The 124,351-nt window shown below is 37.0% G+C and overlaps 1 protein-coding gene across 6 annotated transcripts; it reads left to right on the forward strand.

Moving 5' to 3' along the window:
- The first annotated feature begins 56,068 nt into the window (after window positions 1-56,068).
- MYSM1 (Myb like, SWIRM and MPN domains 1) lies at window positions 56,069-114,078 on the forward strand. Of its 6 annotated transcripts, none has more exons than XM_077149496.1 (20): window positions 56,069-56,176; window positions 60,495-60,573; window positions 61,300-61,370; window positions 63,205-63,282; window positions 63,376-63,399; window positions 64,556-64,634; window positions 67,343-67,441; window positions 77,969-78,741; window positions 82,528-82,658; window positions 83,810-83,913; window positions 87,926-88,003; window positions 91,334-91,422; window positions 98,711-98,765; window positions 99,157-99,207; window positions 99,877-99,951; window positions 100,680-100,868; window positions 101,962-102,094; window positions 107,064-107,169; window positions 107,344-107,401; window positions 108,413-114,078. In XM_077149496.1, exons 1-20 carry the CDS (start codon window positions 56,112-56,114, stop codon window positions 108,578-108,580), a joined length of 2,505 nt encoding a protein of 834 aa, XP_077005611.1. In that variant the 5' UTR covers window positions 56,069-56,111; the 3' UTR covers window positions 108,581-114,078. The 6 variants fall into 6 exon arrangements, with proteins under 6 accessions (XP_077005611.1, XP_077005612.1, XP_077005613.1 ...); XM_077149497.1 differs by having other exon boundaries at window positions 107,347-107,401; XM_077149498.1 differs by lacking the exon at window positions 56,069-56,176 and adding an exon at window positions 58,638-59,295.
- The last annotated feature ends 10,273 nt before the right edge of the window (window positions 114,079-124,351 follow it).

Here is a 124,351-nt window from a genome sequence, read left to right on the forward strand (position 1 = left end):
AGAGGGATCACAATACCATTAGAACTGATAGCAATAACCTCAGACCCTAAAAACATAGTCCAGGTTTCGTAAACATTGATGGCTTTGCCAAAAGTTATGAAGATCTTGAGGGGCATTCTAAAGAGATTGTTCTAATAAGGGAAGTTAGGACCCCTAAAAGAGCATACTGCTCAGACCATCTAGGACCACCTTTGAATAGGAACATTGACATGTTGGACGACAGCCAAGAGAGAATGGTGAGACGTCCAAGAACCACATTAGAGATGGACTGTTGAAGGAACTGAGGATATTTAGTCTGGATAAGGGAAGCCTGAAAGAGCACATTCATTTCTTCATTCACTCATTCATTCATTCCACAACATTTGCTGAGTGCATTGTGTGTGATACTGTGTCATGTGCTGAGGGTATATCCAGGAGCAAAACACACATAAGCTCTGGCCTTGTGAAGCCTAGTCTAGAGGAGTTCCAAGACGGCCAGAGAGCAGAGGGGGCCACATGGAGAATTAGCCTGGGTGAGCTCCTACAGCAGGACAATGGCCGCTAGTGGAATAGATTTGGGCAGAACTCTTCAACCAGCTGAAGGGGTGGCTAAAATGTGTGAACGCCTTACCGCTAAGAGTGTACAAGAAGAGTCTGGGAGATGCCTGGGAGGTTTTAGAAAAGGAGAGTCAAGGTGAGGAGTTTGGGGTAAAGTTTGGCCTTCTCAGTTGCCTGTAAACCTAGAAACTGTGAATGTATCATCTCTGTCCAGTCTGCCCTGGGAGAACAATCTAATCCTGCACTTATCCTCCTGGGCTGGCTTAACAGTGAGGATCAACAGCCTCTAGGTGTTGGTTTTTTTTTTCTTGAAGATGGAGATCTTCTTGGTGCTTCCATGGTATCGGGTGGTCCTTTCTCTCCCAGTCACAGAGAATTCTAAACAGTTTGTCCCTCAACAGTCCCTTAGAATGTAAGGGAATCGGCAGTAAAAATTGTTAGTACAGGATATGGATTTTTCAAAAGCCCATTATGAAAAATTCCTATTCATCATACAAAATTTGGAAGTAAAAAGGCAATAAGTGAAGAAAAAATAATGATGAAAAGATAACCACTGCTGACAGTATTTCCTTCCATTTTTTTCCTTCTGTTGAGGATTCTTTTAAGTACATGAGATCACACTGCTTCCTGCTTGTTCACTTAGGGTTATTCAAAATAAATCTTTCTTTAAATTTTTACAAGCTCTTCACTGTTACAATCATTTATTGAACTAGCATAATGTTGTACTGAGTTTTAAAACACCATAGTTTTCTTATCCATTCTCCTATCATTGGCATTTCCAATTTTAATATTAATAGTGCCCAGATCTAAAACATTCCATGAGTATGTGAAACATGAGAAAATATTTGTATAAAAATATATTTGTTGGGCGGGCCGCGGTGGCTCAGCGGGCAAGAGTGCTTGCCTGCCATGCCGGAGGACCCCGGTTCGATTCCCGGCCCCAGCCCATGTAAAAAACAAACAAACAAACAAAATATAATAAAAAATAAGAAAAACGTGTAAAGATGTTTCCCTTTCTTCCATCCTTCCTTCCTTCTCTGTCTTTCCTTCCCTTCCTCCCTCTCTCTTTAAAAAAAAAAAAAAAAAAAAAAAATATATATATTTGTTGTGGCTTTTCCTTCCCTGTCAACTTCTCATCACACACCCTGCCCCCCCCATACATATTCACATTATACACCTTGTTTTTTATTGAATAAGGGAAGGTCTCTCGTCATTGCCACGGCTTTTTCTTTCTGGAATATTCACAGTCCCCACTCTCACCCTGCTCTCTGATAAGTCCCAGCCCAAATGTCACCTGCTTTGTGACGTCCCCTCTCATTTCCATCAGGCTCTTCTCTATCTCACAAGCTCCAACAATACATCACTCATCATTTTGCTGAGTTAGTTGCTTAGTTAGAAAGTTAGCTGTCAGACTGTCAATTTCTATAAGGGGAAGGAATTCAGCAACAGAGCTACATACCTTTGGTCATAGAGAGGAGGGAAGCACACCCCCCCCATGTGAGTTTTGTGTGTGTGCGTGCGTGTGTGTGTGTGTGTGAATGCATTGATATGACAAAGCATTTTTCTTTCCTGCCTTTTCTGCATTCAGTGCTTTGTTGGGACTCTGGCACAGTGGTGCAGTGAAAAGTACCATGGCCCTGTGCCAGGGTCCCAATTCTCACCCACCCCCTTCTTCCAGCGCATCTGGAATAGCAGCCGTGTGCCAGGCACTAAACTGGACTCCGGAAGTACAAAACCAAATGCTGGATGGTCCCTGCTCTTCAGAAACTTAGATTCTCATAAGGAAGACAAACGCGTAAATGTAAAAGTGCATAGAATCTGCACAAATGCTTTGGTAGAAGTCCATGCAACATATGGGTTTGGGGAAAATAAAGGAGAGAATAGTGTACTCCATAGGGAAGAGGTGAGGGAGCGGGAGGGCTGATACAAAACGTACAGAAGAAGTGACATAGAATTAAAGATTAATGGATGTGTTCTGGGTAGAGCAGTGAGGAAAGTGGACACACAAAGGCAGGAAGGTGGGATGCAGCCATTTGGTGTCACGACTAAGAGATCCACCTCTGAGGTCAGATCCAGGGTCCCACTACTAGTCACCAGCAGGGTGACCAACGGCAAGCAAGTTAACTGCTTGAAGCCTCACTTTCCTAATTATATCAGTGTTGCTGTGAGGATTAAACAGGGTAATATGTGCAAAGGGCTTGGCATAATGCACAGCCCTCAATACACATCAATAGAGCACAGCTGTGCCAGGTTGTCTTTTGGTAACTCAATACCACTTTTGCCCTTCTCAGTTCTCCCTTATAACATGGGGGCTAGAAGTTTAACGACTGCATTTCACAAAATCTCTTTTCCCAGAGTTTCTAGGCTAGAGACATTCATGCAATATTTGAAAGGCAAAATAGAAGGAGAAGCCATTATTTTGCTCTTTGGTAGGTGGCAGATGTAAAATTTTACCATTGGCTGCGACTTTCAAGCATCCTCTTAAAAAATCACCATTTTGCTGTCGCAGGTAGCTTAGATAATTAGCAGTAGTTTCCTACAATCTCTGTACTTTCCTGACATTTGCCCTGCCAGACCTTCTAACACCTTTGTTAGCCTCTAATTTCCTGTAGTACTTTCATTCTTGTTTGAGATACCTGCAGAAGTTCCTGCATTTTGACTGAACCCCAATGGCTACAGCTGTTATTTTAACTAGTATGGAATGGCTGCCCTCCTGGAGGCCAGTGAGAAGAGGTTGACAAGAGGTTGGCATGAATAAATCCTGGAGAAACTAAGATGTGAGCTAAGGATTTGCAATTTATCCCATGGTCCAGGGCATTATAAACTTTTCCCACTGAAATATCCCTGATGGCAGGAAGAAATAAAAGTGTTCTCCCAAGGGTTCTGACACGAACTGCTGCAAGTCAGAAAATGCTTTGAAATCTATTTAATCTTTAAACTCTTCCAAATTTTTCATCTTGCTTTATAAAATATTTATTGTTTTAAACTAAAATAATATTTTCAATTTCTAACCATCAGGTAAAAATTAGCATACTGCTATGTTTCTCCTCTATGGCTTTGAGTACTGTCTTGAACCCTGTCACATCTATAGTTTTAGAAGCATGGCCCAAGGCAATATTGAGGCATCAAATGATTTTGAGGAACAGAGCAAAATAATTTACTTTCAAAGGGGCAATTTGAAAGACCCTTATACTGCTGTGGAGTGTGGGTTTAAGGAAGCAACCACAGAGGCAGGGAGATCTGTTAGAAGGTCATTATAATACCAACATGATATGTAACATGAAAAATAATGAGATACTGAAAAAGATCCTGGTTCTGAGTATTGAAAGAAGGAAATCAACAAGTCAGTAAGAGCTTGGGCAGGTCACTTCACCTCTGAATAAGCAGGTTGAATCTTAGGAGAGTCAAGATCTTCCCAACCCTACACAAGAAAAAATACAATCAGTGCAAACGGGGTCTATAGTTAACAGTAACAGTGTAACGTGCTTCTATTGAATATAACAAAGACAATATGCTGAAGTTAAATGTCAATAACCCCAGGATATGGGGGAGGGGTATGGGATTCTTTGCGGAAGAAAACAAAGTGTCCTCCTATAGACTGGGGCAGCGAAGGCATGGCTGTGAGATTATATCAGGAACCACTGACTTTTTTACTTATGTTGGATTGTGTGATGTGTGAATAAAACTGTTTAAAAATGAAAAAAAAAAATCTTCCCAACCCAAAGATAGTGTCATTTCTTCCTGCTTATCTTTACAATACCTTGTGCTTACATGAATCTATTATAAACATTTATAATTTACTTCACTCAAGGCCAGCCAAGGGCACTTTTGCTGCTAGTTTTGCCAATGAGATAAAATTTTGTGGACTTGTTTGTTTGAAAGAACGAGTAGTTCTAGATATAAGAAGCAGTGATATTTTAACAAAGACTTCTACTAATTTACAATTCAAATTTGACAACGTGTTATTTGGTATATAGGACACACTAAATATCTGTTGAATTATCAAAAGAAAAGATAAATGAAGTCACATATTTTAATATGTTCAAACACTTCTTACAGGAAGCCTTCCCTGATCAACACAGGACTGTGTAACTTTACATTATCTAGACACTTCAGTCCACAATTCAGGGCCTAGTGCATACATACATTATTCCCTCTGCTCAAATGTCCTTTGCCTCTGAATTCATCTGTACAAGTCTACTCATTTGTCACAACTCAGCTGAGACAACACATAATCATATAAAATGAACAGGTATTTAGAGTAACATAGACCTGGGTTCAAATCCAGGCTCTCGTGTAGGATGATGTCCCAAGAGTTCTCACAAGATTTTTGGTTACTGAGTGGTAAGGAGGACAAGAAAACAAAATTATTTCCTCAAATACTGCCAGAATCTTCCATGACTGTGAGCTATTTTTCTGCAAGCAATCCAACCTGGTGATAGCACCAGCCTTCATATTTGACTACACTAAATATGTCAAACTGCTGCCCACATAGAAATGTGGTATGAGTTGGATAACAGATGTACCTGCTGGCACAATACATTAGTTACCTGCTGGATGCAAGACAACTTTGACTCCACCCAATTTCTGGACTTTTGCCTGGTCAGACAATCCAAACTTGGACATTGCTATGCTGGAGGAGACCATCCTTTTAGTTGACCAAAATTGGGCAGTGAACCTTGAAAACTCCTACTATTCACACTGTGTTATTCAGAGTTCAGTGGAGCATTCATGGCAAGACTGCGGGGAAACAATCAGAAGGACAGAACCCCTCGTCCTTCTCCCAAATTTACACCTTCACCTTGTACCTGATCTGCTTAACCTACCAGATGTGTATCATGACGCAATTCACCCACTATCTTTGAGTTCACAGATGAACAGTTGAGGTTTTTTTGTTTTGTTTTGTTTTGTTTGTTTGTTTGAGTTTGAGAATCTTTGAATTCACAGAAGAAACTTTGGTCTTTGAGTTCAGAGATGTGTTCAGCTGCCACCTTCACTCTCAAGCTTGTTTTCCAGAAGAAACTCAGAAATACTTGAATTGTATTTTTGTCATTACACATCTGGATGCCTAAACAAAATAAATTATATTTAAAGGGCATGAAGTTATAGGTGCATTGAGACAAACTTCAAGGTGGTACCATACATGTTTATATATAATTCAACTTTCAAATTGCAAACTCGATAATCCCTAAAACTATCCCTTATTAAGAAATAATTTTTGAAATACACTAGATTTCATCCTCAGGCAAGTTTCCTTACCTCTCTGTTTCAGTTTTGTAATTATAAATTGTGCATAGGAATTCCCGTGGTTCAACTTCTGTAGAGTATATTAATGTACATGATACACAGTAGATGCTCAATAAACACTGTCTATTAGTATGCCTAAAAAACTGTCACAGAGTATGTTTCCCTCTTCAGTGCTAAGCATACAGAATGTCCTCATCTATTAAGTGGGGGAAAATAATGACAAATTCAAAGAATTGAAGGGACTAAATTAGATAAGACATACAAGAGTTGTAGAATGGTGACTGGCATTCCTTAAGAGTTCTAAAAATGAAAGCTGCTATTACATCCTCATCAAAATTCTCATTTGTACCATCCCCAAATCTATCATACTTCTATTAGAATTCTAATCCCATTTTTAGTATTCTTTACATGCCTTCTTCTTCATGAACTATAAATTCCTTGAGTTCTTCATGTGTATTTGGGATGACAATGGGTGAATAACATGTGTTGGGTATCTGCAGTGGGCGAGACATGTAAAATGCACTTTTGATAATTTCTCTCACTGAATCCTTCCCCATAGTCTGTAAAGTGACATCAAATCCCCATCACAACAAAAGAATACTGATGCTATGGATGGACTATGGACCAGGTGTGTCACCTGCCCTTTGTAGCATACTCTGTGCACTGTGGCATAAAGATGAGTCCAAAGCAGGTGTTCAGCAATGTAGAAGATGTTCCTATGGCTGAGTGCAGGCCCTGTCCTATCTCCAAATACTAACTAAGGCTTGCACTTGAGAGCATACAATCAGGAGTCAAATTTTCTGGGTTCAAATCCTCACTCTTTCACTTCCGAGGTCTCTGACTTTTGATATATTCTTAACCACTCTGTGTTTTGACATTTAAAATCAATTGTAAAGTATAACTCATGATAGCATCTACTTCAAATTATTGTTTGTTTTTAAAATAAAACTATAGAGCATGTGTAGATTGCTTACTTTAGTGTCTGGCATAAAACAAATGCACAATAATGTCGCTCTAAAATAATTAACTCTTAGAGACCCTTAGTAGCACTGCTGGAAAGACTTAGGAGGCTGTCCTTAGTTTTGGTGGGTCTGAGTCTCAGGAGCCTGTGGAAACTTGGATGCTATTGATTCTTTCCAGCTGTAACACTCTCAGAGTTGACAAAGGGATGGTGTTCATTTCCTTCAAAAGTTGTTTTGCCCACTTCCTAAGGCTTTAGGGCAACTGCTGTTTCAACATGAAGCTCTCCAGAGCCGTGAGTCAACAGTCACTCATCCCAGGAGGTGATTCATACACAAGAGTGTGCATCCACAAATGGTGTGGGGGTGGTACCTCTTAAGAGAGATTGAGACATTGCCCCTAAATGAGTTGTTTGTCATCACAGGCTGCTCACGAGCAGATAAGAGAACAGATGCACCAATTAATTTCTCATCATGTCCCCTCCACACTCCTGCAGGAGGGGCACAAATGTTGCTTGAAAAGATACTTAACTCGGGAATGAGGAATGTCATTTCCCTCCTCTCCCAAATCTTTCTAAATGAGGGCTGGTTAAGAATCAGAATAAAGAAGTGGTGATTTGGATGGATCCATGAATTTGCATTGAGGTGAAATGAGAGAATTCTCTAAAAAGCTGACTGGATGGGATTCAAGAGTGTGAGGCAATTGAGGAGTCTTGCTCCTCAATTTTTATCATGATAATAAAAAATTAATCCAGAAAAAAATAATGATTAACCTATTATTTGTGTCTTCCAATAGACTGTGCTTGCCTTGGAAGTTCTAAATCTCATTGTATAACTGTACTATCCAGCATTGGCAGTGTGCACATTGGCAGTGTGCACAGTAGTTGAAAGCACAGACTCCGGAGCTAGGAGACCTGGCCCTGGTTTTCTTACTTATAAAATAGGGATAATGAATAATACCTACTTGCTAGGCTTGTGCAACCATCCATCAGTCTACTGCAGCGCTACTCAAAGTGCAGTCTGCAGAACAAAGCTGATCCACCAAGTGTTACCACTCCTGTATCAGTTAAGCACAGAAAGTGTGTGAGTAACCTATTAGGAGCCTGAAAGAACTGCTATCACACTTAACAAAAATAGCCGTTCAGAATAGATAAAAAAAATTTTATAAAACAAAAACTGGCCTTTCATCACAGGGAGTTTGAGAACCAATAGGAACATACATCTTCCAATGTAGATGTGTTCAAGCATCTACTTATAAAAATGATTTCAAATAATACCTTTTATTTATCTGTTATAGTTGTTCTTTTGATTTATATGGGGGTAGCATGATTTTCATTTCAGGATTTTTTTAAGGAGATATTTAAAATGTTTATTATCAAAAGTGCTGTACCCTTTCCTCAGAGTCTAACTCTACCTCCAGCATAAACTTAGAGAAGCTAAGGCTCATTTCTGGGGAGGAAAAGGTAGCATTTTCACACTGGACATCAGGGTTAAATAGAGGGGATCCTTATCCCCACCCATCCAGCAGTTACCTGGAAAAATCCTAATGAAGTCTGTTTGAGCTCAGACTGATCCTGCCTTGATGCCAGAGGCGTCACTGATAATCCATGGTTTGACCGTAGCCCAGCTGGCCCAACATTTGCAGCATTCCCATGCTCCAACAAGTGCAGCTGATAGGGGAACACGTCTTGTACGCAAATGGAATGCATTCCTGTGCTACCCCAATGCACATTCTATAGGAGAGGTTGGCTTGTTGACAGGCACTAATGCATAAAAGGAACAGATATATGAGTTCTAAGTTGCAGCCTTTATCTTTCCTGTAGTGCATCCCACAGCACAGTTTTAGGAGTGATGTCACCAGGATGGCATAATGAGACACTCCAGGGTGCCATCTCCCCACGGTTTTAAATAACAAGTAAAAAAACAGGCAGAACCACTTTCTCAGAGCCCTGGAAAACAATCAAAGGGTTGCGGTCACTGGGAGAGTGCCGAAATAAGAAAAAGGAATCTCAAAAATGGTAAGGAAAGGAGATTTGTCATCAACATGGCAACCTAAGACATCCCCTGAGAAAACTTCTCCCCAGAGATTCAGCGAACAAAAAGACAAATCTCGCTTGCTTAGAACTCTGGAGGGCGGTAGAGGCTCCGCAAACATTGAATTGAAGAAAGAGAAAAATATCAGGTAAGAACTATCCCTCCTGGACCCACCAGTCATCTTCCCTCCCCTTCACCCAGTTCCGTGAATCTTGGGAGTTGCTCAGAAACAGTGGCCTCGATCCCTCCACCTCCCACCAGAGACACAAACTATAAAGCCACTCATAGCAGTGACTTAGAACCCCATGCACATGCAAATATAGAGACCTAAGTCCACAGAGATCCAGGGCAGCACACAAGAAGTTCCTGAGGATGTTGCATACAAACCACCCCCTTGGGTTTGGGGGGAAGACCATAGTACACTAGTGGCTGCCAAGTGGTGCACTCACTCAATGCCAAGTGGTGAACCACCTAAATGCAAAACACACTTTTTGGAGTGACCACCTTTCTGGATTGACCCCATCTGGCTCCCTGGGGTAGAATACCCTAATGGGGAAGAAACAAGAAGCTGAAGGCAGAAAAGCCTCACAGAGAAAAAAAGGGGGGGGGGGGGGAGGAGGGATAGACTGAACTGCCCAAAGAGGGTCCTAGAACTGAAAAGTGTAAGGAAAAGTAGGCATTACATGAGGGACAGAATTTAAATAAATCATAGGAGCTGAAGAGAAAATTCTGCACAAAAACAAACAGAACAGATCAAGTTTAACAGAGAAGGAACAGAGGAAAGGAACTTTTCTCCTTGAGGTGAAACAATTACTCAAAAAGTGCAATCTTAAAAATTGTATAGTATATCCAGATGAATAATCAGATGCAGAAGAACTAAGCAAATCTGCTCAGTCATACTTAGGCTATTCTAAAGATCCAGAATAAATCAGGCAAAATGTTAAAGAAAAGCCTTAACACAAAGCCATTCAACAATAAAACCTTAGACAAGAGGAAGAAACTAGCCTTCAGCCTTAATTCATCAAAAAATTCAGATGCCTAGATATCAGTAAAAAAAAAAAATGCAAGTCATACTAAGAAATAAGGAAGATATGGATTGGTCACAGAACAAATTAAAACTTCAGAGGAGATGCAGAATTTGGAACAACTAATCAAAGAAGTTCAAACAAATCTCCTAAATCAATTTAAAGAGATGAAGGAAAATATGCATAAAGGGATAAAGGATATTAAGAAGACAATGTGTGAACTTAAAGAAGAATTTGAAAGTATAAAAATAACAAATTATGGGATGAAAGGCACCATAGCAGAGATTAAAAATACATATTTGAACAGGCAGAAGAAATAACCAACTAATTAGAAGAACAATTGAAATCATACAGTCAGAAGAACAGATAGAGAAAAGAATAAAAAAATGGAGAGTATCTCAGGAATTTGAGTGACAGCATGAAGCACACAAACATACATGTCAGGGTGTCCTAGAAGAAGATAAGGAAAAGGGGCAGAAAGAATATCTGAGTAAATAATGGCGAAAAATTTCCCAACTCTTATGAAAGACTTAAATATACATGTTCAAGATACATAAATATATATGTACTCCAAAGATTAAAATAGACCTACTCTGAGACATGCATCAGAATGTCAGCGGCCAAAGATAAAGAGAAAATCCTGGAAGCAGCAAGAGAGAAGCAATTTACCACATACTAGGGATCTTCAATAAGACTAAGTGCCAATTTCTCATCAAAAATCATGGAGATGGGGAGTGCCAAGATGGCGCCTTAGCAAGGTGTGGGATTTAGTTCATCCTCCAGAACAGATACTAAATAGCCAGGAACAGTACAGAATAACTGCTGGGGTCACATCAGTGACCAAACACACAGCGTACCCCAGTCTGGACCAGCTGGACTGGTTGCGAACTCCCCCAGAACCATGAGTGCCCCAAGCCACTGTGGCCAGTGCCCCTCCCCGACAGGCTGCTTTCCAAAGGGGAAAGGAAAGGGACTTTACTAGCAGTAGGGGCTGAGCACAACTAAGCTGCAATTGTGGAATGAATTCACAAATTCTGACTAAGCACAACTAAGCTGCAATTGTGGAATGAATTCACAAATTCTGACTACTAAAAATAGGCCCCCAGCTCAGCTGAATCTTGTCAAAGTGGAGGTTGCCTTGTCACCGAACGGCAGGGCTGATAGAAAAAGAAAAAAAGAAACAGAGGTTTTTTGGATTGGATAGCACATAACACTTAAAGGGTCTGGGCCTTGAAGGAAAGGAGGGGGCAGATAGGATCTGAAGGTACACAAAGCAACATACCAACTTATGCTCTTGATTGGCAAACCTGAGGAAAGGGAGTCCTGCTCTGAGAAGGAGTTTTCTCTTTCTTTTTTGTGGCTATGTTTCTACAAAAGCTGGACTACCTTTGGATACAGCAGCAGGGCTTCTCAGGCTACAACTGCACCAGGCATAGGCAGAAACAAGCTTGTTTGAGAGTTTGTCTGGAGCCTGTGCTTTCCGCAGGTGAGGGGTAGGACCCAGCTAAGGTGGATTCCCTCCCTCAAGGAATTCAGACCCTAGGGTTTGGAAAATTGAAGTGATTTAAGCCAGCCTACAACCTCTTCTCTGTCTCCACCATGCTCCCAACAGGGAAAGTCTGCTGAAGTTAAAGGATTGCATCACCTTATGCTGGTGGGACCTGCAGGTAGATGAGCACCACATACTGGGCAGGATAGCAAAAACACAGAATCCAGAGACTTCATAGGAAAATCTTTCAACCTGCTGGGTCTCACCCTCAGGGAAAACTGACGCAGGTGACTCTTTTCTCCTGAGAGGAGGCCAGTTTGGTCTGGAAAATTCTGGCTGGGGTTTATAATACCTAAGTAGACCCTCCTAAGGTTGGAGGGGTGGGGGAAGGCACCAAAAAGGCAAGGCAAGAAACAAGAAAACAAGAACTGAAAAATTCTGCTCTGTTAAAAAAAAACCTAAGCTAGTGGTCCAGAATAAGCTGAACTCAATGTCAAAGAACAGACAGACAACAAATTCATCCAGCAAGAAAACCCTAGGTAAAAGAAATGAAAACAACTTCCAGAATAAACTAATTTAGGTAATTAAATGCCTAGATGCCAGCAAAAAATAACAAATCACACTAGGAAAATTGAAGATATTGGCCCAGTCAAAGGAACAAACCAACAATTCAAATGAGAAACAGCAGTTGAAACAATTATTTCAGAATGTTCAAACAGACATGGAAAACCTCATCAAAAATTAAATCAATGAATTGAGGAAGGATATAAAGAAGGCAAGGAATGAACAAAAAGGAGAAATCAAAAGTCTGAAAAAACAAATCACAGAGCTTATGGGAATGAAAGGCATAGTAGAAGAGATGGAAAAAAAAAACAGTGGAAATCTACAATGTCAGATTTTAAGAGGCAGAAGATAGGATTAGTGAACTGGAGGAGAGAACATCTGAAATCCAACAAACCAAAGAAAATATAGGGAAAAGAATGGAAAAATATGAGCAGGGAATTGAATGACAACATGAAGCTCACAAATATACATGTTATGGGTGTCCCAGAAGGAGAACAGAAGGGAAAAGGAGGAGAAAAACTAATGGAGGAAATTATGACTGAAAATTTCCCAACTCTTATGAAAGACTTAAAATTACAGATCCAAGAAGTGCAGTGTATCCCAAACAGAATAGATCCAAATAGATGTACTCCAAGATACTTACTAATCAGAATGTCAGATGTCAAAGAGAAAGAGAGATTTTGAGGGCAGCAAGAGAAAAGCAATCCATCACATACAAGGGAAGCCCAATAAGACTATGTGTAGATTTCGCAGCAGAAACCATGGAGGTGAGAAGACAGTGGGATGATATATTTAAATTCCTAAAAGAGAAAAACTGCCAACCAAGAATTCTACATCCAGCAAAATTGCCCTTCAAAATGAGGGAGAAATTAAAACATTTTCAGACAAAAAATCACTGAGAGAATTTGTGACCAAGAAACTAGCTCTGCAAGAAATACTGAAGGGAGCACTAGAGGCAGATATGAAAAAACAGGAGAGAGAGGTGTGGAGAAGAGTGTAGAAATGAAGACTATCAGTAAAGGTAAAAAGAAGAAAAATTAGATATGACATATAAAATCCAAAAGGCAAAATAGTAGAAGAAAGTACTACCCATACAGTGATAATACTAAATGTTAATGGATTAAACTTCCCAATCAAAAGGCATAGACTGGCAGAATGAATTAAAAAACAGGACACTTCTATATGCTGTCTACAGGAAACACATCTTAGACCCAAGGATAAACATAGGTTGAAAGTGAAAGGTTGGGAAAAGATATTTCATGCAAATAACAATCATAAAAGAGCAGAAATAGCTATACTAACATCCAACAAACTAAACTTCAAATGTAAAACAGTTAAAAGAGACAAAGAAGGATACTATGTATTAATAAAAGGAACAATTCAACAAGAAGACATAACAATCATAAATATTTATGCACCAAGCTAGAATACTCCAAATTACATGAGGCAAACACTGAAAAGAGAAATAGACACATCTACCATAATAGTTGGAGACTTCAATTTCCCACTCTCATCAATGGACAGAACATCTAGACAGAAGATCAATAAAGAAACAGAGAATTTGAATAATGCAATAAATGAGCTAGACTTAACAAACATTTATAGAACATTACACCCCACAATAACAGGATACACCTTTTTCTCAAGTGGATCATTCTCAAGGATAGACCATATGCTGGGTTGCAAAGCTAGTCTCAATAAATTTAAAAAGATTGAAATCATACAAAGCAATTTCTCAGATCACAAAGGAATGAAGTTGGAAATCAACAGTAGGCAGAGTGCCAGAAAATTCACAAATATGTGGACACTCAACAACACACTCTTAAACAGCTAGTGGGTCAAAGAAGAAATTACAAGAGAAATCAATAAATATCTTAAGGCAAATGAAAATGAAAACACAACATATCAAAATTTATGGGATGTAGCAAAGGCAGTGCTAAGAGGGAAATTTATTGCCCCAAATGTCTATATCAAAAAAGAAGAAAGGGTAAAAATCAAGAAATTAACTGTCCACTTGGAAGAACTAGAGGAAGAACAGCAAACCAACTTAAAAGCAAGCAAAAGGAAAGAAATAATGAATATTAGAGCAGAAATGAATGAAACTGAGGACATGAAAACAATTGAGAAAATCAACAAAACCAGAAGTTGGTTCTATAAGAAAATCAATAAGATTGATGGACCCTTAGCAAGGTTGACAAAAAGAAGAAAAGAGAGGATGCAATTAAATAGAATCAGAAATGAAAGAGGAGACATAATCACTGACCCCACAGAAATAAAGGAAATAATGACAGGATACTATGAACAACTTCATGCTAATAAATACCACAATGTAGATGAAATGGACAACTTCCTAGAAAGGCATGAACAACCAGCATTGACTATAGAAGAAATAGGCAACTTGAACAAATCAATCACCAGTAAAGAAATTGAATCAATCATTAAGAAGCTCCCCAAAAAGAAAAGTCCAGGACCAGATGGCTTCACATGTGAATTCTACCAAACATCCCAGAAACAATTAGTACCAATCCTGCTCAAACTCTTCAAAAAAATTGAAGAGGAGGGAAAGCTACCTAACTCGTTCTACAAAGCCAATATCACCCTTATACCAAAGCCAGACAAAGATATTACAAAAAAAGAAACTACAGACCAATCTCTCTAATGAATATAGATGCAAACATCCTCAACAAAATTCTAGCAGATCAAATCCAGCAGCACATTAAAAGAGTTACACACCATGACCAAGTAGGATTCATCCCAGGTATGCAAGGATGGTTCAACATAAGAAAATCAATTAACGCGATGCACAATATCAACAAATGAAAGCAGAAAAACCACATGATCATCTTGATTGATGCAGAAGAGGCATTTGACAAAATTCAACATCCTTCCCTGTTGAAAATACTTCAAAGGATAGGAATAGAAGGGAACTTCTTCAAAATGCTAAAGGGAATATATGAAAAACCAACAGCTAATATCATCCTCAATAGGGAAAAATTGAAAACTTTCCCCTAAGACCAGGAACAAGACAAGGATGTTCACTATCACCACTATTATTCAACACTGTGTTGGAAATTCTAGCCAGAGTAATTAGACAAGAAAAAGAAATACAAGGCATCAAAATTGGAAAGGAAGAAGTAAAACTCTCACTGTTTGCAGATGATATTATACTATATGTCAAAAAACCTGAAAAATTCACAGCAAAACTGCTAGAGTTAATAAATGAGTACAGCAAAGGGGCAGGTTACAAGATCAACACTCAACAATCTGTAGTGTTTCTATACACTAGTAATGAACAATCTGAGGGGGAAATCAAGAAAAAAAATTTCATTTACATTGCAACCAAAAGAATAAAATATTTAGGAATAAATTTAACTAAAGAGACATGTGCTGGTTTGAAATGATGTATGTGCCCTAGAAAAACCATGTTTTAATCCTAATCCTATTTTGGAAAGGCAACCATTTCTTCTAATTCCTATTCAGTATTGTAAGTTTGGAACTGTAATTAGATCTCCCTAGAGATGTGATTTAATCAAGAGTGGTTGTTAAGCTGGATTAGGTTGAGGTGTGTCTTCACCCATTTGGGTGGGTCTTGATTAGTTTCTGGAGTCCTATAAAGAGAAAACATTTTGGAGAAAGAAAGAAATTAGAGACAGCAGAGAAGAATGACAAAGCCACGAAAAGCAGAGAGTCCATCAACCAGAGCTTTGGAGATGAAGAAGGAAAATGCCTCCCAGCGAGCTTCATGAAACAGGGAGCCAGGAGAGAAAGCTAGCAGATGATGCCATGCTTGCCATGTGCCCTTCCAGCTAAGAGAGAACCCGTGACTGTGTTCACCATGTGCCTTCTCACTTAAGAACTTGAACTTCATTGGCCTTCTTGAACCAAGGTATCTTTCCCTGGATGCCTTTGATTGGACATTTCCATAGACTTGTTTTAATTTGGTACATTTTCTTGGCCTTAGAACTGTAAACTAGCAACTTATTAAATTCCCCTTTTTAAAAGCCATTCTGTTTCTGGTCTATTGCATTCTGACAGCTTGCAAACTAGAACAAGACAAAAGACCTATACAAAGAAAACTACAAGAAATTATTAAAAGAAATCACAGAAGACCTAAATAAACAGAAGTGGATACCGTATTCATGGATTGGAAGGCTAAATATAGTTAAGATGTCAATTCTACCTAAATTGATTTACAGATTCAATGCAATACAAATTAAAATCCCAAAAACTTACTTTTCAGAAACAGAAAAATGAATAAGCAAATTTATTTGGAAGGGCAGGGTGCCCCAAATAGCTAAAAGTATCCTGAGAAAGAAAAATGAAGTTGGAGGTTTCACGCTACCTGACTTTAAGGCATATTATGAAGTTACAGGGGTCAAAACAGCATGGTACTGGCACAAAGATAGATATACTGACCAATGGAATAGAATAGAGTGTTTAGATGTAGACCTTCTCATCTATGGACAATTGATCTTTGATAAGGCAGTCAAACCAACTCACCTGGGACAGACCAGTGTCTTCAATAAATGGTGCCTAGACAACTGGATATCCACAGGCAAAAAAATGAAAGAGGATCCATATCTCATACCCTATACAAAAATTAACTCAAAATGGATCAAAGACCTAAACATTAGATCTAAGACCATAAAACTGTTAGAAGAAAATGTAGGGAAATATGTTGTAAATCTTATAATAAGAGGCAGTTTCCTAGACCTTACACCCAAAGCACGAGCATTGAAGAAAGAAAGAAAGAAATGGGAACTCCTCAAAATTAAACACTTTTGTACATCAAATAACTTCTTCAAGAAAGTAAAAAGACAGCCTAAAAAATGGGAGACATTATTTGGAAACAATATATCAGATAAAGGTCTAGTATCCAGAATATATAAAGAGATTGTTCAACTCAACAACAAAAAGACAGACAACCCAACTACAGAATGAGCAAAAGACTTGAACAGACACTTCTCAGAAGAGGAAATACAAATGGCCAAAAGGCACATGAAAAGGTGCTCAACTTCCCTGGCTCTTAGAGAAATGCAAATCAAAACCACAATGAGATATCATCTCACACCCACCAGAATGGCCATTATCAATAAAACAGAAAATAACAAGTGCTGGAGAGGATGTGGAGAAAGGGCACACTTATCCACAGTTGGTGGAATGCCAAATGGTACAACCACTGTGGAAGGCAGTTTGGCAGGTCCTCAGGAAGCTAAGTATAGAATTGCCATTTGACCCGGTAATACCACTGCTAGGTATCTACCCAGAAGACATGAGGGCAAGCACACAAATGGACATTTGTACACCAATGTTTATAGCAGCATTATTTACAATTGCGAAGAGATGAAAACAGCCAAAATGTTCATCAATAGAAGAGTGGCTAAACAAGCTGTGGTATATACACATGATGGAATATTATGCAGCTGTAAGACAGAATACAGCCGTGAAGCATGCAACAATATAGATGGACCTTAAGGACATTATGCTGAGTGAGATTAGCCAGAAAGAAAAAGACAAATACTGTATGATCTCACTGATATGAACTGACATTAGTGAATAAAATTGGAGAATTTCATTGGTAACAGAGACCATCAGGAGATGGAAATAGGGTAAGATATTGGGTAACTGGAACTGAAGGGATACAGATTGTGCAACAGGACTGATTGTAAAAACTCAGAAATGGATAGCACAATACTACCTAACTGTAACACAATTATGTTAGAGCACTGAATGAAGCTGAATGTGAGAATGACAGAGGGAGGAGGGCTGGGGGCGCAAATGAAATCAGAAAGAAAGATAATAAAGACTGAGATGGTATAATCTAGGAATGCCTAAAGTGTATAATGATAGTGATTAAATGTGCAAATTTAAAAATGTTTCTGCATGAGGAAGAACAAAGGAATGTCATTACTGCTGGGTGTTGAAAATAGATGGTGATTAATATTTTAAAATTTTAACTTATGTGTGAAAAGAAATAAAAATAAAAAAATTTTAAAAATCATGGAGGTTACATGAGCTGTTTAAAAAGTCGAAAACATGATCAAACTTTGAGTAGAGATATGAATGAAACTGATCTTGATAGGACTAAGGTAGCACATCCAAGGTAAAGGATGACATCATCCATATTTTAAAACTTCAATTTCTGTATGAGACTAAAGGAAGAGATGTTTGTTGAGTGCAAAATTTAATATTTTGGCTAGTGCATTTCCTAATTTAACTTCCATGGTCAGTTTAATTGAATACCATAAGTACATAGAATCTTGAATAGGGTATGAGATTGTGTTGTGATCCAGGTTAGTGTGATGTCCCAATAAATCCTAGAGTAATTTGGGCCATGAATAAAGAAGAATTTGCAAAGTCCTTTCAAGGGAATGGGGAGAAAGGAGGAAATATTCAACTTCCCCATTTGGAGAATTCCTGATATTCTCACAAGCAATGGCAACAACCAAATGAATAGGCCGAGCCCTCAATCTTGGGGTTCACTCGTATGAAACTTATTTCTGCAAAGGATAGGCTAAGCCTACTTAAAATTAGGGCTAGGGTCACCACCAGAGAACCTCTTTTGTTGCTCAGATGCGGCCTTTCTCTCTAAGCCAACTCAGTAGGTGAACTCACTGACATGACTCCCGGGATATAAATCTCCCTGGCAATGTAGGACAGAAATCCAGGGATGAGCCAGGACCCAGCATCAAGAAAAAGCAAACCAAGCAGAAAGAGAAAAAAATAACAAAGATTAGAAAAGAAATAAATGAAATTGAGAATTAAAAAAATATAATTAATGAAACCAAGTTGTTTGTTTGAGAAGGTCAATAAAATTGACAAATCCTTAAGTAGACTGACAAAGAAAAAAAAGAGAGAAGATGCAAATAAATAAAATCAGAAATGAGATGGATGATATCACTACTGACCCTACAGAAATAAAAAAGATCATAGGGATACGATGAACAACTGTATGTCCACAAATTAGACAGCATAAATTAAATGGATAAATTCCTGGAAACACACAAACAACCTACATTGACTCTAGAAGAAACAAAAGACCTCAATATTCCAAGTAAAACCAAAAAAAAAAAAAAATGAATCAGTCATCAAAACTTCCCCGAAAAGAAAAGTCCAGGACCAGATGTCTTCACAGGTGAATTCTGTCAATCATTCCAACAGGAATTAATACCACTCCTACTCAAACTCTTCAAAAATAGTTGAAGTGAAGGAATACTATCTAACTCAGAATCACCCTAATACTAAAGCCAGATAAAGATACTACAAGAAAAAAAATTTTTTTTACCAATCTCTTTTATGAATATAGAAGTAAAACTCCTGAAAAAAATACTTGCAAATTGAGTCCAGCAGCACATTAAATTAAGTATGCACTATGATCAAGTGGGTTTTATCCCAGATATGCAAGGGTGGTTGAACATTTAAAAATTAAAGTAGGGATTTCTGGGAAGTGCAGGCTGAATAGAGTAGCTCAACTTTAGCCCTGTTCCACTGAAAAGTTAGAGAAGGGACAGAAGGGTGACTGAGGCAGCAATTTGGGAGTGTGGCTGCCCTGGGAGAACTTTCTGCACCACATGGTTGCAGAGGCCGAGGAACTGCGAGGCAGAAAGCTGGAGCCTGGCACAGAGGCGCAAAGACTGCAGGAGTGCATGGACGGGAACCAAGGACTAGGAAGTAAGCCAGGCCACAATCCTTGGGCAAACTATCCTCACCAGTGCAGCCCCCTGACCAGTGACTCACCCCAACCCCAAGCGCCCAAACCCCAACCCTGCTCCCATTTCCTACCAGGCCCTAGTGCATGTGCCTGCCCCACACACCCACATCAAGTGCAGGCCAACCCTCCTCTCCTGCACCCCTCCTGAGCATCCCTCTCCTCCTCCCTGTTTTCTGCAGGCTGTTGCCAGTGCAAAAAGCCTGCAGGCACTGACCTCCATACCCAGACTACTGCTACCCCCTGCCCATAATTTCTCACAGCCTCACCCCACCCCCACCCCCTGAGCTCTGCCCATCAGTTTACAACATTCCCAGGTCCAGCATGCATACAGGCCCCCAATCACATCATTCAGCTCTGCAAACCGCGTTTTACAGCAGTCCTGGAACCATGCATGCACCTGGCCCTCAGCCACACTTCCCAGCTCTGAGAAAATGCTGACCTGTGCAACCAGGTCACATCTGCCCCCAATCCATGAATGCATAATGCTGACCTGCTGCCACAGCTCTATGCATGCACACAAAGGGCCCTGTGCCTTAGACCAATGCACACAAGGGCTACAGCCCCCCAGACCAGTGCACCCATACAGTTACATCATTCCTGGCCACTGGGTGTCCATGTTCACAAGCATCAGCATAACATCCCCAACCTGCACCCATACCTGCCCTGAGACAAACCATCATACTGAGTGCTCAACCCCATGCCCCACTACCTGCTGTACAATCATCCTGCAAACACAAGGCCATAGACTACTGAAGAAATCAACTCCCCGAATAAATCAATCAACATATTTACATGTCACGAAGACAGCAGATCACTAAGCGTATCACAATGAAAACAGATATAGCCCAGCCTAATGACCAAATTAAAACACCAGAGGAGACACAAACATTGGAATAACTAATTGAAAATGTTCATACAACTCTACTTAATAAAATAAGTGCTATAGCAAATGACATAAAGGAGATCAAGAATACATAAAGAACATAAAAATAATTTAAAAGAATAAATAGAAAAATAGCAGACATCATAATGACTAAATACTCTGTTGACTGAATAAAAAACATACTAGAGGCACACAACAACAGGTTTGTAGAGACAGAAAAAAGAATAAGTGATATAGACAACAAGATAACTGACTTCAAAGATTCAAAATAGCAAATGGCAAAAAAAAAAAAAGATGGAAAAAATTGAATTGGATCTCAGGGAAATAATAGACAAAACAAAACACACAAATATAAGAATCATTGGTGTCCCAGAAGGAGAAGAGAGGACTAAAGGCTAGGAAGAGTAGCTGAGGATATAATGGGGAAAACTTCCTAACCTTCATAAGGGACATAAACATACAAGTCAAAGAAGCCCAACGAACTCCAAAAAGAATCAATTCAAACAGACTTTCCCAAGACACATACTAACCAGTCTGTCAAATGTTGAAGAGAAGCAGAAAATACTGAAAGCAGCAAGAGAAAAACAATCCTACTACATACAGTGGAAGCCAAATAAGACTGAGTTCAGAGTATTCAACTACCACCCTGGAGGTGAGAAGGCAGTGGTATGATATATCCAAGATCTTCACATAGAAAGACTTCCAGCCAGGAATTTGTACCCTGCCAAATTGTCCTTCAAAACTGAGGAGAGATAAAAGTTTTCACAGACAAAAAATGTCCTGAAAGAATTTTTCAACAAGAGACTGGCCCTACAGGAAATACTAAAAGGAATTCTGCTGGCTGAAAACAGATAATAGGAGAGGGAGTTCTGGAGGAGAGCACAGAATGGAAGAGTACCACTAAGGGTAATGTAAAGAATACAAAGAGAAAGAGGGAAAAGAATATATAGATCTGACAAATAAAATAAAAAAGAAAAGATGGTGGATTCAAGAAACGCCTTTTCAGTAATAACTTTGAATGTTAACGGACTAAATTTACCAATTAAAAGATACAGATTGGCAGAATGGATTAAGAAACATAATCCAGATATATGCTGCTTACAAGAGACTCATCTTAGACACAAGGATACAGATAGAATGAAAGTGAAAAGATGGAAAAAGCTTTTCCAAGCAAGTTATAACCAAAAGAAAGTAGGAGTAGCTATACTAATATTAAAGAAAAAAGACTTTAAGTGTAAAGACATCATAAGAAGCAAAGAAGGACACTATATGCTGATTAAAGGGTCAATTCATCAGTAAGATACAACTATCATAAATGTTTATGCTCCCAATCAAGGAGCTCCAAAGTACATGAGACAGACATCAGCAACACTGAAGGGAGCGATAGATGTTTCACCAATAATGGTAGGTGACTTCAATACACCACTCTCCTCTATATATAAAACAACAAGACAGAAGATCAACAAAGAAAAAGAGAAATTAAATAACTTGATAAATGAATTAGACCTAACAGACTTATATAGGTAATTGCACCCCAAAGCACAAGGATATGCATTCTTCTCTAGTGCTCTTGGAACATTCTCAAGCATAGATCATATGCTGGAACACAAAACAGATCTTTATAAATTTAAAAACACTGAAATTATTCAAAGCACTTTCTCTGATAACAATGGGATGAAGCTGGATCTCAATAACCACCAAAGAACAAGAACATTCACAAATATACAGAGATAAAATAAAACACTCTTAAACAACCAGGGAGTCAAAGAAGAAATTGCTAGAGAAATCAGTAGCTACCTGGAGATGAATGATAATGAGAATACAACTTATCAGAACTTATGGGATGTAGCAAAGGCTGTGCTGAGAGGGAAATTTATTACCCTAAATGCCTATATTAAAAAACAAGAAAGAGGAAAAATCAAGGGCTTAACAGCACACCTGGAGGAACCTGAGAAAGAACAGCAAACTAACCCCAAAGCAAATAGAAGAGAAACAGCAAAGATTAAAGCAAAGATAAATGAATAGGACAAAAAAATAGAAGGAATTAATAAAACCAAAAGTTGGCTCTTTGAGAAAATCAATAAAATTGATGGGCCACTAGCAAGACTGACAAAGAAAAAAAGAGAGAGGATGCAAATAAGCAAAATCAGAAATGAGAAGGGGTGCATTACACAGACCCTGAAGAAACAAAAGAAATCATAAGAGGATACTATGAACAACTATACACCAACAAACTAGATAACTTAGATGAAATGAACAAATTCCTGGAGACACAAAAATAAGCTACCCTGACTCAAGAAGAAATAGATCTCAACAAACCAATCACAAGTAAAGATATTCAATCAGTCATCAAAAATCTTCCTCTAAAGAAAAGCCCAGGGCCAAATGGCTTCACAGAGAAATTTTATCAAACATTCCAGAAAGAACTAACACCAATCCTGCTCAAACTTTTACAAAAAATTGAGGAAAAAGGAACTCTACCTAACTCATTTTATGAAGCTAATGTCATTTTAGTACCAAAACTGGGTAAAGATGCTATAAGAAAGGAAAACTACAAGCCAATCTCCCTAATGAGCATAGATGCAAAAATTCTCAATAAAATATTAGCAAATCGGATCCAACAGCATATTAAAAGAATTATACACCATGACTAAGTGAGGTTTATTCAAGAAATGCAAGAATGGTTCAATACAAGAAAATCAATTAATGTAATACAGCACATTAACAAAATGAAAGGGAAAAATTACACGATCATCTCTATTGATGCTGAAAAGGCATTCAACAAAATTCGGCATCCTTTTCTGATAAAAGTACTCCAAAAGATAGGAATCCAAAGTCACTACCTCAATATAATAAAGAGAATATATGAAAAACCATTAGCCAGCATCATACTCAATGGAGAGAGAATGAAAGCTTTCCCCCTAAGATCAGGAACAAGACAAGGATGCCCACTGTCACCACTGTTATTCAACATTGTGCTAGAGCTTCTAGCAAAGAGCAATCAGGCAGGACAAACAAATAAAAGGCATCCAAATTGGAAAGGAAGAAGTAACGGTCTCATTATTTGCAGATGATATCATACTATACTTGGAAGATCCTGAGAAATCTACAGCAAAGTTACTTGAGCTAATAAACAAATTCAACAAAGTGGTGGTATATAAAATTAATGTGCAAAAATCAATAACATTTTTATACACATGAATTGACCTAACTGAAGAGTTAGTTAAGAAAAAAATTCCATTTAAAATAGCAACTAAAAGAAACAAGTACTTAGGAATGAACTTAACTAGGGATGTAAAAGACTGTACACTGAAAACTACATAATATTGCTACAAGAAATCAAAGGAGGACTAAATAGGTGGAAAGACATTCCCTGCTCATGGATAGGAAGGCAAAATATAGTTAAGATGCCAATTCTTCCCAAATTGATCTACAAATTCAACACAGTACCAGTCAAAATTCCAACCACCTACTTTGAAGATTTGGAAAAGCTAATTACAAAATTCACCTGAAAGGGAAAGAGACCCCGAATAGCTAAAAGCATCCTAAAAAAGAAGAACGAAGTGGGAGGATTAACACTCCCTGACTTTAAAATCTATTATAAAGCCACAGTGGTCAAAACAGCATGGTTCTGGCCCACAGATAGAAGCACTGACCAATGGAATTGAATCAAGAGTGCAGATATAAACCACCAAATCTATGGTCAACTGATTTTTGACAAGGCCCCCAAATCCTCTGAACTGGGACAAAATAGTCTTTTCAATAATTGGGCATGGAAGAACTGGATATCAATAGCCGAAAGAATGAAAGAGGACCTGTATCTTACATCCTACATAAAAATTAACTCAAAGTAGATCAAACACCAAAATATAAGAGCTAACATCATAAAGCTTCTAGAAGAAAATGTAGGGAAACATCTTTAAGACCTAGTGATAGGAGGTAGCTTCCTAAATTGTACACCCAAAGCACAAGCAACAAAAGAAAAAACAGTTAAATGGGAACTCCTCGAATCAAATGTTTCTGCACCTCAAAAGACTTTGTCAAAAAAGTGAAGAGGCAGCCAGTATATACAAAGAAATCATACAACTCAACAACAAAAAGATGGAAGCAACCCAAATGTCCATCAACTGATGAATGGATAGACAAAATGTGGTATATACATACAATGGAATATTATTCAGCTATAAAAAAGGAATGAAGTAATGATGCTTGAAGACATTATACTGAGTAAAATAAGTAAGATACAAAAAGATAAATATTGTATGATAGAATTGATATGAACTCATTTTAATAAGCAGCCTTATAGAGTTGGAATCTAAAACATAGGTTACCAGGTCATAAATTGGGGTTAGAGAATGGGAAATGGATGTTTCATTTTTCAGAATTTCTATTTAGGTTGATTGTAAAGGTTTTAAAATGGATTGTGATGATGGTAGCACTTTTTTTAGTAAAATAAGCAGCACTGAATTATATATTTGAATGTGGTTAAAAGAAGAAGACTTAGGTTGAATATGTTGCTAAAATAAAAATTAATGTTAAAAAATAGAAAAAAACAGGGGTGCACAGGTAGTTTAGTGGTTAGAATGCCTGCCTTCCCTCTGGAAGACCCAGTTTGATTCCTGGACCATGCACCCCCCCAAAAAAATTAATGATAAAACATAGGAATGTATAACACAGTGAACCCTACTTTATATGATGGACTATAATTAATAGTATGAGTATAAGAACGTTCTTTCATGAATTATAACAACTTACAACACTAATAATGTTAATAACAAGGTGGTATATGGGAAAAATACATGTAACGTGAACTATGGATGATAGTTAATAGTACTATTTAATAGTTTTAATCAAAGGTAACTATTTTTTTAAAAAAGCACAATTACAGAAAGCTATCAATTGTAACAAATGTTCCACACCAATGCAAGGTGTTGGTGGTGAGGTGCTATATAGAAATCCTGTATTTTATGTATGATCGTTCTGTAAACCCACAACTTTTCTAATTAAACATTTTTTAAAAATTGTAGGGAAACTAACTAGTTTGAAATAATACCAACTTAACATCAAAAGCATACACAGTCTCTGCTCCTGTACCCCTCCATTCCCTTTCTTTATGTTGTTTTTGTCATATATTACTCTTTATGTTTTGAATGCCCATAACATACAAATATGATTATTTCTTATCCTGTATTCTAAATTCTATAGGAAATAAAAAAGTAAAGTGCCATATAGAGAACACAATATTATTGGGATTTATATTTATTCCTATGGTTACTTTTACTAGAGATCTTTATTTCTTTCTATTTTTCTAAGCTACTATCTATTGTCTTTCCCTCTTAACATGAAGGACTCCTTTTAGCATTTCTTATAGGGCAGGTCTCTTGGTTTTGGTTTATCCATAAATATCTTAAACACTGCTCCATTGCTGAAAGACAGTTTTGTCAGGCAGAATTCTTGGCTGGCAGTTCCCTCTTTCAGCACTTTAAACATGCCATATTACTACCCTCTCACTTCTGTAGTTTCTGATGAGAAATTAGCATTTAATCTTACTGAGATTCACGAATCACTTTTCTCTTGCTGCTTTCAGAATTTTCTCTTTATCTTTGGCATTTGACATTTTTAGACTGTAAAATGCAAACCCCATAGTAACACAAAGAAAGTATTTAAAATATATACAGAAACAGAAATAGAAATGGATCAATCTGTTGCATTACAGAAGATCAACTATATATAAAAGACGGCTTTAAGGAAGAAAAAGAGGGACACAAAAGGGTAAATGATACACAAGAAACAAAGGATGAAGTGGCTGAGTAAGTCCTGCCTTCAGCCATGAAATGGAATGAAGTTCTAATGCATGCTGCAGCATGGATGAGCCTTGAAGACATCATATTGAATGAAATAAGCCAAACACAAAATGGCAAATATTGTTTGACCTCATTTATATGAAATATGTAGGAGAAACAAACTTCAAAGAGATATCAAGTGGTTCATAGGCTATGAGGGGGCAGGAGGATGAGACAGGAAGAGAAGGGAACACTGCTTAACTCATTCTATGAGGCCATTATGGAAGACTTAATATCTTTTATATGTCAATACTACCAAAGGCAATTTACAGATGCAATGCAATCCCACTCAAATTCTAACAGCCTACTTTGCAGATATGGAAAAGTTAATCATCAGTTCCATATGGAAAGACAAGGGGTATCCAATAGCCAAAACATTCTAAAAAGAACAAAGTTGAAGGACTCACACTTCCCCATTTTAAAACTCATGGCAAAGCTACAATAATCAAAATATCATGATACTGGCACAAGGACAGATATACAGACCACTGGAATCAAATTGAGAGTTCAGAAATAAATCCTCACAGCACTAGGAAAACTGGATATCAGCATGCAAAGGGATGAAGCTGGACCCCTATCTCACACAATATACAAAAATTAACTTGAAAATGAATCAATGCCCTAAATATAAGAATTAAAACTATAAAACTCTTGGAAGAAAATATAGGTAAATATCTTCAGAACCTGTATTAGTCAATGGCTTAGAGTTTATACAAAATCATGAGCAATAAAATAAAAACTAGATAAATTGGACTGTGGAGGTTTGAAGTTGTACGTACCCCAGAAATACACGTTCTTAAATCTAATCCATCCCCGTGGCTGTAAATACATTGTAAGTAGGATCTTTTGATGAGGCTACTTTAGCTGAGGTGTGTCCCACCTCATTCAGAATGCGACTTAATCCTATTACTGGAATCCTTTATAAATGGAATGAATTTAGAAAGAGAAATAAAAAGTCATGGGAGCAAGCAGATGAAAGCAATAAAAGCAGAAAGAGACGGGAGAGACCAGTAGATGCCCCCATGTGATTTTCTATGTGGCAGAGGAGCCCAGAGGATTGCTGGAGCCAATCTCTGGGGAAAAAACACATCGCCTTGATGATGTCTTGATTTGGACATTTTCCTGGCCTCAAACTATAAGCTAACAAATTCCCATTGTTTAAGCCAACCCATTTCATGGCATCTTCTTTGAGAAGCCTAGGAAACTAAAACAGATTTTAGTACCAGGAGAGTGGGGTGATGCGATTGCTAGTACCAAACACATGGAAATGGCTTTAGAATTGGGTGATGGGTAGAAGCTGGAAGAATTGTGAGGTACTTGAGAAAAAAAGGCTTAGATTGCTTTGAAAAGACTGTTCATAGAAATATGGATGCTAAAGTTACTTCTGAGGAGAACTTAAAAGAAAATGACAAATGTGTTACTGAACACTGGAGGAAAAGGTCCCTTGTTTTAAAGTGGCAGGAAACATGGCAAAATTGAGTCCTGACATTGAGTGAAAAGCAGAATTTTAGAGTGATGAGCTTGGATATTTTGCTGAGATTTCCAAGCTAAATTCGGAAATGCAGCCTGGTTTCTCCTTGCAGCTTATAGTTAAAATGCAAGAGGAAAGAGATAAAAGGAGAACTGAACTGGGCATAAAAAAGAAAAAAGAAATTGATGGCTTGAAAATCCTGAGCTTCTGGAAAGCAAGTCCCTAGAAAATAGTGCTCCACATGAGGGTTTAATGAAACATGGATCCAGTCAAACATTTCAATGAAAGTTAAGACTGAAGATGCAGTTAGTTATCCAAGGAGGACATGCGGAGGTCCTACTGTCTGGTGGATTGGATTCCTGTGTATTACATGCAAAATAACAAGTTTTGTGTGAAAGCTGTATGAACGGAACCACTACCAACCTGGACAAAAAGGGTCAGAAATGGACAGATTGAAGGAAAAAATCACTTCAGTGCAGGACCATGGAGCTGGGTCTGGACCAAAGACATCTTCTTGGGCCAAGAGAGAGGACCCTCCCACATATGTGGAAAGGGTGAGTATGCCCCAGCATTTGGAGAGGTCGGTCCTTCTTCCCCATTGTTCAGGAGGAGTGCTACACCAGTTTTCTCAGATGCCCCAGGGATTGTGGAGAATCTAGCCATTACCCTAATGTTTGATGAGGGTGGACCCTATGCCCTGGGCATTGAGGAGAGCTTGGCTGCCATCCCAATTCTTGAAGGGGATTTGAGCTTTCACTTCAGTGTTCAGGAGAGCACAGCTGCTGCACAAGTACTTGGAAAGGGTGGAGCTGCTGCTCTAACAGGCCCAGAGGACAAAAAAATCATTCCATATATGACTCTCAGACCTTGAAATCTAATGGAGTATATCCTATAGGTTTTCAGAATTGTTTAGGGCCCATGACCCCTGCTTTCCTTCCAATTTCTCCGCTCTGAAACTGAAATGGTTATCCAGGGATAAGATAAACATTGCATGTTAGAAACACTGTATATATTCCTTTGCATATTGGAAGCAGAAAACTTATTCTTCAAGTTTCACAGATCCACAGATGAAGGAGAATTGTATCCCAGGACTGACAACAACTATAGCAGATTTGTACTTAGCATTGTTATTGAAATAACTTAAGGCACTTAGGATGTTGTAATGGAATGAAAGTATTTTATACGTATAAAGAACACGTCTTTTGGTGTCTGGAGGGTGGAATGTAGTGGTTTGAAGCTGTATGTACCCCAGAAAAATATGTTCTTAAATATAATCCATCCCTGTGACTGTAAACCCATTGTAAGTAGGATCTTTTGATCAGGCTACCTCAGTTAAAGGGTGAGCCACTTCATTCAGGATGAGACTTAATCCTCTTACAGGAATCCTTTATAAATGAAATGAATACACAGAGAGAAAAGGCCACAGAGACAAGAAGGTGAAAGCAACAAAACCCAGAAAAGAAGGGAGAGACCAGCAGATACTGCCATCTGCCTTTCCATATAGCAGAATAGCACAAAATAGCTGGCAATCAGTCTCCAGGAAGAAAGTATGGCCTTGATGATGTTTCGATTTACACATTTTCTGGTCTCAAACTGTAAGCTAATAAATTCCCATTGTTTAAGCCAACGCATTTCATATTATTTGGTTTGAGAAGCCTAGGAAACTAAACATGGACCTTTTATCCATCAAAGGACATTATCAATAAAGTGGAAAGACAATTTATATAATGGGAGAAATTATTTGGAAACCATATATCTGAATCCAGAATATATAAAGAACACCTACAGTTCAACAACAACAAGACAAACAGTTCAGTTAAAAAAATAGGCAAAAGACTTGAAGAGACATTTGTCCAATGAGGATATATAAATGACCAAAGAGCATATGAGAAGATGCTTAACATCATTAGCCCCATTTCATCAGAAATATGCAAATCAAAACCACAATGAAGTACTACCTCACACCAACTACAATGATCATTATTAAAAATTTGAATCATTGGTGGGAAAGTAGAATGATGCAGCCACTCTGGAAAATAGTTCATAATTTTCTCAAAAAGTTAAAAATAGAACTACCATATGACCCAACAATCCCAGTTTTAGGCATACACACACACACACACACAAATTGAAAGCAGAGAATCAAACTGATATTTGTACACAAATGTTCATAATAGCATTATTCACAATGGCCAAAATGTAGAAGCATTCCACGTGACCATTGACAGATGAATGAATAAATAAAATATGGTGTATAAATACTATGCAATATTACTTAGCTGTAAAAAAAAATAATGAAATTCTGATACTTGTTACAATAGGGATGAACCTTGAAGACATCATGTTCATAATCCAATCAGTTGAAGACTATTGAAGAAGAAAAGAGAATTTTTCACTGCTTCTTGAGCCAACAGGCCTCTCCTATGGAGTTCTTTGAGACCCTTCATTGGGGCTGCCAGCTTCACAGCCTGCCCTACAGGTTTTGGACTCTCCATTCCCATGGTTGTGTGAGACATGGTTATAAACCTCATATTAATAGATCTCTTTCCTGTTGATTCCATTTCTCTAGTGAACCCTGACTAATGCATATGGCCTTACCAAACTTTTGGACTTTTAGGTTCCAAAACTGTGCGCCAATAAATTCCTGTTACTTAAGCTAATGTGTATGTGGTATTTATCATAGCAGTCCTAGAAAAATAAGACAAGGAGTAAAGGTATCTAACTAGCCCCCAGCTATTGTAGTCATCCTAGCCCTGGTGCCAAACATAACTGAAGAAGTCATCGGGTGGCTGCAGCACCAGTCACCGTCTCTGACTCTAACCACATGAAAGACCCTGAGTGAGAACCACCCACCTAAGTGTGTCAACAGGCAGAAGTATGAAAGAAAATAATATATTGTTGTTTTAGCTACTATATATTGGAGTGGTTTGTTAAGCAGCAATAGGTAGCCAGGAAATTATGCTATAGCAAAATTTCTGATCTCCTTTCCTACCCTTTACTGCCCTTAATAGTGATCACTGGTTTGGCAATATTTTAACCTCTATTAGTCCACACTCCCAGAAAGGCCAGGGTTAAGGTATTCAAGGTTGCTGTTCCGACATGTTCTATCCTTCTTTTTCATTTTGGGACCTGTGAGCATTCTTCTCCTCTGTGAGTGAGTGGCTCTTTCTTTGTGGAAGGTTGCTTGCCTGTAATTTGGTAGGTAAGTATGAGGAAGCCAATCTGGCTTCAGGCTTAGGATGCTTTCTCTAATCCAGATCTGATATTTTACTCTCCCTTTGTGGTAGGTTGAATTATGTACCCCAACAAACATTTAATTTGAAACCCTGTAGATATTAATCCATTGTAAATAGGATCATGTAAAGATACTATTTTAGTTAAGATATGGCCTACTGAATGATGGTAGGTCTTAACCTGGATTACTAGAGGCCTTTCAAAGAGAAGCAGGATGTCAGCAGGAAGCTGAAAGACAAAGGAAAGAACATTGCTATGAGACAAAATAGCCAAGGAACCCCAAGGATTGCTGGCCAGCCACAGCACCAGAACACTACATTTTTGGGGAGAAAGAAAGCCTTGCCAATAACTATATTTTGGACTTCTTTAAAACCTGAGCCAATACATTTCTGCTAGTTAAGCCTGCCCATTGTAAGGTATTTGTCATAGCAGCTCAAGCAAACTAAGACACTGTCTCTTTGACTCAATTAGTTCAGAACCAATAATGAAGCACCCTGGGACTGACTTCTCAGGAGACCCCAAGCTTCCCCTGCAGCTCTGACATTCATTAGAGTAAATTGTTAGTTATTAGGCAAATTTCTAACTTGCCCCATACCCTTGCTTATATGGAATTCTTGCCCATGTTGCTAATAATGTGTTTAATTTCCTCAAACTAAAAATCTAAAGGAGGTTTAAGCATGATGGGTAAATTGCTAATATTCTCTTGACATTTGTGATGGTTTGCTTACATCTTACAAAGTAAAGCCCAGCTGCTAAACCATCATTATATCCTATACGTGACTCAAACATGACTTCTAATTTCCTCAGCAACTGTAACACTGATAGTATGTATGTGTTTTATTGAATTTTATTCTTTATTATTTTTTTAGATACTCTTGTACTTGTTCAAATTGTTCTTCCTGCTTGGAACATAGAAGGTGTGATGGTTTGATTCACATGTCAACTTGGTCAGGTGACGGTGCCCACTTGTCTGATCAAGCAAGCACTGGCTTAACCAATACTTCAGGGACATTTCATGGACTTAAATCATCAGGTAGTTGATTACATCTATGGCTGACTACATCTCCAATCAACTAACAGGAATGTCTTCTGCGATGAGATGTTTAATCCAATCACTTGAAGGTTTTTAAGGGAGAAGTGATGAATTCAGTGCTCAGAAGAGAAAACTTTCATCTCTACTTCATCCAGTCAGCCTCTCCTGGAGAATTCATCAAAAACCTTCATTGCGGTTGCAAGTTTGCAACCTGTCTATAGAATTTGGACTCGTGCATCCCCTTAGTTGCATGAGACACTTTTATAAAATCTCATACTATTTACAGATATCTCCTATTGGTTTTATTTCCCTAGAAAACCCTGAGTACTACAGAACAAGGATGGAAATTCTGTGAAGGTGATGATTCTGCCATTTTTATGCCTATTTTCCATAATATTTCAATTCATTCATTCATTCATTCATTCATCTTTATTGGGAACTTTCTTTGAGTCAGGTTGTGCACTAGGTGCTGGGCAAAGAAATATAAAAAAATAATCTCAAGGGCTTCCCTTGCAGGAAATATATCTTGTGGTGAAACAGACAATTGCAATGTTACATAATGGGTGCTACAAGGAACGACAAGGGATCTGGCAGAAGAAAGCAGAGGCAATATTAAGACACTTGGCTTCTGATAGCCATCTCCTTTGATCATTCGAATATAATTTAAAACTTTGAAAATCAGTTATGAAGAAGTTTCCACGATCACATTAGGTGTCCCTCAATTATCTTATTTATAAAACCTTAGGAAACAGGATTGCTGAAGAGGAAAAATAAGTCTCTAGTAAAATGTATTAAGGCAGTGATTGCAATATACATTTATCTCAGCTAATCCCCACAACAATCCTAGGAAGGGTTCAAGCCAACCCATTATATGGCATTTGTTTTAGCAGCCAAGAAACAAACACACCATGCAATGGAATATTATTTGGCAATAAAAATAATGATGAAGTCCTAATACATGCTACAAAATGAATGAACCTTGAAAACATCATGAAAGATGTCAGTCACAAAAGGCCACATATTGTATAATTACATCTATGTGAAATACCCAGAATAGAAGTGGGGAATGGATGCTAATGGATATGGAATTCCTATTGGGGGTGAAAAAACTTTTCTTAAATTAGGTATTGGAGGTGGGTATAGAATTTTGTGAGTATGCTAAAAAATCACTGAATTGTACACAAGTTAAAACTGTAAATTTTATGGTATGTTAGTTACATCTCAATAAAGTTATCTAACAGGAGAAATTAAATCCTCATTTGGGAAACAACAACAACAAAAAACAATGGAGAGAATGTTGGTGGTCTAATGTTAAGAGATAAAAAGCAGGATACAAAATTCAATACAATCATAACTAGGTAATACAAATGTGCAGAACAAAAAATCCTCAAAAGAGGCAAAAAATCTTGCATTGTTCTAAATGATGAAAACAGTTTTTTTTTTGTTTTTTTTTTTTACTTTTCTCTATTTTCTAAAATGTTTATAAAACAGCTAATAATAACTGACATGTATTGAACACTTACTCCATGCCTGGCCTTGTACTAAGTGCTTTCCATCCAAGATTGCAGTTGGACCTCACAATAATCCTATGGGCAGGAATACAAACTCCTCTATTTTACTTATGAGAAAAGAAGAGAGGCTCCAATTATTTTGGAGATCACACAACTGGTACATGACAGAGTGGGTATGCAAACTTCATTCTGTCTCTCTCCGTAAGCTGCATTTCTAAGTGCCCAAAGAAACAAACTTAATAGTCTTCCTCACTTTAATCCCAAATTTAGACTTCAAGGATGTTATACAAATGCAAATTTTTAACCTTCATTCATTTATTCACATTTGAACAGTTATGGGAAAATAACAAGCCTACATAGGTGGCTAAAAAGTCCATATGTCCCTCCTCTTTGGAGTAGAGGGAATAAAATCCTCATTTTGAGGACAAAAATGAATTCATATGACTCATTTAATAACCTCTTTCACCCAGGGGGACCTCTTTCATTCTTTCCAGCTTTTGCTTTCTATTATCCTTTAATAACAGATTCTCAATGACTGTACTGTTGAATCTTAGAACTTCAAGTTTAGGAGGACCACAAAGGCCATCTAGTCCAATTCCCCATTTGATGCTGGAGGCCTACTGTAACCTCCTGGCAAGGATTACTCTAACTATTCCTTGAATATACCTCCGGGGCAATCACTGCTGTCAACACCACAGTCCCAGCATGACCCAGCCCTTGGTTTCAGACTGTGTTCTTGCTTTGAGGGAATATACTACACAAATTATCTGCAAAGAAAAATAAAGTAAATCCAGTGCTGTTTTTCCTTTTCCTTCATGAAAAAGGAATTTTAATGTACTGCAACAAACTGCTTGTCCAACCCACTCAAGATATACCAGCATCAAACTGTGGTAAAAAATGTGGCCAATGCTCAGCCAAGAACCACTTTGGGGTCAGGCCAGGCTGCCTCTGACCAAGAGTCTACTCCAGTCTTCCACATCTCAGCAAATGGCACTTGCAACCCTTAAATTGCTCAAGCCAAAAATCAAGAGTTATTCTTGTTACCTCCCTCTTCCTCACCCCCACAGTCAATCTGTTATCAAGTTCTGTTGACTATGCCTCTGAAATATATCTCCATTTCATATACTGCTCACTCTTTCTTTTGCTACTACCTATGTCCAAACAACTATCAGTTCCCATCTGGACTCCTGGTCTCCCCACTTCATGATACTCCTCCCACATACCCACCCCCCACATACACACACACCATAATCCATTAACCAGCCAATATCCAGAGTGATCTTTTAGAAAAGTACACTAGATCATGTCACTTTCCTGCTTAAAACCTTAAAATGGCTTTCCTTTGCCCTTAGAATACTGTTTAAATACCTCCCTGTTGCTTCCAAGCTCCCGCCTGCCCCACCATGATCTGGCCTCAGTCCAATTCTTGGCTTCATCTCACACCACTCTTCACCTCATTCACTGAAATTTCAGCAACAGTGACCAGCTTTAAATTCCTGCCTGCCTCAAGGCTTTCATTGCTTATGGTCCTGGAATGTTTCCCCCACACTGCCCATCCCCTGCCTCCATCCTGATGTAGCTTGTTTCTATTCATCCTTCAAGGGTCAGTTTAAGCATCACCTCCCCAGAGGCGCCTTCCATGATTTTCCAATCTGCATTAGTAACTTGTGAAAATATGGGCTCTTTCCTTGCATGTAATAGAAATCCAAATCTAATTGGTTTAGTTAAGTAAACAGAGTTTTTTTTTTAAGTAAATAAACAATAAAAATGGAATTTATTGACCTTGGGGAACTGAAAAATCTAGAGTCAGTCCCTGCTTCAGGCACAGTGGATTCAGTGTTCAAATAATGCCATCATATCTAACTGACAGTGGTTCCATCTCTTCATTTAATCTTCATTCAACAAATATTATTGAGCATCTATGTACCAGTCACTATTCTAGGTGCCAAGAATATATCAGTGAAAGAAAGAAGGATAAACATCCTTGCTTTCATGGAGCTGTCATTCTAGAAAATGAAGACACACACACACACAAGAAACAGTAATTATAACAAATAATTAAATTCTACCATATATTAGAAAATAGTATCTGGTATGAAAAAAAATGGAAAAAGATGAGACCGATGAGGAGTGCTGGGGATTTACAATTCCAAATAGGATAGTCACAGTGGACCTCTATGAGACTGTGATGTTAGAGCAAAGAGGTAAAGGAGGGGAGGGAGGGAGCCATGTGAGTATCTGAGAGGACGTCTTCCAGCCAGAGGGAATGCTTAGTAAAATAAAGCCCCTAAACAAGAATATGTCTGCTATCTTAGGACCACCAAGAAAACAAATGTGACTGAAGGAGGGGGGGGGGGCTGGGAAAGCCAGAGGCAGCAGTGGAGGCTTTTGCAGGCTATAGGAGAGTTTTGACCAAAAGAGTGAAAAAACTGTCCTACGTTGTGAAAGAATGGTTCTTCAATCTGTGTTAAGCAGAGATTTCAAGAGGACGCAAGAGTAAACGCAGGGAGACCAGTTAGGAGGCTCTTACAGCTTTCCAGAGCAGAGTGATGATAGCTTGGGCCATGGTTGAAGGTGGTAAGAAGGGGCTGGATTCTGGACGCATTTTGACAGATTGCAAGTGGAGTGTGACAGAAATCCCAGGATAAAGACTTCAGTCCCTTGCCTCACCCAAGGCTAGGTGATCTCACCTAATTCTAAATTTTGGTTCATGCGATGAAGTCAGAAGTGGGCAACTTCCCAATGGGAAGGGGCATTCCATTTACTTCACCTCTCACCTCCGTCTTGCTAGCTGGCAATCAGCTGTGATGCTGGCAGCTGTCTTGGATCCTGCCCAGGAGAGCAACAACTTAGGAGTTCCTAGTGAGCCAGAAGAGCTTACACCAGCCCCGGTCTGATGGGTTGTTACACAAGAGAGAAAGACACTTCTCTATTTAACCCGTTTTACTTTAGGTCTCTCTTAGAGAAATTGATACATATCTTAACTAAAATAATGGCCACAAATTATTCTTCATCTCACAGTGAGTTCCAACAGGACTCTACTTGTAATCTGGAATTCGAGGTCAACCCAGGGGGTATTTTGATAGTAGAAAATAAGCCTTTTAGAAGATACTAAAAGGGAATCTAGAAATGTTAATATCTTACTTTTCATACTTACATTTAATTCAAAAAATACTTTTGGATTTAATTCTTGAAACAACACAGTGGGTTAAGTATTATTCTCCACTACTGATCACCCAGAAGGTAGGGATCATGCCTTAATCATCTTTGTATCCTCATCTTTTGGATCTTCAGAGCAGGGCCTAGCATCCAAAGCTGTTTAATAAATGCTTGATTAATAATGAATTAACAAATGGCTGGACAAGTGAAAAATAGCGTCCCCCATTTTTAAGATGTAAAAAAGTTCAAAGGAGTTAAGTGACTTGCTCCAGGTCATACAGTTTGCAGGAGGTGAAGATGAAAAGTATGTCCTCTGAGTTGACACTTTCCTTCAGAGGTTACTGAAAGGAGGGGAAGCCAGGAGAGGGGGGTGAGGGGAGTGAAAGCCAAGGGAAAAAAAGAGAGAGAAGAAAAGAAGTAGCGATCCTTCCATTTTTCTGGGCTGTATTGTCTGAAGGGAAGGAAACAAATGCACATAGGGATTTCCTCAACTCATCAAGTGCTTGAGGTGGAGCATAGCTGATATATTAAAGGTACGTTAGAAGCCTCAGCCTGTCTTGGAGGCAAGCCAACATCAGAGCAGACATTTGAGCTCTTGGCCATTGAACTTCAGAACTGCTTCAAGTCACTTTCCCACTGGCAAATTCCTGACACTGACACTGTCTGGGTAATGGATACTTCTGTAAATGAAGGTCATTTAAGAAAAAAAGATCAGCGAAGCATTAGGTGCTTATGTTTGTTGGAACAGAAATGAGTGGTTTGTGTGAGTTGTTTTTTTTTCCCTTAAATGGTTCTTGTGTGATTTTATATCCTTCCATTTTGCACAACCTGCAGGGGAATTATTAGAACCCCCAGAATTTTTTTAATCATTTTTCAGCTTTAAAGTCTATCTGCCCCAATTATTCAGCAGGAGAGTTTGTGAACAGAGCCAGACCACCTCAAATATAAAGAGAGAGGTAAGACCATGTGTGGTAGATTGAATCATGACCCCTCCCAAAGACATCTTCAAGTCCTAACCATTGGTCCTGCGGGGTATGAACTCATTTGTAAGAGGATGTTTGAAGATCTATTAAGATGAGGCCAAAATGAATCTGGACAGGGCTTAATTCAATATGGCTGAAGTCTTTATAAGAAAAGGAAATTTGAACACAGATGTACAAGACACAGGAGGAGAAAAAAAGAAGCACATCGCCATGTGACAGCAGCATTGTTAGCAAGCCACCACCAGAATTCTACTGGCTTCAGAGAAAGCCTAGCCTGCTGATACTTCGACTTTGTATTTACAGTCTCCAAACTGTGAACCAATCAATTCCTGTTGTTTAAACCTATCAGTCTGTGGTATTTTGTAATGGCAGTCCTGGCAAACTAAGACAGCATGATATTCATTTCAGACTGCAACTGACTGCCAAGAGCCAGGATGGCCAGAAATCACAGAGCTTTCCTCTCTGGGCCTGGCAACAGAGACTTAGTCACTTGTGGGCTTCTTTGCCACACCACACAGGCAGAGCTGACACTATTGGAGGGAGGGACTGTTTTGAACAGAGACCTACAGTAGAATGCTCTGAGGTGTTACAGTCAAAGCCAGCTGTAGAGTGTGTAAAGTGCAGCTGAGAATGCTGCCTAAGGTAGTAATATCTAAGTATCTACCTTGCCCCAGATCCTGGGCTAGGCCTTTCAGCTACTTTATCTTTATTTCATTTTGCTTTATATCATTTTATCCATCCAACAACTCTCTGAGGTAAGGATCTTTACTCCCTATTTTACAGATGGTAAAACTGAGGGTCTGTGAGGATGAATGCCTTCCAAAGACACATTGGGAGTAAATGTCAAGGCCAGCACTGCATTCCATTCACTGTTCACTCCACCAAGCATTGTCTTTTCCATTCTGATTCAACCAAGCTTTTAAATTTAGAGAAGCCAAGAGCAGACAATAGAAATAGAGAAGAAATCTCTGCAGTGGTAGTGAAATGGTGGTGGGTCTACATCCACAGGCGCTCTTGGGAAGCACCCCCAATGACCCTGTGTTGCCTTCTCATGGCCCCAGGCCAGGATAGGGAGATGCAGAGGCTCAAGGGAAAGGGAGTAAGGGAACCCTGCTTTGAGGCTAATGAGGTGTAACCGCTGCACCCCAGGCATTGGAGCCTTCCAAGGTCTCCGGTTCCTTTTATGCCAGGCCCAGACTAAGGCTGGAAAATCCTAGTGGTCATAGTATATTTTCAAAGGCTTAGTCGGATCAGTAAGAAGAATGCCCCCAAATCTTCACTAATGCAGTCAGGTCTGTTTCCAAGACATGGGGCTTAGTGGCCAAGAATCTTACTGGATATCATCTGAGCTGCTTAACGGAGGAAAATCACAGCAAGTTCAAGGTATTGGTGACTGTGATGGAAATGAGCTTCAGTGAGCATGAAATTAAATCAAATAAAAGCATGGAAAACCTTGAAAAATCCCTTCCTGTCTTAAATGAAAACCACAGAAAATGTATCTGAATAATTCCTTGATGTTCAGGTTTTTTTCTTCCAAAATAAATCCTTTCAAAGGGTTAGAAGAATTACAGGCAGCATGTGGCCTTCCAAACACACCTCCACATGTAAACAATTCACACAGTATTTGTACCTTCAGAATTATTTTTACTACCACATTTACCTAAACAGTGACTTTTTAAAGGGGTCCTTGGTTTTCTTATAAATGTGATAGAATATGGTCCATGGCATTGAGACAAACACATGCAAAACACATGGTAATAGTCCATTGTAGAAGTTTTTCACACACTTTAAGTTTTTGAGTCTGTATAAATAAAAAGACAGTAATATGATATTTTTGTTGATGTTGAGTATCAGTCAGTCTATTTCATTATACCATGCAGGATTCTGATATGGAAGATGAAATTCTCACCCTATGAAATGTTCCATGTCTTAGGTAGGATAAAAGAAGCTGTATGTTAAAGCAGGTAAAGATAGAGACTTGTTCAGTTTAACGCAACAAACATTTGTTGAAAACATACTATACACCCACACAAACCCACACATGTGCCAGGAATTGTATTAGAAAGAGTCAAAGTTGAACAAGTCAGATCCCTGCCCTTGAGAGCTCACAATGAGATTGCAGGAATCAATTTTGTTTTATATTTTTATAAAGTTACTATATATACCATAAGATTTGCCATCTTAATAATTTTTAAGCGTATGATTCAGTGGCAGTAATTGCATTTACAGTGTTGTGCTACCACCACTACCATCCATTGCCAAAAAGTATTCATCACCCAAAACAGAAACTCTGTACCCATTAAGCAATAGCTCCCTCCTCCTCCTCCTACCCCCAGCTCCTAGGAACCTCTAATCTACTTTCTGTCTCTATACATTTGCTTATTTTAGATATTTCATTCCATTTCTAGAATGGAATGTAATGGCTAATTTCATGTGTCAACTTGCCTTGGATATGGTACCCAGTTTTGAAGTCAAGCATGCACCAGCCTGATTGTTATTGTAAGAGTATTTTGCAGATGGATTTACATTGTTAGTCAGTTGATTGCACTTTAATTCCTTTTTATAGCCGAATAATATTCCATTATATGTATAGCCACATTTTGTTTATCCATTCATCTGTCAATGGATACTTCGGTTGTTTCCACAGGCAGTTTTAAGGTGTAAATTTTCTCAGATCTCTGAAATCAGGAGGCCTCTTACAATTGACTGTGTGTCAAAAATTAATTGGTAATGCTTTTTCTTTTTTAGTGATACATAAAATAATGGAGTAACTTGCAATCCATTAAAATTCAAGGTTAGATTTGATGAAATATGGTAACTGCTACATAAGACAGAACATAGTGCTAAAATAAAGAGGTTCAGCATTCCCTTTCAAACCTAAATGTATGACCCTTCCTGCAAGGATATTGGTGGCTGATTAACTTTAGTCCTAATGGGAAAATGAGGCAGTGAACTAAGGAATGCACTTAAAATTGTTTTTGTTAACAACAAAACAATGAAAATGTACTGCTATTTTATATAACTTTAATAGTAATGCATAATGCATTTCCATATTTTTCTTTATTTCTTTAAACATTTTTAGGATCCCTCTTCGTTGGTCACAGCAAGATGATTATAAATTTGTTTATTTACCTGAAGATAATATGTGCACTAAGAGAAGTTTTATTTTCTGGACTTTGGACCTTCACCCAGATATTTAGTTTCTTCTTGATTGCATGCCTCAAAGTTATTGTCCAGTCCATGAGCCACTGATTTCCAAGAAGCAGAAAGCAATGTGGATGAAAAACAAACCTTTGGATGAACATTTTTTCAATATTCTCAGCCCAATATATCTAGTAAGCATATCTCAATCAACAAACTCTTCCGCCATTAATTCTCTCCTCTTTACACCCCCTATATACCCCATGCTTTAGCCATAACAGATTACTGCAGATCCCTCAACACATCTTGTGCTCTTCGTGCCTCCTTGCCTTTGCTCATATTGTTCCCTTTGCCTGGAATGCCATTTCCCTATCTCCCCACTTGGAAAACTCATGCTCAGTTTTCAAAATCCAGGTCTAACATTGCTATCTTAGCCTGGGGCTCCCCAGAAAAGCAGAGTCTGAGAAAAGGGCTAGAAGATAACGATTTATTGGGGAATTAATCCCAAGGATTATGAACGAGGACTGGAAAGAATGAAGCTGCAAAAAAGAGAAAGTCAATATAAGAGCAAGTTATTAAGTTGTTCCTTCTGTAGACAACTGGGGGTCCATCCTACTGGAACTATTTGAAGCTCTGCATAGAATATACTGCAGAATTGTTGCCTGTGGAGTAGGAGAAGGAACCTTTATCCACTAGCTCATGCTCTCCTTTGACCATTGATTGCCTCAGGGGTGTTAACACATTTGCTTTTTCAGGTTGTACACATGTCAGAAAAGTCTTGGTACAGAAAGTAACAGATCCACGGTGCAGTCAGGTTATACCTTGCAAAGCTGGTTGTCATGGCAGTGTATAGAATAAAAGGTAGATTGAGGATGAGAGACAGTATACAAGAGGTCACTTTCCCAACATCCAGAGTTACCTTGCCCCATCAGACTTCCATCGTGCCAGGCATAGAATTCTACTTCACTCCATATATTCTGTTACTTTTTAGTGGTCAGTTTATTTATTGACTATGAGCTTCTTAGCAGTGGTGATAAGGTCTTGTTTACATCAGTAGCTACAATACCCAGCACAATAAGTACCATATATTAGGTGCTATTATCCAACTTAGGACCTCTCATTGGAGTAAAAATGCAATTTTTAAATTAATGTGTAATATTATAGTAGCCAGTCTATTTCTCAGGCAGCTGATCGGCTGTTCAAATGAAAACCTCCTGATGGGAAGAAATGCGCGGGCAGAAAAGGGGAAATAAATCCGGTGGAATGAAAACAAAGTGAATGTAGACAAAGACGTGATCATCCATGTTTATGGAGGAAAGGAGTTATTTTACACAATTGTCAACTATATTTGGAGAGTTTTTCTTTTCCTTAAGAAACCTAACAAAAAAGAAATACCACACATGTCATATTATCACTCACCCAGTATGCAATCCTAAGTAAATTTTGGTGAACTCATATTGCCAAAATCTATCTTTAATCTTATTAGACCCTTACAATGATTCATTAAAAGCTAATGTCTTTACAATGACACCTAAATCCTTACAAAATATGGCCCTGTTACCTCTCTGGTCTTTTTTCCTTCTTGATCACTTCCTTTTAGACATATTAGCAGCCTCTCTGTTCCTTGGGCCCACCAGGCACACTCCTGCCTGGAACCTATGAATGGGCTGCTTCTTTCTGGAACTCTGTCTCCCAGTATCAGCATGGCAAACTCCCTTACCTTTTCCACATGTAGTTCAAATGTTGCCTTTCCAGAGGGGCCTACGCTGATCATGCTATTTAAACCCTGAAGCCCTCTGCCACTCCAGACTGTTGATCCTCTTATCCTACTCTACTTTTTCTTTCTCCATAGCACTCAATCATCTCTGAAAATACATTTAATTTATGTATTTACTTGGTCTACTGTTTATTTTCTTTCTCCCTCTGATAGAATGTGAGCTCTGCCAAAGCAGGGGGCTTTGTTTTATTCACTGATGTATCCTAAACATCTAGGAGAGTGTCTGGTACCTAACAGATGCTCAGTAAACACTTTATTGGTTTGAACTGAATATCTTGAAGCTCTAGAGATGGCAATGTGCTTTGTCATTTAGAGGATAAGTCACTTATTCATTTACAAAACATTGATTGGGGCCTTGCCAAAACCAGGCATGGATATCAAGTACAGTCTCTGTTCTCAAGGAGTTCCCGGGATAGACACAGGCAGGGCCACAGACGATTACAGTTGGGGGTGATGGGCACCCTGAAACAAGCATGCATAGTGGCTGGAGGGGCTCAGAGGAAGGGCGGGGGTGAGGGGTGATTGGAAAGATATTAAGCAAGGAGAAAACACTAAAGCTAAGTTTTGTGTAGAAAAGTGGGCTAAATATTGAAGGAAGGACATTAAACTGAGAGCTGTATTCTGTCATGTGTGAGCCACAGAAATGTGAATCAGTGTAGGTTTACATTTTATCTTAAACATTCCTTTAGAATCAATACAGAATGAGCTTATTTTTCCTCAGCTTAGCTGTTTGCCTTCTCTTCCCATCATTTCCCCCCCAAAATACAGACTCTGAATAAGTAGGCAGGCAGGAGAAGTTCATGTTCCTCTCCTTGGTAATGGGAAAGATCTCTGGGACCCTATTTAGGTTTATACTTTTTCTTCTCTTCATTAAGTCATATTTTTTTGTTAGAATCATAATTCAATTTCTTTTGAAATCTACATATAATTTCTCAAAATATCCATTGATTATGTGTTTATTAAACAACTTTTGCTTTCAATTAAAAAAAATCTTGGCCTTATTCTTTGAAGTTTATTCATTCATTCATTCATTCTACAAACAAGTATACAGTGCCTACCAATTACCAGGCACTGTGCTAGATGCTGCAGATGCAAAAAAGAATGGAGGCATGTTCCTTGCCCTAAAGAAACTCAGAGTGGTGGGACAGAGAGACATTGAGCAAGAGTGCTGAAACATTACTTGTGAGATAAGAGAAGGATGTAGGCTTATTAACTCATGTTCAATTTACTGCTGTACTCACGGGACCAATGCTGTGCCTTGCACATGATAAGCCTCTTATGCGTTAAATAAATAAGTAAAAGAAAGGGTAACCAGAAAGTGTTTCCTACTTAACCCCAATTACTATTCAGCATACAGTAAACATTAAATGTCATTAAATGCTGGTTTATTTTACTGTAAATTTTTTTCTATTAAAGCAATGGTTTTTACTGTAAAAAAATAAGGACGTACAGCAACAGTCACAAACTACAGGTCAGATACAGCCCACAGAAGTATTTGCTTGGCTCCATAGTATTTTACTTTTTAATTTGAATTGATTTTCACAGATCAATCTTGACTTTTGGCTTCTCTTAAAAGAAAAAGTCAGAAGCTCTGGCAATTCTGAGTCAGAATTCCAAAATGACAACAGTTGGCTAGCCCTGAGTAGAAACACTTCCTTTTAGAGCGAGGGAACAAACCATGCTCCTCCTGTGAATGTAAATGACCTGAGAGTGGGGAAAGAGTGGGGATTCCAGGCAGAGAATACAGTATTTTGTTTGTGGTCATGCTTAACTTACCAGGCAACCATACACAAACCCATGCAAATTTCAACACCCCCATCTTCCTGTTTTGCCCATAACAATGTTCAATAAATTTTGGTGAGAAGAATAAAAACATGATCGAAGGATTTTATACCTGGAAGAGATTATTTTAGAGATCATTCAGCCATCTTCATTTTACAAATGAAGAAATGGTAATCTAGAGAGGTTGAGTAAAATTGCCCCATTCAACATTAACTTGAGTCTGTAGTGGTTAACAGATTGTACTAAAGGCTTGAGGGGACAGAGAGGAATTGCAACATAGAACAGTGGAGTAGGCATCTGTTATTGTGCCTGTCCAGCACCCATTCCACCTCCCACTGGAAATAGTACCCTTATTTTTCTTGGGGAGCCACCACTCCTCCTTAATCTATGTGGTTGGGGTGAAACTGAATCCACCTGTACTCCAGGCCTTGCCAACCACACCAATCCACCCAGAGCTGCTGGAGAAGAGGTGTAATCTTTCCACTGGGGTTGCTAAGAAGAAAAGACGTGACCCTAAATGATGTTATTGGTATCCAGCCTAAGACATCTTTTCATGTATTTTCAAACTACATTTCTTTGAGTAAATTACTTAACTGTGCTGAGCCTCAGTGATCACATCTGTAAACAGAAATAATTCCTACTGCAAAGGGTTGTCGTCTGGCTGTTAAGAGTAATGTATGTAAAATGTCTGGCACACAGTAGGGGCTTATTAATGCTGGCATCCTCTCTTTCCCTTCTGAATAATGTCAGATGGATGTAGCATTACGGTAATTAAAATGTAAGAAGTGCATTGGCAGACTTTCCTTACAACATATTGAGAACAGCTTTTTCAGTAGCTACCTTATGTGATTTCAGGGAATTGGGGAGGTAAAATAAAATAAAATGTAGCGTGCTTTCCTGGAACAATTCAAGTCATTTCCAATGCCTGGCCAAGCATAGTCCATAAGTCTATGTCGGCATTCATCTATTATCTCACCTCAATATAAACAAAAAACGTTTCCTCCCTGCTCACTGGCCACTTTACTTTTAAACTGGAAACACTTTGAAACTCTGGCAAACATTTAGCTAACAATTTGGATCATAACATAATAATAACATTAGTGAGCGGCTGTACGATACTTGCTGCTTTCAAAGCACCCTACAAATCTGAGCTAGTTAGCATGAATGCTAACAAGTCTGCTTTATATGTATTAATATTATAATTATACTTTGCTTTTTCAATAAAAATGTGGTGTTTTTTTTTTGCTAGAAAAGGGCGAAAACAAGAAATGAATAAGCTGCCTCCCTGATGGATTCAAATACAATATAGTTGAAATATGAGACAGATGCATTATTGACTAAATGAATGTCTAACAACATCCATGAGGATTTATAGGTATAGTATCTCCTGCTAATTCTTTTTTAGGATCAACAGAGGAAATTGAGTGTATTAATGGTGACAGAAAATGAATTTGTGAACCCAAGACAGGTTTCCAACTTTCAAAACTACATTTCCAACTCATTACTAGACTTAAGCACCCCAAAGTAACTGGTAAATCATTCACTTGTGATTTATTCTCAAACCAAGTAAGACTATACCAGCTCACACAGTACTGCAAAACACACCACTCTTTCCGCTCCAGTATGAAAACATCGCTGAGTATACAGCCAGAAAGCATAGAGTGCAAAGACCTGGGTTGGAATCCCAATTCGGGCAATCATGAGCTGTATAACTGGTCCCTTTGTGGACTGTTTCTCACCTCTGCAGTGGAGATGTCAACACTTACTTTGCAGGATTCCTGGGAGGAACAAAAGATTTCCTGCCTTACCCACTCTCTAGGATATGACAGATCATCATATTATCCCCTTTTCATAATTTATCCTCCTCCCCTCCCCGCCTAAAATTACTCTGACATTCATTCAGTTTGCAGGAAAGAACATTTTGAATAAAATTTCCTTCTCTGTGTAAGTGCTATACATTTTAATGTCCAATTAAGTTTTAAGAGGGTAGGCCAGGAATAAAAGTTAAAGTTCATTTTGGTAAAAAAAAAAAATCTAAACACAATCCCCTCTGAAAACCTTCCTTTTAACATAATATGAAATTGCAGAGGTATCTCACTTGAGTTTGGTGATTTTACCCTCTGTTCTTTGTACCAAATTACTAAGAAGGGATGTAATGAGATATGACATTGGGAAGGGTGCTTAGAGCTGTTCAGGGTCTCACACTTAAAAAGCATACAGACTAACTTGTCCTCTCAATGTCCAGAGTAGTTAGATCCCAAGAAGTTGACTCATGCTACCTGAAAGGTTGGCAATATTGAAGTGACCACCAGCCTATCAAATTGTTTATTATTTTGACAATTATAACTGCTACATGTCTATAAAGCTCACATCACTATGATGAATCCATTCCCTTCTTTCCACGGAAAGATAAATCATGAAATGTGAAGGTTGCCTGGTGAGTGTGAGGGCAGAACAAGGAGCATTAGGTCTATTTCTAATATAATGGCTTCATGCCAAAAGTCATGGCCTTTTGTAACCATTTATTCAACAAATAATTATTGAGTCCCTGTTATGTGGCTATCACAGTTAAGGACCACAGGAATAAAATAATGAACACACAAAGTCCATCCTCTCACAGAGTTTACATTCTCATTGTATAGATGGTCTGGCTACTGGAATGAAAAATAATAGAAACTTTCTTCATTCATGCTATGATGTTTACACAAATCTGTAAAAATCTAGCTTCTCTCTCCCTTGGATATTTCTTGGAAAAGCATGGACAGCATTTACTACTGTGAATTTACATATGTAAATTTATTCAAGCCCGAATACTATTCAATTACTTTAGGTTTATTTGGCTATCTCTGCTCTGACAAGGCAATTTCATGATTTAATTCTGAGGACAAGCTAATGTTTTTATTTTCAAGTTCTTGGGGTTCTATTCTCTGTAGCCCAATGCTGAAAACATTCTGCGGTAGTTAGATTCAGTTGTCAACTTGGCCAGGTGAAGGCACCTAGTTCTGTTGCTGCAGACATGAGCAAATGGTATGTGAACCTCATCTGTTGCTGATTCACATCTGCAGTCGGCTAGGGGATGTGCCTGCTGCAATGAATGATGTTTGATTTAATTGGCTGGTGCTTAAATGAGAGAGCGCAATATAGCACAACCAAAGCAGCTCGACATTCCTCATTTCAGCACTTGCAGCTCAGTCCAGGTCTTTGGAAATGCAGAAAGGAATCACTGTGGGGAAAGTTGTTGGAACCCAGAGGCCTGGAGAGAAGGCCAGCAGAGATTACTCTGAGTCTTCCCCATAAAAAAGAACCTCAGATGAAAGTTAGCTGCCTTTCCTCTGAAGAACTAACAAAATAAATCCCCTTTTATTAAAAGCCAATCCGTCTCTGGTGTGTTGCATTCTGGCAGCTAGCCAACTAGAACACTTTCATATTTGATACATGTATAAGTTAGAGAGACAGTCTGGTCTGGAGAAAAATAGTTATAGTTTAGAAGATGGATTTGGTTTGAATTCCTACTTCATTAACTCCTACTGTTATGTTCTTTAGCAATTTAGCAAGTCTCACTTTTTAAAAAACAGTACAAGTTATATATGAGTGCATTTTCATTGTTAACACTCAAACTCTGTTTTGCTGTTTTAGAGATTGATTTAGGTTTTATACTATACATCTTTAACATATAGTGATAACACAGTCAAGTAATATTTACCATCTCATGGATGGCATAAGAACCTTACAATACTATATTTGCATTTTCCCTTCATATATTTTACTTATACATTTGCTATAAACCCCACACTACATTGTTATTATTTTTGTTTAATCAATTATCTTTGAGATTTAAATACCAAGAAAAATCTTATGCATTTGCCCACGTGGTTTTTTCTTGTTGTTTATGTGTTTTATAAAGATAGAGAGATAGATAGATCTATCTATATATATAGATAGATAGATTTTTTTTTTTTTACATGGGCAGGCTCTGGGAACCGAACCCAGATGTCTGGCATGGCAGGTAAGAATTCTGCCACTGAGCACCACCCTTGTTTTGTTTTTTACAGTTTTGTTCACACAATATACTGTTCATTAAAAATGTCCTTGTTTTAATGATACAAAAAGCCTTTTCAAAGGCAAATCCACCATTCATTTGTGTCGAATAATAAACCTACATCTTCATTCCATGGAATCCATGTTAAATGAACCCTGTCATTGTTGTACATTATAACAGAACTTGAAAAATTAATCCATTTTCCTCAATTCCCAATAGCGGACTGCCATCTTGATTTGAGACTCTTCAAGCCGGGATGAAAACGCTTCCACCACTGTAGATTATACAGGCCCTTTAAGGAATTCAGTCTCAGGGGTCACATTTCTGCAACATAAAATACAGACTTTTCCAAAGATTTCCTTCATACTCAAGGATAAAACTCCATTCTCAGTCTTCAAAATGGCATAACATCTCCAATATAAGGGCTGTTCTGCTCAGAACTATCAGCAATCAAATTAATTTTAATCTTGTAAATTAACAAGTTCCAGTGCAACCACTGGCAGCTCCTGGCTGCCAGCACCCGAGCGCCGGGCCCAGCCGCCGGCCTGAGCCTCCTCCTGCGCGGGGCAGGGAGGCACTGGGGAGTCCGCGGGGATGCCCGCAGCGGAGCTTGTAGTGATGCGGATTCCAACGTCCACGCGGCCGGCCTCCCCTCCGCCAACGCACACCTGCTCCTATGCACCTGCCTGTCTTCATTTATGAAAGATATTTTTACATGGTATAGAATTCTTGTGTGTGTGTGTGTGTCTGCTCTAAAACCTTGCAATCTAGGCCCCTGTTTTCTTACAAGCATTTTCTACAGGTAACCATACCATTCTTTTACTTTTGTTTCTGGCTTTTTTTGTCTCACCAAACACCCGGCATGTTCATTCCCATCGTTGAATGCCTCACGACTTTCTTCCTTTTTGTAGCAGTACAACCTCCCTTCATAAGTATGCATCACCATTCACCAATCTACTTCGAAGTTGATGAGTTTTTTCCCTTTAGTGCTTTAAAGATATTACTTTATTGTCTTCTTTCTGCCAGTGTTTCCTCAAGAAATTTGCCATCATTCTTTTATCTGTTCTTGTGTATGTAATGTGCCTTTTCCTCTGGCTAAGATTTCCTCTTAACCATTGTTTTTGAGCACAGTCTTGATTTCTTTTAAGTGTGCACATTTCTTTCTTTCTTTCTTTCTTTTGCTTGGGATTCCTTGAGCTTCTTGGATCTGTGGGTTTACAGATTTTCTCAGACTTAGATGTTTTAGCCATTATTATTCAAATATATTTCCTGAACCACACTCCCACCTCACCCTCAATTTTCAGAGCCTCCAATTGTCCATATATTAGGAAGTTTGTTGCAGCTAGTTGATTCTCTGTCCATTTTTCTGAATTTTTATTCCTCTGTATATTTCATTTGGATAGTGTGCTGGCTTGAAAGAATGTATGGACTCTAGAAAAGCCATGTTTTAATCAAAATCCCATTTCGTAAAGGCAGAATAACTCCTGTTCAATACTGTATGTTTGAAACTGTAATTAGATCATCTCCCTGGAGATGTGATTTAATCAAGAGTGGTTGTTAAGCTGGATTAGGTGACGACACGTCTCTACCCATTTGGGTGGGCCTTGATAATTTTCTGGAGTCCTATAAAAGAGGAAACATTTTGGAGAATGAAAGAGATTCAGAGAGAGCAGAGAAGAAGGACGTAGCCACAAGAAGGAGAGAGCCCACAAGCCAGAGACCTTTGGAGATGAAGAAGGAAAACACCTCCCAGGGAGCTTCATGAAACAGGAAACCAGGAGAGAAAGCTAGCACATAATGCTATGTTCACCATGTGCCCTTCCAGTCGAGAGAGAAACTGTGACTGTGTTTGCCGTGTGCCTTCTCACTTGACAGAGAAACCCTGAACTTCATTGGCCTTCTTAAACCAAGGTATCTTTCCCTGAATGCCTGTGATTGGACATTTCTATAGACCTGTTTTAATTGGGACATTTTCTCGGCCTTAGAACTGTAAACTAGCAACTTATTAAATTCCCTTTTTAAAAGCCATTCCATTTCTGGTATATTGCATTCTGGCAGCTAGCAAACTAGAACAGATCGTTTTCTCTTGTTATGTGTGCAAGTTCACTAATCCTTTTTCCTGCAGTGTCTAACATGCCATTAATCCCACCAGTGTATTTTCATCTGTCAGGCAATCTTCATTTCTAGAAATTCTATTTCAGTCTTTGTGTATTTTCCATGTCTCTGCTTAACATATATCTGAAATTCTGTTCTTTTTCAGTATTTGTTCTCTTTTTTTCATATTGGATTATTTCTGTTTATCACTAAACGTTTCCTCTGCTATCTTAAATCTGCTACTGAACCTACCTAGTGAATTTATTTCATATGTTCCCAACTTTTCAGTTTTAGCATTTCCATTTAGTTTGATTTTAGCTCTTCTGTTACTCTGTTGAGATTTCTCATTTGTACACTCATTCTTAGCATCTTTTTCTTTTAATCCTTTGAATATATTTATAATAGCTACTTTGAAAGCTTTGCCAAATCCAACATCTGGGTCTGCTTGGAATAAGTTTCTAGCAGCTCCAGTTTTTTTGGTAAGATCAACATTTGCTTATTTCTTGGCTTATTAGCTTATTTCTTTTTTTTTAATTGAGAATTAGACGTTATATATACCATGTTTTAGTGACTCTGGATTCTATTATGTTTTTCTGATAGTTGTTTTTTTTGTTTTAGTAGAATATTTACTTGCCTGAACTCAAGCTATAAAATCTATCTCTCTAGTGTTATTCAGCTGCTTATTCTTCAGCTTAGTTTATTTTTTAAACCTGACTCCATAGGAGTCTCCCTGAACTTATGTAGTTTAGTAGTCAGCCAATGATTTGGGAAGAGATGATGCTTAGACATCTTATACCAGAAAACTTTCAATTTCTGTTGCCCAAACTGTGTGTAGGTTTAGTAATGCATTCAGAGGTGCATCAAGTTCACAAGTCTCCCTGATTATTTATAAATCTTTTAGTTGTTGTTGGGTCCTCTAGGGTTCCCACACACACAGCTTGTTTAGCAAATAGCCAGAGATGCATGGAGAGTTTGTTGTCTCATTTCTTCTGATTCTCTCACATCCAAAATCTCCTCATCAAATTTCTAGCTGTTCTGCCACACATCCAGAACCAAATCTGTCCCCACCCTCAACTAAAGCTCTGGCTTTTGCTACATGAATTAGAGGGAATGGGAATGCCCCAGGGCAAAAAGGCCACATATGTTCTCTTTACTTTTCCAATGCAGTAGCAGGTGTCCAGAAATAAACCTGCTGAAGTTTTTTTTTTTACCTTTGGCTATTTTCAAGTGCCATGAAATGGTTATTTTCAATATATTTTCAAGTTCTACAGTTATTTTCTGTGGAGGGGAATTGCCTGACATCCAGCCATCACCATTGCTGGCTATACAGTCATCAGCCACAATTTTTGGAAAATGACACAAAAGAAAAGTTTCCTTGAGGTATTAAGTTCCACTAAACACTTGATTCCTTATGACACTTTTAGCCCCAAATAACTTTCACCTAGAAAGGGTCATTTCATTTCTCCCTGTTTCTAGCATGAGCAATAGGTAAGCTTCCAAAATCAAGTAAGACCTTCTGCATGAGTCTGTTGCTTTTAGTGATGGTCAGTTCTTTGGATGGAGAGAGGAAAGAGAATGGAAGCATATCATTGCCTGACGCACTGTGGCTCTGCAGCATTCATTCTCTCCATGTGGATCCTTAAAGATGGATAGGACTTAGGAATTATCTTAGCAATGCTTATCATTGCTTAGATAAACAGAGATTCACAGATTTTTATTTTTACAAGGTCAAGTTAGGACAAGGATGGAGGTAAGGCCTTGATCCAAGGCAGTATCCTTGCCTGAACATCACACTGACTTTCTTAATAAGCATTGTTTGCTGAATCTATTCTTAAAGTTCTTAAGCTTTATCATCCAGAGGAGTTATCTTAACAGCAAATATTAAAATAATATTTTGATGAAGCATGAAAGACTTACATATATCTGAAAGTTTCCAGGGTGAAACTTGGCATTTTTTTTTACAACACAAGACACAAAAAATAAAAATTATAAAGGATGACATTAATAAACTTGGTGACATTAAAATTTTAATAAAAAATTCCTATACCTAAAAAACACCCAAAAGGTATCAAAAAACCGAAAAGACAAGCCTTAGACTGGGAGAAGATATTTATAGTCCACATAAAGAAAAAAATATTGGTATTCAAAACATTAAGAAATCCCAACAAATGAATAAGAAAACAAACAATAAAAAATTGGGCAAAAATGCAAATAGGCAATTCACAGAAGATTTGGCCTTCATGGACAATAAAGTAAGGAAAACATTTGTCAACCTTACTTCTTTTTTTTATGTTTGCACTTTTATTAATCACCAAGTTGCATTTACATAGTTATTGCTACACATTTTTTGGGTGGGGGATTTGAAAAACTTTTAATTTGGAAATACTTTCAGACTTACAGGAAAGTTACAAAAGTAATGCAATCCCCATAAAGAGAACTCCAATGTATCCCTACCTACCAGATACCCAAAACTACCAATTTGAACACTTTGCCACATTTGTCATATTGTTCTATTTTTTGAACACTTGAGTGTAGATTATAGACATCATGCTTCTTTTTTTTAAATATTTGTCTTATAAACAATGTACCAACATACCAACATTCTTGATATACGATCATTCTTGACATATGAACATTCTTGACATGGTTACAATCAATGGCTAACAATATCATCCAATAGTTGTGCATTCATCACCATGACCAATTTTTTGAACCTTTGAATCTCTCCAGAAGAAGAATGAAAAAAATAAAAAGAAAAAACTCATACATGCCATACCCCTTATCACTCCCTTTCATTGACCACTAGTATTTCAATCTACTCAATTAATTTTAATCTTTGTTCCCCTGTTATTTATTTATGTTTTATCCATATTTTTTACTCATCTTTCCATACCATAGATAAAAGGAACATAAGACACAGGGTTTGCACACTTAATCACATTGTGAAAGCTATGTCATTATACAATCATCTTCAAGAAACATGGCTACTGGAACACAGCTCTAGAGTTTCAGGCACTTCCTTCTAGCCACTCCAATACACCATAAAGTAAAAGGGAATATCTATATCATGCATAGGAATATCCTCCAGGATAACCTCTTGACTTTGTTTGAAATCTCTCAGCCACTGACACTTTATTTTCTCTAATTTCTCTCTTCACCTTTCGGTCAAGAAGTTTTTCTCAATCCCTTGATGCTAAGTCCCAGCTCATTCTAGGATTTCTGTCTCATGTTGCCAGGGAGTTTTATACCCCTGGGAGTCATGTCCCACATAGAGAAGGGGAGGGCAGTGAGTTTGCTTGCCATGTTGGCAGAGAGAGAGAGAGAGAGAGAGAGAGAGAGAGAGAGAGAGGCCACATCTGAGCAACAAAAGAGGTTCTCTGGGGGTGACTCTCATTTTAAGTATGCTTAGCCTGTCCTTTGTGGGGATAAGTTTCATAGGCACAAACCCCAAGATTGAGGGCTTGGCCTATTGACTTGGTTGTTTCCACTGCCTGCAAGAATATCAGGAATTCTCCAAATAGGGAAGTTGAATTTTACCCCTTTCTCACCATTCCCCCAAGGGGACTTTGCAAATACTTCTTTATTCACTGTTCAAATCACTGTGGGATTTATAGAGACATCACACTAACCTGGACAAAACAACAAAATCTCATGCCCTATTCAAAGTTCCATGCACTTACGGTGTTCAATTAAACTATCCATATAAGTTAAATTATCAACCCTATTTAAGTAGGAAGATACAAATTAAAATCTCAATAAGATACCATTTTATATCTTTCAAATTGACAAAAATTCAGAAATCTGATTGCATCAAGTATTGGTAAACAAGTGGAGTAATTAGAATTTATATTCTGCTTTGGGATTGAGTATTGGCAACTTCTAATAAAATTGAAAATGCATATATCTTATCACCTTACAATTACATTCATACACATAAACTATATGTATCACATATATGTATACATTATATAGCCTATGTGCATGTATATATATCTTATGTAATGCATTTATAGTACAGCTTATTTTATGCCCTGAGCACAAAGGTGAGAAAAGACTAATTGAGAATACTGTGGGAAAGGAACTCATTTCATTAATTGATTCCTTCATTCATTCATCTGTTAAATATTTTTTGAGTACCTATTATGTATCAGACATCATGCTGTATGTCGGTAGTATAAGGACTGACAGACTCAGTCTTTGCCTTAGGAATTCACTGACAACAGGGGAGGCAAATAAGTGAACCAATAATTAAATTGTGAGAGTGGCAGATACTAAGGCATATATATATATATACATATATAAGAAATAAAATATATAATTAAATTGTGAGAGTGCTAGATACTAAGGCATATATATATATATATATATATGAAATATATAATTTCTTGAGAGGTCACACATTCTTTGAGAGAAATGATCTTTGTCCTCTACAATGCCTAACAACATGATTTGTACAAGGTAAACACTCAGTAAAGAATCAGAAAGGCCTAGATTCTGTTTCCAGCTCTGTCTTCGTTAGCTATGTATCCTTGGAAAGTCAGTTGACCTTTTTGAGTCTGTTGAGGATTGAACCATGCCCCCAACAAAGGCATTTTCAGGTCCCAATCCCTGTTGTGGTGCAAACCATTTGTAATTAGGATCTTTGAAGATTTTATTAGTTAAGGTGAGCCCAAATTGAATGAGGATGTTTTAATCCACTACGGTTAAAGTCCTTATAAGATAAAGAAATTGGACACAAAAAAAGCTAGAAACCAAAAGAGGAAAGAGAGGAAATTGCCACGTGATGGAAGAGACAAAAAACAAACAAACAAAAAAACCCAAGACACCAGTAAGCAGGTCCAAAACATGATAGTCTCTGGGGAGAAAGGATTGCTTTGCTTGCACATAGATTATGGACTTTTCCTAGCTCCAAAATTGAGTGCCAATAAATTCCTGTTGTTTAAGCTAAACCATTGTATGGTATTCGTTCTAGCAACTGGGAAACTAAGTCTCAGTTTCCTCATCTATTGTGTGATTGACGATACTAGCCATTATCTCAATGGGTTACTGTAACGATTAATGGTCATTTGAGAGTGATTTTTTAATTGTTAAGATCGCTACAAAATAAATGATGCAATCATTAGGTTATATATTTTAAAATAGAGTTTGTTCAGCACTTACATCTCTTTTTAAAAGAGAGAGAGAAAGCATACGTGAAAGCGCAAACGTAAATAACCAGCAGATACGACTTCTTCACATTTGCCACCTTCACAGTTCCCCGAGTATAGCCTAGCTCCAACTTTTCATCAGGCCATTAAAGTATTTGCTGCTATTCCTCTTTTACAAATGATAGAAGGGAACTGCCAAAAAATTTGTCCAAGAACATCAGCTCTCAAAAGCCCAAGGCAGGGACACTTCCCAAGGATCCTGACATTTAAAACGTAAAAGAACTAAACCACACGCCTCCGGGACTTTCCTTCTGGAAGCCACGCCTCCTTGGCCCAGGAGGGGCTTGACGGGACTTCAACCCCTCCCCTTGACGCATCCGGTCCCGCCCCCGGGTCCTCCACCTCTCGCGGGATCTCTCGGGAGGACAGGACCCGGTCCGGCCCCATCATGGCGGCTGAGGAGGCGGATGTGGATATCGAAGGGGACGTAGTGGCAGCGGCGGCACAGACAGGGTGAGGCTGTGAGACGATTCTTACCGGGCGGCGGGAAGAGGGCGCAGATGCGAGGAGAGGACACTGGGAAGCCCACGGACCTGGCAAGGCACGGGGCATCGGAAGACCATCCGCTAGGCCAGGGTCTCCTGGCGGCGGGGCTTGTGGTTCTGGTGGCGCCGCCCGTCGCGCCAACCCATGTGTCCTCACCCTAGCGGGCGACTATTCGGGGCTAGTTTCGAGACTCCTCTTTCGCTTTTCACCGGGTGCTTGTGAGGGCGCCGACTTCGCCTGGCATATTGCACTCGTTCCAGCGTTAGGTGCCTTCTTCCTTCCTCCTCGCTTTAGAATCTTCCCCGGTATCCTCAGTCCCACTGCCCGCCAATGGAACCGAGGCGGTTCCTGGCGGGTCCTGAACGGGACCTCAATGCAGGGACCCTCGTGCCATTACTCTCAAGCCTTGTAACCTTGGGCGAGAACACGTTTCTTCTCCATATGGAGAATAAACTACCTGAGAGGGAGAGTCAGGAGAGTCAGGGTTTTAGAGTTGGACAGTTCTGAGTTTGCTTTCTGCGTTTACTAACACTACCAGCTACTAGCAGTGTGACCTTGGACAAGACACTTGTCTAGCCTCAGACCTCTCATGTGTAAACTGATAATCGTGATATGTACCTCATGGGGTTGTTGAGGATCAAATGAAACTATTATGAAATGTTTTTGCATATTGTAGGGGCTCTGTAAATGTGTTTGGCTATCCGATTACCTTCGGGATGGTAGCGTGAGGACGCGGTGAGGAATCACAGTTTATTTAATAATAATTTCCGCAGAACAGCCCAGTGTGGTTTTAAACAGCAACCTTCAGCTTGGAAGATCTGGTCTATTGATGCGTTACTTTTTCCACTTACTGAGATCAATACGTATCATTTAAAAAGTGTTCTTCTAGAATATAATTTTAGTAGTGGAAGATGTCAAGACTGGCCTGGACATCAGAAAACCTTAGCTCTAAACCCAGCTAGCGATGTTGTTTTAACTGAAAATCTTCATTAATCTGTTAGGTTGAACCATATGAAATTGCCAGTATTCAACCATTTTTTACTCTTTTTTGTAAAATGTCAATTTCATATGGTTCAACCTATTATCAGAACCACTGTTAAATGGGGAGAAGAGTACAACCTGGCCATGAGGGGCAAGATATGGATATAAAAGTGTTTCCTGAACTCTAAAGCCGTATAAAAATGTGAGAGATAATTCAACTCATATAGTAATTTTACATCAAATTTTTGAGGAAAGAAGCCCAAAGTATGCATATGAGTAGGAAGTCTTTAATAACAGTAATTGTTCACAGTTGTGTTGTTTAAAACTTGACCAAATGCTTTTGTGTACTTGATTTAATTTACTTTTCACAAGTCCATGAGGTGGGTGGGCAAGAATTCTTTTGCAGCCCAGAAAGAAATTAATTGGCCTTGGAAGTACTAAATAAAGATCATCTGAAGGCATTAACTGTAGACCATTCTTCTACCATAGATTCTTCTTTATTTTTCTGGTTGTGTTAAATCCCCCACTCCCACCCCCACCCCTTTCCTTCTTCCTCCACTGTTTGGGCCTTAATTCTGCTGGTGCACTTGTGATTATATCAGCCTCCTATAAACAGGATTTCAAAGATTATTGGTTCCTAATGGTCAGAGCCATTACCTCACGTAACTCCAGGGAAGATCATTACCATTATATCATGGAACATGGAGCCTCATAGTTTTGGGGCTTCAGTCATTTGGGATTTATTGTGGATGGTGTCCCCTGAAGTATATACTTAACAACTGATGATAGCATGTGTGAAACATTGGAACATTAATATAAAATACACTTTTTTAGCACTTGCTTAGTGGTAGGTACCAAGGTACCTTTCTTTCCTACTATTCCTTCTCATTCTCCTTTTCTTATGCTTGTCATAGTGTTCCCAAATGGTTTTGTCTTAGGACTTCTCTGCACTGTTCACACAGTCTCAGGTGATACTATCTCAAGGCTTCAACTTCTGGTTGAACCATATGAAATTTCCCCAATTCTACCATTTTTGGCCTACAAAAATCGCAGTTTCATATGTTCAACAAATATGTGCTGATGTTTTCTAAATCTGTCACCAAACCAAATCTCTTTCTTGAGCTTCAGATCAGCTTACCCAATTCCCAAAATAGATCTCTATTTGGATGTCCAGCAGACACCTCAGCTTATCATTTTTCCCTCCTCACCAAATTTGCCTCTCTAGCATCCCCTAGTTAAATAGCGCCAGCATCCACCAGTCACCCAAGGCATAGACCTAGACTTTATCCCTTTTCCTTACCTCCCTCTTTCCACTCACCCAACCCTATTAGTTACTTGGGACCTGCTGATTCAATATGTGTCCTCTCAAATGTATTCATTTCTTCTCACTGCTTGTTCCTTAAGTATAGATTACTACCACTTCTCTCCAGTATTTTTATAATCACTTCCTTGTAACTGCTCCTTGTTTCCTTGGCCCCTTTTATTCTTTCCTGAAGTTAAAGCTGCCTTACATCCAAATCTGATCACTTTATTTACTTCAATCCCTCACTGGATTTTATGACAAAATCCTCATCTGTAACTCCTAAAGATCTGTGTGATCCACGCCACACTTATCTTGTTCATTCATTCATACAGCAAATATTGATTGAAAACATTCTGTATACCAAACTCTAGGAATATAGTAGCTTTCAAAAACTAAGTCCCTCCTCTCTTAGAACTAACATTATTGGTTAAGACAATGAACAAACATAAATAACACACACCTGTATTTATGATGTATGTGGCAAATATAACGCATATATGTGGCAGATGTGTCAGATAATAGTAAGTAGAGAAGGATGGAGGAGGGCAGATGATGGCTTGTCTGCTTTATCTCTTGTACTTACCTAAAAAATTATAAAATCTAGAACTAAGGGACCTCAGAGGTCAGTGTGGATATAATAAAAGCTGGATTTGAAAAAGGAAGAAGCGACAGAATTGATGACAAATTGAATGTGAGTTGTAAGGGGAAAAGAATAGGCTTAGATTTCTGGCTTTCACAGTTGGAGAGATGTAAGTGCCATTGACTGAGGCAGCAGTGGAAGAGTAACAGATTAAAAAGAAAGGTAAGTTCAGGTTTGAACATGTTGATTTGTGGTGTCTATAGAGATTCAGGGAAAATATCCCAATGCATATACCAGAGATGTGATATTGCTGATACTTTTTATTGTGGAATAATTTGTGAAAAGATATCTGCAGTATATTTGAAGTGGTATTAGTCCCGTTCTGTGTACCCTTGCCGGATGCAGAAAATTGATCAAATGTTTCTTTTTGCTGATGCTAGTCTCAGTCCTCTATTTAGGAATTCTGATAGCCTCTTTAGATCAGAGTTGATACTTGAGTTTAAACTAATTTGTCCTCAGTACTTGAGAGAAATTACTGCTTTTAGTTGTTTATAGGGCATCCACTAGCATCATAATTTATTAGAATTACTCTAGGACTAGTTAAAGATTCAAATGTGCAAACCTGTTGATAGGTTTTTACAGTCTTAAAGGTATAAAATTCTTACCAGTAGATTAGCTCTGGAAAAAGTCATTAACTTTAACAGGAAACTTTATAACTTCAAGGCATACAAAAGCAAATATTACATTTAGATTGAATCCCCAAAACTTAGCCTTTTTGCATATGAAGTGAGCAAATATGCCTTTGAAGACATCATATTAGTTCCATGAAAGGAGTGAGTTAACAAAGATTAACCCTCTAAAACAGAGAAAAGCTCCCAAATAAGCAAAGTTAAATTTTTTTATTATAAGGGTTCTTATTAAAACATGGCTTTTTCCCCCCTTAGCTCTTCACTCTACTACCCTTAGACTTTCTGTTTTGGTTCTTCTACCATTTGCCTTTTTTTTGGGTTTGGTTTTGTTATTCATTCCAATAATGCTACTGATTGGGATTTTACAGTTCAGATATACCTAAAAGTATTAATTGCAAAATTGAATTCCTATATACGCATGAATACTCACCAGAAAAAACATGGAGTGTTGATTCACGATCACAGAGCCTTTTGTGGTTGCTGTGTCAAGTTGTATATTCTTGGCAAACAAAAAAAAGTGAACAGTTATTGTTCAGCAATTGAGACAGGTGGCTTACAGAAATCGTGTATTTCATAGGCTAAAGAGGTGGAGCAGGCATTTCTGCAATGTAAGTCTGTTTCAGGGAAGAAGGAGAGTAAATACTTGCTTAATGCCTATAACCTGCCAGTCACTGTGCTGTAATACTTACATCCGTTATCTCATATAATACCACATGTGTTTATTTATTGCAGAAGTGATGAAAATACACCATCTATTTTCCAACAAGATCACTATCTTGATTCTTCCTGGAGAACTGATAATGGCCTCATTGTAAGTAGTTTTTGAAAATATCAGGTATACTAAGCTATTATTCATATCCCAGAGTGCCTCTTTTTTGGACTTGGTGTTTGTTCTCTGTTGTCACAGAAATAATATATTGAATTACCTTAAAAATGAAGAAACTTCTTATTTCTTTTGACCTTGAAAAATGGCCCATGAGAAAACTTTGGCGTAGCTGTTTAGAAACAAATCCTTGCTCTCATTTGTGAATCTGTTTCTTCACCCAAAAATTGGGAATCATTGCAGTGTTTATTTCTTCATTTAGCAGTTATTTATTGAGTGTTTACTGTGTCCCAAATACTAGACCAGATTTGGGAGATAGTTATAATCAAGGTAGATATAGTCCTGCTCTAAGGAAAAAAATGAAATTGTGGTAATTTTTGGTTGTTTAGCAAAGTAGTTGTCACCTAGTAGTGACTCTTATCTGCTAACCCTTATTTCTTTATCATGGATAAGGGTATAAATCTTCGGAATTAAACAGATTTACCTATCAAGTCTTTGTTATTCCACTTAAAGGCTAGTAATGCTATGGGTGTATCTATGAAATAATAATGCCTATGTCATGCTGTTTTTGTGGAAATAAAAAAAATGTCTGCATACTCAGTAAATGGTAGCTGTTATTATTTGTAATTGGCATATCATGTGTTTTTATTTGATAAAACATAGAAGATAATTTTTAAAAACAAATAAAAAGCAAATTTCTTCTCTTTTTAATAGCCTTGGACTCTGGATAGCACCATCAGTGAGGAGAACAGAGCTGTCATTGAGAAAATGTTGCTGGAAGAAGAGTATCCTTTAATGATTATGAGGAACTTAGAGGTTTTGGGATTAAAAACCTATAAATGCAAAAATTACAAAAGGAGCTACTGTTAATTATTAAATGAAGTAGTCAATTGGATTCTATTTGACTTCAGACTACTGTTATATCATGTTACCTTCTTTTAATAGAAAGCAGCATTTTTTCCTCAAATCCTGTTTCATTGCTACAGTCTAAGTTCTGATTCAGTATTTTAATTGAATTACTATTATCAGCCAACTCTTTGTACCATATAAATAGAGTAAACATTTATAGAATGTTTAAATCATTTATAACCTTTAGTTCCAATTCAAGAGCACTTAGTCCTAGCCTCTATTTTCAAGTTATATAGGTTGAAACCCAGAGATGTTAATTTGTCAAAAGACAGGATTAAAACATGTAGAAGTTCTTATTCTACCAATTTTTAGATGTTGTGTGGGAGGAATATAAGTAAAAAGCATAAAACATACGACAGGATGGAGTCCCCTCCCCTCAGAAATTATGGATCTTTGTCTGTGATTTTACTACTGCTTCTTGGCCTGGTTTCTTTCATCTGTGTGTAATATTGGCAACTTAACTTCTTTGGTTGAATAATATGGTTTCTAATTTCTGATTTATAAAGATCAGACTTTTAGTAATAGTCTAATAACTAATGATTTATTTTTAACTCTTTCATCTATATTTCATGGACCCCTTTTTTAAACTAGAATTTCTCTGTTCCCTTTATTCCCAGTTATTGCTGTGTCTATTTTGGAATGTCTTTGTACCTTTAATTATAGATTAACTAATATCTTTTATGCTTTCTTATTCCCTAACTCTGCCCAAACATTGCAGTTATTGTCTAGATTATTGCTTTCTGGTAGAAATACAATGTAAGCCATATAAATAATTTAACATTCTCTAGTAGCCATATTTAAAATTGAAAGAAACAGATAAAATTAATTTTAAAAATCTTTTATTTAACCTGAGATATTTAAAATATCATTTCAATATATAATGGATATAAAACCATTATTAGTGGGATATTTTACATTCCTGGTTTAGTACTAAATCCTCAAAATTGAAATACACTGTAGGTGTGTTTTATACCCACAATATATTTCAATTTGTACCAACCACATTACAAGTGCTCAGTAGTCACTTGTGGCCAGTGGCTACTGTACTGAACAGTATGATTCTAGATTAATGAGCATTGAGGTAATCACTGTTCACTTCCAGATTTGGAAACAAATAATGAGAATAAGAGCTTCTAAAGGACAGGGACAGTGTTTTCTTATATTTTGTCCTCAGTACTTTGTAACCTAACCTGGTGCTTGACACACATGTTGTGTAGTCAATAACTGTTTGTTGAATGAAGTACATCTCAGATTAATCTGACATAACAGTAGGCTAGTTTTAAGAAGTTATAGAGAAAAATTCCTTAGATGCCTAATAAATTTGACCTAAATAGTCAATTAATTGAATTTATCGTTATACTCTTCATGTGTTTTAGAAAAAAGATTTAAATAAAAGATTGAAGATATTTCTTCTCTTAGCCATTTCTAATAGGGAAGATTAGAGAAACTACATTTATTTAGCACACATTTTGTATAGGTACTGTGTTGTGTGATTTCACACATAATATCTTATTTAATCCATATATCAACTCTGAATTATTAACATTTTTATCATAATTTTTACAGACTTGGAAAAGGATTTGTGAGGAAATGGTTCAGCTAGAATTCATGCATGACTTTCTTGAGTATGTGAGTGCCTACTTTATATGTCACATACAAATTATATATGAATTTATTACTGTTTTAAAAATTTCTTTAATAATTACACAGGTATTATCTATCTAAAAAACCACTTCCAGAAAAATTCTGGCTGGATCAAAAGGAAGATGATACAAAATGCATGAAAAGGTAAAATCAATTTATAATATTTTTAAAAGCCTGAATTGCAGTTTTAAAAACTTCTTCATAAACTTCCTTGTTTTCTTTTTTTATGTGGTGCAGTCTGCAGAAAACAGGAAAAATCATGTATGTACTATGTTTTATATTTTCTAAATCTTTTAGATTTGTTAGAAATTAAGGGGACAATTTAAGAAAGAAATTATAGTTGTCCTGTGAAAAAGTCCTCTTGACATTGGGTTATACAAAAATATAAAGTAAATATAAAATCACAGTTTCTTGAACAGATTTTTGAATGTAACCAATATAATTTTGTCATGTTATTTATTTGCCAGAATTTATTTTATGATCCTGAGCTGGCCATTCCGTCAGGTTATGGAAAAGATGATTTCCTAGGGATTTATGGGGAAATTCAAGAAGCTGCTAAATAATTTCTTATGAATTGACTTGATTTCTGTTGTTCTGTCAATTAATTTTAAATTATTTTTTAAAAATTTAATTTGAATTTAGACTTTCAAAAATTATCTAGAGAAGCTAAGTAAGCCATTTTTATAAAATTCTTTCCCTAGACTTATAGAACATTTGATGTCATTTAGTGCTTATAAACATGCACATTCATGGTACCTTAAAAGTGAAAGGGTGGACTTAAAACTGAATTCATCATGCAGACTTAGAATTGCCAAGAGCTTGAGCACTGAGCAACCTTTGGCTTTTGTATTTTGCTGAATAAACAATAACAAAACAATGAAGTTAACTGAAAAATTAATGGCTTACTTAAACTAATAACCATCTCTATTTTATTTTTGATTTCTTAAGATACTGAATTTTAAAAGATGAAAGTATAATACAATTTTTATTTCTTTTGTGATTCAGTATTTACATGCATTTGCTTTGGAAGAATCAAAGAGATAATATATCTAGAACCAGCTTAAACTCTTACATGACTTTGAGAATTTGAAAATGTATTAATTAATGCCTGCTGCTTTGTATCTAATCTAAGGAAGTCTATTTGTTAATCACACTGACTTCCTTGGATATTTTTTAGTGTTATCCTCACTCAGACCTAAGGATTATATCTTTTGGGACACCTGTCATGAGCTAGAGAAGTGTGCAAAACAGGGTAAACCTCTCTCCCCAGGTAGAGGCTGCAGCCTTTTTTTTTTTTAATTCTTAGACTCAAAGTACTGGATATATAGCCCATGGCTTTCTATAACCTTTAGCTGCATAAATATGGAATGTTCCATTTCAGAATTTTTTTTTTTGCAATTCCTTTTTTTCCCCTCAGGGTACAGTCTCCTACAAAAACAGCCAGTTACTCAGTAAAGTGGACCATAGAAGAAAAAGAGCTGTTTGAACAAGGGCTGGTAAATAGAGCAATTTTTAATTTATAGTAAAATGATTCTAGAAACAAATATTGATAGAGTTATAAGATTAAATTAATTTAAAAAGACTGAAATTTCTTTTTAATTACAGTGATATCACCTTTAAGTTTTCTATAGTTTATATTGTTTGTAGAGTAGAACAGAGAATTTTCTTAACATATCTAAATTACTAAAATACTGAGGTAGATTTGGATTGATAATTTAAATAGTTTTCAGTTTTTTTCTATTAATAAAACCTAAGAAATTAAGTTCATTTGTCCATATGATATCAAACTTCAATTAAAAAGCAAAATTATATAGTTGTATGATGTTTTCTTTCAAACAAAACAAAGTGGAACTGTCTGGGTGATCAGCTGAGTTCTTTATTCAGATGTTTGGCATTGTGTATACAAAATGTAATTATCTTACTGGATGTAATTGAAGAGCAGAAACATTTCTTTTGCATGAAGTTAAATTAAGATCTATTTAAATGTCCACAGGTTACATATATGCCAGTTTCTAATAATGAAAAGTACTCCTTAATGAAGCAACCTTTAACAAAATACTCAGGAAATTATTTTTACTATTAAGAATAATTCATATCTTTTCCTTTAATATGCAGGTTACCTGGTATTGTCCTAATTAATTCTGAAATTATGTATATTTTTATATTACATATATAGAATATTTACATAATGTTTATGTACGAATCAAGAATGTTAATTGAAATAATCATTGTTAACATGTCTAAAGATGGTGAAAAATAAAATGTTGGTGTTTTTATAGTTTGTCATCACCATAATATCTATATATTCCGTGATCTTTTCATATAAATACATAAAATATCTTAAGGGCTTTATCTCTTCCTGAGGTTTTTCCCCCTAATCTGTTGATGTGTCATATTGATATTCCACATATTTTTATATGGTATAAATACTGTGACCAGTCATTTATTTAAGGTTGCTGACAGCTTCGGGGTTTGTTTCTTGTCAAAGGCTATATTTGTATCTGCTGACAGAGGACAGGTTGTCAACTTAACGTTCATTTTTAGATTGTTATTGTTGGTATAGTTATAGGGACCACATTTGCATGGTTCAGAGTTCATAAGGTACCTAAAGTTATAGGATGTTATGTCTCGCTCTTTTTGTCTCAGTCACTTCCCTTTGTCTGAAGTAACAATATCATCTGTTCTTTGTATGTCCTTTCATATACATGTTGTCCATATATAAGCAAATGTGTATTTATTTATATAGATATATATATATAGATCTTTGTGTACATAGATGTTTTAAATTTGGGGTATTTTTTTCACCAAAAACATAGAACTCTTGGATGTGTCCCCATTCTTTTTAACCATTGATATAGCTTACACATAAACAGTATTGTCTCAGGCTTGGAAGAAGAGGATTATATGGCACTGAAGAATGAAGGGAGATTTTACCTTCTCTTTTGGGGGCATTAGGTGGTGGCTTTGTACTATTTTGAAATTGGGAAATGTTTTCTCTGCTCGTTTTTTTAATGTCCGCTCCTCAGCTGGTCATACTTTATCCAGATCTCTTCTGTCTCCACAAGTATTTCAGGTTACCAAGTTATTTATTTTCCATTCCACAGTAATGGTAACTCATTCTTCCGTAAGTCGGTCCTGGCTAGGTATTAGTTAGAAGCAACCTTAAATAATTCATTTATGCTTATTAATAATTTTTCCAGAAGTGCTTTCATTTTTAAAATTTTGTCCATTTGTGACAGTCTCTAATGAACAAAAATTAGTTACGTAAGTACGTAAATTAAGGTTTATTATTTGGATCAAATCCTTGAAGAAGATTTGGTACTGTTAGGCCTGACTGCTTGACCTATAGATTTGGCCCTGTATCAGCTTTCCTGAGTTGTGGCTGTTTTTCGTTTTTTTCCCCCATTATTTTGGAAGAATTCTAAATGATTAGAATTGTAGAGCTAATTTTAAAAGTAGAGAATATCTTGTATGGGATGTTGTAAAGAGGATTTATGAATCAAATAATAGTTAAATGTAATACCAAAAAATCCCTTTTAGCTGTAAAGTTATATGAGCTTCTTTCTGTACTTCAGAACATGCAGAAACTCTCTTATGTGCTAAGTTTATTTCCATAGCTTCGGTGTTTAGCAAGCCTTTGACAGTAGAGGAGTGTGGGGAGGTGTTCGCCGCAGGGGTGCGTCATTTGTGATTCAATCTTGTGGGTCTGTACACTGCACTGTAATATTGGTATAGAATAAAGATATCGTCTATGAGACATATAATGGATATTGCAAAAGATGGAATTTGGGGGAAAACGAAATGTTATTTTGAACTTAACGTCAGAGTATACGCAGTTGATCCTGTAAATGGAAAATGCAACCTGCCTCGCTTTCAAACGTTTTAAAAAGTTGTCTTAGACTTCAAAACCTCATAATATGTGATATGAGTGCGTAGTGTTAAGTAAAAGATGTGATGGATCTTCATTTAGATAACTATTTTAAAAATGAGTATCTTAATCATTTTGGTCAGTTTTCAGAAGCCCATGTTCCAAAAGAAGAATGTAGGCTTTGATTTTAAGAGCTGAATCTATATGGTATTGTAGTTTTATAAAATAAAGATGGGTCATTCTTTTTGTTATTGTTGCTGTTTTAATATGGCAGTTACATGGAATGTTGACAGGTAAATTAATCAAAGGCATTTTTTTTCCGTTTTGATAACATAGGCTAAATATGGCCGAAGGTGGACCAAAATTGCAAAGCTAATTAGAAGTCGTACTGTTTTACAAGTGAAGAGTTATGCTAGACAATACTTTAAAAATAAGGTAAGCAGAATATAAACATCCTAGTTAACAACAATAATATTTAGAATAAACAATTAATAAATAGAAATAGTTCTTTAATTCAAGCATAATGTCCTATTGTTAAAAGTTTTTGTAATGAAAATATTTTATAGTCCATTTAATACTATACAAATGTTTATTTATAAAAACTCCCTAGTATCTCTTCAGTTGTTTTTCTTTTAAAGAGGTACTTGTGTTTTCCACTAAATTTCAGACAGTAAAATAAGACAAAATATTGATAGCTCAAAAACATCCTATAAAGCAAATAGTATTCCTAAGAGAAAACCTTAGACACCTTGTCTGTTTCCTCTATATCATATCTTTTCATTTTAAATATTTGCATTATAGAAATGTTAAAATATTATTAGAACTTAAGGACTGTAAATGCTAACATGGTTCTAAAGTCTGGTTAGTAGGAATAAAACTTTTACAATTGTGAAGAATTGTCTGAAAACTTGAATGAATTGCAGTGTTCAGAAAGGTGTAGTTTTGGTCTGGGTCCTTAATATTTCAGGCAGTCTCTGCTGTATTCACCCACATAGTTTTGATATTTTGGATTCATTTATGTACTGCTTGTGTTTGGGGAACATAATTATATAGAACTTTCAAATATCTAAGTAAAATTTGGTGTTATATTTTAATATAAGTAATGAGCTCTAGCCTGTACATAAAATATGTCTGACGTAGTCTCATTTGGACATAGGTGTTAAATACTAGAATGGATTCCCCATACATCAATCATCTACTCTCTTTTAACTGAACAAAAACATTTTCCGGGAAGAAAATAAAGCTTAACTTAGTTATTTTTTTTTTAATTAATTAAAAAAAAATTTTTTTTACACTACCAAAAAACACCAAACAAACATAAACATTCTTAACTTTTGATCATTCTGTTCTACATATATAATCAGTAATTCACAATGTCATCACATAGTTGCCTATTTATCATCATGATCATTTCTTGGAACATTTGCATCTATTCAGAAAAAGAAATAAAAAGAAAACAGAAAAAAATTCATACATACCATAACCCCTCCCTTTCATTGACCACAGCATTTCAATCTAAATTTATTTTAACATTTGTTCCCCCTGTTATTTATTTTTATTCCTTACGTTTTACTCATCTGTTGATAAGATAGATAACAGGAGCATCAGACACAAGGTTTTCACAATCACACAGTCACATTGCGAAAGCTATATCATTATGCAATCATGTTCAAGAAACATGGCCAATGGAACACAGCTCTACATTTGCAGGCAGTTCCCTCCAGCCTCTCTATTACATCTTGAATAACAAGGTGATATCTATTTAATGCGTAAGAATAACCTCCAGGATAACCTCTCGACTCTGGAATCTCTCAGCCATTGACACTTTATTTTGTCTCATTTCACTCTTCTGTGTTTTGGTCGAGAAGGTTTTCTCAATCCCTTGATGCTGAGTTTCAGCTCATTCTAGGATTTCTGTCCCATGTTGCCAGGAAGGTCCACACTCCTGGGAGACATGTCCCACATAGACAGGGGGAGGGTGGTGAGTTTGCTTGTGTTGGCTGGAGAGAGAGGCCACATCTGAGCAGCAAAAGAGGTTCTCTTGGGGGTGACTCTTAGGCCTAATTTTAAGCAGGCTTGACCTATCCTTTGTGGTGTTAAGTTTCATATGAACAAACCCCAAGATTGGGGGCTCAGCCTATAACTTTGGTTGTCTGCACTGCTTGTGAGAATATCAAGAATTCAACTTAGGGAAGTTGAATTTTCCCCCTTTCTCACCATTCCCACTAGGGGACTCTGCAAATACTTCCCTATTCACTGTTCAAATCCCTCTGGGATTTATCTGAGCATCACTCTGGACAAACCTACAAAATCTCATGCCCTACACAAAGTTCTTTGATGTGCAAAAGTGTTTAATTTTGAGGAGTTCCCGTTTCTTTCTTTTGTACTATAGTGCTCGATTAAGCTGTCCACGTAAGTTATATTAGGAAATGCACTAGTCAAAATATAAATTTTCTACCAAATAAACATTTTTTTGCCTGTCTCACATGTACATTAAAGTTTTAAAATATTAATTACCATCTATTTTCAACACCCTGCATTATTGACATTCCTTTGTTCTTCCTCATGCAGAAACATTTTTAAATTTGCACATTTAGTCACTACCATTATACACTCTAGGCATTCCTAGGTTATACCATCTCAGTCTTTATTGTCTAGCTTTTCTTCTGATTTCATTTATGCCCCCAGCCCTCCTCCCTCTATCATTCTCACATTCAGCTTCATTCAGTGTTCTAACATTATTGTCTTACAGTTAGGTAATATTGTGCTGTCCATTTCTGAGTTTTTGCAATCAGTTCTGTTGCACAATCTGTATCCCTTCAGTTCCAGTTACCCAGTATCTACCATGTTTCTATCTCCTGATGGTCTCTGCTACCAACTGAAATTCTCCATGTTCATCCTCTAATGTCAGTTCATATCGGTGAGACCATACAAGTATTTGTCTTTTTGTTTCTAGCTAATCTCACTCAGCGTAATGTCCTTAAGGTCCATCCATATCGTTGCATGCTTCATGACTTTATTTTGTCTTACAGCTGCATAATATTCCATCGTATGTATGTACCACAGCTTGCTTAGCCACTCATCTTGATGGACATTTTGGCTGTTTCCATCTCTTGAAAATTGTAAATAATGCGGCTATAAACATTGGTGTGCAAATGTATGTTTGTGTTCTTGCCTTCATGTCCTCTGAATAGATACCTAGCAATGGTATTGCTGGATAATATGTCAGTTCTATACCTAGCTTCTGCCACACTACCTTCCACAGTGGTTGTATCATTTGACATTCCCACTGTATCATTTGACATTCCCACCAATAGTGGATAAGTGTGCCTCTTTCTCCACATCCTCTCCAGCACTTGTCATTTTCTGTTTTATTGATAATGGCCATTCTGTTGGGTGTGAGATGATATCTCATTGTGGTTTTGATTTGCATTTCTCTAATAGCCAGGGAAGTTGAGCACCTTTTCATGTGCCTTTTGGCCATTTGTATTTCCTCTTCTGAGAAGTGTCTGTTCATGTCTTTTGCCCATTTTGTAATTGAATTGTCTATCTTTTTGTTGTTGAGTTGAACAATCTCTTTAAATATTCTGGATACTAGACCTTTATCTGATATATCATTTCCGAATATTGTCTCCTATTGTGTAGGCTTTCTTTTTACTTTCTTGACAAAGTTCTTTGATGCGCAAAAGTGTTTAATTTTGAAGAATTCCCATTTCTTTCTTTCTTTCTTCAATGCTGTTGCTTTGGGTGTAAGGTCGAGGAAACCACCTTCTGTTATAAGATTTATAAGATATTTCCCTACATTTTTTTCTAACAGTTTTATGGTCTTAGATCTAATGTTTAGGTCTTTGATCCATCTTGAGTTAATTTTTTTATAGGGTTTGAGATATGGGTCCTCTTTCATTCTTTTGCCTATGGATATCCAGTTCTCTAGGCACCATTTATTGAAAGACTATTCTGTTCCAGGTGAGTTGGCTTGACTGCCTTATCAAATTTCAATTGTCTATAGATGAGAGGGTCTATATCTGAACACTCTATTCTATTCCATTGGTCAGTGTATCTATCTTTATGCCAGTACCATGCTGTTTTGGCCCCTGTAGCTTCACAATACGCCTTAAAGTCAGGTAGCATGAGACCTCCGACTTCATTTTTTTTTCTCAGGATACTTTTAGCTATTTGGGGCACCCTGCCCTTCCAGATAAATTTGGTTATTGGTTTTTCTATTCTGAAAAGTAAGTTTTTGGGATTTTAATTGGTATTGCATTGAATGTGTAAATCAATTTAGGTAGAATTGACATCTTAACTATATTTAGTCTTCCAATCCATGAACATGGTATGCCCTTCCATCTACTTAGGTCTTCTGTGATTTCTTTTAACAGTTTCTTGTAGTTTTCTTTGTATAGGTCTTTTGTCTCTTTAGTTAAATTTACTCCTAAATATTTTATTCTTTCAGTTACAATTGTGAATGGAATCTTTTCTTGATTTCCCCCTCAGATTGTTCATTACTAGTGTATAGAAACACTACAGATTTTGAGTGTTGATTTTGTAACCTGCCACTTTGCTGTACTCATTTATTAGCTCTAGTAATTTTGCTGTGGCTTTTTCGTGGTTTTTGACATATAGTATCTAATTGTTCTGGCCAGAACTTCCAGCACAATGTTGAATAACAGTCATGATAGTGGACACCCTTGTCTTGTTCCTGATCTTAGGGTGAAGGTTCTCAGTTCTTCCCCATTGAGGATGATATTAGCTATGGGTTTTTCATATATTCCCTTTATCATTTTGAGGAAGTTCCCTTCTATTCCTATCCTTTGAGGTGTTTTCAGCAGGAAAGAATGTTGAATTTTGTCAAATGCCTTTTCTGCATCAATCAAGATGGTCATGTGATTTTTCTGCTTTGATTTGTTGATATGGTGTATTACATTAATTGATTTTCTTATGTTGAACCATCCTTGCATAACTGGGATGAATCCTACTTGGTTATGATGTATAATTCTTCTAATGTGTTGTGGGATTTGGCTTGCTAGAATATTGTTGAGAATGTTTGCATCTATATTCATTAGAGAAATTGGTCTTTAATTTTCTTTTTTTGTAATATCTTTGTCTGGCTTTGGTATGAGGGTGATGTTGGCTTTGTAGAATGAGTTAGGTAGCTTTCCCTCCTCTTCAATTTTTTTGAAGCGTTTGAACAGGATTGGTACTAATTCTTTGTGGAATGTTTGGTAGAATTCAAATGTGAAGCCATCTTGTCCTGAACTTTTCTTTTTTGGGAGCTTCTTAATGACTGATTCAGTTTCTTTACCTGTGATTGGTTTGTTGAGGTTGTCTGTTTCTTCTTGAGTCAAAGTTGGTTGTTCATGCCTTTTTAGAAAGTTGTCTATTTCATCTACATTGTCGTATTTATTAGCATAAAGTTGTTCATAGTATCCTGTCATTTCTTCCTTTATTTCTGTGAGGTCACTGGTTATGGCTCCTCTTCCATTTCTGATCTTATTTATTTGCATCCTCTCTCTTCTTCTTTTTGTCAGTTTTGCTAAGGGTCCATCAATCTTATTGATTTTCTTATAGAACCAGCTTCTGGTTTTATTGATTTTCTCAATTGTTTTCATGTTCTCAATTTCATTTATTTCTGCTCTGATCTTTGTTATTTCTTTCCTTTGGCTTGGTTTGGGGTTAGTTTGCTGTTCTTTCCCTAGTTCTTCCAAGTGGACAGTTAATTCCTCGATTTTTGCCCTTTCTTCTTTTTTGATATGGACATTTAGGGCAATGAATTTCCCTCTTAGCACTGCCTTTGCTGCATCCATAAGTTTTGGTATGTTTTGTTTTCATTTTCATTTGCCTCGAGATATATACTGATTTCTCTTGTAATTTCTTCCTTGACCCAGTGGTTGTTTAAGAGTGTGTTGTTGAGCCTCCACATATTTGTGAATTTTCTGATACTCTGCCTATTATTGATTTCCAACTTCATTCCTTTATGATCTGAGAAAGTGTTTTGTATGATTTCAATCTTTTAAAATTTATTGAGACTTGCTTTGTGACCCAGCATATGGTCTATCCTTGAGAATGATCCATGAGCACTTGAGAAAAAGGTATATCCTGCTGTTGTGGGGTATAATGCTCTATAAATGTATGTTAAGTCTAGCTCATTTATTGTATTATTCAAATTCTCTGTTTCTTTATTGATCCTCTGTCTAGATGTTCTGTCTATTGATGAGAGTGGGAAATTGAAGTCTCCAACTATTATGGTAGATGTGTCTCTTTCCCTTTTCAGTATTTGCAGTGTTTGCCTCATGTATTTTGGAGCATTCTGGCTCGTGCATAAATATTTATGATTGTTATGTCTTCTTGGTGAATTGTTTCTTTTATTAATACATAGTGTCCTTCTTTGTCTCTCTTAACTGTTTTACATTTGAAGTCTAATTTGTTGGATATTAGTATAGCTACTCCTACTCTTTTCTGATTGTTATCTGCATGAAATATCTTTTCCCAACCCTTCACTTTCAGCCTATGTTTATCCTTGTGTCTAAGATGCATTTCCTGTGGACAGCATGTAGATGGGTCCTATTTTTTAATCCATTCTGTCAGCCTATGTCTTTTGATTGGGGAGTTTAATTCATTAACAATTAGTGTTATTACTGTATGGGTAGTACTTACTTCTACCATTTTGCCTTTTGGATTTTATGTGTCATATCTAACTTTTCTTCTTTTTACCTTTACTGATAGTCTTCATTTCTACACTCTTCTTCACACCTCTCTCTTCTGTCATTTCGTATCTGCCTCTGGTTCTCCTTCTAATATTTCTTTCAGAGCCGATCTTTTGGTCACAAATTCTCTCAGTGATTTTTTGCCCGAAAATGTTTTAATTTCTCCCTCATTTTTGAAGGACAATTTTTCTGGATATAGAATTCTTGGTTGGAAGTTTTTCTGTTTTAGTAATGTAAATATATCGTCCCACTGTCTTCTCGCCTCCATGGTTTCTGCTGAGAAATCTACGCATAGTCTTATTGGGCTTCCCTTGTATGTGATGGATTGCTTTTCTCTTGCTGCTTTCAAGATTCTCTCCTTCTCTTTTACCTCTGACATTCTGATTAGTAAGTGTCTTGGATTACATCTCTTTGGATCTGTTCTCTTTAGGGTACGCTACACTTCTTGGATCTGTAATTTTAAGTCTTTCATAAGAATTGGGAAATTTTCAGTCATAATTTTCTCCATTAATTTTTCTCCTCCTTTTCTCTTTTCTTCTCCTTCTGGGACACCCACAACACATATATTCGTATGCTTCATATTGTCATTCAGTTCCCTGGATCCCTACTCATATTTTTCCATTCTTTTCCCTATATTTTCTTTTGCTTGTCGGATTTCAGATGTTCCATCCTCCAATTCACTAATCCTATCTTCTGCCACTTAAAATCTAACATTTAGGTTTCCATTGTTTTTTTCATCTCTTCTTCTGTGCCTTTCATTCCCATAAGTTCTGTGATTTGTTTTCTCAGACTTTTGGTTTCTTCATTTTGTTCATTCCTTGCTTTCTTTATATCCTCCCTCAATTCATTGATTTGATTTTTGATGAGGTTTTCCATGTCTGTTTGTACATTCTGAGTTAATTGTTTCAACTCTTGTATCTCATTTGAATTGTTGGTTTGTTCCTTTGACTGGGCCATATCTTCAATTTTCCTGGTCTGATTTGTTATTTTTTGTTGCTGTATAGGCATTTAATTACCTTAATTAGTTTATTCTGGAGATTGTTTTCACTTCTTTTACCTAGGATTTTTTTGCTGGATGAATTTGTTGTCTGTCTGTTCTTTGACATTCAATTCAGCTTTTTCTGGACCACTAGCTTAGGTTTTGTTTAACAGAGCAGAATTTTTTGTTTCTTGTTTTCTTGTTTCTCGCCCTGCCTGTATGGTGCCTTTTTTCCCCCACCCTTAGGAGGGTCTACCTAGGTATTATAGACCCCAGCTGGATTTTCCCAGGCCAAACTGGCCTCACATCAGGGGACGGAGTCACCTGCGTCAGTTTTCCCTGAGGGTGAGACCCAGCAGGTTGAAAGACTTTCCTGTGAAGTCTCTGGATTCTGTGTTTTTCTTATCCTGCTCAGTATGTGGTGCTTGTCTGTCTGCAGGTCCCACCAGCATGAGATGATGTGGTACCTTTAACTTTGGCAGACTCTCCCTGCTGGAGGTGTGGTGGAAACATAGGAGAGTTTGTAGACTGCTTTTAATGGCTTCAAATTTCCAGGCCCTGGTGTCTGAATTCCTTAAGAGAGGGATTCCACCTGAGTTGGGCTTCACCCCTCCCCTGTGGAAGGCACAGGCTGCAGACAAGCTCTCAAACAAGCTTGTTTCTGCCTATACCTGGGGCAGTTGCAGCCTGAGTAGCCCTACTGTATCCAAAGACAGTCAAGCCTTTGTAGAAACACAGCCACAAAAGTCTTTGTTTCTTTTTTTTTTCTTTTTCCATCGCCCCGGCCCCCTTGACGCTGGGGCAAAAATCAGCAACCTCTGCTTTAACCAGGTTTACCTGAGCGAGGGGCCTATTTGTAGTAGTCAGAGTTTCTGAATTAATTCCACACTTGAAGCTTAGTTGCACTTAGCTCCTGCTGCTGGTCAAGTTTCTTTCCTTTCCCCTCTGCGAAGCAGCCTGGGGAAGGGGCACTGGCTGCCGCGTCTTGGGGAACTCACGGTTCTGGGTGAGCTCGCAATGGGTCCAGCTGGTCCAGACTGGGGTACACTCTGTGTCCGCTCACTGATGTGGCCCCAGGAGCTGTTCTGTACTGTTCCTGGTTATTTAGCAGCTGTTCTGGAGGAGGAACTAAATTACACACCTTGCTCCGCCACCATCTTGGCACCTCCCCCCTCAGCAGTTGACTTGGTTATTTTTGTACTCATGTGTCTCAAGCTGGGGTGTGTATAATTATAGCCTATTTGAGGTTTATTATGGAATATCAGTTTTACTTGAAGACTGGGGGTAGAGGGATGCCTTTTAATATTAAAACAGATATTAATATTATGAGATATAGTACAAACTTTTATGTGAATTTTTAAGAAAAAATACTAGAGCTCAGAAATAACGTGAAGAATATTTTAGGCTGTATGTCCAAATCTCCTTTTCCTGCCTACTGCCCATTTGTTGTCCTCCGTGCATTAACCATGGTTAACCACAAATATGTGATCCTGGGACTCTCTTGTAATACAGGATCTATAAATCTCTGTTTGGAAAACTGCCATATAATGTAGATAAGACAGTCATGTGCAACTTTTTTTTCAGAAACTCTGTATGTAAAGACTTTATTTCAACTCTTATTTGCTAATAGGTTTTATTATCTTTGCTTTGTTGTGTTACTGCGTATTTATATCTGTAATAGCAGATATGGAAGATAATTTCATACCTTATGTTACAAGATCTATATTGTTAGAATTACAATAAATGAGCCTTCAAATCACAGTTTGTTTGTACTGTCTTTGTTTTAAAATGAAAGATGACTAATTTAAAAAAGAAAGGATATATAAAGTTATTCAGAGGTAAATTCCTTTAAATAAAGGATTATTTAGCATCATCAGAAATAACCATCTAAGATACCAGATGATCAGAGAAATAAGCCTTTATGAATATTTTTATATCTTATGGAATACCTTAATGTGATAGTTATTGGCTCATTTTTTTTTTTTTGGAAAAATAACTTAATTACAAAAAAACATTAAATTTCAAAGCATACTGCAACAATTAGTTGTAGAATAGATTTCAGAGTTTGATATGGGTTACAATTCCACAATCTTAAATTAACTTCTAGCTGCACGAAGATACTGGAGACTAGGAATAATATCAACATAATGATTCAGTAGTCATACTCGTTTGTTAAACCTTACCTTCTCTGTATAATTGCACCATCACCTTTGGTCTTTCTCTCTCTTTAGGGGTATTTGGGCTATGGCCATTCTAACTTGTTCGTGTTGGAAGGGGCTGTCAATAGTATGGGATAGGGGGATGGAACTAGTTGATGTTCTAGAGAGGCTGGCCTCTCTGTATTTCAGGTCTTATCTGGTCCAGGGACCCATTTGGAGGTTGTAGGTTTCTGGAAAGTTACTCTAGTGCATGGAACCTTTCTACAATCTTACATCTAAACGCCCTAGGTATTCTTTAGGGTTGACAAGAATGGTTTTGGTTGGGGGTTGGCAAGTTATGGTATGTAGCAATGTCTAACTGAAGCTTGTGTAAGAGTGACCTCCAATGTAGACTCTCGACTCTATTTGAACTCTCTTAGCCACTGATACCTTATTTGTTACACTTCTTTTTCCCCTTTTGGTCTGGATGGCATTGTTAATCCCATGGTTCTAGGGCCAGATTCATCCCAGGGAGTTGTCTCCCCGCTGCAAGGGAGACTTTTACCCCTGGATGTCATGTCCCTTGTTGGGGGGAGGGCAGTGATTTCACTTGCTGAGTTGAGCTTAGAGAGTAAAAGGCCACATCAGAGCAACAAAAGAGGTCCTCTGGAAGTAACTCTTAGGCATACCTATAGGTAGGCCCAGCTTCTCCGCTACATACATAAGCTTCACAAGAGCAGGCCTCAAGATAAAGGGCTTGGCCTGTTGATTTGGGTGTCCCTAATGTTTGACACAGTGTCAAGGGTTTCCCCAGTGGTAAAGTTTAATAGTTCCATATTTTTTCTCCCATCCCTCAAGGGACTTTGCATTAATGGCTCATTCCTTATGGATGATCTGAGCATGAACCCTATTTTGAACTTAATATTGTTCAGAAGTCATTAATTAGTTCAGTCAAGGTCATGGTTATTTGATTAATAAATATTACCAGACTGTGAGTACGTCAGATATATTTATGGAAATTTGAAATGATGATGATTATAAAATGTAATTGTAAACCCTTTTTAAAAGCACAATAAAAGTGTATCAAATTACCATTAATATATTATCAATTTAATATCATTTTGTTCCAATTTTTAATAAGGTAAAATCAGATGGTGCAGAAAAAGAATCACCGAATCAGAAGAGCAGCACTGATCTTCAGGTTAAAAAGGAGCGTGAGAGGACAACGGCATGGATACCACTAGGTTTAAGAGGACGGAATGATCCCAACTTGAATGCTGTAAAAATTGAAAACTTATCTGATGATGAAGACGTGGACATCACAGATGAGGTGGATGAATTGACTTCTCTAGCACCCCAGAAGAATCCTAATAGCAGTCTGTTATTAGACATTCCTAATAGTAAAATTCATAATACCAATCCAGGAGAATTCATTGCTTTTAGCAGACAGAAAGATCCCTTTTCTCAGTCTTCCAAGGAATATCTTCAGGATTTGAAGCAAGGTAAACTGGAAACGCTTTCTGGCTCAGTAATTACATTACGGACTGAAAAACAGAGTACCAGTGACAAGAATTCCTCTAAATTAAATGATCAGAAATGTAATAAACTGATTAAGAACTGTGACAGGCATGATGGAAATGAAATAACAGATGTTACCAGGCAGGTGCCTTCTCCAAAACCTTGTGAAGTTCAGAAAAATTTGAATGATAATGAAATGCTTTTTCATTCTTCCTGCCAAATGGAGGAGGAAAACCATGAGGAAGAAGCACTTAAGCCACCAGAACAAGAAGCAGAAATAGATAGAAATATCATTCAAGAAGAAGAAAAACATGCAATTCCTGAGTTCTTTGAGGGGCGCCAAGCTAAAACTCCAGAACGCTATTTGAAAATTAGGAATTACATTTTGGATCAATGGTAAGAAAGAATTATACTTTGATGGTGTTATCAAACTCATGATACTCTGGAGTATTTTAACTAGGCCTATGCAGAATTTAGTATTCTACATTGATAGTGACCCAGAGAGCTTTCAAATACATTATCTCTTTTGTGTAGGCAAGACTTTAAATTTCTCACAGTGAAACTTTTTTGAAAGCTTTGGTAAGCATTGTCATCTATAGTTATCATAACCCATCTGTCTGTTCTTTAGAGTGTTTGGGCCTGGAAAAAAAGGGAGTGAAAAAAAAAGAAAAAATGAAGTAATTTCTTAGCACAACATTAGCAAAATACAGATAGAGAATGCTTCCTCTGCAATGGAAAAGGGGGAGAATGTCTTCCCAGGTTTATTATATACTTTGAAGTACAAAGAAAGCAAACTTTGATAATAGAAGGATAGTCTCTTTAAATGCAGCTGGGTTGCAGAAATCATTCACCTGAATAGTTGCTTTATACCTTGAATTTGTGGCATATATCAATAATTCCTTCATCCAGCTTTATCAGGTTACAAGAATTTTCTGATACATTAAGTTTACCCTCTAAATCATTGCCACCTTTTATTTGAATTTTTGATGTGGCTTGGGAACAAACCAAAAAAACTTCCCACCTTATTAGCTTAAGTACTCTGAAAGTAATCTGAATTTTTCTTAATGGCTTAATTAAGCCTTCATTAAACATTCGTAATTGTTGCTTCAAGAACTATTGAATTGTGCCACCTATATCTTGAACTTCACAGTTCCTTGTAGTAGGGATTCCCCTTCATTCCTGGGTTTTTTCTTTTCAGTTAGATTGAGGGTTCCCATTTTAGCGCATTGGCTTTCTACAACAACCTAGGAAAGTTATGAAAGGAACACAAATAAGTGGACTTGTTAAATCAGTTAACGCTCATTTTAACCACACAGTATTAAGTCGTTCAGCTTTTAAATAGAGTCATATTCTAAGAGAAGGTTTTTGTTCTTGTTCTTTACTTGTGGCTATCTTGCAGGTTGTTGAGATTGCTTAAAGTACAATTTGTGGGTAAAGATGACATTATATATAGTAAGAATGCTTTTAAGGAACAACTCCTGACATTTTTCCTGTGTCCTCATTTGATTCCTCATAACCATCCTATGATGGCAGGTGGTATTATCTCTATTTGATAGGGAAGGATTCTGAGGTTTGAAGAGGCTGGTGGACCTGCCTTTAATTATACAAACAGCCAGTGACCAAGGAAGAACTTCAGTCCGAGTCTTGACTCTAAATCACATTCTCTATTCTACATAGCCTGATTCACACTTTAAGAAAAGAGAAATTAGATCTCTCATTATCTACTTTTGTTTTTGGAAGTAAGAGGATGAAAGGCCAAAATCAAAGAACTTCAAACTAGTAACTAACTAAAGAAAAAATATATATGACATTCATTTCCTATTGTCATTTGCCTTTGTTCATGAAATGATCCCCAGACCAGTTAGGTGTTGTTGTTTCAATATGGTGATTTAGCTGGACAAAATATGAAAGCAAAAAAATATTTTAAGGAGGAACTCATATCTACTCTCCCTAGAAATAGAAGAGGGACTGGTTAGAAATTGGAGGTGGTGGTAAAAAATAGAAGGAAGAGCTAAAATTTTAAAAATGAAAAGAGGCCTGCCAGATTTTTCATAGCTAGAAGATAATTTCCATAAAAACATAGAATGGACTGCCTATTTGGGGGAATATTTTTTTTAAACTAATAGTCACTACCAGTTTTGAATGCCTACCAAATGCCATGCATTGGATTTTGGATTTACATAATTTCCAGTCCTCTAAACAACCTTGCAGAACAAGTAATATCTTTATTTTACAGATGAGAAAAATGAGGTTCAGAGAAGATAAAGAACTTGTTCCAGGTTATATTAGGCAAAGACCAGTTCCTGAGTCGGTAGTCTTGACTTATCATTTGCACAGGGTCTTCTCACTTTTAATTCTGTCTTGTATGTGTGTTCCTCCCCACCCCCGCCCCGAATCTTGGTACGTCTTGCTTCTTTATCTCATTCCAGTCCTCTCAAGGGAAATCAGGGAGCTCTTTGACCACCTTGCCTAAAATAACTCACGTATCTCTTCCCTCTTATTCTCTGTTCTTCTTTTCTCTGTTCTTCTTTCCTCGTTTATCTTCATAGAACTTATTAACATTGAAAATACTATATTTTTGTGTATTATTGTCTATTCTCCACCCTCCCCCTAAAAGTAATATGGACTTCCTGAGAGCTGAGTTATAACTGTTTTGTTCATTGTTAAATTCCTACTTCTTAGAAGCATGGAATATAGAAGGCACTCAATATCTCTTGGAGGAAAAAGAATAAACAAATGAATCACTGTTATCATGAACAGATATTTATAGAGTCCTTACCAAGTATTTAGCACTGTGCTAGATTACTGAGTTGTGTTTAAAGCCTTTTGATTTTAGTAATATTTAATTAGATCTATATAGTTCTTAAGACTCCTGCAGTTTTTTGGTGACCAGTTATATACTGAGTTCGTTCGTGATTTCTTGTCTTTATTTTTACAGTTTCCTTGACTTTCAAGATATACTGAAGTCTTGACTTTTCTATGAAAATGATAACTTCCCAGATCACAAAGTACTTTTCTCCTTCCCTTAACTTCTGTAGAATTTGTGATTTTTCAATTTGGTTTCTACTTGCAGAGGTCTTCCCTAAATACCCTATCTAAAATAGTCTGTGGCTGTATGCTGTTGTCCTTCCTAGTACCTAGTGCTGCTTGACAATATATATTATTCATTGATTTATTGATTATCTTCTCTTTTAAAATGTATTGTTCATCTCTGAATCTGTAATGCCTAGAATAATGCCTTGGTGCATAGGATGCAAAATAAATATCTGTAGAATAAAATAATGACTGACGAAGAAATACATATGTTGTATGATATATCTGAATATCAGGTTTATAATATCTGCTTGAATCCTGACCCTGTCCCTTGCTTAAATAAGTGCTTTAATCCCTCAACCCTCTTGTTTTCTCATCTGTAAAATGGAAATAATAACATCTATTTCATAGGGTCATTGAGAGACTGTATATCTCTTAGCACAGCATCTGGAGAAGTACTAACTGGTAGTTGCTATTAAGTTCTGTTTTACCCTCAAATTTAAATTGTAACATCTAGCATGGTACATTAAGTAAATTTTTAAAATATTTATTATATAAACTCCTTCATAGTCTTTGGGAGCTTCTTGATTGCTTTTGAATCCTCTATAATATCTATTTCTGTTTTCCACTTACAGTAAGCATTTAATATTTATTGGCATAGTGATTAAAAGCTTATATAAAACTTTTAAGCATTTGTAAGATAGCTAATTATTAAAAGACATCCAGCAAAGTAAGAGTAGATGAACCTAAGTAATAATTAAAAATTGGATAAGTCTAATACTAAATACTTGCAATATGGTAATATCAAAGTACCCTTTTTATGTAAAGATTCAGGCTTGGATTTGGAGCTGGGGATAAATAAGCTTCTAACTTCCAGGTTTTAGGGTAACTGGAATGTATTGAATTAAATATTGGGGAAGAAATAATATTTGTACAAGTCACACTGTATTTGTGAGTTATTGCATCATCTAAACAATATTTTATTTCAGAAAAGTACTCCTGGGTATTATGTATTAGCATTGTATTTACTACACGTTAACACATTGAGGGGGTAAAAATTTTAAAATATTTCAAATATTGAAAGTTTTCCCCAGAATCTTTTTTCTTGCTTTTTTATCCAAAATAATTGTACTTCCATTTCTTAATTAGGGAGATATGCAAACCGAAATACTTAAATAAGACCTCAGTACGTCCTGGCCTGAAGAACTGTGGGGATGTTAATTGTATTGGACGGATTCATACATACCTCGAATTGATAGGAGCAATCAATTTTGGATGTGGTAAAATTAAAACCCAACAACATTTTTTACTCAACATTTTTTATCCTTACAGCACCCATTAATTTCTTTGGTGGTTAAAATTCAAGTAAATCTAGTTATAGATGAAGAATTCAAAGAGAACTCTTATGGGATAAATGCTTTATTGAGATTTTGCTGTGGAACAGATTTCTGTTGATGACATTTTATTTCCCTTTGACCTAAAATGAAACTTCATGGTATAATTTTAAAGGAAAAATAGTCTAAGTAATAGAAATAATTTAAGATTGCAGTTCTTTGTCAGGTATATAATAAAATTATTTAATGAGAAGTCTAATTATAGCCTATTTAATTTGCAAATACTGTCAGTACTAGAAATGCTGTCTAGCAGTGTTTAAATAAAGGAAATGATTATGAGCCTCTACACTATAATGTAATAAAAGTGTCAAAATATTTTTTAGTGAAAGGAAGTTTCTTTCATCTTTAGTTTTCTCAAATGGAAAGTTGATGAATATGCATATTTTAGGTTTATTTTGCCTTTTGTTGAAATAATGTCACATAGTTTTTAAAGAAAGATAATAGCCATATTTACAAAGTAATAATGTAATTTAAACCATAGCCCATGGTTGGAGAAGAATATATTCTGTATTCATCTTTGAAAATGGTGCAACTAAACAGAAAAATCCCTGTCAGAGATGATTTCACTTTATATAGAGAAGATAGAATTTATGGTCTGCCCTAGTGTCTGTCCTTCATTTCAGTGTCTTTGTTTGCCAATAGCAGTGTATATTAATAAGACTGATTTGTTAGGGAAACTATTTTAACTTTCTAAGTCACTAAAAGGTGAAAAAAAAAAAAAAAACAAAATGGTGTTTTCTATACTGTACTTCCAAGGTTGGCAAAGTAGGTTTAGCACTCATTTAATTAGAAATTAACTTTACCCATTTCCTAAATAATCCATTTGATTGATACTTCTTTTATAATAATAGCATTGCTTTTATTTGAGAACAATGAGCAACATGTCAAATGTATGATTGTGTAGCAAAATAGAAGCATAGAATATCAGCTAGAAAGAAACTTAGATATTGGCTTGCAGTTTAGAGTCCAAGTAGATACATCTTATTTAGCAAATAAATGTCATAAAATAATAGATTGTTTTTCCTGAATTCCAATAGAACAGGCTATATATAACAGGCCACAACCAGTTGATAAAGTACGAATCAGAGACAGAAAAGATACAGTAGAAGCATACCAGCTTGCCCAGCGTCTGCAGTCTATGGTAAGCAGACACATCTTTCATTAAATGATCTCTCAAAATTGTTCCTTACCCTGTTAAGTAAGGGATTCCTACTTTAACTGTGTCAGCAAATGTCTATTTAGTGGAAGAACCCTTGTATTTTGTCTTACCTATTACTTTTCTGGGTTTCTATCGGTTTCATATTGGTTTGTAGGGCAAATCCAAACAAAAAAATCCTCAAAATTCACTGACAGCCTTTATGCAGAAGGATAATGCTTTGCAAAGGTGGTCTTAATCCCTTGGTTTGGCTTACAAATCTAATGTCTCTTTTAGAACTATATAATTAAGCTCTTTTCTCTCTTTCAGTTAATTAAAAAAAATTTTTTTTTTAATCTCAGAATCAGCTTTTTTAGACTAGCTATCCAGAATACTTTAGGCTTTGTTTTTTAATTCGTGGAATTAGTGAGTTTTATAATGTTTTCAAATATCTGAATCTCATTTAAAAAATGAATGATCCAACAAACCTCCTATAGGACAGAGTCATACTTTGGCTTTATTGGTTTTATTAAATAGGTTACATTGGTAAAATTTGAGATAAATGAAAGTATAAATGATAGAGTAGATATTTTTCTTAGAGTATTTAGGCTTCAAGTCATTTCTGCCTAAATTTACTACTAAGAAAGGATTTTTTTAATATAGTTGCTAGGGATGGTACCAGTCATGTTCAGCCCTCTGGCAGCAGGTTCATTTTTTCTTTTTTAACTTTTTGTTTTGAAATACTATCGAACTTTCAGGACAGTTACAAAACTAATACAAACCCCACACTTAGCTCTCCCAAGATACTGAGATCTGCTGTTTTACCCAGATCCACTAATTTTAACTTTTTGACGTATTTACTATTATCATTGTTATCCATCTGTCATCTATTTATCAGTCCATTTTCTGAACCCTTGAGTGAGGTTGTATGTATTATGCTTCTTGAATACTTATTACATTTTCTAAGAAAAAATAACATTAAAAAAAGATGTTTACTTATGTAACTATGCAGTTATCAAGTTCAAGAAATTTAACATTGATAAAGCTTACAGTCTCTATTCCAATTTTTTCCCATGTCCCAATAATATCAATTTGAGCCTTTTGTCTCCCCTTGTTACATCCTATCCAGTATCATATATTTAATTATCATTATCTATTTAGTTCCCTTTTTATTTATTTTTTAATCATGGGAACATATATACAACATAAACTTTCCTGTTTTAGTCACTCCCAAGCATACCCATTCAGTGGGATTAGTCACATTCACAGTTTTGTGGTATCCACAGCACCTTCCATTAACTAAAACTTTTCCATCTCCCCAAACAGAAACCCTACATTAACTCTCCATTCTCCTCATTCCCTGCCCCTGGCAACCTGTACTATAATTTCTGTGTCTGTGAGTTTACATATTCTCTGGTATTTTCTTTGTAGTTACCATGGAACTTAATTTAATATCCAAAATCTATAGCAATCCAACTTAACCTCAATAGTACATATAAACTGTATTTCTCTAATCTTCCATCTCACATTTATGTAGTTCTTGTCACAAATGACATTTATTCATGATCAGTTCAAACCACTGATTGATCATTACATTTTATGCATTTGCTGTTTTGATTTGTTGGAAGTAGAAGGTAGAGTTATAAACCAAAATTGCAGTAGTATTGACATTCATATTTATCTGTGTTGTTATCCTCATCAGAGAGCTTTATCTCATCATATGACTTCAGTCAGTTGTCTTATCGTCATTTCCTTTGAACCTGCAGACTCTTTGGCATCTCTTACAGGGCCAGTCAAGTGGTAACGAACTCCCTCAGCTTTTGTTTATCTGGAAAAGTGTAATCTCTTCCTGTTTTTTGGAAGACAGTTTTGCCAGATATAAAGTTCTCAGCTGGCAGTTTTTTGCTTTCAGACCTTTAAATATGTCATCCCATTGCCTTCTTGCCTCTTTGGTTTCCAATAAGAAATTGGCACTTAGTCTTAATTGAGGCTTCTTATATATGACACATTGCTTCTCTTGACTTTCATGTTATAATCAAACTGTCAAATGATGTGGTAATGGGTTTATTTGGAGTTATCATATTTGGAGTTCATTGATCATCTTGAATGTGTATGTTCATGCCTTTTGCTAAATTTGGGTAGTTTTCTGCCAATATTCAAATATTCCTTCTGCCCCTTTCTCTTTTTTTTCTGCTTCTGGGACTCCCACAATGTGTATATTTGTTTCCTTGATGGTGTCCCACAGGTTCCTCAGACTCTATTTTCTTTTCTTCATTCATTTTTTGTTCCTCAGACTGAATGATTTCAGTTATTTTCAAGTTCTCCCATTCTTTATTTTGCCATCTCTAATTTGCTGATGAACCCTTCTAGTGAATTTTTAATATTTGTTCTTGTGGTCTTCTGCTCTGTTTGCTTCCTTTTCGTAACTTCCATCTCTGTATTGATATTCTCTTTGTATCCAATTGTCATTTTCCTGATTTCTTTCAGGTCTTTGTCCATGTTTTCCTTTAGCTGTTTGAGCATGTTTTAGGACCATTTTGTAAGAGCCTTCTTCAGGCATGTCCCAGGTCTGGCTCTCCTCATTGTTGATTTCTAATGCTTTAATCTCCTTTTCCTGGTTAATCATCACTTCCTGTTTCTTTGTATGTTTTATAACCTTTTGTTGAAACCTGTTTTGGGATATTTTCTTGTGTTATCACTAGAATTTAGATTCTGAGGTGTCTGTTCTTTAAGCTTTTATCTAGCTAGTGTTATGCAATGCTTTCTTTGAATGTCAGAAGCTAAAAAAAAAAAAACAAAAAGTCAAAAGGAAAACAACTTTCCTAGTCTGTGCAGATTGACCTGTGTCAGTGCTCTCTTCAAAACTTATCCATACAATGAGTTTAGAAAATAGCTGCAGGCCAAAGCACAGGGGCTTCTCTTATCCTTTCTGTTCATGTAACTCATCTTGGACATTCACATGTAGCTCTAGATTTTACACTTCTGAACATCTCTGTTCCCTAGAAAAGAGTTTCTACATGGTCCTGGGCATTGCACTGTGTATCTTACAGCCAGTAATCCCTTGTTACTAGGTACCGCAATTTACTGCTCTGTTGGAGAGCTCTGTGAATGGCCTTCTGCATGCAGGGCAAGTTCTGGGACAGGCCCACCTCCAGAGAGATTGGGCTAGATGTACATTCTCCCAGTTATGCACGATAGTTACTCTGCTTCTTCCAGAACTGGGACCATGGATTCACACTGGAAACATAGGTCAGCTGTGTGGTGAGCCAGTAAGGGCCTAGGGATGGACCAGCCAGGGTGCTACGAGATCCTACTACTTTTAAGTGGCTTTTTTTCTTGATTCAATGCTTGCCCTGTGTTACTGGAATCCTTTAACTATTTCAGACCTTGAATAAGATGTTTCTGCCAGTTCTTGCTGGTTGTTAAAGCTTCTGTGGGAGGACAGAACCTTGAAGCATCTCATTCTACCGTCTTGCTTGGGGTGGGACCTGTTCCATTTTTAAGGCCCTCAATGTTGAGATTGGTCAAACTAGATAATAGTAACCCAGCCAACCTACTTTGTAATTTTTCCACAATTTGTATAACTAGAAAATCTTTTCATTTTAAAGACTGAAGTATAATTATTTTTGCCTCTAATTTTTAATATTATGTCTTATGCTACATGTTCTTGCAAGTTTTCTACCATAAGTTATAGATAGAGAATCATATTCTTGGCAGGTTTTTTGTCTTAAAAATGTTTTTTATCCTAGTGTTTTAGCTTCCAAATGGGGAAATAAAATGAAAATTAAAGAAATGCTGGGAAAATATAGAAAGTAATCACTTTTTAGTTCTAGTAGAGTGCTAACCATTAAACATTAATATTAAAAAATCTAGTCAGATATTGCTGATTAGAGATTATAGTTTTAATGAATAAATTAATAGTATTTTAGAAAATTACCATTTTGATTTTGTGGATTTATTGGCTTTGAGTTCTCCAAGTTAATCTTGTTACCTTTGCTTTATATTAATCTCATTGTAGCGCACAAGGAGACGAAGGGTTCGAGACCGTTGGGGAAACTGGTGTGATGCAAAGGACTTAGAAGGACAAACATTTGAGGTAACTTTGACATTTTCACATAAATCATTCATGGAAGTTGTTTTGTCAATGTATATTTGTATATTTTAATATATATAATTTACACTTATTTCATATATACATGTCTTGGTTCCTGTTCTAGTTTGCTAGCTGCCGGAATATAACACACCAGAGACGGTTTGGCTTTTAATAAAAGGAAATTTATTTCGTTAGTTTTTCAGAGGAAAGGCAACTAACCCTCAACTGAGGTTCTTTCTTTCATGGGAAGGCACAGGGTGGTCTCTGCTGGCCTTCTCTCCAGGCCTCTGGATTCCAACAACTTTCCCCAGGGTGATTTCTTTCTGCACCTCCAAAGGCCTGAGCTGAGCTGCGAATGCTGAGATGAGGTATGCTGAGCTGCTTGTTTAAGCACCAGCCGATTAAGTCAAACATCATTCATTGCAGCAGGCACACCTCCTAGCTGATTGCAGATGTAATCAGCAACAGATGAGGTTCACGTACCATTGGCTCATGTCCATAGCAGCAGAACTAGGTGCCTTCATCTGGCCAAGTTGACAACTGAATCTAACTGTCACATGTCCACCCCTTGTCAAGTTGGCAACTACATGCATCACCTTAAACAATATTAAGGTGCAAAAAATTCTCTTCTGGCTGTAGACCTTTGAATCTCAAAATAAGTTGTCTGGTGCCAATATGCAAAGGAGGGACAGTCACAGGATCCATAGGGAGAAACTGGAAGGAAAACCTGCAGGGCAAACACCATTGGATTTCAAAGTCTGAAAGTCATTTATCCTTCAGCTTTAGAAAGTGACAGTCCCACTCTTTTCAAGGGCCTATGCAGTGGCCCACCTCTTTCCAAATCAACCTCGGGGAACTTTGAGGAGACCACCTTTTTCTCAGCTCCACTCTCTCCAGGCATCGGAACCACCACTGGGCTCTCTACCGTTTCTGGGGCACACGCTCAACCCCTCCATGTGGTGGCAGCCAGGCTTTCCCCAGTCCCCAAGGAGCATGCTATACCTTTTCCAAGGCCTGAGGCGGTATAACTCTTCCACTGCCACAAGATGGGAGATTCATCCTTTGACCTCGGGGCAGACTCACCCTCTCCATGTATATGGGTGGGTCCACTCTCTGGACCCACTCTCTGGGCAAGGTTTCTTGGCTTCAGACCCAGGCTTCCATGGTTCTCACTCTGCAAACTGCAATTTGTCCCTTTGTGTCCCCTTTTGTCCAGATTGGCAGTGGTTCCATTTATACCAACAGTCTCTTCACTCCAGGACATCTCCATCATTCTCTTCACGGTTCCTCTAAAATCTTCCCCTTAGCCATCCAAAAAACCATTCTCACATATCTGGTATTTGCAAACCGCAGCGGTACCCCACTCTCCAGTACCAAAATCTGTTCTAGTTTACTAGTTTACTAGCTGCCGGAATGCAACACACCAGAGACGGATTGGCTTTTAATAAAAAGGGGATTTATTTCGTTAGTTCTTCAGAGGAAAGGCAGCTAACTTTCAACTGAGGTTCTTTCTTATGTGAAAGGCACAGGGTGGTCTCTGCTGGCCTTCTCTCCAGGCCTCTGGGTTCCAACAACTTTCCCCAGGGTCATTTTCTGCACCTCCAAAGGGCTAGGCTGAGCTGCAAGTGCTGAGATGAGGTATGCTGGACTGCTTGGGCTGTGGTACATTGTGTTCTCTCATTTAAGCACCAGCCGATTAAGTCAAACATCATTCATTCAGCAAGCACGCCTCCTAGCCGACTGTAGATGTAACCAGCAAGGATGAGGTTCATGTACCATTGGCTCGTGTCCACAGCAACAGAACTAGGTGACTTCACCTGGCCAAGTTGACAACTGAATCTAACTACCACAGTTCCCACGTTAATTTGCCTATAAATCACTAGTAAACAAAGTAGAAGTCTTTAATGCTGTATTTAAGTTGAAGTTTGATTTATCTGACTTATTTTCAGAACTCTTATTCTCTGTCTTCAAGTTCTTGTCTCTAGCTCAAAAATATGTGTCACAGTGCCTGGATGTTGGTATGCCCGATTGATTTCAGTAAACATTTATTGAATGATGTTCTGATAAGCCAGTTAAAATATTGTTCCAAGCGTTAGACATTAACTGAATTGCATATATTGAAGTGTTACTTCTGTTAGTGAAAACCACGATCCTTACGATTGTATGAGTTTATGTGTGTATTCTATATTTATATAATCTATTTGTGAGTATCCGATGTATAATTATAGAATAGAAAGAATCCAAATGTACACTTACTGACTTTGTTACCTTGTGCAACTACTTGACCTTGGTGAATCTCACATTTTAAAATTTGTAAGTGTGGATAATAATACTACCCCCTAGAATTATTGTGAGAATTAAATGATATAAAGCATAAAAGATCCTAGTAATGCCTTTTGCATTACTAGACATTCAAGAAATGTTAGTTCTGTTGTCCCCAGCCCATTCCCCAATGTCATACCTGAGCACTGTTCTAGACACAACAAAATAGTAATACATGGTTCCTGAACATAAAACCTTATATGTTCAGTAGGAAAGATAAAATCCCTTGGAGGCCTAATGAGATTGGTACCAAGAAATAAAAGGTCCTCTTAAATGGTAAGGGAAGATTTCACAGAAGATACAATGTTTAATCAGACTTGAAGGATGAGCAGGAGGATTTCAAAATGTAGAAAAGTAGATGAGGCCATCCAGGCCTAGGGAATACCATAAGCAGAGGTGCAGCAGACATGGGAAAGTATTAGACAAATTTTGAAAAAGGTAAGTAGTTGATTTGGGTTAGTGTATAAGGTTGGTAGTAGGCATGGAATTAATAGAGATTTGCTTTATAAATACTTTTACAGGACATACTATGTATCTGACACTATTGATGGTATTTTACAGTAACTCATTTAATGTTCACAATAACACCTTGACATTATTATGATTACTATTATTGTTACCATTTTAAAGATGAAGAAACTGAAGCACAGAAAACTTCAGTAACTTGCCCAGGATCACCTAGTTAGTAAGTAGCAGAGGCAGGCATTCTAACTCCAGAATCAGGCGCATAGTCATTATGCTGTGCTGTTTCTCTATTGTGAACAAAAACTCAACACAATAGAACCTGGTGACTAAAGTTTGATATGGTTATGTATCTTAACTCTATTTTTTTTAAATTGTTAAAATATTATCCAGGATTTCTATTTGTTAACAAAAAGGAGACACATCTGCATCAACTTAGTCTGTCTTGTTCACAAACAGCCTTAAGTTTGATTTCAAAGAAGTATTTTTATTAATTCTGCCTCTCAGTGGTTGTTGGGCTCTTTGATCAACTCGTGTCTTATGTTTTAGCATCTCTCTGCCGAGGAATTGGCAAGAAGAAGAGAAGAGGAAAAATGCAAACCTATTAAATCTTCAAAAGTGCTAAGACCAACAAAAAGGTATAGCACTGCTACATAGTTTTTTTTTTTTTAACTTACATAAATAGTGAGAAAATATATGGAAAAAAATCTAAAATAGTTGAATTACATTTTCACAATAAGTTTAAAAAATATAAAATTCTAAATTTCACTAAATATCAATTTGTGAAACCTTTAGCAAAAGTTTTGAATATGTTAGACTTGGTGAACATAGGATGTGATACATGTTATTTAGGGCATTCAGATCCTTAGATATTATGGACAGGTAACCTCATGAAACAGCTAGTTCTCTCTTTGGGTACTGCTATTATTAGTAAGATTTTTTTAATAATATGGTAAATTTGTAACTAAATACCATTAAAGATCACTTTATAAGTTAAATTTTTATATAATGTATTTTCAGGCATTTGAAGATATTTCTCTGAAATTCTCTTATTTAAGCTATCTCAGCCTCTCATATTTCTCAAATACCTTGTGTTTTTGGGTCCCACACTTCCTTCAGATGCCAAATGCATTAACTATAATTTGCTAGTGTTCCTTTTAAATGAGATATCCAGGAATACCATTAGGCCATTGTAATTGAAAAGAGGCCTGGTACATCAACTCATTTATTTAATCTTCATAATAACTCTATTATGTTAATATTATTACTCCCATTTTACAGATGAGGAAACTGAGAGGCACAAAGAAGTTGTATAACTTGCCCATATTAGTTAGTGGTGGAGCTATAATTTAAACCTGGGTGTTAAAGTTTAAGAATTTAACTATTACACTATATATTAACTCTCTTGAATAATTTTTTTAAAAAAACACAGTTGTATGACAATAAAGTAATGAGAAAAACTATGTAAAAAATATACATAACTCTTTGACTGTGAGTAAGCCAGGACTCCTTATCCAGTATTCAGACAAGTGATTTTCTGAATCTGAATATGACTTAATATTTTTCATGATTTTCAAGTCATTGTTTCAGCTTGTCAGGATCTTTTTGAATCCCTATCTACTTTTCTCATGTCAACCTTCACAGCTTTGAATCAACATCTCAATAAGCATGCTTTTTCTGCCTTTAATCAGTTAAGACATATAATAAACCTAAACTTTAGACATTATTGTTTAATCAGCTATAAATTACCACAGTTTGCCCATATTTCTTCATCTTCTGCATAAGGTTAATCATAGCAGTTCTCTTGTTTGAGTTCAGATAAAGTATATGTGAGTTTTTTTGTTACTCTGCTCATTTCTAGCAGATCATTCATATCACAATATAATTTTTTTTTTTTTTGGTATGGGCAGGCTCTGGGAATCAAACCCGGGTCTCTGGCATGGCAGGCAAGAATTCTGGCACTGAGACACCATTGCACCGCCCAGAATTTTAAATTTAGTTATGACATTTTCACCAGTTCATTATGTTCTTAGTAGTCAACTTTTCACGTTCCAAAGACTTGCCAGTCAGCTGTTTAATAATCTTTTCTAATTTTGCCAGTGTCCAACATCTAATTCCTCTGTTGTATTTTTTTAATTGTACTATTTAATGGCTTTTAGAATATTCCAGAGTTGTGCATCCATCACCGCAATCAACCTTAGAACATTTTCATGACTCTAACTCCACACCTTTAAACCTTCAATCTCCATTCTCCACCCTCCAACCCTATTACTAATCTACTTTCTGTCTCTATGGGTTTGCCTGTCCTAGACATTTCATATAAATGGAATCACACAAAAGTGGCCTTTTGTGTCTGACTCCTTTCATTCAGCACAATGTTTTCAAGATTCATCCATGTCATATGATGACATGGCTTTCTATGACTGATATTCCTTTGTATGAATTTATCACATTTTGTTTATCTACTCATCAGTTGATGGATTTCCACTATGACGTATCTTTTTAACTTTTTATTTTGACATACTTTCAGGGCAGTTACAAAAAAATAAAAACTCCACACAGAGAACCCCAACAAATCCCTACCACCCAGCTCCACCAATTTAAAATTTTGCCACATTTGCCATATGATTCTGTCTGTCCATCCGTCTGTCTTTTTATCTATCCATTTCTGTACCCTTGGGTTTAGACTGTACACAGTATTCTCCTTGAACACTTAATACTGCCGTGTACATTTCCTAAAATAAGGATATTTATTCACTTATGTAACCATCTTGAGTGCAGTTACCAAGTTCAAGAAATTTTAACATTGGTATAAAGCTTACAATCTCCATTCCGATTTTTTCATATATCCCAATAATGGCCTGTTGAGCTTTTGTCCTCCCTTGTTATAGTTCATCCAGGATCATATGTAGGATTTAATCATTATCATCTCTTTACCTGCTCTTTCTTTTTCTTTAATCATATGAACATGCAGCAGACTTTCCGTTTCAAACACTCCCAAGCATAACATTCAGTGGGATTAATTTTGCTTTCACAAAATTGTGATACCCTCAACAACTTCTCTTACTAAAACTTCCCTGTCTCTCCAAAAAGAAATCGTATTCCCATTATGCATTAGTTCTATGTGTCATCCACCAACTGCCCCAGTCACCTGTTCTCTAATTTTTGTCTCAGTGAACTTGCATATTCTCTGATCTTTTCTTTATATTTACCTTGCTGCTTAATTTTAGCATTCTGAATCTATAACAATCTTGTTTGCTTTGGTACCAACATGACTTCACTTGGATACAAAAATTTACCTATGTCATTACCATTAAAAAAAGCTTTATTTCTACATGTGGCTTCAATCTGTGTCTATTATCCTTTTCTTTTAACCTGCTGAACTCTCTTTAGCATCTCTTCTCTTTCTCTCTTTCTTTTCCTTTGGGGGTTCCCACAATGTTTCTGCTTAATGGTGTCCTACAGGTTCCTGAAGCTCTGTTTACTTTTCTTCATTCTTCTCTCTTCTCAGGCTGAATGATTTCAGTTGTGGTATCTTCACATCCTCTGATTCTTTCTTTTGCTGTCTCCTTTCTGTTGTTGAACCCCCCTAGGGAATTTTTAATATTTGCTGCTATGGTCTTCAGCTCTGTTTCCTTTTCATAATTTCCATCTCTGTTGATACTCTCTTTTGTTCATCTGTTGTTTTCCTGATTTCTTTTAGGTCCTTGTCCACGTTTTCCTATAGTTCTATTCCAGCCCTACTCTTGGAGGGCTTGAGTCAGAGCAGCCTGAAGACCAAAGGACACGTCAGGCACAGAGTTAGACATGAATTTTATTGGGACTTACAAACAGGAGAAGATTCTTCCCATTAGTAGTCACTCAGGAAATGGAAGTTAGAACTTTGCAAAGGGGCAGGGAAATGCAAGGGTTTCTAAGGGTTTAGGACAAGGGTGTGAGAACAGAGTTTCAGCAGGGTCTCCTGATGCAGGAATTTTTAGATTTGTTATCAGCGGTGATCATGGGGAGGATTTTTAATTCTTTGTTAATGCTACTATCTTCGACTTCTGTCCTGGTCATTGTAGGTAGCTACCTGCAGTAACTTATTCTCAATATGTAGTGGGATGAGGGGCCATGCCCTGGGTCTCTAGAAGCTCCTTTGAGCACAGTTAGAACCATTTTTTAAAGTCTTTGCTCTGAAATATCCCAGGTCTGATCTTCCTCATTCTAATGCTTTAATTTCTTCTTTGCCTGGGTCATCACTTCCTGTTTTTTTGGGGGAAGTTTTGAAACCTTTTGTTGAAACCTGGACATTTTGAGTTTTATCACTGGAATTTCGATTCTGAGGCCTGTTTCTTAAGTTAATGCTCATTTTAGAGCAAAGCTTTCCTTGAATGTCAGAAGCTAACAAAAAAAGGGCAAAAAGAAAACTTGTTTCTCACTCTTTGCAGATTGACCTGTACCAAATGCTCTCTTTCAAGGTTTACCCGTTCAGTGAATTTAAAAAATAGTTCAGGTCAAGTGTAAGGGTCTCTCTGATCCTTTTTGTGCATGTCTTGCTTGGGCATGTTCATATGGTCCTAGGAATTACCCTGTTTACACAGTTCCAAATGTCCCCTCTTTCCTAGGAAAGGGTTTCTTCATGGTCTAGGAACTGCACTGTATAGCCTAAGGCCAGCAATTCCTTGCCCCAGGCGGCATAACTTGACTGCTTTCCCATAGGGCTGTGTAGGCAAGCTCTGTGAACTGCCTTCTACACTCAGGGCAGGCTCTGGAAAGGTGAGCCTGTCAAGATGCCACCACCAGAGATTAGGCCAGATAAACTTGCTCCCAGTATGTGTACAAGGTTACTCAACTCTCTCTAAAACTGGAACCATGGATCTACACTGGGAATGCAAGCCATCTCGGTACTGAGCTAGGAAGGGGATAAGGAAGGGGTCAGCCTGGGTGCCATGAGATTCTACTGCTTTTAAGTGGTTTTTTTCCTTGATTTGTTGCTCACTCTTTTGAGTGAGAAGTCATTGGTTCCAATCCTTTAACTGTTTTGTGAAACTTTGAGAGAGATGTTTCTGTCAATTCTTGTTGGTTGTTTAAAGCTTCAGTGTTATAGAGCCTTGAAGCATCTCTCTGGCATCTTGAACAGGGCAGGAAATGTTGACATTTGTTCCTCATCATGGTTCATCAGTGCTATGGGATATTCTTCCTCTGCCCTTAAGTAGCAGCCATGTGCTGTCTTTCTAATTTATCAGCCACCTCAGCTTGTAGTTCCTTTTTTTTTTTTCACATGGGCAGGCACTGGGAAACGAACCTGGGTCTCTGGCATGGCAGGCGAGAACTCTGCCACTGTGGCCTGCTCTGGATAATATACTTTTTAAAAGGCATTTTAGTGCATAATTGAACTAGCAAGAAGGTATGGGAAATCATCAGAGGCTAAAAATCGAACTGTGACTCCAGGAGGTGTGTAAGTAGATGAAACTGGCTGGTACAGTGATCGCATTGCAGGTCACTGGTGGTATGGAAGGCAGATCCATAGTTCTCAGAAGACAGGGCACAAAGACTAGGCCTAAGCAAGAGAGGGTTGGATCAATGTCCCTAATAGAAAACTGGGGCCACCCTCAGTGAAAGGGGAAGCAGGAAAAAATCTTAAAAGAAATAGGATGGCAACTTGCATGTCTCAATCATAGTTTTCAATGAAGAGGGGAAAAATTTTCCCTGATAATTCTAAACCAGGAGTTTGTCCTCATACAGGTTTGGGCTAGAGCCCACATTTTTTTATGTACTTAAAAATCCAAACTACCCAAGCTGAGAACATAGTTTAAAATTACCCCAGGTTGGTGGTAAAGCATATGCAAACATTCTCTAGAGGAATGCCCATTTTGGTAGATTGAATCATTTCCCCTACAAAGATATGCTTAAGTTCTAACCTCTGGTTATGTGGGTAGGAGCTCACTTATAAATGGGATCTTCAAGGGTCCTATTAAGATGAAGTTGGACTGAAGCAGGTTGAACCTTAAGCCAATATGGTTGGATTCCTTATAAGCAAAGGAAATTTGGGCATGGCAGTAGAAGCCAGGGAAGGAGACAGGAGACAGATCTTGTGACAGAGGCAGAAACGAAGCTACCACCAGAATGCTACAGATTTCAGAGACGGCATGGCCATTTGATACCTGGATATTGAATTTCCAATGCCAAAACTGAGACAGTACATTTCTATTGTTTAATCCAGTCATTTGTGGTATTTGTTATAACAGCCCAGTAAACTAACATACCACTTAAACCCATGCCTCAAGGAATTCTCACAAAGTTCCAAAAACCACGAGCTAACAATAAAACAAAAATCAAGAACAAAGCAAAGATACTATCATAAGTGGGAGTCCACAGAAGCATCCCTTCCCAGCATCATACCCTTACATTAGATGATCTTTTTTACTTGGAATTTCTGCAGAAGTTTGAGAGGAACTTTATTGCTCAGGGTCCTTATGAAAACCACATGGTCTGTGAGACTTTAGACATTGGATGGCAACTGCTCTGAATCTTCCCCAAAGAAATGCTAAAGAGAATCCCTCAGAACACCCTGAGCAAGTTCTACCCTCGAGATTTTGCGAAGCATTAGGTGCTACTTCATCGCTGGTTCTTTTGAAATACTGATTCTGTTTTCTTTATTCCTTTTGCATTCCCCCATCCTCACCTTTGTGTTGGAGTTTACTGCGTCATCCTGTAATTAAAAACAAAGAATAGGTAACATTGTGCCAGTGTTCCAATATTTTAAACTGATAACAAACTTTAAAATATCTCCTATTCTGAAAGCGTGGATCTTCAGTGCTTTATTTAAAATAGCTGCAGGAATGGAGGTGAAGTTTTCTTATTAAAGTATAAATTGTGGTTTAATCACCTAATAATGTCTTTATTATTTGGGTCTCCCTTACCTCTCAGTCCTTTCAAGAGCTTCACCATCTGAAATTATTGCTTCACATTAGGGATAAGTTCATAATTTGAAAAAAAACCAAAAGGTGCTTCTGAGCACTTACCTCTAGGTTTGTGTGCTGGTCTAGACAGATGTTTTTTACTATCCACTTGCACTTTCCTACTTAATGACTAGATTAACAAAAGAAGTTTTCCCCTTATTTTTAGTATGTGTGAGTTGATTTTTTTCTTACGGTTGTCCCTCTGAGTGACGCATAGAATCATGCAACTTTTGCACAGCTGGCATTTATCTGATAATAATTTTCTTGCTTGAAAAGAATTAGGTGCAATAAAAAGAAAAAAAAATCTACATCTTTTCTACATTGTGCCATGCTAACAGTGGTTTACATTTCTAGAGTATTTACCAGAAGTTGAAGGCAAGGTAGGGAGGAGAAAAGTGACAACTCATGCATTTATGGATATTTTGTACTGTCTTAGAGAGCAGCTTTTGGAAGTACCCCCTTCTTGATTTCTGACCTATTTTTCAGCCTTTTCAGGGTAATCTTGTGGCACAAGTGATAGCATTTTAAAGTTTTTAGAGTTTTAGATCCTGTTCCTTCCTGATGGTAATCCCAAAACTATTTTCTGTGTAGTCTTGCCATCTCTACTGTTTGGTCTCTGTATTCTTTGTTACTTGAGTGCAATAGCAACTTTTGTACTCGGTACATTCCATCTTTAAGTTGTGTGAAGTTCATTACTTTTTTCTCTGAGGGAGTGGGGGCTATGGGGAAGTAAGCGTGATGATATTTTAATGTAGAAAATGTGACATCTGGATATAAAATGAAATAAATGTTAAATGAGAAGAAAAAAGAAAAGAACAATACTTCTTTCAAAATGATTGTATGGGATGTTATAAAAAAAATCTCCTAAATATTTTTCTCATTCAGGGAAAATTAATACACATTTTTAAACTTGTAAGTAAAAGTTATTTTCCTAATCTTATTATTGAGATTATATTAAAAATAAATATTTTTTCTTTTTCAGTTCATTTGATCCGTTCCAACTGATACCTTGCAGTTTTTTCAGTGAAGAAAAGCAGGTACTTTTTTGTATTAAATGAACAAACATGCCTAATGCCTTCCTGTCAGACACGATATACTGCTTTTAATATCTTTCTGTCTGTGCAAGACACTGGGTTAATCTGGAAATAAAAAAGTTTTAAATATAGTTCCTGTTTTTAATGAGCTTGCAATCTGGTAAAATGAGGCAGACATTTATAAAAAGATTGGACAAGTTTTGTGAAAGGTCAGATGAGTGATAAAGATGGAAAATAAGTGGAATTTCTCTATGTTGGAGTTGCACTGAGCCTTGATTAGTGGTGAGAAGTTGGTGGGGTTGGAAAAGGAGAAAAAAGGATATATTCCAGTTTAGGAGAACAAAATCTTTTATATATATGCCCCTCCATTTTTTAAATTTTTCTTTTATTTCAGGCGCCATTTCAGGTGAAAGTAGCTTCAGAAGCACTTTTAATAATGGATTTGGTAAGGATTATCTATTGTGTTTACTTAGTTATTCTGATTTCTATTTTTGTGTATTTTTATTGCAGGCATAAGAGAGAGTATGGAAGACCTGTATTTTGGATCTTAACTATCCTCTTTTACAAGGAATCTAAAAATAAGTCTTTTCTTTTGGAGAAAAGCCAAACAATTGCATGTTTCCATATTTTAGAGAAAATAAATTAATGTGAGTTTTTGCAGACTGTTTGTCATCATTAACCCTGTTTTCATTTTCTGATGTCCCTGTCTGCTGCCTTCTAGATAGCAGCAGTGTAGCACAACCCCTGTAATTTACAACAATTGTGTATTTGTTTAGGATGTTTTTCTATAGAGGGGCCCAGAGTGATTTTTACTTTTCATCCTTGTAATACCTTTTCTGAGTAGGGAAAGCAAGTGGTATCTTTATTGTTCAAGTGAAAAAGTGAACTATTGGAGTATTTAAATGTCTTGTTCAAAGCTTTTCAGCTGACAGTAAAAATAGTCCAGGAATCTAAGTTTCGGTGCACTTAGTCTAGCATGCTAGACTACTATGCTACTTTGTTTTTGTAAATCATAATTATCATATTGTGAATGACTCCTATGACAAGTGAGTTTTATTCTAATTTTTTTCAAGTGGGTTTCTGCATTTAGGCTAAATTTGACTATTTCTTTTAGCATGCTCATGTGTCTATGGCAGAAGTGATTGGTCTATTAGGAGGAAGATACTCAGAAGTTGATAAGATAATTGAAGTAAGTTCATAAGTTCACTGTTTAAAAAATTGTATTAATTATGATTTGTCCTGCTGCCATACAAAATATTTTATTCAGTAGCTATAATTAAAATACATACTTTACGTAAGTTTGAATGAGAACATGCAAATACAGAAATTTAAATCTTCCCAAGATTTAACATTCCTTATATTAAGCACCTGTTTCCTTTTGCCACCAAGAAAGAACACTGCCAGGCTCTGGATCCTCATTAACTTCTCTAATGAAAAGCTGCAGCTGGGTGGGCCAAAGTGGCTCAGCAGGCAGAGTACTCTCCTGCCATGCTGGAGACCTGGGTTCGATTCCATGTGCCTGCCCATGCAAAAAATAAAAGCTACAGCTCCTAAAGGGCCAGAAAATTTATACTAACTTGCAATTGGTACTTAGTATGCATCATTGTATTGAAAGTATCATAGATAAGAGTCAAATTAAATACTTTTGTACAGGTATTATTTGGGTTGACCTGGAAAACAAACCATTATTATGACCTTCTTTGAGTAAAAAAAAAAAAAATGTGTTCTGAATTCCTGGTGAACAGTCCACATTTTTGGAATATAATTCATTTGCAAGTTAAAGATTGCCTGTGATAAAGTCAGATAAAAGACTTTGCTCTGAAAGGCTTCAGTATTTATGTATGAAAGAACCAAAACATTAAAGTAAAAGAAGTAATAGGATTTCAGTATAATCATGTGTGGATTAATCTTTTGTAGGTCTGTGCAGCAGAACCGTGTAACAGTGTCAGTACAGGACTACAATGTGAGATGGATCCTGTGTCACAAACACAGGCCTCAGAGACCTTGGCTGTTAGAGGCTATAGTGTTGTTGGGTGGTATCATTCTCATCCTGCCTTTGATCCTAATCCTTCTTTACGAGATATTGATACACAAGCCAAATACCAGGTGTGTTTATAGGTATTATGTGTATATATTCTGTAAATGATTGCACATTCTCCCTCTCTTGACATTGATTTCTAGTAAATAGAGTATACTTTTTTTTTAGGCACCGGGAATCGAACCCGGGTCCTCTGGCATGGCAGGCAAGCATCCTTGCCTGCTGAGCCACCGTGGCCCGCCCTAGAGTATACTTTTTAATGTTTCTTGCTAAGTATTGCATTTCTAATATTCTTTGCATCTGGGGTTGTTGTTTTTTTTTTTAATAGTTGAAATACATCTAAGGTTTTCAAATAACATTTTTTTTTCTGATTGCAAGAGTAATACATGTTTACATAAACATTTGGAAAATCAGCTATTTTGTTTAATATAGACAAACTATGAACCTATCAGTGATAAGTACTCCCAGAGTTTTTAAAAGCTGGTAGAGGGCGGGCCGCGGTGGCTCAGCGGGCAAGAGTGCTTGCCTGCCGTGCCGGAGGACCCCGGTTCGATTCCCGGCCCCAGCCCATGTAAAAAACAAACAAACAAACAAAATATAATAAAACAAGAAAATGTTTAAAAATGTTTCCCTTTCTTCCTCCCTTCCTTCCTTCCATCCTTCCTTCTAAAAAAAAAAAAAAAAAGCTGGTAGAAACAATTAGTGAGTGTCAGGATCTAATTGAAATAATTGGAAGCATAGTATATTTTGTATCTTTGAATAAAGCGAAGTTTTATTTTATTGTGCAATTTTATATGTGAATGTTTTTGCCATAGACAGCTATTTGTAAATTATTACCATATTGATAGAGTCCAGCTGGATGGTGGTGAATATAATTAGGAAATATATTCATAGCAAAAATAGATTTTGCAGGCCAGGTGATTTTTTTTTTAAGCATCATTTCAGGTTGAGTTAAACATATTTTGGCCTGAAAAATTTAGAGTATGGAATGAATGTGAAAGACATTCATTTACTTGCTATGTGGATATAAAGTTTTTAAATGCCACCTTTTTTTGTTCCTCTTTTACCCAAAAGGTGTTAAAATAAGTTGGTTTGGATAAATATTGACTGATTGTTAAAGTTATATAAGTTAAACTTACTGTGCTTTTCTTTTAATTGTAGAGTTACTTTTCCAGAGGAGGTGCAAAGTTCATTGGAATGATTGTTAGTCCCTATAATCGAAACAATCCTTTACCTTATTCTCAGATTACTTGCCTGGTTATAAGTGATGAAATTAGCCCAGATGGCTCCTATCGTAAGTTTTCAACAGAAACAATTTCATCCTATTTTCTACCCTCTTTTCTTTGTATCTTATAAGTCAAGGAGCTAGCAACTATGCAAGACTATTTGATGGGAAAACCCTCAACTAAGAAATCACTGTTTGTGTACTGTCTAATACAGCTACCCTATTTCTCCGTGTAATACCCTTCAAGTACCATGGCAACTGGGCCAAAGCATTGAAACATGGAGAAAGGTTATGGTCAAGCAGTGTGTGTGCTAGGCATTGGAAATACTGCACTAAACAAACAGACAAAGACTGCTTTCATGGAAAAGTTATCATAAATGCAGACTGGCTTTCTCTCTGGCGTGTAAATCAAGAACAAGGAACATCATTTAATTTTTCATCGCCTCCCAGTTCGGAGTTAACAATAATAAATTTTTGTTATTTCTATTTTTATATCTCTTAGTTCCCATTCTATCTCAAGAAAGATTTTGTTTGGCTTAGCCCATTTTATGACTTGGTTACTCTAGGGTTTATGTCCACTTGTGGATCTTTTATCTATTACTGGATAGGAAATTAGTGAGCAGACAAGAAAAAAGAAAGGGATGTAAAAATGAGTGTGGATGGGAATGAAATGATTGGAGGTGATGGGCATTTCCAAGATATTTCCTCTCCTCCTTCCTAACCACTGCTCTCATTTAGGCCTTCATTATCATATTCCTGGACCACTGTTGCAGCCTCCTAATAGTTCTCCTTGACTCAAATCTTATCCTCCTAAAACTCTTCCCCACTATCTTTCTAAAATACAAATTTAGTCATATTACTCCCCTTCTTAAAATCCTTCAAAGGTAACGTGGGTGGTAAAATACAAGTTATTTATCATGGTATTCAAGAGCCTTCCTGTTGTCTTCCTAGCCTCATCTCATTAATTGATGCCTTGCATATGGTTATTCTAATATGTCTAGATCCAACAAAACCTTTCTGTTTTATGCTTCAGTACATTTGTTTATCCCTCTTTATCCTCTCCAGAAAGTCTCCTTCCCAGCCTAGCTGGTATTCCCTTCCTGGATGCCTGTAATCCTCTGGACATTGTCTCAGTTACAGTTAGTTTCCATGTTTCTCTTCCTCAGTAGATCATGCTACTGTAGATAGCTACAGTAGATACTATATTAGACTTATTTCCTACCCTCAGTTTCTAGCACAAAGCCTGACATAAAATTAGGTATTAAGTGAATATTTGTTTAATAAATTACTTTCTTGATGATATAACTCGAATTCCCTCTTTTTGGTAAAGACTTCCCAGTATTACCCCTATCTCATTCAGTAGTAGCCACTGTGTCTCCTTTGCATCTGCAACGCTTTTTCCTGCCTTTGTGGCTTCTTTTGTTTCATAATGTGATTTATCTGTTTATCAAGTCTTACTCAACTGTGAACACCCAAAGAGCAGGGACTGTATATTATTTGTCTTTGTATCTCCGTAGCACTTAATCGAGCCACAGAATAAATCCTTATGTCTGTGATCTATTGAATTTTGACAAGGGTGCAAAGATCTTACAGTGGAGAACGAACTGTCTTTTCAAGAAACGGTACTAGGAAAATTGGATAGTCACATGCAAAAGAATGAAGATTGTTGCTTACCTTACATCATGTATAAAAATTAGCTCAAAATGGATCAAAGACCTAAACTTAAGGGCTAAAAGTATAGAATTCTTATAAAGAAAACATAGGGACACATCTTCACAACATTAGATTTGTTAGTGTTTCTTAAATATGACACCAAAACCACAGGCATCAAAAGAAAAAATAGATAATAGACTACATTAAAATTTAAAACTTTTGTGCCTTAAAAGGTACCATCAAGAGAGTGAGAAAATAAAACCCCACAAGAATGAGGGAAAATATTTGCAAATCATATCTGATAAGGATTTAATATCCAAAATATATAAAGAACTGCTACAACTCAGCAACAAAAAGATAAACCATCCAATTAAAAAATGGGCAAAGGACTTGGATAGACAGTTCTCCAAAGAAGATATGCAAATGGCCAATAAGCACATAAAAAGATGCCTAATCAGTATCAGTATCATTATCATTAGGGAAATGCAAATTAAAACCACAGTGAAATACTATCTCGCACTAAGTAGAATGACTTATTTAAAAAGTGGAAAATCTAAGTGTTGACGAGTATACAGAAAAATAGAAGTGTTCATACATTGTTGGTTGGAACGTAAAGTGGAACAGATATTGTGGAAAACAGTTTTGCAATTCCTCGAAAAAGTTAAACATGGAATTACCACATAACCAGGCAATTCCACTTCTAGGTATATATCCAAAAGAATTGAGAACAGGAATTCATACAGATACTTGTACATTAATGTTCATAGCAGCATTATTCATGATAGCCAAAAGGTGAAAAACCCATGTCCATCAACAGATGAATGGATAAACAAAATGTAATACATTGTAAGTGAAATACTTTTCAACGATAAAGAGGAATAAAGTTCTCATACATGCTGTAACATGTATGAACCTCTAAAACATATTACATGAAATAAGCTGGGCACAAAGGAACATATTGTGTGATTTCACCAATATGAGATATATAGAATAGGCAAATTCATAGAGACGGAATGTAGATTGGAGATTAGCAGAAGCTAGTGGGAGAAGGACTGGGAAATTTAATGGGTAGAGAATTTCTGTTTGAGGTGATAAAATTCATTTGTAGAGAGAGAGTGGTGGTAGCTGTACGGCATTTATAAATGTAATTTATACCACTGAGTTGTATACTTAAAATTGGTTAAAATGGGAAATTTTGTTACATATATTTTTCCACAATAGAAAGTATATAAATATTGGATGGGATTAATGGCAGATGAAGTATTGCAGAAAAAAGAATTTGTGAATTTAAAGTCATAGCAATAGAAACTATCCAAAATGAAAGGAGAAAAAATAACTTTAAAAGGTGAACAGAGCAACTGTGCAGTATGAGACAAGAAGAAACCTAATATACATGTAATTGGAGTCCCTGAAGTGATGAGAGAGGAGAAAAATTATTTGAAGGAAATAATAGTCCTACATTTCCCAATTTTGCTAAAAACTAAGCCCACTGATAACAGAAGCCCAGTGAACTTCAAGCACATGAACATGAAGGGAACTCTACCAAGGTGCACCATTAAAATGCTCAAAAGCAGCTCTAAAGATGCTCTAAAGAAAACTTGAAAGCTGCAAGAGAGAAAAAATCATGTATATAGGAACAAAAATAAGAATGATGGAAGATTGCTCATCAGAAACAATACAAGCAAGAACACAGTGAACTACCTGTTGTTTTTTTTTGAAATACCGTTTTTAATATCACAGAGAAACTTAGCCTAAAATTTTGTACCAACGAAATATTTTTCAAGTGTAAAGATTGAATAACGCTTTTTTCAGACATAGAAATACTGAAGGAATCCATTACCAGCAAACCTACACCACAGGAAATTTAAAGTCCCTTTAGATAAAAAATGGTATCAGATGGAAATATGGATATATTCAGAAGAATACAGAGCACCTGAAGTGGCAGCTACACGGGTATATTAAAAGATTGTTTTATTTTCATCTTTCTAAAAGGTAATTGACTAGATAAAATAATAACAATATAGTATAGTGTTTATAACACAGATAAAACTGAAATGTATGGCTACAATACCACAAGGGCTGAGGGGGAGGAATGGAAATTTAATATGAGGTTTTTATATACTGTGTGTAAAGTGAACTGTGTGATGATTTAAAGAAGTATCTATAAACTAAAAAAAACACAAAAATAGCAAAACAAAAAGTAATAGTCAGTAAACCCAACAATAGAAAATGCAACCATAGAAAATCTTCAGTGGAAAAGAAGGCAGAAACAGAAGAATAATCAAGTGAAGAGCAGATGGAACAAATTGAAAACAAGTAGCAAGAACATAGGTTTAACTACTATTATCAATAATCACATTAAATATAAATAGTTCAAATCCTAGCTCTACCTTTAATAGTTATATGACCATGAACAGGTTATTTACCTTCTCTGTGCCTCAGTGTCCTAACCAAAATGGAGACAATAATGACAGATACTTCAAGAGGACTGTGGGAAATGTAATGGACTTCAAATATGTACATTACCTAAAGCCTTGCCCATATTAAGCACTAATATAAGTACTAACTGTGATGATGATATTAGCCTTTGGTAATGAATCAGCTAAGCTTTTCTTTTAATACACTGCAAACTTATACAAAGGTGTTGAAGGATATGTGAGAAATCTCTAAGGAAGCTTATCTTTTGGTATTTTTTTTTTCCTTTTTAACTGTAGATAGCATATCTACCGTTTGGGCTCCTTTCTTCAGAGATCAGCATGACAGCTTTGACTCAAATGTAGTTGCTGCCTTCCCAGACTTAGTCATGCCTTTTCTAACCTATTTCCTGGCTACTCTTAGATTAGCACCAGTGAGAAGGTGGAATGAGCGTGGATTCAGAACCACACTCATTTAAAATCCAGGCTCTGCCACTTTACTAGCCTAAGCAGATTGTTTAAACTTGTCTCAACCTCTGTTTCTTATCTGTAAAATAGGAATAATAGTGTCTGCCTTACAGCATGAAAAATATTATAACTAGGGTGACAATATGTTTTGGTTTGCCTAAGATAGTCCCGATGTAAGCCTGTTGGTTCTGGCATAATTATTAATAGCAGCCTCTTTTTCACTAAACACTCTCTTGGTTCAGACAATAAATTGTTACCATCCAACCTCTACAGTGCCTTGCATTGAATCAATTTTTATGAGGAGCTCAGTAATTAATATGCTTGATGGACCAAGTTCAGTCAGGCAATAAATATTTAATGAATGCTCGTTGTTAAATGTGCCATTCAGCTGGTCTGCTGCGCTGTGTTATGAAAACACTGAAGAGAATTTTAAGTAGTTAAAAAGAGATGGGAGATAAAAGAAAGGCTTGATGAAAATGTGCTTCTTTTTATGCGTTTCGTAGGTTTACCTTACAAATTTGAAGTGCAGCAGATGTTAGAAGAACCTCGGTGGGGATTAGTATTTGAAAAGACAAGATGGATAATAGAAAAATACAGGCTCTCCCATAGGTACGTACTGTGGTACATAGTTGCACATTTGCCGTGTTGTTCATTGAATTATGCTTTAGAGAAACTCCAAGTTAAATATAAAATTGTGATATATGGCATCAGTAATAGTTTATTACAAGCTAATTAGTTTATAGTATTTGTTTCATCGGTTTGCTTTCATATTTCTTTGTACAGCAGCGTCCCCATGGATAAAATCTTTCACAGGGATTCCGACCTGACTTGTTTGCAGAAAGTAAGCTGCCTTCATTTTTAATTGGTTTCAGTATTCACAGATTCTAAAGCTATTCCTCTTGATGCATTTTCCCATGATGCCTAATGCTTTGTGGATACATTTTCTGTATATTTCTGTATAGTGCTTTTCTCTTTCTAAAATTAATTTCTAGGAGATAATTAGCACTATATTTTGTTGCCCAAGCTTGCATATAGAAATATACTAACTACTTTAGAATAAATTTGTCAGTGTCAGTTGATAAATTTCTTAGCAGATTATTATTATACACAATGGACATTTTTCTCCTTGTATTAAATTCAAAAGCACCATGTTTCCATTTTTAGCGTTGACAATTGATCATTTTTAAGAATGGTGGTATAAATCTTGCAATTAAATTTAAGTGGTCATTTTATTTAACTTTCTGGTAGGAAATAAGGATTTTGAGTTACTTTATTTTTTCTAGTTTCACTTCTTTAATGAGTTAAGACCAGTTGACTGGCAGTGTTTTTTGTGTTTTGTAGCAATTTAGGAATAGAAAATTTAAATATATTATTTCTTGTTTTAATGTTTTATCCCTTTCTGTTACATTTACTTTTTCTCTGTGCTATTGAAAGATTAATTTGCTCATTTCCCAGAAAATAGACTAGCATCCTAATTTTGAAATAATAGACTCTGTGTTTGTGCATAGATTTTTATCCTACAAGATTGTCCTGCTTTGTAAAATGTAACTACTAAAAAGAGGAGCAAAGTCACCAGAATTGTCCAGAACATAAAATATCTATATACAATCCAAGTTTTGCCTCATTATGTAAAATTTAAAAAGAGCCAACTTAACCATTCTTCAACAGTGTTTTCCTACACTCTGGCTATCTAGTTAATAAACACAAGTTAATCTTCAACACTCATTTAAGAGGAGTGTTTCTCATTTGAGAATTAGGAAATGTGAGGTTTGGAGAGAGAGAAAGTAGTGAAATTAATAAGAATTCTCTTCTTATACTAGTACTTAAATATAAAACTTTTCTTTTCAACTAGCTTTTGGAATGTCTGAGGAAAACTCTGAGCAAAGTGACCAATTGCTTCATTGCTGAAGAATTCTTGACTCAAGTGGAAAATTTGTTCCTTTCCAATTACAAAAGCAAGCAAGAGAATGGAATGGCTGAAGAGAACTGCACTGTGGGTCTAAAGGAATTGTTAATGTAGTTATTTTTAAAATAAGATACTTAATTTTCGTAGTAGATTCTACTTTCGGAGTTATAACTTTGAAATTAGCCTAATTTTGTTAACATTGACACAACTTTGGTATTATTTTTTTCTCTAATCCACAAAACCTAAACTTTGCCATATAAATCATGTGAAAAGAGATACATACTTATTTTCATATAGTAATTATCAGAATGTTGTGTAAACCAGAGTCTGCCAAAATATTCTAGTCCTACCGTGGTCAGTAAGCAATGCAGTGGACTTTGAAAACTTGCAAGGATGGTGTGCTTTACTGTCATGTTCAGGTTGATTAGTGGAATGTGGTTGTAATTTTTATTTCTTTCCTGAGTTAGTCATTTATTAAATTCCATATTTGGTATTTCATAACTCACTAGAAGCACTTCCATTCTTTCATATGTTTTGGTAAGGTTTGTTTATGGTTGCAAATGAAGTATTGATGGGTGGACAAAAAATAGTTGAGAGCTATTGACTTAATAAATATAGCAACATATCATGGTGAAATGGGCAAAGCATGAATAGAAAATCTTAAAAGAGCAAATAATCAGAGGAAAGACCTAAAAGAGAAAATCAGATTTCCAGTTTTTTAATCATAGATATTTGCTTCCCTTTTATAACAGTTGTGCTATTGGATATGCCATTTTATCAGCTGTCAAACATTTTTAATGAATTTCACATATATAAAATAATTACAGTTCAATTGTATGTTCACTCATGTAAGTATGTATGATAAAACCTCATTTAACTGGATCACAGAAAATCATAGCTCTCGAACCATATATTTTTTTGTATCAGGAAAAAAGAGGCAGATTACAGTTAAGCTTGAATGAATCCTAGATTTACTTTTAAAAGCCAAAAAACCTTCTAGGACATACTATGTATTCAGCCTAGTTTCCCATACTTTGTGAATCTAGGTAAGAGGTCTGCAAACTTTTTCTATAATGGATCAGATAATAAATAATTTACACTTTGCAGGCCACATGCAATCTCTGTCAGACGTTCTTCTTTGTGTTTCTTTATAACCCTTTAAAAATGTAAAACCATTCTTAGCACGCGGTTCTTACAAAATAAAATGGGCTGTTGGATTATAGAATTAGAGAATTGTAAGCATTTGAATTTATTTTCAAATTGATGATGATGAGATGTTTCAAGTCTTCATTGCAAGGTCTTGTGTCATCTTTAGTCAACAACAAAACTTAAAATTGTGATTTTACACTTAAGTACATTTTCACTTAAAGTAAACAGTCATGCTACCTGATTTATTAAAATTTAGCAAATTTTAGTTTATATCCATTAACCAGAGAATTGATTTATATTTATTTTGCAAACTTTCCTGTTAATAACAAGTTTTATTAAACCTAAACTATGTTTGATTCTGTAATTTTGCCTTTTTGGGGTTATAATCATTAGCTAAGGAAGAATAAGGCAGTATTGAAAGTAGCACTCAGCCGATTTTAGTTGACTTGGGTGGTGGTGTCTCAGATTTTCAATTCTGGAGAATATACTTTACCTTGTCTGGGCCTAAGTTCTTTGTAACTGAGATTTAAAATAACTTCCTAGTATCTTTTTGGGGTCTAAAATTTTATGGCTCGTTCTGATTGTTTGACTAGTGACCTGGAATTTATATTTTGAGAATTATAGTTCCTAAATTATTTTCTTAAGGAAAATTGGTAGTATTTTCCATTACTCATTGCATTTAGGATAAGCAATGAAGCATAATTTATAAATCAGTTACTTTTAGGGGTAGAGAGTCTGTGGACTCTAGATCAGGAATCAGGAAACCTAAGTACTTATCCTAATTCTGAAACCAGCTTTACTGTATGACATTGATCAAATCATGTAACCTCTCTGGTCTTCAGGTTCATTGCCTATAGTTTAAGGATCTGAACGATATGATTTGATGTTCTCTTCCCAGTGCAGAAGGTTTGTGATTCTGTGAAAGATAGTAATTCATCATTTTATAACCTTATTTGTTGCTTTTCCTCATTTTTAATGAAAGGAACAGATACCTGAAAGTGGTATTAATTAGCTTTCTTGATTGACATTTCCCCATAACATTAATGAATTTGGGCAATGAAAATAATGGAAATTGTTAAAAGTTCTGTTCTCAAATGTCTATCTTTTTGCCTGCTAGTAGTTAATTGTATTTACTAACCAACCACCTTATCCATACTGTGAGGAACTTAAAGTTAATAATCTTCAGAGTTTGGGGGCCTTGAGAGCACAATTTTGAAAATATTTTTTGATGAGTTATTTTTTCTGATTATAGAAGTATGTTTATTTTAGAAAAATTTTTTTAAAATAAGAGAAGTATAAATAAAAGTAAAATTTTGCAATCTGGGGGTGCAAGGTTAGGGTAGTTCAGTGGTAGAATTCCCACCTGCCATGTGGGAGACCTGAGTTCAATTTCCAGCCCATGTACTTCCCAAAAACAAACAAACAAGCAAAGAAACAAATGAAAAACCAAACAAAAAGAAAAAAATTCAACGAATGATGCTGCAATAAGGGGATACTCACATGGAATGAAATGTGACCCCCGCCATATAGCATACAAAAGGAAAAATAATTTTTTTTGCAATCCTACTACCTAGAAAACCACAGTTAGCATTTTAGTATAAATACCCCTTTTTTTTTCTGACAGTATAATTTTAAAACATTAAAATTTATCTTTTTTTCCCTTCCTCTCCCATTCATTCTCCCTGCTTCCTGTTTTCTCTTATTATGTGGTTAAAATATATTTGCAACTACAGATACCCATATTTCTGTCACTCCTAACCTTATACTGCTGAGGGTAGTTGAAGCCAAGCCCTTAGAGAAGTCTGGAACTCAATAGGAGTATAACACTGGAAGTTCAGGAGTCAGGAACACAAATGATGCTTGTTTTTTTTCCTATGCCCGTTAATGTTTAAAAAAGTGAAGTAGGACATGAAAATATCCAGTTCTCTTTATTCTGATTCTCATCTTTCTATTACACAATAACTCTATAATAATGAGCTTAGTTTTTTTTTCTTTTTTGCCCAGGTTGGCTAATTAGTAAATCAGCACTAATACTTGCCCAGTATTATACCTAACTCTCTTTAAAAATCTGATCCTAAAGTAACATTCAGATAAAGAAAAATCAATGGTACAATTAACAAAATCAAACTTCCCTTCCTCCTCCCATTATTTTAGCCTTTAAGCCCTTCTTCTATAATTGTTTTAAGTGATCTTCAATTTCTGTTTCCTGAAAGTGGTTTGGCCTTACATTTGGGGATGCATTATGACTTTTGTGGGCCTTAGACACTTTTTCCTTTAAGGGCCCTTCCTCCATTAAAAACTTATATTCTATAACTGTTAGTTTAAAATGAATATATTAATATTATATGTTAAAACATTTCATGGGCCTCTGTGAGTATTTTGAGCTGGAGGGCTGTTCCTGCTATTCCTAATGGATAAGTTGACCTTAATATACTCTAATTATCAGTGGAAAAATAGCAATTACTATCCTCTCCTCTGCACCTGCCACAATATATCATAGGGCAGTTTGTCTCCCCAGACAAGAACACTGAAATTCCCACTACTGTATATCTATAGACTTGAACTTCAATCCTTCCCACTTAATCAAAACTAAAGGGTATTGCTTGGAATAATTCATCTCCAAAAATAGGAGAAAGGGGTCAATTTTAGTTTCAGGTAGACATTTTTATTCTATTCCTTAAACTTTAGTTTTAAAACTCATGCTGACCACTCTTCAAAGGGGAATACCCTATCACTTTTCTTTTCCTTCAGACTCTTCCCTTCATTGCTATTCCCTCTACTTCTTACCTCACTCAGCATACAGGTACAAGCTCATTCATTCTGTCATTTGTTGAAGGCTACGCATGAAAAATAGAGACGAACAGACCATTCATATTTACCCAAAGCTGTTCACTGCTGGCCTCTACCTTCTTTCGATAACTTTCCTTCTCACCCAGCAATGGGCTGAGATCTGTGACATGCAGACTGTAGGGCAGGGTCAGCATATATATACTTAAAAATATATGTATATTTTGGGGGGTCTCTGGATTGTATAGCCTCAACATGCCAACCTGAGCAGCCCTCCTGCCTTTGAATTTGCCTGCTTCCTTTTTATCTTGCCAGGTCTTAATGATGTGACCTGTAGGACTTGGAGGAACTGATAATAATCAGAATTAATGATGGGTTGATCCTCTGTCCTGTAGCCACTCCTGCCCTCATCCTCAAGCCAGCAACAGGAGTTCACTGATTGATTTCTCAGTAGAAATTTGGTCAAGAACCCAATTTCTCCCCTTTTTTTTTTTTTTAACCTATACCCTCCTCTGTCAATAGTTAAAAGACTAATTCTAGGGCCACACATTTAGGAAAATTTATTTCACCCAAGCACAAAGGAAAGTAAAATACAGTTTTAAAATCATCAGGTCCATCAGGATTAAGAATTTTACAAAGAAACTTGATATGCATCTCCAGTTTACCAGTAGTTTAATAGTTTTCTTGTATATTAATGCAATATTTTGCAATATTTCCAGAAAATCACCAGGGGAGAATAATGTAATATACTTTAGCTTATTTCTTGACCTTTTCTTAAATGGTTTTCTGTGTGATGCTCCTCCCAACTCTTTTTTTCTCAATTAACCAGTAGTTTGTGCTTTTTGTTATTTTCTGAATCTGTCTTTTAGGCACCTTTAATCCTTTCTGGAATAAGGTAGAAGATAAGTACATTATCCCCACTAAATGAAGAGCACCTAAATATACCCATAAGTGCTGTATGCTGAGGACTGTATTATATGAGAACTAAATTGAGGTGGTAAAATTAACTCATAATAGCTGGATGTTTTTATTTTCTTGCTTTTGGTGTTTATGAGTATATTTGTAAGAACTTTAATTTCAGGGGGAAAATGCCTGGTTTGCTTTCTCCAAGATTTCCTAGAGTAGCTTTTAGGAATTAAGGAGTCTATTAAATACAATTTCATAGTTTGTATTCCTATTTCATAGGTTATGTACTACAGAACATTTGCTTCACTTTTGATTTATAAAATGATATTTAGAGTCTAGCATGATTTAAATAGATAATATATCTTTAAACTTGTGGAGCCGACCTGTAAATTATGTGTTTTGTTTAGGCTATTGCATGATTATTGATAAATCTTTTGCTGTTGAATTTTCCAAATGTTATCAGTATTCATGGACTTTTCAGTAGGTTGAATTTTGAAATGTTCTATAATAAGATATAATGATTTAAACTATTTTATACATTTAAATAAGATGCCATTTTGTATATATCTTCATTAAAGAAGAATATAAATATTAGAATTTATAGAATTATGAAAGATTTTTTTCAAGTAATTGAAATTCCTCCCCCAATACCAAACTGTAATTGTACCATATTAAAACATACGTGATTTTAAATGTAGGGATTTTATCATGTAGTAAGCGTTAAGAGGAACCATGCCAGTGATTCATTTAAATAAAATTTAAAAAATAAAGTTGTGATCATGTGCTCCTTTACTAAATTGTTAGCATATACATGTTGAATATATATGTTAATTCAGCAAACATTTGTTGGGTATCTTTAGAGCCACAAAAGTGAGTAAATGTTGAAGACTGTTGCCTAATTAGTGGGGGAGCAGATAAGAGCCAACATTAGGAACTTATTAGAAATTAATATACAAGGTGGAATTGATTATAAATGCCTATAAGAGACTTCAAAGGTAATGAATGGTTTGACAAATGAGAGAATACTCTGGAATGTGATCAGTGAGATCAGTTTCTTGGGCAAGGTCGCCTTCTAATAGCCTGGTAGGGTTGGGTTAAATAGTACTTGGGAGGAAATGTTCCAGAGGTGACCTTGCCACTGGCATGGAGGTAAGAAAGAGAAATATTTAGAGAATGGGGAGAGTTTTTGGCTGAAGTGGGTATATGAAGTTATTATGAAAGTAATACAAATTCAGTCACCAATCTAAAGATTACTTAGGTATAAGTCAGTGAATATCTCACCTTAAAATCAATATTAACTTGTCTTTAACCTTCCAGTTTTTTTTTCTAAGCATATATAAAACCTATACATTTAAAAACCAACAGTGTATGCCTTCTGTCTGCAACTCTACACTTCTCTATTTGAGGGCATCTCCCCAAATCAACACGTAGTATTTTGTTGGGCAGATGTGCTATAATTTATTTAATCAGTTTTCAATTCATGAACTTTAGGCCATTACCATTTTTCTATTGGAAATATTTTTGGGGCACTTCTATTAATATTTCTGAGAATAGATTTCTAGAAGTTTATATGCTAGATAGGGCTATGCTTCCTTTAAATTGCTGAGAAATTTCTGATTTTGATAAGCTGTTTTTCCTCATAGCAATACAACTTGCTGACAGAACTAATTTGAACTCAGGTGCCTAAATTATGGTAATTTAGGTGGCAAAGTATAATGAGATGTGGAGAGTTCTAATTCCATGACATATTTATTTCATTGGAAATTCATTCATGTGTATGACTAGTTAAACATTTGTTATAATTCTAATCACACTCAGCCTATGGCTCCACAGGCCAGCAATGACCCACATCCTGTTTTAACAGTAATGCTGTTGCTTACCTTTCCTGGTGTTCTGTATCGCTGATTCTCAATTATCTTGAGACATACTCAAGATAGAATACTATTGTCGGTATTTCCTTTGTGTAGAAAGATATAGGTAAATAGAATATTTGTTTTTTTGTCTTCCATAGTTTTCCTGCTGTCAAAAACATGACTATATAATGACTTTAATATCTATGACTGGTTATCAGCAATGAATTTCCTCCCAACCCCCCATTAACAAGGTCACCTCAAAGCACAGATTTGGAAAGTTTAAGAAAGCAAATTAACTGCTTAGTTGTGGTCTATCATATCAATTCGGCAAGTTCAATTATCTAGATTGGTGATTATTGAACTCTTTTTTCCTCTTGTTCCTAAACACCTCATAGATAAAACTCTGCAATAATTGTGGTCTTCCTGTCCCATCCATAACTAATGAGAAGAATGTCTTACATCATACCCTATTTGTGTAATGAAACGTGATAGAATAAAAAATATTTTCCATAAGACATTTTTCAGAAGAGATAAACTCTGAAACACAAAGAAAGTGGGCTAATCTTTTCCCCCACTTTTATTTCCCTCTCAAAATACCCTCCCTCTCCTCCCACTTCCCCCGCCCCCTTTCCCCTGTGCACTTGCTAGCTGTCTCTCTCTGTTCTCTCTCCTCTTTTGCAGTGCTTCAAATTGGATTCCTTTATCATGGAGTTGGAGAGTAAAATAGGATCATTGCAGCTAGCTGCTATAGCAAACTCCTAAATTTTAATGTCCTAATACAATAAAAGTTTAATTCTTGTTCACACGAAGTCCAATGCAGGTGGTCCTGACTTATCTCCAATAGGTAACTTGGGTACCAAAGCTGTTTTCCTGTGTGGCTCTGCCATCTTGTGGCTCCAAGTAGTCCAAGTGTCATCCATTTAAGGACAGGAAGAATGGAGGTTCACACACCTGCTACTTGAGTACCTTGACTTATAAGTACATCACTTTCGCTCACATTCCTTTGACAAGAACTGGTTATATGGTCCCACCTGGATGCAAAAGGGACTGCTAAAGGGAGTCTTAATTGGGTAGCTCCTCTGCAAACTTCTACAGTATGAAAGGGGAGCATGAATCTCTGTTAGTGACTAGTTATCTCTGCAACTGACAACTTGTGATGATTTTATAAAATGTTATAAATTCATCTATAAATGGGCTTTAAAATCTGCTTGAGACTGCATGATCAAATAGAAAAATTGGCATGATGTTTCCTTAAAGTCAGAGCCCTCATTAAAAAAAAAAAAAAAGAATAACTTACCCTCCTTAAATCGAATGTTTGAGCTGAAAAGGACCTTAGATACTTTCAGATTTAGAGTCCTACCTTTTAATATGAGGAAACTGAGATCCACACAAATGAAGTGACTTGCTCAGTCACATAACTTAATTTGTAAGCAGGTTTAGAAACACCCAGTTCTGCTACCCAACCCAAAGTGCTATTTATTGCACCATACTTTTGAGTGATTCCAAATTATTTCCAATTTCATCGCATAAAGAACTACTCTGAAGATTTTATGTGCAATTCAAATGTCCAGTAATATAATTTGTTTTCATTTGATATGTAATTTTGTTTCTTAAAACCACAAGATCTTTCTAAAAATACCTAGAACATAAATGGAATAGTTGACTAGGGAATTACTATTAAAAGTGATTTAGCTAATGGGACTTTATTATCTTTACCTAATATTAGCTTTCTAACTTTATCTAAGATTGTCATACTCTCAGTCTTGACTGTTTACTTATAAATCCACAAAGCCCTTTTGTTTTTCAATCTTAATGAAAACATTAATGTCTGGAGCCACTAGAGGGCGTGCTGTTGCAGTGAGTGTTTCAGCACAACACTCAGACCGGTAATCTTTAGAGTGACCTAAAGATTGCACGTGTGGCTGAATTTGTAAGCATCTTAATACATGAACTTGTCTAGTTCTTTGACATTGTTTGATCTAGGGATGACTTTCCTTGTTTCATAGTCTCTCTAGTTTAACCATTTCCATTTTCTAGTGCCTTCTAGTAATTTTCTAGTAATAGTACCCATGCATTTATACAGAACTAATTGCCTTAAATATAGTATCACACTCGATCAGCGCAGCAACCTTGCAGAAGTTTTATTGCCGCATTTTAAACTTAGCCTTAGAGTGTTTAAGCAACTTAACCAAGTTAATGCAGCCACAAGTGGTGGCAACAAGATACAAAGTAAGATTTATATTATTCTAAAGGGAGTGCACTAAATTATTACAATATTGGTTTCAGGGCTGGAAGAAATTTAAGGAATAATTTAGTTCAACCTCCTCATTTTTAAATGGAAAAGCTGATACCAGAGATGAAAAGTGACTTCTCTAAGTCAGAGATCCTCTTACGACCAGAGTTGGTGCTTGGTCTTCCCATTCTCTATCAGTGCTCCCGGATCACACTTCATGGGACTCCCTGCCTTCCCTGGACAACCAAAGAAATCACAGGACCTGCGCCATGCAAAGCAGAGGGATTCGTTGTCTGTTACTTAGCTAGACAAAAGAAGAAACAGAACTTATGGATAGAAATTGTGCTCCAATTCCCCATGATACTCTATTCCCCATGATGGCCAAGCTGGGGGTTGTGAACTCATAAGAACCTTGCTGTTTCAAAAGTAGCTTATTTCCCTGCCTCCAGTCTGGTTCTCTCCCTCCTTTACACTATAACCAGAGGGACTTTTTATGAAACACAAATTGGAACATGCCACTTTTCTGCTCAAAATTCTTCAATGGCTCCCTGAGCTTTCTGCATATGGAATTATGGAAGAACCTAATAATATGTCCTAGCCAACTCGCTACCTCACCTCTTGTCAGTCCTCTCCCTCCCAGCACACACATGCAATTCATATTTGAACTCTGCTCCAGTCATACTGAACTATTGGTGATTCCAAACATGTGCAGTTCCACCCTGTCAGGCCTTATACACACCTTTCCTTTTGCTTGGAAAGCCTCCCCTGACCCCACCATTATATTCCTATGCAACCTTCGAAATTCAGTTCAAACATCACTTCACCTAGAAGCTTGCCTTGATGACACTCTTTACTCTGGATTGGATTAAGTTGCTTTGACTCTGATCCTCTAACTCCCGTTCTTACCTCTGTCACCTCCCTGGTCACACTGGCTTCTACTTGTCCTCACTTTTCTGCATGGACGCTGCTTTTTAAATTTTTTGCCCCGATGCCTACTATAATACCTAGCAGATGAATGAATGAGTGATTGTGAACAAAAGCAAAAGGAAAGCATAGAACAGACAGCGGATCTTTGGGGATGGGGTGAGGTGAGGAATCAGTTCTATTATACTCAGATGTCAGATTTTCTTATTTCCTACCTGAAGATGAAAAATGAACTGAGGCAGGACTGTTCTGATAAATGAGCCCCAGAGAATGGGTGGGGGCTGAAAGCACAAAGAAACAACATCTCTTCATTAGCTTAAGTGCAATGAAAGCTTCAGGAGACATGAATCAACTGATTAGCAAGGCAGGTTGCTCAGGGAGATATATTCTCTTGCAATTTCCTCAAAAACACAAAGGCAGGTGAGATCATAACACTATAAACATAATTGCATTTTCTAATCAAAAGTGGGACATAACTTGGGTAATTATGAAGCTTCAGCAGCTTTCCCACCTTACATCCTGAGTATTTTATCACTACAAGTGGAGGTGGGTTAAGGGAACAGCTCAAACATTTTGATCCTTCACCTTGTGTTCTTTTCCGTGGGTCCTACATCTGGGAAAAATGATTCAAAATGGAAAAGCAGGCAATAAAGTAGCATCCATTTAGAATGACAAAGATCTTTACTCGGTGACTGTAGGTCAGACAATCAAATGGCTCTGTGTTCTTTGGGCACAGTGTGTTTCTCTGAAGGAAATGGGGACTAGGATTACAGCATCCTCAGACCTGGCTGAGTGCAACAGGGAGAGGTGGCTCCCACTCACATCAGAACCTTTTCCATCTTTTCCATCTTCCACTTTGGAAGATGCCCATGTTGTTCATTGCACTACCTTTTCATCCAGGCAGTCAGCACGGCCAGGTTCTCTGCCTAGGGGCAAATAGAGGAGGTTAAATCATACTCCGGGCAGAACTGTTCATCAATAATTGGCTCTGTAGACCCAGAATAGAGATCTGCCCCCTGCTGCTTTGGAAGGAGAACAGAAAATAGGAAATGAAACAGCAGCAACAAAACAGGTCTTGGAAGGCCTGGAGGTCTCTTTCCATTGCCGCAGAAAGAAAAGACAAGCATTCCGCCCCATGGTTATGGGTGAGTAATAGTTCTTCCTTCTGGTCCAGGGACACAGAGTCCAGCTGTCTGTCTTGCAAGACTCCATGTAGTGTGCAGTTTTTCCTAGTTTTGCAGAAAGGCAGGGCCGTGCAGGAGGAGCCCTGGATTTCTGGTCAAAAGACTACTCTGTAAAATGGAGAGCAGGATTTGGACAGGGAGAAGAGGCACACTAGTCAGAAGATAGAAGGGAAGCAAAGGTACAGTGGCAAGAAGAGCCAGTACCCACATGGGACCAAGTGAAGTTTCCAAGCAACTAGTGAGTTCTGTGTGTGGCTTGGAGTCAGGGGCCATGAAATGAGATGGGAAAATAGTGTCAGATCCTTGAGGAAGTCAGATGCCATTTTAGAGAGGGTGGGTATTCATAATCCCCATAAAAAGAGATTCAGGCAATCAACAGTCAGCATCTTCAACTTCTAAAATTAAGTGGTTCCACTGGGCCAATAGTGTTCAGGCTTTTATTTACTGAGAGATCTCAGTTCAAAGGAAGTTTGACTTAAAAACCAAGGTGTAAAACAGATAGCCAAAAAGTGAAAACAACCCAATTGTCTATGAACTGAAAAATGGACATATACAAAGGAATATTATTCAACCATAAAAAGGAATGAAGTTCTGATACTTGGTACTACATGAATGAACCCTGAAAATATTATACTCAGTGAAAGAAGCCAAATGCAAGAGACCACATTGGATGATTCCATTTATATGAAATATCCAGAATAGACAACTTCATAGAGACAGGATGGAGATTAGTAGTTGCCAGGGACTGGCAGGAGTAGGGAATGAGAAATGAGTGCTAATGGGTATGGGGTTTCTTTTGGGTGCGATGAAAATGTTCTGGAATTAGAAAGTGGTGACAATTGCACAACCCCGTGAATACAGTAAAAACCACACATTAAAATGGTGAAATTTATGATCTGTGAAATTTATCTCAGAAAACAAACAGACAAAGCAGAATTGCCCTATCTACTGAAGAGGCACCATGAAGCACAGTGACCCTCACAGCTGCCCCTGATCAATGCCACTGTCCCTTCCAATCTCGCTTTCAAGCCTGGCTTCCTGAGCCCTGAGGATCCAAGTAGGAGAAAACTGCGTGTGTTGGGGTGGGATGGGGTTAAAACTGAGCACGGAAAGTTTCACTTAGTTCTATTTTCCTGCCCTTAACTGTAGCTGTTGTCCCCTAATCCAGAAATGTTTCGCTTAACCCTCTCCAGAGACTGAACATATAATGACCTGCTATGTTAGGGAGTGTCAGTTGCCTGGGTGAAGAAGCAGGAAGGCAGCTGAGGAATAATTGCTCCTTAAATACACTTTCCACCATTCCTCCTCTTTTTAGCCCTGTCTTCATCCCTAAGCCCAGATTTACCTGGTACTGTAAGTTCCTGAGCCCTGGGGTGGGGGTCGGGGAGTGGGGTGGGTAGCCCTATGTTTTAGGAAAATCAAGTCACTTGCTGATTTCCCCCATTGCTGGACAGGGATTTCCCTTTCTAAAGCAGGTCCCACTCATTTATCTGCTCATGTCACTTCTCTCAAAATCAAACCACCTCTACCTTGTTCTGTTTCAGGAGAGCAGAGAGGCTTAACCATGCATGGCCAATCTTTTATCTTTAACCCAGAGTCCACCATGCTTTTCTATATTTTCCAAATTCCCTTTGATTAGCATACATAATTTTTATAATCTGAGAAAAAAAAAGATGAGACAATAGACACTTTGGAGGTCAATTTGAAAGAACATGGGAACTGCACAAGGTAAGGAGGGAGAGGGCTTGCATGACTCAGAGAGGTGGGAAGATGTGGACATATGGAATCAGATACCAAAAATAGGTCAAATGGTGATTAGCCAGAGTTTAAGTTGCTCTGTTTTATGGGGAAAGAATGACTTTCCAGAATGAAACGTATACAATATAACAAAGGGCCGGATTCAATGCCCCTGGTGCCCCCAACCTTGGAAACTGAAACCACTTGACATCCTCCTTCCCCTCCTTCCCACAATTATCTCTTCCCTATACTCTGGGATCAGATTTAAATTGGGATGGGATTTAGGACATTTTGGACCCTGCAATGTTTAGCATCCAGGTTGTCACAGATTTCTCTCTGACTCATGCCGCATCCTAATAACAGTCCCGCCTTAAACCCCATTTCCAGCACCTGCCTATACAAACACAATTCTAAATCCATATGTAGTTCTCTGCACCTGGTACTTTCCACCACAGCCTGAAATCTAAGCAAGAGCCCAAACCTTGCAGCTAAATCCCTGTTGGCTAATGTGCCCATTGAAGTTTCTCCAGACACCCACTGTTTTGGTTTGCTAAAGCTGCTGAAACGCAATGTACCAGAAATGGGTTGGCTTTCATAATGGAGATTTACTAACATACAATTCACAGTTCTTAGGCCCATGAAAATATCTAAAGTAAGGCATCAACAGAATGATACCTGGGCTCTGAAGAAAGGCCGCCAGCATCTGAGACACCTCTGCCAAATGGGAAGGCATATGGCCGGTGTCTGCTGGTCCTTGACCCCCAGGTTCCATTGTTTTCAACTCCTGGTTCCAGTGATTTCCTCTTTTAGTTTCTGTAGGTCCTCTCTTGGTTCCTCTGGGACTTTTCTCTCTCAGGTCTCTCTCAGTGTTTCTCTCTGACTTTTCCGGGCTTTTTCTGTCTTATTCTCATAAAGGACTCCAATAAAGGATTAAGACCTACCTTGAATTGGGTGGGTCACATCTCCATTGAAATAACCTAATAAAAATTTCCCACCTACAATAGGTCTGCACCCACAAGAATGGTTTAAAAAAGCATGGCATTTTGGGTGCGTACATAACAGCTTCAAACCAGTACACCCACCCATTGAGAACCAAAGTCCTGCTTACTCCGTGCACATCCACAATCAACAAAAGCAGTTAAAAATACCCAACACCATCTCCACTTCTGGAGACTTGAGGTAATGGCTCAAGAATAAGAGAAAAGATTTCCAACAAGATGGCAGAATAGGAGAGGCTGAGTTCACCCTGGCTCCATGCAACAAAGAGAGAAGGGACTGAAAAATGACTGGGACAGCAGTTTCAGGATGTGAGTGACGAGAAACTTCATCTCTACCTAGGAAGACCCTGACTGAAAAAATGGATATAGTGGGACAGAGAGAACAGGGTGAGTGAGCTCTATCACAATGCTAGCCTACCCCCACAGTTGGCTGGGGACATTTTCCCTTATGGCTCAACAAGCCGGTAGTTCCTGGGGTTGGGAGAATTTGGAAGCTAACAGACTTGCTTTCGTTGCATACAAAGACCAATTATTCAGAGTACAGTGTCTGCTCCCCACCCGTGAGACAGGCTGTAGCAGGAGCCCGGGTTATTTCCACAGAGGAGGGAAAAACACAGAGTGATGCCAGTCCAACAACAGACCAGCAAGAGAAAATTGTTTTGGGTCACGATATACTCTCCTCCACCTACAGGAGGCCCAAGACCTCAGGTGTAGGTGGACGGAGAGGTGAGGCCATGGAAGCCAGCCCAACTGTGCTGCAAACACCCACCAGACATTTCTGGATTGGCTGTGGGCAGGGGAAGCTGAAAGACTGAGTCCCACAGCCCAAGATCATCCCAAGTGAGAATTTGAGGGCCACCAAAACCACTCGGCACATAAACAGTGGGCCCTGACTGGAATCACATCTTGTTTTTAATTAATTTAGCCAGGACCTGTGGTCGGGAACAGGTGGGCTTAAGGGGAAGAGGTAGTTCAAGACGAGTACCGGCTGGGAAAAAGCAGAGTGCTGTCTGGCAAATTGCCTATCTACCTAGCTCTCAATAGAGGTTTAAAGGTGAATTACAATCCCTACATGAAATCTGGGACGTAGTTTGGGGAGGAAGGACTGACAAACCAAGTTCAAAAGGGGACTTTCATTACAAATCTAAATACAAAACCATAAGATTCATGAAGGAAATTAACTCGCAAAATAATCTGATAAAGACATTTGATGCCTTGTGTACAACAGAAGATCATTAAAGCATGTTAAGACTCATGCAGAAGTGGCCCAGTCAAATGAGCTAATTAAATCAATGGAGGCGACACAGACTTTGCAACAACTAATCAAGGATGTTCATAGCAACATAACAGATATTAAAAAGACACTGGAAGAACATAAAGAAGAATTTGAAAGAATAAATAGGAAAATAGCCAATTTCATAGAGATGAAAGACCAAATTAAAAGTGCACCAGAGACACACAACAGCAGATTTGAAGAGGCAGAAGAAAGAAAAGTGAATTAGAAGATAAGACAATTGAACACATGAAAGAACAAATGGCAAGAAAGATGGGAAAAAATGAAACTAGATTTCAGAGAATTGATAGATAAGACAAAGCACACAAATATTAGAATTATTGATGTTGCAGGAGGAAATGGATAGGAAGGCTAATTGAAGAGATAATGGGAGGAAACTTTCCAACTCTTATAAAAAACATAAATGTGCAAATAAAAAAGTGCAACAAACTTCAAATAAAATAAATCCAAATAGGCCTACTCCAAGACACCTACTCATCAGAATATCAAATACTAAAGAGAAGAAAAAAGTCATGAAAGCAGCAAGTATTCACTACATATAAGGGAAATCACATAAGACTGAGCACAGACTACTCAACAGTCACTATGGAAGTGAGAAGGCAATGGGATAATATATTTATAAGACTCTGAATAAGAATGATTTCCAGCCAAGAATTCTTATCCTGCCAAGCTGTCCTTCAAAATTGAGGAAGACAACTTTGCAAGTGATGATAAAAAAACATTTATTCCTTCTAGGTGGAAAGATATTCTATGTTCATGGATAGGAAGGTTAAATATAGTTAAGATGTCAATCTTACCTCAATTGATCTATAGATTCGAT

Source organism: Tamandua tetradactyla, chromosome 2, assembly GCF_023851605.1.
Source record: "Tamandua tetradactyla isolate mTamTet1 chromosome 2, mTamTet1.pri, whole genome shotgun sequence".
NCBI classification, from domain to species: Eukaryota; Metazoa; Chordata; class Mammalia; order Pilosa; family Myrmecophagidae; genus Tamandua; species Tamandua tetradactyla.

Bases quoted from the DNA above. Each gene is read 5' to 3' on its own strand.
- MYSM1 (XM_077149496.1), top strand. From the start codon at position 56,112: ATGGCGGCTGAGGAGGCGGATGTGGATATCGAAGGGGACGTAGTGGCA. The intron at 61,371-63,204 runs GTATCCTTTAAT...ATAATTACACAG, and splicing joins AAAATGTTGCTGGAAGAAGA to GTATTATCTATCTAAAAAAC. The intron at 100,869-101,961 runs GTGTGTTTATAG...TTTTAATTGTAG, and splicing joins ATACACAAGCCAAATACCAG to AGTTACTTTTCCAGAGGAGG.